At 61.1% G+C, this 133,936-nt stretch overlaps 10 protein-coding genes across 19 annotated transcripts in view; 3 read left to right on the top strand and 7 right to left on the bottom strand.

Annotated features, from left to right (window-relative positions):
- Positions 1-5,886, bottom strand: part of UTP14A (UTP14A small subunit processome component) — a 6,252-nt gene extending 366 nt beyond the window's left edge. Inside the window, exons 1-14 of one of the 2 annotated variants that reach the window (XM_056491035.1) lie at positions 5,781-5,886; positions 5,490-5,554; positions 5,284-5,348; positions 4,694-4,836; positions 4,436-4,591; positions 3,509-3,628; positions 2,988-3,082; positions 2,762-2,885; positions 2,601-2,678; positions 1,799-2,162; positions 1,154-1,650; positions 807-994; positions 641-740; positions 1-216 (exon numbers count right to left, since the gene is read on the bottom strand). The exon at positions 1-216 is cut by the window's left edge and continues 366 nt beyond it. In XM_056491035.1, coding sequence (XP_056347010.1) covers positions 1-216; positions 641-740; positions 807-994; positions 1,154-1,650; positions 1,799-2,162; positions 2,601-2,678; positions 2,762-2,885; positions 2,988-3,082; positions 3,509-3,628; positions 4,436-4,591; positions 4,694-4,836; positions 5,284-5,348; positions 5,490-5,554; positions 5,781-5,849 — 2,280 coding nt within the window. In that variant the 5' untranslated portion in view covers positions 5,850-5,886. The remainder of the gene's footprint in view (positions 217-640; positions 741-806; positions 995-1,153; positions 1,651-1,798; positions 2,163-2,600; positions 2,679-2,761; positions 2,886-2,987; positions 3,083-3,508; positions 3,629-4,435; positions 4,592-4,693; positions 4,837-5,283; positions 5,349-5,489; positions 5,555-5,780) is intronic. The other variant, XM_056491036.1, reaches the window with a different exon arrangement.
- A 1,358-nt stretch (positions 5,887-7,244) lies between these two features.
- Positions 7,245-18,980, top strand: ZDHHC9 (zinc finger DHHC-type palmitoyltransferase 9). 2 transcript variants are annotated; one of them, XM_056491055.1, is made up of 10 exons: positions 7,245-7,306; positions 7,640-7,948; positions 13,681-13,841; positions 14,512-14,670; positions 16,600-16,737; positions 16,872-16,920; positions 17,153-17,255; positions 17,389-17,492; positions 17,581-17,746; positions 18,482-18,980. In XM_056491055.1, exons 2-10 carry the CDS (start codon positions 7,782-7,784, stop codon positions 18,584-18,586), a joined length of 1,152 nt encoding a protein of 383 aa, XP_056347030.1. In that variant the 5' UTR covers positions 7,245-7,306; positions 7,640-7,781; the 3' UTR covers positions 18,587-18,980. The 2 variants fall into 2 exon arrangements, with proteins under 2 accessions (XP_056347030.1, XP_056347031.1); XM_056491056.1 differs by lacking the exon at positions 7,245-7,306 and having other exon boundaries at positions 7,329-7,948.
- A 1,115-nt stretch (positions 18,981-20,095) lies between these two features.
- On the bottom strand, positions 20,096-25,727 carry SASH3 (SAM and SH3 domain containing 3). Of its 4 annotated transcripts, none has more exons than XM_056491054.1 (8): positions 25,288-25,727; positions 23,194-23,286; positions 22,831-22,971; positions 22,275-22,422; positions 22,056-22,204; positions 21,738-21,944; positions 20,905-21,055; positions 20,096-20,830 (listed from the first exon to the last, which is right to left on the bottom strand). In XM_056491054.1, the coding sequence occupies exons 1-8, from the start codon at positions 25,339-25,341 to the stop codon at positions 20,625-20,627; spliced, it is 1,149 nt and encodes a 382-aa protein (XP_056347029.1). In that variant the 5' UTR covers positions 25,342-25,727; the 3' UTR covers positions 20,096-20,624. The 4 variants fall into 4 exon arrangements, with proteins under 4 accessions (XP_056347029.1, XP_056347025.1, XP_056347028.1 ...); XM_056491050.1 differs by having other exon boundaries at positions 20,096-20,833; positions 22,275-22,425; positions 25,288-25,725; XM_056491053.1 differs by having other exon boundaries at positions 22,275-22,425; positions 25,288-25,725.
- Positions 25,728-26,485: 758 nt separating this feature from the next.
- On the bottom strand, positions 26,486-32,891 carry XPNPEP2 (X-prolyl aminopeptidase 2). Its single transcript, XM_056491038.1, has 21 exons — positions 32,666-32,891; positions 31,941-32,005; positions 31,744-31,854; positions 31,603-31,666; positions 31,352-31,456; positions 31,142-31,228; positions 30,891-31,037; positions 29,908-30,009; positions 29,732-29,813; positions 29,351-29,546; positions 29,133-29,222; positions 28,950-29,059; positions 28,786-28,863; positions 28,443-28,514; positions 28,276-28,336; positions 27,988-28,057; positions 27,792-27,896; positions 27,480-27,539; positions 27,262-27,338; positions 27,052-27,147; positions 26,486-26,804 (listed from the first exon to the last, which is right to left on the bottom strand). Exons 1-21 carry the CDS (start codon positions 32,709-32,711, stop codon positions 26,604-26,606), a joined length of 2,025 nt encoding a protein of 674 aa, XP_056347013.1. The 5' UTR covers positions 32,712-32,891; the 3' UTR covers positions 26,486-26,603.
- A 3,220-nt stretch (positions 32,892-36,111) lies between these two features.
- APLN (apelin) lies at positions 36,112-37,140 on the top strand. The gene is made up of 3 exons (XM_056491062.1): positions 36,112-36,195; positions 36,803-36,965; positions 37,055-37,140. Exons 1-2 carry the CDS (start codon positions 36,120-36,122, stop codon positions 36,958-36,960), a joined length of 234 nt encoding a protein of 77 aa, XP_056347037.1. The 5' UTR covers positions 36,112-36,119; the 3' UTR covers positions 36,961-36,965; positions 37,055-37,140.
- Positions 37,141-41,391: 4,251 nt separating this feature from the next.
- On the bottom strand, positions 41,392-61,985 carry OCRL (OCRL inositol polyphosphate-5-phosphatase). 2 transcript variants are annotated; one of them, XM_056491033.1, is made up of 24 exons: positions 61,497-61,985; positions 61,323-61,402; positions 60,384-60,463; positions 59,525-59,563; positions 58,983-59,093; positions 58,828-58,911; positions 58,418-58,538; positions 58,168-58,329; positions 57,232-57,333; positions 56,819-56,933; positions 55,992-56,108; positions 55,678-55,868; positions 54,272-54,383; positions 53,092-53,201; positions 52,039-52,174; positions 51,240-51,350; positions 50,772-50,937; positions 50,366-50,601; positions 47,444-47,467; positions 45,000-45,119; positions 44,692-44,776; positions 44,156-44,283; positions 42,673-42,784; positions 41,392-42,596 (listed from the first exon to the last, which is right to left on the bottom strand). In XM_056491033.1, the coding sequence occupies exons 1-24, from the start codon at positions 61,968-61,970 to the stop codon at positions 42,472-42,474; spliced, it is 3,141 nt and encodes a 1,046-aa protein (XP_056347008.1). In that variant the 5' UTR covers positions 61,971-61,985; the 3' UTR covers positions 41,392-42,471. The 2 variants fall into 2 exon arrangements, with proteins under 2 accessions (XP_056347008.1, XP_056347009.1); XM_056491034.1 differs by lacking the exon at positions 47,444-47,467.
- On the top strand, positions 61,944-66,243 carry ERCC6L (ERCC excision repair 6 like, spindle assembly checkpoint helicase). The gene is made up of 2 exons (XM_056491024.1): positions 61,944-62,021; positions 62,190-66,243. The coding sequence occupies exons 1-2, from the start codon at positions 61,969-61,971 to the stop codon at positions 65,986-65,988; spliced, it is 3,852 nt and encodes a 1,283-aa protein (XP_056346999.1). The 5' UTR covers positions 61,944-61,968; the 3' UTR covers positions 65,989-66,243.
- A 1,083-nt stretch (positions 66,244-67,326) lies between these two features.
- Positions 67,327-68,195, bottom strand: PIN4 (peptidylprolyl cis/trans isomerase, NIMA-interacting 4). The gene is made up of 4 exons (XM_056491061.1): positions 68,112-68,195; positions 67,873-67,937; positions 67,644-67,763; positions 67,327-67,502 (listed from the first exon to the last, which is right to left on the bottom strand). Exons 1-4 carry the CDS (start codon positions 68,149-68,151, stop codon positions 67,344-67,346), a joined length of 384 nt encoding a protein of 127 aa, XP_056347036.1. The 5' UTR covers positions 68,152-68,195; the 3' UTR covers positions 67,327-67,343.
- A 995-nt stretch (positions 68,196-69,190) lies between these two features.
- On the bottom strand, positions 69,191-99,135 carry NHSL2 (NHS like 2). Of its 4 annotated transcripts, none has more exons than XM_056491028.1 (8): positions 98,854-99,135; positions 77,476-77,628; positions 76,553-76,689; positions 76,266-76,470; positions 75,366-75,497; positions 72,132-74,327; positions 71,908-72,040; positions 69,191-71,611 (listed from the first exon to the last, which is right to left on the bottom strand). In XM_056491028.1, exons 1-8 carry the CDS (start codon positions 99,104-99,106, stop codon positions 71,299-71,301), a joined length of 3,522 nt encoding a protein of 1,173 aa, XP_056347003.1. In that variant the 5' UTR covers positions 99,107-99,135; the 3' UTR covers positions 69,191-71,298. The 4 variants fall into 4 exon arrangements, with proteins under 4 accessions (XP_056347003.1, XP_056347005.1, XP_056347007.1 ...); XM_056491030.1 differs by lacking the exon at positions 98,854-99,135 and adding an exon at positions 87,876-87,955; XM_056491032.1 differs by lacking the exon at positions 98,854-99,135 and adding an exon at positions 85,160-85,285.
- Positions 99,136-120,346: 21,211 nt separating this feature from the next.
- Positions 120,347-133,936, bottom strand: part of MID2 (midline 2) — a 44,444-nt gene continuing 30,854 nt past the window's right edge. Inside the window, exons 4-10 of the mRNA XM_056491037.1 lie at positions 130,527-130,634; positions 129,874-130,022; positions 129,386-129,513; positions 127,659-127,802; positions 125,878-126,039; positions 121,562-121,769; positions 120,347-120,882 (exon numbers count right to left, since the gene is read on the bottom strand). Coding sequence (XP_056347012.1) covers positions 120,480-120,882; positions 121,562-121,769; positions 125,878-126,039; positions 127,659-127,802; positions 129,386-129,513; positions 129,874-130,022; positions 130,527-130,634 — 1,302 coding nt within the window. The 3' untranslated portion in view covers positions 120,347-120,479. The remainder of the gene's footprint in view (positions 120,883-121,561; positions 121,770-125,877; positions 126,040-127,658; positions 127,803-129,385; positions 129,514-129,873; positions 130,023-130,526; positions 130,635-133,936) is intronic.

Below are 133,936 nucleotides of genomic sequence, written 5' to 3'. Positions count from 1 at the left end.
CATGGCCTCTCCCCCGAGCCTGGCCCCGCCTCCAGGGGCTGTGTCGGGGACGTCCTCTGCCGAGATGGGCTGGATGATGTGGCCGCTGCGGGTGATGACCCGAGGGGCTGTGAGCTTCTGGAAGGCGCGCTGAGTGTTCCACGTGGGGCCCACGGGCGTCCGCATGCTCTGCTCGAACTGCTGGTGCCGCTCGAAGGGGAAGGGCAGCTCGCTGACCTGTGGGGACACCGCAGGGTAACGGCCCCAGCCACCCTGCCCAGCTTTTCCAGCCCCCAGGGCCCACTGCTGCCCACTTGTCCAGGACCCACTCACACTCTGCTTCCCTTTCTGCTGCCAGCAGAGCCCAAGAAGGCTGGACCAACCACCACCTCCAAGGAAGCAGCCCTGTCCATCCCCACCACCTTGAAGGGAGCAGCCCTATACATCCCCACCACCTCCAAGGGAGCAGCCCTGTCCATCCCCACCACCTCCAAGGGAGCGGCCCTGTACATCCCTCCCCATTCATTTCCGAGCTGTTTGAGCTGGAAGCCAAGCTCTGGGCAGGGATTGCAGGCAGGGATTGTGGATGTTCTGGGAAGGGATCACAGGACTGCCCCAGGCTTGCCCAGCTGCAGCTGCCACGGGCAGCAGGGTGCCCCACCTGATGTGCTGCCGCGTGGATGTTGCGCTCCTCGCTCAGGATGACGTGGGGCAGGTGCCGGTCCTTCCGCGGCGGCGCCGGCGGCGCCTTGATCAGGAACCTGTGGGCAGTGAGGGGTCAGGGCTGGCACGGGGCTGGGGACACCCCTGAGCTCTCCCCCACTCACCTCTTGACCTTCCTGGCGCTGGGTTTCAGCCCCGTGCCGCCCCACTCGCCCCAGCCCGGCAGCACCAGGTTCAGCGGCTGCGGCTTCGCCGCCTCCTCCGCCTTGCGCTTCTCCCGGCGGAAATCCGCCACCACGTCGTCCCCAGCAAAGGCCTCCGTGATCGCCCCTCGCTGCTCCACGCCGCCCTCCTGCACAGGGACCAGCCACGGGGGGCTAAGGGTTATTGGGAGGCACTGGGACAAACTGGGAGGCACTGGGAGAGGGTTTGTGGGTGCTGGGGAGAGTGGGAAGGGGGTGAAAGTTACTGGGCGTTACTGGATGGGTGTTTTGGGTACTGGGGAGCTCACCTCCTCCTCCAGGACCACAGGCAGGCTGGGGAAGTCCATCTGCTGGGGCTTGCCATCCAGCACAGCCTCCAGGCTGATCATCTTCCTCTTGGCTGCTGTTTTCTCGGTCTGTCTGTCCCCAGCTCTGCCTTCCTCCTGCTGCCGTGCTCTCTTCCCTGCCCTCGGGGCTACCAGCTTCTCCTGCTCTTCCACAGGCTCCTCCTTGGCCAGATTCTCCACATCCTCCATGGTCTGCACGCGGTGCAGCTGCTCTGAGAGCAGGAGCTGCTCCTGGGCCTGAGGGGGCGGCTCTGGCCCTGGGCTCACCAGCTCCTCAGCACAGGCTGGGGGGACTGGGCTGTCCCTGGGCTCCTCAGCACAGGCTGGGGACACTGGGCTGTCCCCCAGCTCCTCAGCACAGGCTGGGGACACTGGGCTGTCCTCCAGCTCCTTAGCACAGGCTGGGGGAACTGGGCTGTCCCTGGGCTCCTCAGCACTGGCCTCAGTCTCATCAGCACCTACATGTTGAGGGTAGAAATGGTCACTCCACATGGCAGAGTCAGGACAGCTGTGTGAAACCAGCCAAAAACTGTCCCCAGATCTCCCTTCCTTAGTCCAGCCCCCAGCACTGCCAGCCCACCCAGCTCAGGGCCTCGAGCTCCTCACCACGCTCCTCACCACGCTCCTCACTGTGCCCCTGCGGGTTCCGCTCCCGCCGCTTCTGCTCGAAGTCTTGCAGCAGAGCCTCTTCCTCCGACAGCTCCTCCTCCTCCTCCTCCTCCATCTCGTCCTTGCTCTCCACAGCACCAGGCACTGTGTCATCTCTTGGACCCTCCTGCGCCTCAGGCTCCGGGGCTGGGCCACTGGGCTTGCCCAGCATCCAGGGATTGGCCCCGGTGGGTGTGGGCAGGGCCGGGGTGTCCCCCTCGGGCACCTCACAGGGCTCCTCCTCCTCCTCGGGCGGCTCCACCCGCACCTTCTGCATCAGCTCCTTGTTCCTGGCCAGCTGCTCCTGCATGGCCTTGCGGGCCTGGGGGCACCGAGGGGCTCACACACAGGGCACAGACAACACTGCCAACCTTCCCTGCCCACCTCAGCCTCCCTCCCTTCCCCAAGCAGCGCTGAGAACCCTGTCATGGCATTCCAGGGGATAAACGGGTTATAAAATAGAGAGCCTTTATAGCATGGCTTGGAGGGACAAGACAAGGGAGAATAGCTGCACACTGACAGAAGGCAGGGATAGATGGGACATTGGGAAAAAATTCTTCCCTGGGAGGGTGGGGAGGCCCTGGCAGAGATTGCTCAGAGAAGTTGTGGCTGTCCCATCCCTGGAAATGTTCAAGGCCAGGTTGGCCGGGGCTAGGAGCAACTTGGTGTAGTGGAAGGTGTTCCTGCCCATGGCAGGGGGGTGGAACTGGATGAGCTTTAAGGCCCCTACCCACCAAACCCTTCTGGGGCTCCATCTCACCTCGAGGTCATACTTAGCCATAATGGCTCTGGATCGGGCCCATTTCCCCTTGTTCTGGTGCTTCAGGCTCATCCGCTCCTGGGGGAGGAGAAGCATCACACACAGAGCTCCCCAGGGAGCAGGGCCCTCCCGAGGGGTGGGCAGGGGTGCCCAGGCAGCACCTGCATCCTGAGCTGCTCCAGCTCCTCCAGCCGTGCCAGGGCGGCCGCAGGGTCCGATTTGTGCAGCTGCTCAAACTCCTTCAGGGCCTGGCGCCTCCGGCTCTTCTTGAGCACGCGGTGGTACCTGGGGCAGGGGTGGCTCAGGGGCTGGGCAGGGCCAGCCCTCCCAGCCCTCCCAGCCCTCCCAGCCCAGCAGGGGCACAGCCCAGCACAGCCTCAGCCTCACTTCTTGCTCTTGATCCGCTTTGCTCGCCGAGCCTTGGCCTCGTAGTAGGACTGAAGTGCCCGGGCCTTCTGCAGCTCTGCCCGCCGGCGCCGCGCCTGCCGGGCACCAGGGCAGGGTGAGGCATGGGGCAGGGGTGAGGCATGGGGGGCATGGGGTGAGGCATGGGGAGCATGGGGTGAGGCATGGGGGGCATGGGGTGAGCACCAGGGCAGGGTGAGGCATGGGGCAGGGCTGAGCACCAGGGCAGGGTGAGGCATGGGGCAGGGGTGAGGCATGGGGGGCATGGGGTGAGGCATGGGGGGCATGAGGTAACCACCAGGGCAGGGTGAGGCATGGGGCAGGGCTGAGCACCAGGGCAGGGTGAGGCATGGGGCAGGGGTGAGGCATGGGGGGCATGGGGTGAGGCATGGGGGGCATGGGATGAGCACCAGGAACACGGGGTGAGCACCAGGAGCACAGGGTGAGGAATGGGGCTAAGGAAGAGGCTCCCAGAGCCAGGGCCCAGCAGGCTGCAGCCTCACCTCCTCCAAGCTCATGGCCTGCACCGAGGCCACCTCCTCTGCTGTCAGCAGTGGGTCTGTGATGGGCTGCTGTGTCTTGTGGAGCAAGCCAAAGATCTCCTGCTCCAGTGGAGTTCGGGCCTGTTGGGACAGCAGACACAGCAAGAGAATGAGAACTGCAAGGGCCAGCACTCCCCTGGATGTCCCCATCCATTCCCACTGCCCCAGTAGCTCTGTGGAAAGCCCAGAGAAGTGACCCCCACTTGGGGGACCGGGTGGTCACAGCCCCACTCACAGGTGCCACATCACAGCCCCTGGCCAGATGAGGGCAGGCAGAATTCCCCCCACACTACAGAAATGTCTCCCAGCTGCCAGAAGTGCTGAACAGGTGACACTACACAAGGAGCATGGAGCAGAGTTCCAGGCCATGCAATGCCATGTCCCTCCAAAACAGAAAGGGAGCTTTGGGCAGGTCAGTGAGTGACAGATTTGGTGGGAGCTCAGCAAGGGCTGCCTCCCCTCCCCATCTCCCAGGGATGGCAGTGGCTTCCTCCAGCAGCACAACCCCACAGGAACTTGCATTCAAAACCAATCACATCCGTCTTTTGTAAGGACTGTTTCCAGGCATGCAGGATTTGGTGAACCAATCCCCTCTGTCTCAGCACTTGTGGGACACCAAGGGACACTCCCACGTGCCTGGCCCTGAGAGGCTACAAGGAGGAGAGGGGACAGAGCAGGCTCCAAACCCTCTGCTCACACCTCACCTGGCTTGTCCCAGATGGAATTTACCCCTGCTCTGTGTGAGGAGCACAGACTGCCCCTCTGACTTTCCCCAGCTCAGCAGGCACCTGCCCAGTGCCAGCCCCACCTCCAGCACTGCCCCAGCACAGCCAGGAGCCATCCACCTGCCCCAGTGACCCCCAGAGCCACCCCAGCCCCCGTGGGCACCTTCCAGGCCGAGGTGGCCCTCTCCAGGGGGGTGACAGTGGCGATGTCCTGCCGCAGGGGGAACACCAGCTGCTCTGCACGCCGGTTCTGCTGCACCACCTGCTGCCACTTGCCCACGTCCTTCGAGGTGGTGACGTAGGCAGCCTCCCTCACCACCTGCAGGGGAACAGGACGGGCAGAGAAGGGTGGTGCTGCCATCAGGGCGGGGCAGGAGGGCCCTGGGGCTCAGCTCAGCCCTCCCTGGCTCCCTGCACTCACCCTCTTGGCCTCCTCTTTGCTCAGTGGCAGCTCCACTGCCGCCCTCCGCTTCACTCTGGCCAGCTCCTTCCTCACGCTGCCCAGCGTGGATTTGGGATGGATGGGCTGCAGCAGCTCCGACAGCACCAGCTTCTCCCCAGCACCTGTGCACAGGTGTGGCGTGCCAGGTGAGGGAGCTATCCCTGCCCTCACAGGGGCTCTGGGTGGGCAGTGCTGCCCCAGACCCTCGAGCCCTGCCCGTGCCAGGTGAGGGAGCTGTCCCTGCCCCAGACCCCCGAGCCCAGCCCGTACCAGGTGAGGGAGCTGTCCCTGCCCCAGACCCCTGAGCCCAGCCCGTGCCAGGTGAGGGAGCTGTCCCTGCCCCAGACCCCCGAGCCCAGCCCGTACCAGGTGAGGGAGCTGTCCCTGCCCCAGACCCCCGAGCCCAGCCCGTACCAGGTGAGGGAGCTGTCCCTGCCCCAGACCCCCGAGCCCAGCCCGTGCCAGGTCAAGGAGCTGTCCCTGCCCCAGACCCCCGAGCCCAGCCCGTGCCAGGTGAGGGAGCTGTCCCTGCCCCAGACCCCTGAGCCCTGCCCGGCTCCCTGCCTCACCTTTGCAGGTGACATTGAACTCGGACACCTGCCCGCTGGCCTCCGAGCGCTCCGCCAGCTTCCGCCTGCGAGAGAGGGTCAGAAAACAACCCCAAAGGTCCCTCGTGTCCCCGGGTGCCCTGGAGGGTTTGGGGCCGAGGGCGCCCCCGTTCCTGTGCCGCAGGAGCCCCGGGGCCGCCCCGCGGGACCCCCGCATCCCCACTCACCGTTTCCGTCCGGACAGGGCGCTGATCGCCTCCAGGAGCTGCCGGTGCCGCCGCTCGCCATCCTCCTGCCACAGGGCACACGCGGTCACAGAGCCGGCCCGGCACAGCGGCGGTGACCGCAGTGCCCCGTGCGCCCGGTGTCCCCACAGCACCGCCCGGCCGGGCCCGGCACCCCGGCCAGGCCACGCCGCCCTCCGCTGCGCCCACCGCGGCCAGGAGAGCGCCCGAAGCCCCGAAACCAGAGGTGGAGGCCGCCCGTAGAGCCCGTCGCGCTCTCTCCTCCCCACTCACCCCCTCCTCGCTGTCGCTGCCGCTCCCGGCCGCCGCCGCCGCCGCTGCCGGATCCTCCTCCTCCGCCATGGCCCCGCACGCCGGTACTGCCGCAAGCGCCGCCGAGTGTCGCGCCCAGCCCGCGCGTCCTGCCGCAAAGCGCGCCCCGGTGACGTCCGGGTTGCCATGGCAGCGGGGCCGCGGGCGGGGCGGGAGAGGCGGTGGGGACCGAGGGGACCCGGGAGGGAGCGGGCACGGACCCGCCGTGCTGGCCACGGACGGGGGGACCCTGAGGCTCCGGGACAGCTCTGGGCCTGCCGGGGCGCCCCCGCTTCGCCGGGCAGCTCTGCGGGTCTGCGCTCCGCCCGTGACCCTCGCGGGTCGCCCTGCCCCGGGGATTCCGGGGCTCGCTGCTTCCCCCGAGACGCGCCAGTGCCGCGGGCGCGGGGCCAGACCCGGCTCCGGGGCGCATTTCTGGGGCTGATGGGGTTCAGATGGCCGTGTGGGCGAATACACGGAGCTCTCAGCTGCGAGGGGCAGCCGGTGTCTGTCACCGCAGCACCCGCGCTCGCCCTCTCTGTCGCTCTCCTCCGTGCCGGGCTGGGCGCACGGGGGCTCGGGCAGGGCCCTGCCGGTGCCGGGGGCACCACGAGCGGTTCCCCTTCTGCTCGCGTCTCCATGGCAACAACCGCGGGGAAATTCGGTGTTTTCCCTCGGGCTCGACGCTCCCGGCCCTGCCCGTGCTGGCGGCCACGTGCGCGGCGGGAGCGCGGTCCGTGGGACTGCCGGGGGCGGGATGCCCCGAGCCGGGGTGCCGGGGATGGATGGCGTTCCGGTGGCGGGATAACGGGGATGCCATCCTGGGGGGCTCTCCAGACCCAACCCACGCGTCTGGGTGTGCGAAACCGTGTGAAAACTACCGTGCCAAATGTGGCAATGTGCGGGAGGGGCGGGGGACGCACGACGGGAGCATCCCGCTCCCTCCACGCCGTCCTTGTGGGCAACCGATGGGAGAAAACGTAAAAGGAACGGGGAGGGGGCGCCGGTCGTGCCCCGCCGGGGGCTGCACCGGGAGATCTGGCGGGAGCCGCTGGGGTGGGGCGGGGCCGGCCCGAGCCAAATCGGGGCCGCCGCCCCCGCCGCACCGGAGCCCCCCCGGCCCCGCCGCACCGCGCCCGGCCCCGCCCCCGCCACGTGCCGGGCCCCGCCCCTGCCCCGCCCTCCCTTGTCCGCACCGGGGCGGGGCCGGCTCGCGGAGTGGCAGAGCGGACAGCCAATGGGCCGGCGAGAAGCAGCGGGGAGGGAGGAGTTGCCGCGGAGTGACAGCGCTGGTGGCCAATGGAGCGGCAAGAAGCGGCGGGGTGGGAGGAGCTTCCGCGGAGTGACAGGGCACGAGCCCAATGGGAAGGCGGGAAGCGGCGGGGCGGGGCGGAGGGCGCGGCGGGACCAATGGCAGCGGCGGCCCCGCCCCATTGGGGCGCGGGGCGTGGCGGCCCCGCCCGGCGCGGAGGGAGCGACCGGCGCGGCCCGTGCGGCACCGGCACCGGGTGAGCGGCGGCGCGGGGCCCCTCCCTCCCCGTCCTCTCCCGTCTCCTCTCTACCCCTTCCCTTCCGCTCTCTCCCCGCCTCATCCCGGCGCGCCCGCACAGCCGCGGCTGCCCTGCCCCGTGTGGCCCGGCCCTGCCGCGTCCCCTCCCGGTGGCGGAGCCGCCCCGCCGCCCCCTCCCGCCCAGCCCAGGGTCTCCCTTGGCCGCGCCCCGCGCCCCCTCCCCGGCGGATCCCCACGGCACCGCCCCTCCCGGGCGCGGGGTTTCCATGGCGACGGCCGGTGCCGCCGTCCCGGTGCTGACCGAGCGCTCTCCCCGTTGCCTCTCCCGCAGCCGCCGGCCCAGCCCAGCCCAGCGCGGCCCCGCGGGGCCCCGATGATGCCGGGCGCGCGGGCGGCGGAGCAGCAGCAGCAGCAGCAGCAGCAGCAGCGCCCGAGCGTGCGGCGGCCGCTGCCGCCCCAGTGACGGCCCCGCCATGTCGGTGATGGTGGCGAGGAAGAAGGTGGTTCGGAAATGGGAGAAGCTGCCGGGCAGGAACACCTTCTGCTGCGACGGCCGCATCATGATGGCCCGGCAGAAGGGCATCTTCTACCTGACGCTCTTCCTCATCCTCGGCACCTGCGCCCTCTTCTTCGCCTTCGAGTGAGTTCCCCGGGGGAACGGGGCCGGGGACGGGGATGGGCCGGTGTGCCCGGGGCCTCGGGAGGGCCTGGCACGGTGCAGCCTGGCTGAGCGCGGCTCTCCCTGTCCACATCTGCCTCCTCACCCTCAGCAGACCGAGCCTGGGTGTTTTGAGGTGAATGGTGACACCGGCCCTGTTCCCCGTGGGTCACCTTCTGTCTGGCACTTGGCAGTCGCTGGTCCCGGGCGTTCCTGGCTCCAGGACAAGCAGGGTGCAAGGGCACTGCCGCTGCAGCCTGGGGCCCAGCCTGTGTCCCTGCCCTGCCCAGGGGGGAAAAGCAGCCCCCACATCAGCCCCGCCGTGAGGGACCCCAGCAGGGCATTAATGAGCTTGGGGGTCCTGCCAGTCTGACCTACCCCGGCCTCTGCAGCCAGAGCCGTGCTGGTGTTTGGGAAGGATCCCACCACTCCTTTCATCACCTCGGCAGCCTAAAGACCTTCAGCCAAAACCTTTGATCCTGCTGTTAAAGAGGGACCTGCCCCCTTCCCTCCGCTCTCCTGGGGAGTTGGGCTGGCCTTAGACTAATCCTAAAATCGAAAAACAAGCAAAAAGGGAAAAGCCTGTGTTTGTGCAGGCTGGTGATGTGGGAGGGGGCAGGACACCTCTGTTGCCTGGCTTGGGTCAGCTAAACAACTGCAAAACTTCCCTTCCTCGGTCTCCATGGGCATGTTTGTGTTCTGGGGCAGCAGAAGGGCTGGAACAGGGTTGGGTAACACAAAAGCTCACAAAGCTAAGGAGAAGGAGTGGAAGGAGCTGGTCGCTGGCTAGGCCCTGGCTGTTCCTACAATTCCAAAAATCCCCTGGCCCAGATGCTGTCCTCCTCAGCATCCTTCCTAAGCCAGGGAACTCGTTTCCACATTCCCTGGTCCAGCGTGTCTCTCCTGGGTTCCCTGCCCAAATCATCCCTGGCTCAGTCTGAATTCCAGGGTACCAACTGATACCACTCTTGGTTTGATGTTTGGGATTTTTTCTGTCTGAATAATGGGGCTGAGCCTTCCTGCCTTACAGGGAGAACTAATAAGCATTGCTGCTCCAGAAACACTTATTGCTCCACCAGAAACACTGATTTGAGGGATAATTGCTCTGGCTCCCTGTGGATCCTGTCCGTAGCAGGAGAGTGAGCCAAGGCTGTTTTCCAGACCTAGGCTGTGGTTAGTGAGGAACGTGGCTGGAGATTCCTTGGGAAGCCCCTTTCCATGCTCTGGCAGGCAGAGGCCTCTGGAGGGGTGGCTTGCACCAAAACATCCAGGCTGTGCCTGGACCTGCAGGGTGGGCTCTGCAGGGGGAATGCTGCTGGGAACAGGATCACCTCTGAATTCTGCCTAAATCATCTGGGGGACATAGGGAAAAGTTTGGGAAAATCCAAATACCCATTTGATTCTTTCAGTGCTCACCTCAGTGTTTTTTTGTTTGAAAGAGAGGAGGTTGTTTTGAAGTTGTTTGGGGATTTTTGAATTTGGGATAGGAATTAAATTCTGCCTTCCCTGCTGGAAACAGTCCCCAAGGTTTCTGTTTCACTGATCAGGCTGAGATAAACAGCTTGGCTGCTCAGCAGCCCTGCGTGTGTAGGGAGCTTTGGGCGAGGATCTCAGCCTTGATCTTGCACTGTGTTTGTCTCGGTGCTGGGCCGATCCTTTAGCTGGCATGGAAATTCCCGGTTTCCCATTAAAGTCGGTGAGTGGGCTGGCAGCGGTGGGCGGAGGAGCCTGTCCCTCCCGCCGGTCACTGCGGGCTGTGCCGAGCTGGAGCCATTCAGCTGAATCACTTGCGCAGTCACACCTTGTGTGAGCCGGGCTGGGGGTGCCAGGAGCCGGCTCTGCCTGGCTGGGCTCCATCCCACGGCAGCCGGGGCTGGAGGGGCTGTCCCAGGGCGGGGGACACGGCACAGCCCCTTCCCAGCCCCACGGCAGCGCTGCTGCTGCTGCTGGCTCTTTGCTCTGGGTGCCTTCAGCGCTGCCAGCTGCTCCGTGGCCAGCTCAGCCCAGGGCTGGGAGGCTGTGTGTACTGAGCCCCCAGTCTGTGGGGAGATCTCCCCACCCAGCAGCAAACTGGAGCTGGCAGGAGTCAGGACTCGGAGCTGTACCTGAGAGCCGACTCCTCCCTGCTGGGAAGGCAGAGCACAGGGCTGGGCTGGCTCCAGGAAGGGCTCTGCAGGACCAGAGTCCTCTGCCCAAGGGCACCTCTCTCCCCTCTGCCTGGGGCTGCTGCCTGCACGGTCCCAGGCCTGGCTTTGCCTGGGGCTGCTCCCTAACACGTCCCATAAAATACAGGTTCACATCCTCTTGGTGTTATTTCAGACTCCTAATGGTATTTCAGGCCTGTGGTTGGGCACTTAGCTGCTGTCTGCTTGAGGTGTTCCAGCATGAGGAGAAGACCAGATAAAGCACTAGTAAAAACTCCCTCTAGGAGCTGGGATGATGGGATGATGGGATGCAGTGCCAGCTCTCGGGCTGGGAGTTCCCTTTGCAGTTCCTGGCTCTCCTGAAGTGAGTTCCACGCTCAGCTGGAGGGAATGGGGTTTCTTTTGTCTCTGCCTTTTCAGCACAAAACCTGACATCTGTAAATGTTAGGGGCAGGACAGCACCAGCAACACCAGCTCCTCACGGGAAGGGGCTGCTCTTGGATCTCCCAATGCCCAGGCATGTTTGTCACTTTGTTTTTCCTACTTTTTTTTTTTTTTTTTTTTTTAATGAGTTGAAAATACCTACACTGCCCCTTGTGTGACTTTATTTTTTAGTTTTGATTTCCAGAGTCCTAAGTGTCCCCAGACTCACAGAGGTCTCTGAGCTGGCATTACCTCTGCTTAGATCTGTGTCAAGCATGGTCAGAACTTACTGTGGGTTAATTGGTGCTTTTTAATCATTGTAATTTCTCTCAATAGAAGTGAAGTTTTTGGTGTCTGGGTTCAGCTTCTTTTCAGCAGTAGCTGAGGAAGGTTGAACAGGTGATTTGCAGGTGACACATGGGTGAGTGATACTGAGGAGCTCGTGCTGAGCCCTGCTGGGGCCTGCCTGGGAGATGTGGCTGCAGTCCCTGTCACCAGGGCTGGCATGGTGGCTTTCCCCTTCCTCCAGAGCTTTGCTCAATGTGCTGATTACAACAGACCTCCCCAACTGGTGCAGAATAACCAGCCAAGCACCCTAACTCATGGCACCTCCCAGCTGCTGCTCCCCCTGCTCCCCACTGCAATGGTCTCTTTGTTCAGCCTTCCTGCCCCAGCCCACCCTGCTGTGAGGATGAGTTGTGATAGTGCTGTTATTGTCTGCTTTTTGGTGACAAAATGCCCCAGAGCACAGATAGGGTGCTGGGAGTGGGGGAGCAGCATCCTCACATGCCAACAGAGCATCTCTGTTGGCTCTGAGCTCTCCCAGACAAAAGATCTTTAAATGTCTGTTCCTGAGCAGTGAGATTGTCTTAGGGACAAGGCACAGACTGAAGATTCCCAGGTGCTGGTGAGTGTCTGAGTGCCCAGCCAGGGCTGTGTGGCTGCTTTCCCTGCCATGGATGTGTTCCCTAAGTCTCCTGCAGAGTGAGGCCCCCTCAGCACTCAGAGGGTGGGAGGCACAGCCAGGAGCCGTGGTGGGCTCCTGTTTCACCTGGTTTCACCTGCTGGGAGCTCCTCTGGCTCTCACCTCTGCCCTCAGCTGCAAGAAGCCAGCCCAGCCAAGGGCAGCCAAGCCAAGCCTGTGTGGAAGCAGGAGGGGCTGGCTCAGCTTTACCACAGCTCATGGATCCATATTTAAACCCACAATATGTTCATGCTGTCACAGCAGCTCCAAAAGCTGTGCCATCAGCTGGACAAGGGTCAGGCTGAGCCCTTAGGGGCAGACAGTGTCCAGCTTTTCAAGGAATAATCACAGAATCATTTAGGGTGGAAAAGACCCCCAAGACTATCAAGTCAACATGTGACTGGTCACCACTGTGTCAACCAGCCCAGAGTGCCACATCCAGTTGTTCCTTGGGAACCTCCAGGGATGGGGACCCCAAACCTCCCTGAGCAGCCCCTTCCACTGCCTGACCACCCTTTCCATGGGGAAATTCCTGCTGCTGTCCAACCTGAACCTCCCCTGGCACAGCTTGAGCTGTATCCTCTTGTCCTGTCACTGATGGCCTGGGAGAAGAGGCTGACCTGCTCCTAAATCCATGTTCCATGTTCCTAACCCCATCTTTCTACCCCAAATGCACTCCAAGGTTTTTGTTTACTTGCTGCCTGACTCGCAGCTGTCCCTGGACTTTGCCCTTGCAAAGGGAATGCAGAGTTATCTTGGGCTGCCTGAAGATGATAAGCTCAGCCCTGCAGCTCTCCATCTGTGGGCAGGGCTGGGCACAGGGACGTTGTTTTGGGGAACAGCAGAGTGTGAAATGAAGGATGTTGGTGTGGGGGCCAGGCTGTGGCTGTGGGCTGCTGCTGTTGCAGCTGTGACTGAGGTGAGCTGTAGGTTCAGTGTGCAGCCCTTCTGTCCCTGTCACACGAGGGGGACAGCGCTGGAGCTGTCCCTGGCCCAGGAAATGTTCCTGCAGTGGGCCTGCAGAGCCCAGTGCTGCCAGCTGGAGCTGGAAACTGCACTGTGTTTGGGGAATCTGTGGTGGGAATGCCATCCAGAATTAAACAGTGCTGTGGAGGTCATGGCTATGGCCTTGCCTGGGATGGCAGCCCGCCCAGGGAGGATAATCCCTGGCCCCTCTCTGCAGCAGCCTGATGCTCCCATGGAAAGTGACTGGAACAGCAGGAGTCTGGGCTGGATAAAGGGTGCATGCTGGAAAGCCAGGTGCCTGAAAGCCTGGCTGCCCAGCCGCACCAGGGGCTGGGGAAGGGATCTGTGCAGGGAGACATGGCACAAGTGGTGGCATTTCGGTGGGGTTCCCCTCCATAGGGACTTCTCCCCAACATCATTTGGGTTTTCTGAAGGAATCAGGGTAACATATGGGTTTTTCCAGCCCAGTTTGTCTCTAAAACATGACTTCTGCCCCCATGGCTGGGGCTGCAGCACCTATGGGGACATGGCTGTGGGTGTCCAGGAGCAGCACAGCCATGGTGAGATGAGCCCCATGCTCCCTTTGCATCTCCTCCATCAGCAGATCAGCACCATAAACTCCTCGCTGGGCCTTGCTGCATTGGTAGAGCAAACAAACCTTGTTCCCTTTTAGCTGAGGAAGTCCTGAGGCAGGAGCCTTTCTGCTTTATTTGGAGCATTCTCATCCATTGCCTCAGGAAAGCCAGAGGAAGCCAGATGTCTTGTTGCATGGGAATGTTGCACTTGCACAGGAATCCATTCCTAAGAAGCACAGGATGCACTTAATCCCAACAATTTCTGTGGTGCTGGGAGCTCCTGCTCTTTAGGGGTTAGCCAGACATTCCCACAGGCTTCCCTGCCTTCCAGCATGGGGTCCCTGAGCAGGCTTTGGGTGCTTCTCCCAGTGGTCTGGCCCATCCTTTGGCAGCAGGAATGGTCTCTCCATTGGACAAGGACTCTGCAGCTGCCTTCTTGTGTTTCTGGCATTGAAAACAGAGCAAAGGCTGGGAAGTGTCCGTGCCTAGCTGGTGGAAAACAGAGATGCTGTGGTGGTGCCTGGTTGTTGGAGCTGCCCCAGGAGTGTTCCCCTGTGGTGGTGGGGTGGAGGGATGCACTGCAGAGCTCCTGTGCTGCAGTGTGAGCAGGGCTGGGCTCTGGCTCACGCCCTGTGCCCGCAGGTGCCGCTACCTGGCAGTGCAGCTGTCCCCGGCCATCCCCGTGTTCGCCGCCGTTCTCTTCCTGTTCGCCATGGCCACGCTGCTGAGGACCAGCTTCAGCGACCCCGGGGTCATCCCCAGGGCCCTGCCCGACGAGGCAGCCTTCATTGAGATGGAGATTGGTGAGTGGGGAGAGGCAGCCCTCATTGGGATGGAGATTGGTGAGTGGGGAGAGGCAGCCCTCATTGGGATGGAGATTGGTGAGTGGGGAGAGGCAGCCCTCATTGGGATGGAGATTGGTGAGTGGGGAGAGGCCCAGCTGCTGAGGGCTGGAAAAGCCTCTCTGTTAATGGCACATTTCTAGGTTACAGTCCCTGCAGAGCTTATCTTTGGAGGCTGCACCTCCAAAAGTGAGGGTTGCCCCAATCTGCTGGCTCACTGTACTTGGCCCAGTCTCAAGAAGGCAGCACGATGTACCTGCATCCCTCTCTGGGAGCCGTTTCACCTGCTGCTTTCTCTCCCATGGCCATGCACATACAAACTCAGTTTGCTTTTGAGAAGGGGTGCAGAAAGCTTGGAGGGGTCCCCTTTATCCTTCAGGGAGAGAGGGGGTTTGGTGGATGCAGGTGATAACACCCAGCCCACTCTCAACATGCCCATGGAAGCTCTGGCATCCCCTTTCCTGCCTGCAAGCTGCCAGGTTGGCTCTGGCCCCGTGAGCAGAGCTGCAGCCTCCAGCTCCGAGCCAGCGGGCTCCAGTCCCGCTGTAGGAAAGGCAGGGAAGCCAACTGTCCTTTGGGGCCTGTGGGGCTGGTGGCAGCAGCTCTGATCCGCGCCCGCTCCTCTCCGCAGAGGCCACCAACGGGACGGTGCCGCAGGGCCAGCGCCCGCCCCCGCGCATCAAGAACTTCCAGATCAACAACCAGATCGTGAAGCTCAAGTACTGCTACACCTGCAAGATCTTCCGGCCGCCCCGCGCCTCGCACTGCAGCATCTGCGACAACTGCGTGGGTGAGCGGGGCTGGGGACGGACAGGGGGACAGGGACACAGGGACAGGGACAGACCCGCGCCTCGCACTGCAGCATCTGCGACAACTGTGTGGGTGAGCGGGGCTGGGGACAGGGGAACAGGGACAGGGACAGGGACACAGGGACAGGGACACAGGGACAGACCCGCGCCTCGCACTGCAGCATCTGCGACAACTGCGTGGGTGAGCGGGGCTGGGGACGGACAGGGACACAGGGACAGGGGCGGGGACAGGGACACAGGGACACACAGGGACAGGGACAGGGACACAGGGACAGGGACAGACCTGCACCTCGCACTGCAGCATCTGCGACAACTGCGTGGGTGAGCGGGGCTGGGGACAGGGGGACAGGGACAGGGACAGGGGGACAGGGACACACAGACACAGAGACACTGGGACAGGGACACAGGGACAGGGACAGACCTGCGCCTCGCACTGCAGCATCTGCGACAACTGCGTGGGTGAGCGGGGCTGGGGACAGACAGGGGGACAGGGACAGGGGGACAGGGACACAGGGACACACAGACACAGGGACAGGGACACAGGGACACAGGAACACGGGGACAGGGACACAGGGACACAGCAGGGACATCGGGGACAGCAGGGACACAGGGACACACAGACACAGGGAAAGGGACACAGGGACAGGGACAGACCTGCACCTCGCACTGCAGCATCTGCGACAACTGCGTGGGTGAGCGGGGCTGGGGACAGACAGGGGGACAGGGACAGGGACACGGGGACAGACCTGCACCTCGCACTGCAGCATCTGCGACAACTGCGTGGGTGAGCGGGGCTGGGGACGGACAGAGGGACAGGGACACAGGGACAGGGACACAGGGACAGAGGGACAGGGACACAGGGACAGGGACACGGGAGACAGGGACACAGGGACACGGGGACACAGGGACACAGGGACAGGGACACAGGGACAGGGACACAGGGACAGACCCGCGCCTCGCACTGCAGCATCTGCGACAACTGCGTGGGTGAGCGGGGCTGGGGACAGGGGGACAGGGACAGGGACAGGGGGACAGGGACACACAGACACAGGGACAGGGACACAGGGGGACAGGGACACAGGGGGACAGGGACAAAGGGGGACAGGGACACAGGGACAGAGGGACAGGGACACAGGGACAGGGACACAGGGGGACAGGGACACAGGGACAGGGACAGACCCCACCAGCCTCACTCCAGGCAGCTCTGCACTGCTGGAGTGTCCAGGCTGCCTCGTCGTGCCCTGGAGGAGCTTGAGGTGTGCTCAGAACCTGGAGCCAGGTGGTTCCTCTCTGCCAGGACTTTGGCAATAACTCAGTCCAGCTGCTCTGTGCCCATTTTTGAGAGTGCCACTGGGCTCTGGCCTTGCAGGACTGGAGGGTTCCAGTGGAGAGTTGTGTCTCAGGTGACAGCAGCTCCTTCATCAGCACAGAGATTGTGCCATTCCCTGGGGGCCCTGGTTGTTGCCCTCCTCCTGTGTATGTAACTGGCTCATGGTCAGCATCACTGCTCCAGGCAGAAATCCCATCCTTTTGGACCCCTTTCCTCCTCTTCAGACCCCCAGCCTTTGTGTGTTTATGCAATTTTTTGAACCTTCTCCTCATTATTCCACGGTAAGAACTTGGGGATCCCCAGGCCTTCATCTAACTCATGTGCTGTGGCTGTTACACCCTAGGGAGAGAAAACACACAAGGGGTCAAGCTCTAATTCTCTGTTAATGTGCGAAATGACTCATTATAAAACATTTTTGACTTTGTGACCTCTTGAAAGGAGGCCAGGATCTGAGGTCCTGGCTGAGCAGAGGGTTGAACTTGTTTGTCAGCCTGGGGGATTTTTGAAGTTGGGAGCACAGGATGTAGAGGTGGGCAGGGCCATGCCAGGGCAGTGCTAATCTTCCTGGTGGCTTCCCCAGAGCGCTTCGACCATCACTGTCCCTGGGTGGGCAACTGCGTGGGGAAGAGGAACTACCGCTACTTCTACCTCTTCATCCTCTCGCTCTCCCTCCTCACCATCTACATCTTCACCTTCAACATCGTCTACGTAGCACTGAGTGAGTCTGCCTGGAGAGCTGGGAGGGAGGGAGGCTGCCCATGGTGGTGGGAAACCAGAGTGCTGGAGTGGGGAAGGGAGCTGGGCTCGCCGGGATGTTCCAGATGAACAAATCTCTCTCTTTTTGTATTGCAGAATCTCTGAAGATTGGGTTTCTGAACACGTTGAAGGAAACCCCAGGGACATATCCTTCCATGGTCCCAAGGGCTTGAATTCTCCAAAACTGGGGGTTAGTGGGAGCTGTTAGTGGAGGGGGTTAGTGGAGTGGCTGCCTAGGCCACTCTGTGCACTTCTGAGCATTTTCCCCTGGATGACAATGTGGGCAGCGGGAGAACAAAACAGAAAACAGAGGCCAGGAGATGAAGAGAAGTTGTTGTTTGTGGGGCTGCTCTCGGGTGTTCCTTAACTGTTCTCACTGTACTGGAGGTGCTGATCTGTTTCTTCACGCTGTGGTCGGTGGTGGGGCTGACGGGGTTCCACACCTTCCTGGTGGCACTGAATCAGACAACCAACGAGGACGTGAGTGGAGCCTTCCCCTTCCTCTGAGCTGCCACTGCTTCTCAGTGTGGCAGGGCTGTGCACAGCACGGGGGTCTGGGGGCTGGGGCAGGGTGTCCTTGCAGTAAACCTGAGCTTGTGCCCGACTATTTCAGATTAAGGGGTCCTGGACTGGGAAGAACCGCGTGCAGAACCCCTACAGCCATGGGAACATAGTGAAGAACTGCTGCGAGGTGCTCTGCGGGCCCCTGCCCCCCAGGTGAGCTCTGGGGGCAGCCTGGACCTTTGTCTGCTGCTGGGGTTTGGGGGGGACGTGGCTCTCTGATGGTGTGGCCGTGTCCTTGCAGTGTCCTGGACAGAAGGGGCATCCTGCAGCAGGAGGAGAGCACGGCTCAGGAGGGCTCGTGCCCGCGGGCGCCCGGCACGCAGGAGCCCCCGGCCCCGCAGGGCCCTGGGCAGCCCCAGGAGGGGGCCATGAAGCAGCAGGATGGCAGCATTCCTCCCCCCAGTGCCGTGAGTGATCCCCCTGGGAGCTGGGGGGTCTGGGACAGTGACAGAAAGCTGAGAGTGGGACTTAGGAAGGACAAAACAACATGGGGGGGCCATGTAGGAGGCTGCTGGAAAGCTCGTTTGCTCTGAGCCTGGAAAGCAGCATCTTGGTTTCCTTGGGTTTCCTCAGAGGAGATCACAGCTGGCTGTGGTTTTGGAGATCAGTGCTGCCATGGGAGCGCTCAGGAGCTGCTGCCTATAGAGTGTGGTGGGGCTGGGGAGGGCTGGGAGGTTGTTCCTGTTCTGGTGCTGTGTGTGAGCTGCAGGGCTGTCCCTGGGATCTCCATCCTTGAGAAAGTTGTTGTGGCAGCCTGCTCTGTGTTTGAAATTAGTCCTGCTTTAAGGACATAGTTTGACAGGAGACCTCCAGAGTGCCTTTCCCACCTAAATTATTCCACAGACTTGGTGGGAAATGGCTCTGCTTGCTCCTGCTTGGGCACGAGCTGCCCTTCTCTGGTGCACACAGTCCAGACACTTCTGCTGGAGCAGTCCAGTGCTCCAGCTCTTCCTGAAGCTGCTCTTCTGCCTGTTGGGTGGCCCCTGGTTTCGGTTTCTCCTTTTCCCAAGCCCAGCTGAGACCGCTGGAGGTGGAGCTGGAGGCAGTAGGGGAACCTGTGTGGGGATGTCAGGCTGTGCACTGGGGCTGTCCCTGCAGGTCACTGTGTCCTCTCTCCAGGTCACTGTGTCCTCTCTCCCCAGGTCCCTGTGCCATCTGTGAGTGACACCCAGCTGCCGGAGGAGAAGCAGCGAACGCCTGGGGAGTTCCCAGTGCCCCCCCTGGACGCTGGGCGAGCGGAGCACTAGCATCTGCTTGGAAGGGAGAACTTTGTTGTTTTGTCTAATCGAAGCTGGAAGTGGTGGAGGAGAGGAGAAGGGCTGGATGGCAGGCACCTGATTCCCCATGGCCCTTTTGCTTTAGTCATTCCTCACGGGACAGCGAGCGCGGGTGGCACGTCCTGGTCACCGTGGGGCACTGCCACCGCCCAGCTCTGCCTGGGGCTGTCCCTCTGGCAGGGCAGGGTCGGGTCTGCTCTCCCTCCTGCTGAGGAATCCCCAGGGAAGGGGAGAGCAGTGGTGGCAGCAGCGTCCTCTCTCCCCTCCTCCCTCCTTCCTCTCATCCGTTCGTTGTTTTGTGGTTGGCGTGGAGACGTTTTGGTGGCCCAAGGACCCAAACAAGAGGGGAGGAGTTCTGCTGGCAGCGGTTTTTTAAGTAGCTTTCTTCCCATGTTCCTTTCCATGTGATGTAACGAGGCAGCAGCTATGAGGGGACCCTCCTTCCCACCCTGGGAGGGATGGGGCAGCCAGGGTCTGCCTGTGCCACTGGCTCCTGGCTGCTGCTGGGGCTGTGTCTGCTGCTGGGTGTCCACACTGAGCCCTCCCCAGCTGTGGAACAGCAGCTGTGCAGAGCCTCAGCCTCATTCTGTGTTGTGTCATTGCACCCCCACATCCACCCCTGGCCTTGCTCTGCTGTTCTCAGCCGTCCTAGTCTGGCTTAGGGAGCCTTGGACCTTCCCAGGGTTGTGCCAGCTGCCCAGGGCTGTGTGGTGTCGGTCACTTGTGTGTCCTCAGCAGAGGGGGAGAGGCTGGGGGATGGTAGGAGAGCTCTGTGCCGTGGCAGGGCTCCCCCCACTCCACAGGACCCTCACAGAAGTCCCTGGAGGAGGAGAGGCCATTCTGTGTCCTGGCAGATCCCATCCCACAGTGCTGGGCACAGTGCTGGGCACAGTGCTGGGCACTCCTGCTCCTCCCTGCAGGGGTGTGCTGGCTGCTGGGGTGTCCTGCCTGCCCAGCCCCGTGTGTGCTCCTGCCTGGCACCGGGAAATGCCTGCTGCTCTGTCCCTGGCCTCTGGTGCCAGCCGGGCTCTCGGTGCTCTCAGCAGCCTCTGGAGCCTGGTGCCTCCACCCCGCTCCTTGCCCTGGGGCTGTGGCTGGCAGGAGGGGAGGGGAGGGGTGTGAACGGGCCACTGGCACTGCTCCTCTCCCGGCCGAGAGGGCAGAGCTGCCCCAGCTGCTCCCAGCTGGAATGAGGCAGGAAGGAGCCCGGGCCATGCCCTGCAGCCAGCCCAGCCCTGTCCTGTTCCATCCTCCCAGGACAGGCTCCTGTGCCCCGCCCCGTGGGACTCGCCCCAACCTGCTACTGACCAAATCTCCAATTGGGTGCAAAAATGTATCTTTTGGTTCTGCTGCTCCCTGTTCCACGAGCTGTTGTGGAGTGCTGCCTGCCGGGACCTGCCTGCACGGGTCAGGGTCAGAAGGAAGGGGTTGGGTGAGGATTGGGCGATTGGGTGTTCTTTATTTTTTTTTTTATTATTATTATTTTTTTTTTAATTTTAAAACAATGAAGGAAACTTAATTGGTTTGAAAATGGCTGAGCTGTAGCCCCTGCGTGTCTGTGCTGCCCCAAGCCAGCTGCCTCTTCCCCCTTCCCTGTGTTGTCCACCTCACACTTGCAGGGTGTCTGAGCTGTGTTATTTGCATCTTGCTGTCCCCCACGGCAGGTGATGTCCATGCTGAGAAGTGACAGTGTCCTGGGCAGGCTTCAGCTGCCTGCAGGCAGGGCTTCCATCCCGAGCTGCCCTCCTGAGCCTGCTGGCAAACCTGGGAGAAGCAGCCAGTGCCTGTGTGCCTTGGCAGGGAGCGCGGTGCCCCGGCGTGCCCAGAGTGCCAGCGGTGCCAGGCAGTGCCATGCAAAGTGTCCTGGGGCACCTGGTGCCCACCCAGCACCTGGCTGTGGTGCAGGAGCCGAGCTGGCCCCGAGGTGCCACCACTGGGGCTCCCCTGTCCCCTGCCAGCAGCCCAGCCCCGCTCAGGGCCAGAGCGGGGAGCGGCGCTGCCAGCGGGCTCAGGGGGATTCTGCCGTGGAGAGAGCCCCCAGCTGCTCCCTGGGACCCCCCAGCTGCTCCTCGGGACCCCCCAGCTCGGCCTCCTCCCGGCTGCCATCCAGGGCCTCGGGTCCCTCGAAGCAGCCCGAGTCCCGGGGAATGTCCCCTCTGGGCTCCGAGGGCGACGGCAGGGCCTCGGCGCTGTCCCCGTCCTCGGGCTCGCTGGCTGCTGCAGAGGGCCCTGCTGTTAGGGTGCTGTGGGGTGCGGTGAGGGTCCCCCACCCCTCCCCAGGCTCTTACTGTCGTAGTCCAGGAGGAGCTCGGCGGCCGTGAGCAGCTTGGCGCGGTGCTGGGGGTCCGTGATGTGCAGCTCGCTCAGGTGCGTCTCCCGCAGCTCCTTGAAGTCCTCCAGGGTCTGGTACCCGTTCAGCAGGAGGGTGGGGATGTGTTCCTGCGTGGGGGCGTGGGCAGGGGTGGATCCCCCTGTGGTCTGTGGCTCCCCCCTCAGTGGGTACCTGCCCCCAGGTTACCCAGAAATGCCCTCTGTGCCCCTGGGGTGCTTGGTGGAAGGTCCCATGCAGGTGGGGGATAGAGGGGAGGGGCTGGTCCCAGTGCCGGCACCCCAGTCCCATACTGGCACCCCAGTCCCAGTGCCGGCACCCCAGTCCCAGTGCCGGCACCCCAGTCCCATACTGGCACCCCAGTCCCAGTGCCAGCACTCCTGTCCCGTGCTGGCACCCCAGTCCCATACTGGCACTCAGTCCCAGTGCCGGCACCCCAGTCCCATACTGGCACTCAGTCCCAGTGCCGGCACCCCAGTCCCGTGCTGGCACCCCAGTCCCATACTGGCACTCAGTCCCAGTGCTGGCACCCCAGTCCCAGTGCTGGCACCCTGGTCCCAGTGCCGGCACCCCAGTCCCGTGCTGGCACCCCTGTCCCATACTGGCACCCCAGTCCCAGTGTTGGCACCCCAGTCCCAGTGCCGGCACCCCAGTCCCGTGCTGGCACCCCTGTCCCATACTGGCACCCCAGTCCCAGTGCTGGCACCCCAGTCCCAGTGCTGGCACCCCAGTCCCATACTGGCACCCCAGTCCCGTGCTGGGTGCTGCTGTTCCCCCAGCCCCACCCCTCACCTGCAGGTTGATGCGCTCCAGCAGCTCGTGGAGGGTCTTGGGCTTGAGGCGCTTGTTCCTGCTGGAGCCGCGGCTCCTGCGGGCAGGGACCGGCTCCTCGGGGATCACATCCACGTAGATGAACTTGAAGGAGCCCACCCTGTTGTTGAGCAGCCCGGTCCAGGTGCCCACAGGTGGCTTCTCGATGATGCCGATGATGTCCCCTTTCTAGGCAAGGGACAGGGGACGGTGGTGGGCACAGGCTTGGGGACAGCCAGGGAGCACCCCCAGCTCAGAGGGTCCCCTCCCTCCCTCCCTCCTCCCGGGGCCGTTGCTCACCCGCAGCTTCAGGGAGTCCTTGTCGTAGGGGCTGGGGGTGAAGTCGGTGTGGACGCGGGCGCGGCCGCAGAAGGGGCCGGTGTAGGCGGGGACAGCCTCGTCCAGCCGCTTGCTGTCCCCGGGGTCAGTGGGGCTGGGGATGTCGCTGCCTGCAGAGGGGACAGGGTCAGCACGTGCCGGGCTGGGGCCGGGGCAGGGTCCTGTCGGGGCTGGCCTCACCGCTGGACGTCTGGCGTGCGAGGGCCGGGCGCCCGTCCTCCTCCTCCTCCAGCTCCAGGTACGACAGGGGCACCTTGTCACGGCTCTGCTCCTCCACACTGCTGCCAGGGGACAGCGGGCACGGGGAGCCCTCCTCCTGCCCCTCTCCCTGCTGGGGGTGCCGGGGTCAGGCTAAGGCGGGGGGGGCTGTCCCTGCTCACCTGTGCCTGTCCCTGCTCACCCCGCCCACCTGTGGGTGTCCCTGCTCACCTGGGCGTGTGCCTGTCCCTGCTCACCCAGTTCACCTATGGGTGTCCCCTCTCACCTGTGCCTGTCCCCACTCACCCATGCCTGTCCCCTGTCCCCTCTCACCCGTGCCTGTCCCCTGTCCCCTCTCACCCGTGCCTGTCCCGCTCACCTATGGGCGTCCCCTCTCACCCGTGCCTGTCCCCTCTCACCTTGCCCAGTGGGTGTCCCCCTGTCCCACTCACCTGTGCCTGTCCCCTGTCCCTCTCACCTATGGGTGTCCCCGCTCACCCGTGCCTGTCCCCTGTCCCCTGCCCCCTGTCCCGCTCACCTTGCCCTCGGCCAGCGCTCTCACCGCCATCCTGCCCATCTTGCGGTTCATGGTACGCGAGATCACCGCCCGCCACTTCCTGCCCAGCTTGGTCCCGCTGCTGCGCACGCCCTCCTCGGGGCCGGGCTCATCCTCGGGGATCTGCCACAGGCAGGCACAGAGCAGGCTGAGCCCCCCACCCTGGCAAGCCTCAGCAGGGTCACACAGGGCTGGGAGAGCCCAAATCCCACCGGTGCTGGCTCCCTGGGGCTGCTCCGTGACACACCGGTGACAGCAGGAGTTTTGGGAAGCCAGCCCTGCAGGGGGCTGTACCCACAGGATGGGTCAGGGGGTGCTGCTGCCCCGGGGGGGCTGGGAACTCACATTCTCCTCCAGGTTGAATTCCTCATTTGACACGGGGGAGCTGACCTTGGATTTGTTGAAGTCCTTGAAGCTGCTGGAACGCTGTAGGGAAAGCTGGGAGCAGGGCAGAGGTGTGAGGGGGGCCATGGAAAGGTGGGAGATGGGCTTCTTCCTGCATCCCCTGCCCTTGGGGCTGCTCTGCCCATCCCACAGTGATGCCAGTGCTGGGAGGAGATTTTTTGCACTCTTCCAGGAGCATGCCATGAACTCCCAGAACTGGGGCATGCAGCTCTTGGTGCCTGTGCAGCTGCTTGGCACAGCATCCCCAGGGCAGGGATGCTCTGGTGTGGAGCCTGGCACTGCCATGCTGGGAGCAGCCCAGGGCTGTGCCATGATGCCACCCTGGCACATGGGCTCTGCAGCTCCTCTCAGCACAGGTGGGCAGGCAGGGAAGGGCAGGTGGCACCAGAGCAGCCATGTCCCTGCTGCTACCCACAGGGTCAGCTCCAGGACTGAAAGTTTTCCATGTTTTCCACCTGTGAGTGTCAATAGCCCAGAGAGCACACCCCCAGCTGGCTTGGTGCCACCGCCATGCCTGAGCCACCAAAGCAGTTTTTAGATCTCAGTCCTGGTGCAGCTGTCTGTCCCTGCCCCTCCCAGACTTTCCTGTGCCCCTGCCTTCCCTCCATGGCCTCAGGTGCCTGTCTCACAAGGAAGGGTTTCTCATGCCAGGAACGTCCTTGGTGCCAGCACAGCCACGTGGCCCCAGGTGTCCCTCACCCTGGATGCCAGCACCAGGGTGCTCACATTGGGGCACAGTGAGCTCAGCTGTCACCAGCAGCACCCCTGGGGCCCCCAGAGCACACGGCACAGCGCTCACTCTGCCACCACCACAACCAGGGGTTTCCGTTCTCACGCACTCCGACAGCTCCTGTGGGGGCTGAGGCCCTTCCCAGCCCTGCACAGCCTGGCCCTGTGCTGTCTCCTCTTTATTCTCCTCCTCATCAGCTCCACTGAGCATCCCTGAGCCCTTGGTTTTGTCATTCCTGCAGAGGGCTGGCTCACGGGGACACCCAGCCACACACCCACTGTGGCTTGGTGCCAGCTCCAGGTGCATCTGTGCACAGGGGATGCTGCCTTTTGCCTTTTGCCCTAAATCCACCAGATCCAGGCCCACTGAACCCCCCAGATAAAAGAGCTCTGAGGCAGAGCTGCCCTGGGGCTGGAGGAGCCAGGGAGAGCCTGGCAGTGGGACATGAGTCAGGGGGGCTGGGCTCACCCAGGGCAGGGCAGGAGGGGGAAGTGAGAGTGGCTGTGGCTGGGCAAGGGCAGGGGATGCCCGCTGGGACTGGCCAGGCTGGATGTGCCACCCCAGAGCAGGGAGGGGGACTTCACCAGATTTCCTGCGGGAGCTTGGCAGCACGGAGCTGCCACGGCAGGGTGTGTGCCTGTCACGACACCAGGCACTGCCCCTGCTCCCCGTGGGGACTCGCTGATGCTGATGCCAGCCCAGCAAAGCTTGGCAAGAGCTGACGTGCCAGCTGGTGCGGGCACGAGGAGCCGGTTTTGGTCCCCACCGGTGACTCCGGGCTGCAGCCTTCAGCCGCAGGGTGGCACATGGCCACGGCACGCAGGGGCTCCGGAGAGGCCGTGGCACGGTGGCGGTGGCAGCTGGTGCTCCTGCGGCTGCAGTCACAGCGGTGCTGCCGGAGGAAGCGGCTGACACACGTGATGGAGCTGCAGCCCCGACCGCAGCACCTTGCTGCGCAAGAGAGCAGCACCGCCGCCACCGCGGCCGTGGCCCCCAGGAAATGACGGGCGGCCGCCCACGCGTGGGGACAGGGGGGGACACAGCCACCCCCAGCAGTGTCCCACGGCTCCCAGCGCACTGGGCTGGCACGCACGGTGATGCTGTGCATCCCAGCCACGCACCCCAACAGCCTGGAAGGCACCGTGCGAGGCGGGCAAGGCCAGGACCACGCACTGGCGCGGCCACAGCGGCTGGTGGCCGCAGAGACGAGCTGATGGCAGGGCTGTGCCAGCCCCGCTCGGACAGCCCGGGACGTGCCGGGACACCTGCGGTGCGGAGGGAGCCCGGGTGCCGCCAGCACTCACCTTCCTGTGTCCCGGCTCCTTGTCCCCGGCGTTGGAAGGCTTGCGGCGCAGCATGGCGCTGGGGCCGGTGGCGAGCGCTCCGCGTCCGGTGGCGAGCACGGCCCGGCCCGTTCTGTCCCGTCCCGTCCCGTCCCGTCCCGTCCCGACCCGCGGCACCGGCACCGAGCCGGCAGCGCACAGGAAGCCGGCGGTCACATGAGAGGCTCTTGCAGCCGAGCTCGGGGTGGCTGGCGAGGCGCGGCTGGGGCAGGAGGAAGGAAACCCTCCAGCGAGCTGCTGCCCTGCCCGGGGCCCCTGGGTGGGGACGGTGTCTGCGCCCTGTCACCTCTGGGCCGCCCCTCGGTGATGATGCTCTGTGCCTGCCTCCCGTGCCAGCGCTGCCGCCCCTCGGTGGTGCTGCCCTTGGCCATCTGCGGATGGCATCGTGTGTCCCCCCATGCAGGAGGTGACAGTCCCCAGCCCCTGTGCGTGCCCAGCCCGGTGCCTGCTCATCCTGCTGGGACATGATCGCCAAGCGCTCTGCGTGACACTTGGTCTGGGATGTCCCCTGGATCCGCAGGTTCTCCCTGCCCGCATCACACCCAGGTGGGGAGAGATCACGGTCACCCCACTGCTGGCACCCGCGGGGACATCACCGCTGGCTGCCCTGCATCTTCTCACTCAGAATCCTCCATCTTTTGCCCCAGAATTGCAGTCTGCCCAAACCCATCCCCTCACTGCCGGCGTTGGTCGTCTCAGGGCTGGATAAGGTGGCACAGGCAGGGTGACAGGAGCGGGGCTGGGGGCTGGACAAGGTGGCACAGGCAGGGTGACAGGAGCGGGGCCGGACAAGGTGGCACAGGCAGGGTCGCAGGAGCGGGGCTGGACAAGGTGGCACAGGCAGGGTGACAGGAGCGGGGCCGGACAAGGTGGCACAGGCAGGGTCGCAGGAGCGGGGCTGGACAAGGTGGCACAGGCAGGGTGACAGGAGCGGGGCCGGACAAGGTGGCACAGGCAGGGTCGCAGGAGCGGGGCTGGGGCTGGATAAGGTGGCACAGGCAGGGTGACAGGAGCGGGGCTGGACAAGGTGGCACAGGCAGGATGACAGGAGCGGGGCCGGACAAGGTGGCACAGGCAGGGTCGCAGGAGCGGGGCTGGGGCCGGACTCCAACCCGAACTCGCCGGCGAGGCAGCGCGCAGCACATCGGGCACAGCAGGACCCGCCTCGCTCATGTTTAATCACAAACGAGCAAATCGAATGCACCAAAGGAAAGGAAGTGAGGGCGGGGGCAGACACGGCCGCGGAGGGCGGGGAAGGTGCGGCCGTGGCTGGGGGCTCAGGCTCCCAGCCCGCTGAGCAGCACCGAGAGCAGCGGGGCGAGCGCCAGCGCGCCCGGGGCCAGCGTGCGGGCGCTGCTCAGCGGGAAGGGCTCGGTGCTCGCCTGCAGCCACGCGTGCTCCTCCTCCAGCCGCTGCCGCCGCAGCTCCGGCCCCACGAGCGCCCGGATCCTCTCGTAGTACGAGTTCAGGTACCGGATCTGCGGCCAGGCACCGCGGAGATGCAGGGATGGCCTGGGTGCTGCCCCCAGCTTTGGCCATCCCTGTCCAGCTGCCCCACACCCCGACCACGGGCCCCACTGCACAGCTCATTGCCCTTCTTCATCCGTGCATCCATCCTTGCTCTGTCCTCATTTACCCACTCCAGCCTCCTGCCGTGGTTCTGGTTTTTTGCTGCATCCAAGCCCCTGTGCTGACCTTGCTCCCCAGCCCGAGCGCACCCCGTACCTGCTCTGGGGACAGCAGGCTGAGGTCGATGAGCTTGCGGTCGTAGGGCACCAGGGACACCACCTCGAAGGTCAGAAAGGTCTCCCCGCTCTCGTGCTGCCACAGAGAGGTGTCACTGAGTGTCCCCTAACCCCTCGGATTTGTCCCCACCCCCGACCCGATGCAGCCCCCCAGCTGTGCCACCCTGTCAGCCCATCCCCATCGCCCTACCTCAGTCTGTGCCTCCACCACGAGAGCCACGTCCTCAATGCGGATCCCGAACTCGCCATCCCGGTAATAGCCGGGCTCTGAGGGCCAGGAGCAGCCTGCTGAGCCCGCAGCCCCCCCAGCAGGGCTGGGTCCGGCCCCGGAGGGCGCTGAGAGCTGCACCCCGGCCCCGTCGGGCTCTGTCCCCGCAGGGCCGGGTGCCCCGGGGCGCTGGCACGTACCGATGGAGGTGAACATGCCAGCCTGCAGCGGCACGTTGTTGGACTGGAACCCCACGGGCCCTGCAGGGACATGGGGCGGGTTAGAGCTCTGGGGGGGCAGGTGCTGCAGGGACACCCCAGCAAGAGCCACAGAGCCACCAGGGCAAGGACTGTGGGGCCGCCACAGCAGGGACCAAAGGGTGCTGCAAGGAGGGATTCCCTGCCCCTTAGGGAGGCTCTGCTGGGTGACGAGAAGCCCCCAGCGAGCTCCTGTCTCAGTCCTGTCCCCAGAGCTCAGCCCACCCGCCCAGCAGCAGCGCCGGTGGCACCTACACTCGTGCACGGAGAGGAAGTTGCCGATGCCGTGGCCGGTGCCGTGGCCGTAGTTGAGTCCAACATCCCAGAGTGCCCGGCGGGCAAAGGACTCCACGGTTCTCCCTGGGGAATGAAGAGGTGGGATGGGGTCGTGGGGCCCCCCGTGCCCCCCTGCTCCCTGTGCCAGGGGCTCTGAGCAGGGTTTGGCACCCACCTGCTGTGTTGGATGGGAAGACGAGGCGGGAGAGGTCGATGTTGCCCATCAGCACACGGGTGTAGGATTCCTGTAGGGCACGGCAGGGTGAGTGTGGTGGCACCCAGACACCCAGCCCTGCACATCCAGCCCCGGCCAGGACACGGTGCTGAGTGCCGTGGGGTGTCCTGGGCATCTCAGGGGTGACCTGGGCAGGGCAGGGGGTGCTGGGCAGGGCAGGGGGTGCTGGGCAGGGCAGGGGGTGCTGGGCAGGGCAGGGGTGTTGGCTGGCACGGGAGGGGCCGGTACCTTCTGCAGCGGGGTGGGCTCGCTCCAGTGCACTGTGCGGGTGATGTCTGTCGTGCCGTCCCTGCAAAGGGGGGCCATGAACGGGGCTGGTGCAGCCCCAGCACTGGCTGTGGGGGTCTCTGGGTGTGGGGCTGTGGGGGTAGGGGTCTCTGCTCAACGCTACACACAGGTATTGCCCTCCGGTGTCAAACAGGTACATCTCTCCCACAGACAGCATCCGGCTGCTCCCGTTGGAGGGGCTGCGAGGGGAGGGGGGTCAGAGGCCTCTCTCAGCTGCCCACTGCCCATTGCCCATTGTCCACTGCCCCCTGCCCATTGCCCCCTGCCCATTACCAACTTCCCACTGCCCATTGCCCCCTGCCCCCTGCCCCCTGCCCGTTGCCCACTGCCCATTGCCCCCTGCCCATTGCCACTGCCCATTGCCCATTGCCCCCTGCCCATTGCCCACTGCCCATTGCCCACCACCCTCTGCCCACCACCCCCTGCCCACCACCCCCTGCCCAGCCGTACCTGTAGTGGGCCAGCGCTGCATTGAGCCCACTGGCCGAGATGGACTGGAAGCTGGGCCCACGGCTGTGCTCCTGGGCCCTGGAAGGCAGCAGGGAGGAGGGAGGTGCTGGGGGGGCCCGGCTGCCCCTCCCTGGGCAGGGCGGGACGGGGGGGGCAGCACTGACCAGCGAAGGGCATCGATGTGCTGAGCCCCCGAAAACTCGTCCACCTGCCCCTGCGGGACTGTCTTCTCCAGCCACAGCAGGTACTGGATGACGGCCACGGCGTCCCGCACCTGGGGACAGGGATCAGCACCCTGAACCCTCGGGCGTCCCCCGGGGGGGCTGTGGGGAGGGGACAGCCCTTACGTGGGCAGCTCGCAGCATCTCCTGCTCGTGGGCGTTTTTCACAGCCTTGGCCGTCATGACAGGCGAGTAATTCTCCTGCAGCAGCTTCTCCTGTGAGGGCAGCCGGAGGTGGCACAGCTGCCTGTCCCCTCAGGCCCCAGGGTGGCCGCAACGGGGTGACACGGGGCCGTCCCCAAGCCCGCAGGACCCACGAGCCCCGGGCCAGGCCCGGTGCCCACCTGGGGGATGATGCTGTAGAGGCCGTAGGTGGTGTACTCGGTGCCCAGCCACACGGTGACATTGTCCTGGGCGTAGCGGCGCAGGTGGGCGCTCACCTGCCCGTACTGCTGCAGCTGCACGCACAGCGGCCCCGGGCAGCCCGAGAGCAGCGAGCGCCGCGCCGCCGCCGAGAGCCGGGACTCGTCCAGGAACAGGCTGGGGGATAACGGGGTGTGGGATACAGCGATAATGGGGTGGGACAGTCAGTGGGGCTGGGCATGGCAGGATGCGGTGGTGCTGAGGGTAAGGGCTGAGAGGAGGGTCTGGCTCAGGGAAGGAAGGATGGGAGGCGGGTGGTGAGCCCCCTCCACACCCCGTGCCCGCAGGGAACTGCTGCCCACCTTATGGTGCTGTTGGTCAGGAGGGTGTAGGAGTAGAAGACGGGGTTGTAGGGGATGTCGTCTCCGCGGAGGTTGAAGAGCCCTGCCAGGATCGAGATCTCTGTGCCTGTGACTGCCACTGCCCTCCCCGCCAGGGCTGCAGCCCACGGCCCCACCGCGGCACGGTGCCTACTCACAGGCCGTCTCCTCCAGCCCCGAGAGCAGCACGGCCGTGGGGCGCCGCGAGTGCTGCTCCATCTGCTGCCGGACCCCGGCCACCTTCTCCTGCCAGCTGCTCCCTGCGAGTCGGGCAAGTGCGGGCTCAGTGCGGGCTCAGTGCGGGCTCAGTGCGGGCTCAGTGCGAGCTCAGTGCGGGCTCGGTGCGGGGCTCAGGGCAGGGACCAGCGCGGGGCTCAGGGCAGGGCTCAGGGCAGGGCTCAGGACAGGGCTCAGGGCAGGGCTCAGGGCAGGGCTCAGGGCAGGGACCAGCGCGGGGCTCAGGGCAGGGCTCAGGGCAGGGCTCAGGGCAGGGACCAGCGCGGGGCTCAGTGCGGGGCTCAGGGCAGGGCTCAGTGCGGGGCTCAGGGCAGGGCTCAGGGCGGGGCTCAGGGCAGGGACCAGCGCGGGGCTCAGGGCAGGGCTCAGTGCGGGGCTCAGTGCGGGGCTCAGGGCAGGGCTCAGCGCGGGGCTCAGGGCAGGGCTCAGGGCAGGGCTCAGTGCGGGGCTCAGGGCAGGGCTCAGGGCAGGGCTCAGTGCGGGGCTCAGGACAGGGCTCAGGACAGGGCTCAGGGCAGGGCTCAGGGCAGGGCTCAGTGCGGGGCTCAGGACAGGGCTCAGGACAGGGCTCAGGGCAGGGCTCAGTGCGGGGCTCAGTGCGGGGCTCAGGGCAGGGCTCAGCGCGGGGCTCAGGGCAGGGCTCAGGGCAGGGCTCAGTGCGGGGCTCAGGGCGGGGCTCAGGGCAGGGCTCAGTGCGGGGCTCAGGGCAGGGCTCAGTGCGGGGCTCAGGACAGGGCTCAGGACAGGGCTCAGGACAGGGCTCAGTGAAGGGCTCAGGGCAGGCTCAGTGCGGGGCTCAGGGCAGGGCTCAGCGCGGGGCTCAGGGCAGGGCTCAGGGCAGGGACCAGCGCGGCCCCGGGCTGGGGTGCTGTGCGTGAGCAGCTGCGGCAGGCTGGGCTCAGACCTGTGAACTCTGCCGGGAGGCTGTAGATCTCGCTGGAGGAGGGAGGGGGTCTCTGGTCGCCCCAGGCCTGATCCACAAGGTTGGTCTCGAGGGCGAGCAGGGTGCGGCCGGAGCCGTGCAGAGCCCTGCTGTAGCTGTTCCAGGTGTCTGGGGGGTGAGCAGCCCGCAGGTTTGGGCTCCTGGTAAACCCGCGCCAGGGGCTGCCCTCCCGTGGGCAGGCTGAGGTGACCCCCGGGGTCAGCCAGCCCTACCGATGGAGAAGAGGAAGGGGTCCAAAGTGACGTTCCCTCCCGCAGGAACCGCCTCCAGGATCCACATCCCGATGGACTCGATGGAGGCTGCAGGACAGAGCGGGGTGACACCGAGAGTTTGTACTGCTCCCAGCCCGGGGGAGGCTGTGCCAGGGCTGGGGGCTCCTGGGAGCGGGGAGACTCAGCAGCCCCCCATCCTGCCCCACTGACTTGTCCTCTGCAGCTCCCAGTTGCAGTCCAGCTCCCGCTCTGCCTGCGTCCAGTAGCGGCTGTCAGTCCACAGGGCAGCCTTGTCCTGCGTCACCACAGCGGTGCCTGGCACAGGGAGGGGCTCAGGGGTCGCCTCTTTGTCTCTCCCTGCAGCCCGCAGGGGCCCCCAGAGGCTCTCAGGGAGTGGGACCTGCCATGGGTCAGGGCCAAGCTCCCTAGGGCAGCGCCCCGAGGGCTGGGGCTGCTCTCACCTGCAGAGCCGGTGAAGCCGGTGAGCCAGCCCAGCCGGGCGTCCCGCGCCGAGATGTACTCGCTCTGGAACGGGATGGAGCCGTGAGGGGCGGCTGCGGGCGGGGAGCGGGTCCCGGGGCCGCGGGGCGCTGCCCCCTCACCATGTGCGCGTCCGTGGAGGGCACGATGTAGGCGTGGGCGCGCCGGGCCCGCAGGAGGCCCCGCAGCGCGGCCAGGCGCGCCGTGGTGTTGGTGGCCGTCGGCGGCAGGTACTGGTGGCACAGGGACACGAGCTGGCACCGGCGGGGACCCGGTGCGGGGGTGCAGGAGCGGGGAGGGGGAGCGGCGCGGGGCTCACCGGCGGGTCGGCGGAGCAGTCCCGGATGTCATCCCGGGGGGAAGGAGCGCGCCCGGCGGCACAGCCTGTGGGCACGGCGGCACCGGGAGCTCAGGGGCGGCCTGGGGGCTGCTGGCACCGTGCTCCAGCCCGGGACCCCACCGGGCAGCTGGGACCCCCACCCACAGCCCCAAACACCAGCCAGCCCAGCTCTGGGGCTTTTTGCAAAGCCCAGTGTTTTTAGCCTCAGGAAAAGTGGATGAGAACCAGCGTCAACACCTGGTGATAAATCTGCCGGTGACTGTGGCACAGTGGGGTCATCACGGAGAGCGGCTGGTGCCCAGCACGGAGCACAGAGGGGCTGGCAGGAGCACCCCAGCACTGGGGCAGCTCAAGGAACTGTTTGACAGTGGGGTCAGTCCAGCTGGACCTGATGTCCCCCAGGGCTGCTTGGCACGGGGTCCCACCGCCACTCCCTGGGCTCCTGGCTTCTCACTTTGGGCCAAAGGGTCCGCGGGACAGGGCGTGATGGGGTCACCCTCAGCATGAGGGGCCGTGGTACCCGATCTCTGCATCCTGGGTCTGCTCCTCACCTGTCACCTCCCCGGTGACACCGGCCGGCTCCCGCCCCGGGGGACCCACCCCCGCTTCACCCAGAGCTGCGGCGGGGACACCCCACGCTCTCCACATCTGGTTCCTGGGGGTCCCAGATGTGCCGCCCCCCCCCCCCCCACCTCCCACCGTACCGTGGAGCAGGAGCGCCCAGGCTGCGATCCAGAGCAGGGGACGCATGGCTGCGCACCGAGGGGACGCTGCCGTGACAGGTCCCTCCTCCTGTGCCTTTGCCCCAGGGGCAGAGGGATGCGGAATGGGAGGGACGAGGCCCCAGCAGATACAGGGCGTGGGGAGCAGGGTTTGCTGTCCCTGTGAAAAGTGAATTCTGCTGCTAAATAAAAGCAAACAGAAGAATCAGCACAAAGTCCAAAGATCCTCCAGGAGCAGAAGTGGGAGCGTGCCAGCTGAGCCCGGCACCACCTGATGGCCAGGGAGAGTCTGGGAAAGGCTTTGCTCCCTGGGGAGCCCCTGTGTTTTGGATCCACAGAGAGCAGTGTGGGATCTCTGGGGGGAGGGCCAGATGCCCCCCAAGCCAATCAGCCCCCCAAAACCTCCACGGAGCCATGCAGGTGGACACCAGCCCCTGTCCAGTGCCCAGGACCAGGGAGCTGTGTTCCATGGCAGGATCCTGCTGGGATGTGCCCTTTGTCCCACCAGGGCCTGCCCATCCTCATAGGGAAGAATTTCCTCCCTCTATCTATTCCACACCAACCCTCTTCAGTTTCAAACCACCCCACCTTGATCTGCTGCAATGGGCTCTGCCAAAAGATTTGTCCCCACAGACCCACATCCCCACAGACCCACATCTCCTCATCTGTGTCACCACACTGACTGTCGGGCTGTGTCCCCGCACTGCCCGGTGTGTCCCTGCCTGTCCCGCAGTGTCACCGTTCCGCGCGCTGTGACACCGCTCTGACTGTCCAGCTGTGGCACCGGGACCCTGCTCACCACGAGGTGGCACCAGGACTGCGCCCTGGAGCCGCACAGCCCCGTGTCCCCTGTCCTGTCCGTGTCCCCTGTCCCGTGTCCTGTCCGTGTCCCCTGTCCCGTGTCCCCTGTCCTGTCCGTGTCCCGTGTCCCCTGTCTCGTGTCCCCTGTCCTGTCCCGTGTCCGCTGTCCTGTCCGTGTCTCCTGTCCCATGTCCTGTCCGTGTCTCCTGTCCCGTGTCCTGTCCGTGTCCCCTGTCCCGTGTCCCGTGTCCTGTCCGTGTCCCGTGTCCCGTGTCCTGTCCGTGTCCCCTGTCCCGTGTCCTGTCCGTGTCCCGTGTCCTATCCCGTGTCCCCTGTCCTGTCCCGTGTCCCCTGTCCTGTCCGTGTCTCCTGTCCCGTGTCCTGTCCGTGTCCCCTGTCCCCTGTCCCGTCCGTGTCCCGTGTCCCGTCCCAGAGAGCAGCAGAGCTCCCCCGCCATCCCCGCCCTCCGGCTGAGCCCTGCAGAGCTCCTGGCGCTGTGCTTGAACCCCCCCTGTGAGAGGAGCCCAGGGAGGGGCCGGGGGTCCCCATCAGGGACAGGCGGGAGAGGGACACCGAGGCTCTGTGATTGTCGCGGCAGGTTCCCAAGGATGCCATGCGGCTCCGCGGGGTCGGGCAGCTCTTTGCTGCCATCCTGCTCATTAGTGACACTCATTAATGGTGCGTGGCCCTCCCTGCCTGCCTGCACCCCTCGCCCCACGGCTCACCCCACTCCCGGGGGTCCCCACCCGCGTCATTCCTGCCCTTTGAGCTCCACCCTGCAGTGCCACCCGCGGTGCCACCACCCTCAGCGGCAGCCCCCTGCCCGCCCCGCTCGGGGGTCCCCGGGGTCCCCAGGGCCGCGTGTCGCTCGTGTCGCTCCGAGCCAGCGTCAACAGGACGAAGCTCCTCGGCCACCGCGCGTCCGGTGGGGCCCGTCCCTCCCGCGGGAGGTTTCCTCGAAGACGAGCCGGAGGAAGGCTTTGGGGGGACATCCTCCCTTTGTGGGCTATTGTTGGCCTTCCGTCACCTGCAGGGGCCGCGGGGTGACTCAGGCCGGGGTGACGCGCCCGGCAAACAGGACGCGGGGAGGGCGCAGGAATGCGGAAGGCGGCGGTGGCCCCGGGATGCTGCAGGATCCCTGGGGTGCCCTGGCACGCGGGGTGTGCCCAGGGACGGGCTGGGGCATCCTCCCCGCACCACAGAGCTCGGCAGCCGGGCTGGGGGAGGAGGCTGCAGCTCCTGGACCCCCGAAGAAGCACCCCCATTTTGGGGTGCACAGCACTGGCGGGGAGTGCTGACCCCACACTGTGCCAGAAACGGTGGCTGCAGGGTTAGGGGTTAGGGTTAGGGGTTGGTATTGGGTTTTGGGTTGGTGTCAGGGTTAGGTTTTAGGGTTAGGGGTTATATATAAATATATATATACACCTGCACCCCATACAACTCCTCCTGCAGCCCCCCACGTGCCCTTCTTTGCCCCCACACCTTTTTGGTGCCCCTCCTCACCCCGCTGGCAGGGGCTCTCTCAGGGTGCAGTTGTATTTATCATCCATCTTTGTGGGGGCTCCCCCTGGCCAGGTGCCCCCGGAGCTGTTGCATCACACTGAGCAGGGAGGGAAAATACAACAAAAATATCGAGATAAGGACCAGGCTGCCACCAGGTGCAGGCATAGGTAAAACAGACTCAGTTTGCGGAAATTAATTGCATTTCATAAAATCATGAAATAATGGAATGGTTTGGGTTGGAAGGGACCTTAAAGCCCATCTTGTTCCAAGATCCTGCCATGGGCAGGGACACCTTCCACTGTCTCAGGATGCTCCAAGCCCCAATGTCCAGCCTGGCCTTGGGCACTGCCAGGGATCCAGGGGCAGCCAGAGCTGCTCTGGGCACCTGTGCCAGGGCCTCACTCCCTCACAGCCAAGAATTTCTTCCTAATATGTGATCTAAATCTCTTTTATATATTTATCACCAATCAAATCAGAGCAGGATAATGAGAAAAGCCCCCAAACCTTAACCCCTTTACCACCTCTCCCTTCCTCCTGGGCCCCCAGTCATTCCCGATTTCTCTCCCTCCTCCTGTCTGGAATGGGGGCTGTGGGCAGTTCAGCACACACTGACACTGCCTGGCTGGGGGCTGCAGGGAGCAGGACAGCCCCTGCCCCCGCGGTGCCAGGGGAAGGGGGCACTGGGAGGGGCTGCGTGAGCCAGGTGAAGTGGAGGGTGCCAGAATCGGAGGATCAGCCTGGGAGGGGGGTCCCGGACCGGGGTGGATCCAGGCTGTGCGGGGTCCCTGGACCTGGCTGGGCACAGAGGACGGGGCTTGGCTGGGAGCGGGTCCCAGATTCGGGCTGGATGGGGGTCCCCAGACAAGCTGGGGTGGTCTCAGAGCACCGGGGACGCGATGAGGGGGCTGTGGGCAGGGAATCCCCCGGAGGATGCGCTGGAGAGGATCAGGCAGCGAACCCGGAGCGGGGAAACCCGCGGAGGTGTCGGTGCGGCGGGGCGGGGCAGGGCAGGGCGGGGGCGGACGCGTTCCCCCCATCCCGGGGGCCAGATGACGGGAGCGGCGGGGCCGGGCCGGGCTCTCACCGCCTACAAATGCGGCTCCCCCGGCGGCCGCCCCCGCCGCCCCCCGCCATGGCCGCGCCGCGCCGGCTCCTGGCCCCGCTGCTGCTGCTGCTGCTGCTGCTCGGGCTCGTCCTGGCCGCCCCCGGTGAGAGCGGGACCCGCGGGGGTTCCCGGCTCGGGGGATGGAGGGAGGGAGCGACAAAGAGGGGAGCGCGGGGGGAACCGCTGGATCAGCTGCCGCCGGGCTGGGGAAACACAAAGCGCTTTCTTTGGAGCCAAAATTCCCCCGGTCCCGTGCAGAGCGGGAGCGGCGGTGACAGCCCCGGGCATCCCGGAACCGGAGCTGGGAGCAAACAGCATCCCTGAGAGCACCCAGGGGAGAAGGACCAGTGCTCGGGGACCAGAGCATCCCACCGGGGGCTCCAGGGCCCCGGGGACGGCACCGCTGCTGCGAGCAGCAGCGCAGGGATGGGGCCCGGCTCAGGGTGACGCTGAGGGTCTCGGTGGCACAGGGAGGGGGTGGGCGGCTGTGGGCAGCGCTGGGTCCCGGTGAGGTTGGTGGCCGCGGCCGCACGAGGTGGCCACGCTCGGCAGAGGTGGAAGGGAAGCACAGGAAGCGCTCGGCAGCGGTGGCTCTCGTTGGGGACAATCCAGGAAAACGGCCGGCCCGGGGCCAGGCGGCTCCACGGCACTGCTGTCGCTGTCCCGCGTGGGGGACACGTGGCTAACGCTGTTCTTTCTGCTCTCCTCAGGGCCACTGGCGGACGGCAAGGGTGGCCAGGCTGGCCTCGCCCGGAGGCTGCTGCGGCCGCGGGGAGCCCGGCGTGGGGCCGGCCCCAGACCCGGGGGCTGGCGGAGATCGCGGCGGCCGCGGCCGCGGCTGTCCCACAAGGGCCCCATGCCCTTCTGAGCCAGGTGAGATCCGCGGGGCTCGGGGGGTGCCGGGACACGCGTGACGGTGCCGTGGGGGAGCTCACACGTGCTTGGGCTTGCTCTCGTTGCAGGGCTGCCACCGGCCTTCCACGGACCCGGCTTCCACCGCCCGCGCCGCTCGTCCCGCGGCCCCGAGCCTGGGCTGCCCGCTCTGAGCCCTCGCTCCTGTCCCGCTGCCGGCCCCGGTGCCCGCTGGCACTGCGGGTGCGCTCTGCCCCGGCCTGGGGCAGCAGGGCCGGCTGGGCGGGGGTTGCCCGCAGCGGGGCCGGGGTTGCCGCCCGTGGTTGCCCGGTGGGCTCGGGCACTGGCCCGCGGGACCGCGGGCTTTGCGCAAAGCACTTTGTCAGGCAGAGCAGCTTCTCCTCGGGGCTCTGTGAGCTCCCTGCCCCAGCCCTGCCTGTCACCCCCACGCCAGGGGGAACACGCAGCTTGTCCTGGCTCTATTTATTCCGTGGTGCTCATCCCGCACCCTGGGTGAGCTGCCCTCCCTTTCCCGCTGGCAGACCCACCCGTGGAGGAGTGGGGAGCCCACCCAGGACACGCTGGGGGGCCCTGGACCCCTCTGCTTCAGGCCATGGGACAGCAGGAGTGGGGGGCGCTGGGGCCTCTGTCAAGCTCTGCCATACACCAAAGGAGGGGCCCTGGCTCTGAGCTGGGCCCTGCTGATTGTCTCCTGTGTCTGTAAAGATTTATTCCGTGTAAATACATCTTTATAATAAAGAGTTATGATTGTTAACTCAGTAAATGCTGATTTCTGCAAGGGCAGGTAGGGGATGCTCTGCTGCTGGTGGGGAGGGATCTCAGGTCCCTCTGCTCCCTCCTGGGGCTGTCTGTAGGCACTGGGGGTCACGGCTGGGGCCATGGCAGCCCCTTCCCCAGCCCATTGCTGGCAGAGAAGGTGCTCAGCAAGGAGTGAAGCCGTGTGCTGAGCCTGTGGAATCGGCAAGGAGGGTGGGAAAACACGTCAGAGAGGCTGGGAGATGGAGGAGGGGATGCTGGTCCTCCTGGGCACCCCTGCCCCTTGTGCTCAGTCTCTGCTGTCCCTGGCATCCCTGTTCCTGGTGTCCCTGTCCCTGGTACCCCTAGCACTCCTCCCCGTGTGTCCCCATCCTTGCATTCCCCATCTCGGTGTCCCCACCCCATAAGGCTGGGTGTGAGCAAGGCCCATGGAGGGCAGGGGACAAGGCTCAGGGGGCTGAGGGTCCCTGTAGGACCCTGCAGAGGGGCTGAGCCCTGCAGAGGGGCAGGACACCCCCAGCCGTGGCCATGCGGGACCCCCAAACTCCTCGCTGCTTGCAGGGGCTGCCCACGAGGGAGGTGCCGGCGGGGAGGGGGTTAAGGGGCCGTGCAGGAGAGGAAGGGCTGCAGCTGCGGGCTGGGGAAGCGCCGGGACCAGCTGGCCTCCATTAGCTCATCCGCCGGGACCGGGAGGGATGCGCTCGCTGCCCGGCCCCGCGCCAGCGCTGCGGCCACCGCCCGGAGCGGCCCGGGGACACCGGCGGGACACGGAGAGCCCCGGGGACACCGAGGGACACTGAGAGCCATGGACACTGGGGGACACTAAGAGCTATAGCCACCCCAGGGACACCGAGAGCCATGGCCAGTGAGGTGTACTGACCACTGAGGGACACCGAGAGCCATGGCCAGTGAGGTGTACTGACCACTGAGGGACACTGAGAGCCATGGCCAGTGAGGTGTACTGACCACTGAGGGACACCGAGAGCCATGGCCAGTGAGGTGTACTGACCACTGAGGGACACTGAGAGCCATGGCCAGTGAGGTGTACTGACCACTGAGGGACACCGAGAGCCATGGCCAGTGAGGAACACTGGGAGCCATGGACACTGAGGGACACTGAGAACCATGGCCACTGGGAGACACTGAAAGCCGTGGACACTGAGGGACACTGGGAGCCATGGCCACAAAGTGACACTGGGAGCCATGGCCACCCTCGACGCCCTGCCATTGCCACCAGGGGATCCTGCGAGCCACGGCCACTGAGGGACAGTGCGAGCCCCGGGGACACCGGTGGCACTCTGTGAGCCTCTGCTGCCCCATGTCCCCGCTGCCAGCTGCCCTGAGACCCTGCCACCCCCACTGGCTTCACGGCCACCCCAGGGGCCACTGCCGGTGCCCCCGTGACGGTCTGGGTGGGTGGGCAAGGGCTGCCCGCTCCCTGCCCACTGTCCTGGCCCTCGTGCCCGGTTTTCCAGTCCCAGCAGCCTGGAGTGGGGCAGGACACGGTGCCACGGCCCCCTCCAGCTCCAGCTCTGGGATGTTGGGGGTTATTGTTCCTCCACTGCCAGCCTGCAGTGCTGTGGCTACTGGTCTGAACTGGGAGGGCTCTGCCCCTGCACTGCACCCCTCAGTGCCCTGCTCTGCCTCCCCAGCAGCAGCAGCAGGCACCTTCGGTGAGGTCAGTGCCTGGGCACGGGCAGGGCTGGCACTGGGGGCCCAGCAGACCCTGGAGTGATCGCCACGGCCGTGCCAGCACGGCAGCGATGCCCCACAGCCCCAGGCATGGCCCAGCCCCGAGCGCTTGGGCTGCAGCCAGGGGCTGCACAGCTGAGCCCTGACCCCAGCCCTCCTGCACCAGCCTGCAAGGAGGAGGCCAGGGAGGATCTCCTGCTTGGGCTGTGGCCAGCCTGCAAGGAGGAAAAGGCTTCTGGGCCGGGAGACCTAAGGAATCTCTGGCTCTTCCTGGCCTGGCCAGCTGCCCGCGGGCAGGTGGGAGCTGCTGAGCTCGGCTGTGCTCCTGTGCCTGGAGTGCCAGGGCAGTGCCAGGGCTCCTGCAGGGCACAGGAGTGGGGCAGAGCACAGGGCAGGGCTGGGGACACGGGCAGAGCATGAGGCAGGGCTGGGGACACGGGTAGGGGGGCACAGAGCAGGGCTGGGGACATGGGCAGGGGGACAGGGCAGGGCTGGGGACACGGGCAGGGGGCACGGGGCAGGGCAGGGCTGGGGACACGGGCAGAGGGCACAGGGCAGGGCAGGGCAGGGCTGGGGACACGGGCAGGGGGCACAGGGCAGGGCAGGGCTGGGGACATGGGCAGGGGGCACAGGCCAGGGCAGGGCTGGGGACATGGTCAGGGGGCACAGGGCACTCCTGTCCCTGGCTGTGCAAGCAGGGTGTCTCCTGGCAGGGCAAGCACGGGCTCTGCCAGGTGCCAGCTCACGGAGCAGGCAGAGGGATCTGGGGCACTGGGAGAGGGCTGGGCAGTCACAGGAGCCCTGCGCTCCTTGGGGACCTCTGGCTGTCCCCAGGGGAGCAGGGAGAGCTCCCTGCCCTCCCCAGGGCTGGCAAAGGGACGCTCAGAGTGGCTGTGGGACACTGCCAGCTCCTCCAGCCCCACCCCTGGGCACCCCCAGCACCCCTCCGTGCCCGTGTCCACGGTGGGCTGATGCACGAGCGAGACCCCACCGGCCTCAGGGTCCCCCACAAGGGTCCCCGTGCCCTCTCCAGGAGGAGGACAGGCCCAGGCTGTGTCCCGTCCCCAGGGAGCATCAGCCCTTGGCTCTGGCTCGGCATTTCCGCCGGCAGCGGCAGGAATGCGCTGCTGCACAACACAGCCGGCACCTTGCGCGGGCTCCGTGACGGGCGGAGCAGCTGCCCAGGCACAGCCCTGCCCCCGAGGAGCCGCCAGGAAGCAGGTGGAGGTGACAGGGCCGCGTTTCCTGCGGCAGGACGCTGGGCTTTCTCCAGCAGCGCTCCCCTCGCCGGCCCAGGGCTGCCAGAGCCGTGTGCCACACACGGGCACCCGTGCCCTCTGCACCTGGCTGGACTTGGTTCAATCTCCATCGTGATGTGCCACCCAGTGCCATCCCCATCCTGCTGTGGCATCCCAGTGCCATCTCCATCCCGGTGTGGCACCCAGTGCCATCTCCATCCTCATGTGGTACCCCAGTGCCATCTCCATCCCGGTGTGACACCCCAGTGCCACCTCCATCCTCATGTGGTACCCCAGTGCCATCTCCATCCCGGTATGGCACCCAGTGCCATCTCCATCCCGGTGTGACACCCCAGTCCCATCCCCATCCCAGTGTGGCACCCCAGTCCCATCCCCATCCCAGTGTGGCACCCCAGTGCCATCTCCATCCCGGTGTGACACCCCAGTGCCATCCCCATCCCAGTGTGGCACCCAGTGCCATCTCCACCCTGCTGTGGCACGTGCCACCACCACGGCAGGACGGGCACATCCCAGGATCACAACCAGCAGGAAGCAGTGGCACAGGACCCTCTGCCCGTCCCCAGCTGTGCCCAGCAGGCTGCAGGAGGGGCTGGGGGAGAGCCCAGCCCTGGCTGCCCCTGGAGCTGCAGGCAGGGCTCTGTGACCTGCAGAGCAGCTGAGGGAGGGCAGGTGTGCCCTGCACAGCCCCCAGGCCTGCACCACGCGGTTTATTTGGAACGGACGGTTTCCCAATAAATTATGTAATTTAAAAATTTTAAGGAAAAGAAAAAGGCAGAAGGGAGGGGAGCCTGCAGCAGCTCAGCAGGGCCACAACACCCTGGGCTGAGCCCAGGCACCAGCAGGGGCTCTGACCACAACCCCTCCCCTTGGCTTTGGCCTCCCTCACCTGAGGCCACGTGGCCCCACAGGCCTCTTAGTGTTTCAGTGGCACAGGCCACTCTTGTACCCTCAGTCACCAGCCCAGGGCTGTCCCCTCAGCCAGCTGTGTGTGACTCTTGCACTGCAGCCCCTCAGGAGCATTTCTGGCTCCTGTCACTCTCCCAAAGCTGCAGCCTCTGCTAGCACTCCAGGAAGGAGAATGGACTCCATCTAGTGGCACCTGGTGACCCAGCCTGTCCCACCCCACACTGCAGGCTGGGGTGGAGGGACAAGGGTCCCATCCTGCTCAGGACAGCCCAGCAGGAGCAGAGAGCAGCTCGTGGCTCTGCCTGACCCTGGTCACTGTGAGCCACCCTCCTGTGTCCTCAGGGAAACCTGGGGCAGGGAAAGGAAAGTGGGGGCAGAGTGGGGGCTGCAGAGACAGGGGGTGCCTGTGTGCCAAGGCCCTGTGTCCTGGGAGGGAGGGGACAGGGGACAGGCCCTGCCGAAGGGGAGAGGCCGAATGTCCGAACACCCTCCTGGGTCAGCACGTCCGTAGCACAGTGATGGCATCAGGGCTGTGTGGCACAGGGTGGCACACGTCCCACTGCAGTCTGGGGTGACCAGCACACGCACCTGGCACCGAGAGCACCAGCCACCCCCACCCCTGCCCACAGCAGCTCTCGGGAGATGGGGGTGACACAGAGAAGCGTGACCTGGGAACTGGTGATGGTGCTGGCACAGTGCTCGGGCACTGACAGATGCCCTGGCCCGTGGGGAGGCTCACAGGTGGATGGCAGTGCAATGCAAGGTCCTCTGCAGCGCGGGGTGCGGCGTGGCAAGGAGAGGGAACGTCCCTTGCAGCTGTAAACATGGCACTTGGGGAGTCGGGGAGCCTCTCCCCCGGGGCTGAGAGCCCGGCTCTGGCACGGCTGGCACGGTCACTCCTCGTCCCCGGTGAGCAGGAAGCTGTGCAGGAAGCTGATGGCGCGCTGGCGCTCCTGCGGGCTCTGCCGCGCCGCCAGGTTGGGCGGGGGGCGCAGCAGGAGGCTGGAGAACAGGGCGGCTGTGGGGGCAGGCACAGGCAGTCAGGGCTGGCACAGGGCAGGAGGGGCGGGGAGGGGCAGGGGAGCCACACTCACCGATCATGGTGGCACTGACGTTGTTGTCCTCAGAGTACCTGAGCAGCTCCCGCAGGAAGGACATCAGGTACCGGAACACGTTGCGGTGGCAGCTGGGCAGCTGCAGGATCACCTGCAGGGACACGGTGTCAGGAGCTCTGCCAGCCCCACAGCTGCAGCCTGGCACGTGGGGCACCCTGGGCTCCACAGTGAGTTACCCACAGCTGCAGCCTGGCACGTGGGGCACCCTGGGCTCCACAGTGACCCACCCACAGCTGCAGCCTGGCACGTGGGGCACCCTGGGCTCCACAGTGAGTTACCCACAGCTGCAGCCTGGCACGTGGGGCACTCCTGGCTCCACAGTGAGTTACCCACAGCTGCAGCCTGGCACGTGGGGCACTCCTGGCTCCACAGTGAGTTACCCACAGCTGCAGCCTGGCACGTGGGGCACCCTGGGCTTCACAGTGAGTTACCCACAGCTGCAGCCTGGCACGTGGGGCACTCCTGGCTCCACAGTGAGTTACCCACAGCTGCAGCCTGGCACGTGGGGCACCCTGGGCTTCATAGCCACCTACCCAAGTGCTGAGAGCACTTGTGGCTCCAGGTGACACTGCTGTGTCACCAGGAAAAGCTCCCACTGCCCTGGGGCTGCTTCCTGCTTGTTTCCAGTTGGATCCTAGCTGTCACTGCCCCACTGTCCCCCTCTGCTCAGGGACATGCTTGGCGTGGCCTGCTGCCCCACCAGCTGTTGAGAGCCAGGCACAGCCCTCCATGGAATTGTGGCAGGAGCTCAAGAACTCAGGACCAGGGGCAGCTCAGCCCCTCCCTGTTCCCCAGGGCTCACTTGGGGTCTCTCTGGAAGAGCTGCCCACTCTCCCAGAGCCACTGGCAGTCCCCAGGCAGGCCCAGGGCCACGGCACAGACACAGCCCATGGCAGCAGGAGCTGCCCTGAGCCGGCAGCAGCCCCAGAGGTGAGCACAGCCCCAGAGGTGAGCACAGCCCCCCAGGTGAGCACAGCCCCCCCAGGTGAGCACAGCCCCCCAGGTGAGCACAGCCCCCCAGGTGAGCACAGCCCCCCAGGTGAGCACAGCCCCACAGTAAGCACAGCCCCCAGGTGAGCACAGCCTCCAGGTGAGCACAGCCCCACAGTAAGCACAGCCCCCCAGGTGAGCACAGCCTCCAGGTGAGCACAGCCCCACAGTAAGCACAGCCCCACAGTAAGCACAGCCCCCCCAGGTGAGCACAACCCCCAGGTGAGCACAGCCCCACAGGTGAGCACAGCCCCCAGGTGAGCACAGCCCCCCCAGGTGAGCACAGCCCCCCAGGTGAGCACAGCCCCCCAGGTGAGCACAGCCTCCAGGTGAGCACAGCCCCACAGTAAGCACAGCCCCCCCAGGTGAGCACAACCCCCAGGTGAGCACAGCCCCACAGTAAGCACAGCCCCCCCAGGTGAGCACTGCCCCCCAGGTGAGCACAGCCCCCCAGGTGAGCACAGCCCCGCACCTGTCGGCACAGCCGGCTGCTGTGGGAGCTCTCCAGGCAGCGCTGGTACAGCTCATAGCAGATCACAGGCTCTGGCAGAGCCTCCAGGAAGATGAGGAGAGCCTCAGCCACAGAGTGGTTGCTGCCCGCTGGACAGGGGGGAATCAAGGGCCATGCTGAGCAGAGATCCCCTCCCTCCCCAGACACCCGTCTCGCTGGAGGTCACACAGGTTCCCTGCCTGTCTAACCTCTCTTCCTCCTCCTCCACTGTCCCACATCCATGAACATCCCTGCTCCATCTCCCCTGCACTGCATTTCCCACCCTCTGGCTCACAGGAGCTCCCTGCTCCATCATCCTCCTCTCCAGACCCTCCTCAGCATCCCAGCTCTGCTGCTTGGCACAGCCCTGCAGAAGCTTCCAGAGCCCCCCCTGCTTTGGCCAGCACAGATTCAACTTCAGAGGTTGTGGGGGGACCAAGGGGAGCCCAATCCTGCCAGGAACCCTGCCAGGTAGAGGTGACAGCTCTCCCAGAGCTGAGATCCATCACAAAGGATACGGATTGTCTCAGGAATGCTGGTGTCCAGGCAGTCAATGATCTGCTCCAGCTCCTCCTGCATGCCTGGAGTCTGGAACAGGTCCTCCTGCCAGAAACAGCACAGGGATGGAGCAAGTCACCTTCCCCACGAAGGCTGAGGCACATGGTGACTCACAGTGAATGGTGAACACCCAGCCAGTGCCTCAGCACAGGGAAAAGCCCTGCCCTGTACACACCAAACTGGAGCTGATCTCCAGGTGCTTGTGAGGAATCAGGTCACCAGGAGAGCTCCAGCGTGGCAGAGGCCCCTCCCTCAGCCTGCCTCTCACCTGGTGCAGGGCATGCTTGAATAGGTGATCCACCAAGAGCCAGATCTCCTTTGGCACCTGCAGTGGCACCTCAGTTGTCTCCTCGCTGTCCAGGGAGCCCATCTGCAGGATGGATTTCTCCTGGGGAGAAAGCACACGAGGGCTCAGGGAAAGCTCAGTCCCTTCTGCCTCAGGCCCTTAATCCCTGGAAGGGGAAGCAGCAGGACCTGGGGTGCTCCAGCCCCAACTCCCTTTCACAGCACCAGCCATTGCTCCACAGCTCCTGTCCCTCCTGCTGCCCCATGAACAACCTGCAGCAGCCCCAGCACCCCCAGCCCCCCAGGAGGGGCTCTGGCTGCCCCCTCAGCCCCCCAGGAAGGGCTCTGACTGATCCTCCTGGCTCCACTGATCCCCCTGGCCCCACTGATCCCCCTGGCCCCACTGATCCCCCAGCCCCACGGATCCCTGGAGCCCTCCCTGGCTCCAGGCTGCTCCAGCCGTGCTCCATGCTCTCAGGGCTCTGGAGCTGTGCTGGCTCCTGAAGTTTCTCCCCTGATTTTCCCAAGCAGAGCTCTCACTGAGCACAGGCACCACTGTCACAGTTCCTCCTTCTCCTGTGGAGCAGCTGAGGAGCTCCACGGCTCAGATGTCCATCACACCAAGCTTCAACCAGATCCACGTTCTGGGCTTGATTCTACTCTCACTTCATGGTCACTGCCATTCCTGTGGCCTCCAAGGAAGAAGCCATGCCCAGCACTCCCAAAGCAGCCAGGAACCAGCACAAGCAGGAACACAACCCCGCCACCAGCAGAGCAGTCCACGAGCCACACAGGCAGCACCCACTGCAGCTGTCCCTCAGCACACACAGCCACTGCCAGCAGCCAGGGCAGCTTCCCTGCTATGCCCAGGGCCAGCCTGGCTGACACAAGCCTGCTGGCACGGGCACTAGCCCCACTTGCCAAGCACAGCACCAGGCCTGACCCTGCCAGCTGATGGAGCCTTGCTCAGCAGGCACTGGGAAGGTCGGGGAGCAGCATGTCAGGGCAAGAGCATTACAGAATTCCTCTAGGAGGGAAAGGGGAGAGCTGCAGAGCCTCTCCCAGGGCTGTGGACACCCTTCCTGGGCTGAGGCTTTTCTACAGAAACCCCGTGCCAGAGCATCACCTGGAGCAGCCCTTGGCACGACTGGGAGAGCTGGGGAGACCCCCATGGGGGAGATCCAGGCAGGCAGGGCAGAGAAGGGAGGCAAGGAGGGGAAGGAAGAAGGGAAGGAAAGGAGGTGCAGGAGGAAGAGAAGGGAAGGAGGAGAAGAAGAAGGGAAGAATGAGTGGAAGGAAGGGAAGGAGGAGCAGAAGAAGGGAAGGAAGAGCAGGAGGAAAGGAAGGAAGAACAGGAGGAAGGGAAGGAGGAGGAGGAGAAAGGGAAGAAGCAGGAGGAAGGGAAGGGAAGGGAAGCAGGAGCAGAAGGGGAGGAGCAGGGGGGAATGAGGGCAGAAGAAGGGAAGGATGAGCTGTAGGAAGGGAAGGAGGAGCAGAAGGGGAGGAGCAGGGCGGAAGGAGAAGCAGAAGAAGGGAAGGAGGAGCAGCAGGAAGGGAAGGGAAGGCGGAGCGGGCGGTGCCTTGCCCGGGCTCCGAGCGCCCTCTCCTGCCGCCTGCCAGGAGCGGAGGCACGGCCGCGGGAGATGCTCCCAGAAGGAGGCATGGAAATCCCTCCCTGCCCCTCTGCCAGGAGCGAGTCTGTCAGTGAGCTTCAGTGGTTCAACAGCTCGATGGAACATTCCTTCCCTCTCCTGTTCTCCCTCTGCCATGCTGACAGCCCGGAGAGGAACAGCTCCTCAGACTGGGCAGCCAGTGCAGCAGCAGCTCAGAGCAGTTCCCAGTGCCAGCCCCAGAGCAGGGACAGCTGAACACCCCAGCAGCCCCCACCTGCTCTGCCAAGGACCTCTCCTTGCCTGGCTGCAGCACTGAGCTGCCAAGGGGAGCAGTGATCCCTCTGCAGGTGTCAGAGGCCCAGCCCCACTGCCTGAGGAGGCACAGGGACATCCTCCCCTGCACAAGGCCCCCACAGGGACACAACAGATGGCAGGAACAAAACACCTGAGTTTCCTACTCCAGCCCTCTTCCCACAGGTCTGGGCGAACCCTCCTTATGGTCAGAGGGATGGCAAAGGCTGCCAATCTTTTTTGGGAATATCCAGCACTGCTGTCAGCATCAGGAGAGTAATCTTTTTCCCCCCAAAGCAAATTTGGTGAGCTTTAACATCTCAGTTGGGCTTGGCCCCGGGGTCACTGTGTGCTTCTCCATGCTCTCATCCAGCCCACAGCTGTGCTAAGCAGCTTTGCTGGCAGCAGTGACCCCTCTGTGCTCCCCTCCCCTTCCCTCTGCCACAGAAAACAAGGGAGAAGCTCTCATTCTTTACAAACACACCACTGAGAAGCAGACTGCCACAGCAATTGCTTGTGTTACCTTTTCTAAGAAGCTGTCTTCTTCCTGAGAGCCACAGGAAAGAGAGGAGAGGAAAAAGTGTGGTTAAGAGGGAGAAAGCACTCTTGGATTATCTCTTGTGATTAGGCAGAAGCCTAATTTGCATTACAAGAACCCACTGAACACCAGGTCCTTCACACATTTTGCTGACGTGGCCAAAGTTAAACCTGTGGGAGAGATTTGCCCACCAATTAGCAACAATCCTGCTCACATGATGCACAGCCTGGTCAGGATTTCTGCAAACCCCTCCTAGAGGGGTAGACAGCACTGCTCCCAGGCCAGCAGCCTGGCCCTGGGCAGGTGAGATGTGCCTGCCAGGAATGAGCTCCCTGGTCAGAATCACTGTCCCTTTGTCATTTCAGCCACCTTCCCTTGTGACCAGGCAGAGATAAAACATTCCCTGGGCTAAATCTGTGTTTGAGTGTGTGGCAGCTGTGGAGCTCACAGGGCCCCTAAGCAGCTTTGGTACAGTCAGGGAAATGAGGGTTTGTGCTCAAACCTGCTGCTGCTGCAGCCTAAGAGCATTAGCACAGCACAGAGTGTGCCAAGCCCTCAGGCAGCACAGCCAAGGCCCAGCATCCCCAAAGGGCCATCCCTGTGCAGGCAGGACACTGCTCAGGGGTCTGCAGGGGAAGGGAAGCAGGCTGTGCCTGCTGAGTGCTGGCAGATCAGCTTTTCAGGGGGAACAGCCCCAGGGCCCTGCCAGGCTGAGCTGGCAGCTCCCATGCACAGGGACAGCAGGAGGGAGCAGCACCTCGAGGTCCCTGTGGCCCCTGCAGGGTCTGCTTCCCCTGGAGGCTCCCTGAGCTCTGACAGAGCCACAACAGACTGGCCTTTTTCTGGGAACAGCTTCTCTGAGCATGGGCTGGCACAGCCTCCTCTCCTGAGCACAGGGGAGGGACAGGGACACAGGTCTGGGAGGGCACAGAGCCACCTGCACAGGTCTGGGAGGGCACAGAGCCACCTGCACAGGGGAGGGACACAGGGACAGTCTGGGAGGGCACAGAGCCACCTGCACAGGGGAAGGGACACAAACACAGCTTTGCAAGGGACACAGACACAGGTCTGGGAAGGCACAGAGCCACCTGCACAGGAGGAAGGACATGGACACAGCTCTGGGAGGGCACAGAGCCACCTGCACAGGAGGAAGGACACAGGCACAGCTCTGGGAGGGCACAGAGCCACCTGCACAGGAGGAAGGACATAGACACAGGTCTGGGAGGGCACAGAGCCACCTGCACAGGAGGAAGGACATGGACACAGCTCTGGGAAGGCACAGAGCCACCTGCACAGGAGGAAGGACATGGACACAGCTCTGGGAAGGCACAGAGCCACCTGCACAGGAGGAAGGACATGGACACAGGTCTGGGAAGGCACAGAGCCACCTGCACAGGAGGAAGGACATGGACACAGGTCTGGGAGGGCACAGAGCCACCTGCACATTGTGTAATGGGTGAGTCATCTCCACCTCACCCCAAGCTGAGCCTGGCTGCTCACCTCTCCCCAGAATCACCAGAGTGGTTTGGGATGGGAGGGACCTTAAAGCTCATCCTCATTCCAACCCTTGTCACAGGCAAGGACATCTTTCACTATCCCAGGTTGTTCCAAGCCCCTTCCAACCTGGCCTTGGACATTTCCAGAGATGGGGCTGCTCTGAGCCAACTGTGCCAGGGCCTCCCTACCCTCACAGGGAAAAAATTCTCCCTAATGTAGGTTGAGCCTTCAGCACAATTTGCTCCTCAAGAGTCACCTGTTCCTGACAGGGGTTTTTCAAGAGCTTTTTAAAACTCAAAGCAGGATCCCAAGAAAAAACAGGATGAGACACTAATCCTGAAATCCCAAAGGAGAGGTGCTCAAGGGATAAGAAAATGTGGAAGCAATGGGAGTGGAAGCTGGTAAATGTACAGAGGTGGAAAAGCAGCATCTCACTGGACAAAAACCCTTCACGTAAGGGTGAGAGTGTGAGACAGGAGAGGAGAGGAAAGGTATTACATGGCAGACAGACACAAACAATGGGGCTGAGCCTTCAGGTGGACAGAAAGGAAGGACTCTCCTGGCTGAACAAGAATGGGGACATGAACTGGCACTCAGGAGCTGCTGCACCCCACTGGAACATGGCCAGTTAGGCAGTAAGGAGAGGAATGAAATCAGAATTACAGCCCCAAAATGGGACAAGCCCAGAAACAGCTGAGAGAAGCCAAAGGACAAGAGGTGCCTGGGGCACCACTGTCCCCTCTGCCACACACACAACGAGCTGTGGGAGGAGGAATATCCATGCTGGGGGCTGCCAGAGGCTGGGGGGAGAACAGTTCCCTGCACCACACAGATCTCTCCCTGATGAGCTCTCTCTCACCCCAGGCATTATCTCTCCCTGTGGTTGGTGTGGGAGGAAATGGCCAGACAGGCTGACATTGCTCATGTGCTGAGCTGTGTCCTTCAGCACCCCACACCCACACCACAGGCTTTCCTTCAGCCCTCCTGCTCCTGCCTGCTCCTTCCCCTGAGCACTGGGAATGCAGCCAGAAAGAAAAGGTCCCCAGGGCACTCATCATGGCAGAAGAAGCCCAAATACCTTGAGGACCCCAATCACTTATCACAATCTCTTATGACACCACAGTGCCACCCAGCTGAGCTGCCAGCACCAGGAACCTCAACAGGAGGTGCTGGGATTGCTTTTGCATCCCAAACAATATTTAGAGCCTACAGAAAAAAGGGATAAAGTCCAGGCTGTCAAAAGCCATCAGCTGTGGTGGATGGAAGAATAAAAGAGAACCTGGAGCTCTGTGAAGTCACTGAGCTCAGAGCCAGCACAGAGAAGCTGAGCTGCAGCACTGCTCCTGCTCTTGGCAGCAATCAGAATTGGGGATCAGCCCCCCTGGGTGAGCAGAGCTGCCCAGAACTCACCAGGTCTATGAGCTTGGTGACTGGAACCTCCCGGATGGGTCTCTTCATCCGGCACAGGGCCTCCAGCGAGGTGCCAAAGCAGCTGGGCAGGTAGGAGCCACTGATGGTCAGGAAATAGTCCTTGCCCCGGTGCAGGTGCAGCACAAGGATGTCCTCAATCTTATCCTCGCCAGAGTTGAGCAGGGTGACCGAGTCCTTGCTGACATACACGTCCAGGGAGATCTCTGTGCTCTCATCTGCAACACAGCCCAGCTCTCAAGGACACAGACACTCTCCAAAAGGGAGACAAGGACAAACACACAAAGGCCACAACAGAAAAGACAACACTGATGGCAAGGAAGGTGGGACACAGGAAGGATGGGAAGGGCTGAATGGGGATGGGCTGGGGCTACAGCAGCACCCTCACCTGGCTCCAGGTAACCCTCACAAGGCTCAGCCCGAAGCCATGGCTTGCAGTAGTGGGTGTCATTGAGCTTTGGGATGAAGGAGAAGTGGCAGGTGACCTGCCCATTATTGGTAATCTGAAACTTCTGTTTCTGCAGCTGACGGAACTTCACGTTCTCAAACTCGAACTGCAGAGCAAAGAGAAATCCAGTGATATTAGTGGCCAGGATATGGCCTGTGGCCAGCCCCCCCCAGACTCTGCAGTGATCACCATGGTTGAGAGGAGCCACCCAGTGCATAATTCCTCACAGAAACCCTGCCATGGAGCCAATACAACACATCCTTGCTAACCCAATTCCAGATCATAAGATACAGGCTAAAGCTCAATTTCCTATAATCCAGTTTATTGAAACAAAGTCTTGGAAAGAAGTTGTGGCACTCTGAAGGCTGCTGTGTTTGGGCAGTGACAGGGATCCCAGTTTCATCTCACCTCTCTCCTGCTCAGCTCCAGGGAGGGAAGAAAGTCATTCTCCATCCTGTCCATTATACGGACAATGTCCTCAAACAGCTTCCGATACTTCTGCTCATCCACAACCTTCACCTGTGGGAGGCAACACTCAGCAAAGCTGAGACAGTACACACATGTGCATTGCCAAGCTGTGTCTGGCACTTTACACAGATTTCACCCCTGCAGATGTTATCAGGGTCTGCCTGGCCACTGGTCACACAGCTGGGAGATCACTGCAGGCAACCTCTGTGAGACAGCATTGGCATTCCTCATGACTCTCCAGAGGGAAAAGAGAAAGGCTTTTCTTTAAACAGACTCAGCCTATTCTACTCAGCCCAGGTGAGGCACACATGCAGTGCTGTGTCTGGTTCTGGGCTCCCAGTACAGCAGAGACAGGGAGCTCTCATGTAGACGGGACCAAACTAACCCAAGGTCCTTTCCAACCTGACCCATTCTGTGAACCTGAGCCCCCAGGGAACAGGAGGTAGCAAAAATGGACGTGGAGCGTCCCCATGTGCTGCACCAGAACACCCGAATTTGCTGCCACTCCCCACTGAAGACACTCAGGTGTGGCCCAGATGACACAGCACAGGTACAGCCAGGTCCAGGCTGCTGCTGCCTCCATGGGGAGGAGGGAACAGCAGCACTGCCCCAGCCCAGTGCTGCCAGAGGAGCACCCCCACAGCAGGCTGGGTTCATCTGCGCTCCAGCAAAGCCTCAGCAGTGTGCTGGCTCCAGCAAGCACTGCCTGCAGAGCTGGGATGTGCCCACACAGACCTACCCCGATGCGGAACAGGGCACTGACAGGTTTGTGGTCGCTGGTCTTGAGCTCCATGTGGCTGCAGTAGCGCAGCTGGCTGACGTCCCCTCCCCGCCACAGGATCCGGTCACACCAGGCTGGCACACGGCACTTCCCACTGCAAGGAAGGGCAGGTCACCAGGGAACCAGCAGCCCCAGCAGCCCTCAGACTGTTCCTCCTCCCAACAGGGCAGCTCCCTCCACCCACATCATCACAGCACTGATGGGGTCAACTCCTGTCACTTACCCCAATCTGAATTCTGTTATTTCTTCTGCTCTATCCCCCTCCCACAATACAGCAGATAGAATTCCCATCCTTTCCAGCATCAGGAAGCAAAATAATCCTCAGTCAAGCCCATTCCCACAGCCTGAACCCATGTGTGCTGTGACCCAAGCTGCATGGCTTTCCTGTGCTGCCAGGCCTTTCTGCCCATAACCCAACCATCATTTATTGTTTCCACTACAGAAAGTCCACTCAGAGATTTCTATTATGCTGTGAAACCTGCATCCTGGGTTATCCTTCTTCAGATTAACTACTGTGCTGATTCATAAACATGGCAAGTCAAACTCCAGCACTAGATGGTTTGAAAGTCCTTCTTGGGAGTTTCTCCCTCTGGAGCAGCCCCTGCAGCAGATGCAGCCATGTCTGTGGGAAGCATCAAGCTGCTATCACAGTGCAGCCACCCTGTGGGTGTGCAAGTCAGGGCACAGGGTGACTCAGAGAACCTTTTTCCTTAGCTCTTCAATTCCTTTTTTATCCTGCTTGCCTGTCCCTGGGAATAGAAAAAGCCCCAGTGCACTTCACCTGAGCTCACACTTCCCCTGAGCTCACCCAGTGGGATCAGCAGCAAGAGAGGTTTAAGGGATGTGCCTGGTCAATGCATACAGGGGCTGCTTATTGCAGAAAAAGGGAAAGAACAGAAGGCCAGACATAACACTGACAGGTATTCACAGCTCTAGGAAGCAGGAAATCAAGTTTTGTGGGAAAAGGAATTTTATGTCATAGGTGAATATGCCCAGTGGCAGCCAGTGTACCTGGAGTCCCAGCGATCTGTTTTAGAGTCATATTTATATGTGGGGATGAATTTAATATCTCCCTCCATGAAATCAGCAAATGCCTTCTTCTGAGTGCGCTGAATATTCAGCTAAAGCAGAAAAAGAAAGCTTTAAAAAGAAAAAAAACAAACCAAACCAAGCCCAAGAAACCCTCCCCTGCCACAGCAGTGTCAGAGAGCAGCCTGAGGCCATTCTGTGGGATTCACAGACACCCCCAGAGCCCTCACACCTTTAACACAAGAGGAATGTTTTCCAAACAGACAATACAAATGGTGGTACTGCTCACTAGGGCATGCAGGCACCACTGAGCAGGAGTTAAGGGAAATATTAATTACTAAATGCTTTCATCAGCTTTCAGGTTTAAGATTGCCACCACTAATCCTTCCCCACCAATCATTTTAGCAAGAGCCTCCAGAACTGCACCTGCCTGACAACCTGACACCACCTCCTTTGCCCCTTTCCTCTTCTGAAAAATCTCCTGGATGTTTTCCTCACTAAGACCTAAGCTACAGCTCTTTCCTGCACGAAGCTCTGCAGCACAGCAAAAGGAGCTACAGAGGACAATCAGCCAAATCTTCTGCTAACTGTGTCAGAGGTGATATTGCACCACTGCTGTTTATGTTTCCTGGGTGCAACCCTTCACCTGAAAGGCACATGGCACCACCATGTGCTGCAGAGAAGGTGACAGCACACAATTCACATCAAACTGCATGAGCAGATTTGGGCTCCAAATCAATACCCCTTCCACAACACTGAGCACAGCAGCTTCTGTTGCAGTTACAAATGCCTGTGTTCAGCCTGGAGTTTTTATTTAAGGGAGAGCTCCTGCACTGAGACACAGACACACTTACAGAGTGACTGCCTGAGTCACCCAGTTACCCCAGTATGGACAATCTGGTTTTGTTCAGGGGGATGTGCAAGCAGCACACCCAGAGCTCTGCCAGGGCCCAGTGTCTATTCTGTGTCCAGACCCTTTTGCAGTGTGCCATGGAATTTTGTAGGTTGGACAAGCCCTCCAAAACCACTGAGTCCAGCTGTGCTCAGATCTGTGCTCCAGCTCCTTCCCCAGCTCCATGTCTGCCTGCTCCTCCCCTCAGAGGCACATCCTAAACCAAGGTGACCTCACAGGGATGGGGTGAATGTGGGTGAGCTCACTGACCTGGTCATATGTCAGCAGCTTCTGAAGCTCATTTTTACTGATGAGATTCTTCACTTCACCAGCATCCAGCAGACACAGCCTGTAGTTCAGGTCTCCCAGCCAGATAACAACACTGCAAACAAAGATACACATGGAATCATGGAGTGGTCTGGTTTGGAAATGAGCTTAAAGCTCATCTTGTTCCACCCCCTGCTATGGGCAGGAACATCTTCCACTATCCCAAGCTGCTCCAAGCCCTGTCCAGCCTGGCCTTGAACAATTTCAGGGATGGGGCAGCCACAGCTCCTTTGGGCAGCCTGTGCCAGGGCCTCACCACCCCCACAGGGAAGAATTTTGGGAGCAGATCAGCAGTTAACAGCTTCCCCTTTTAAACCACATTCAAGCTGAGACAAAAAGGAGACATTAAAGATGGAGTTCCACAGCAGGAATTTCTAGTGACAGCAGATCCTACAGGACTAAGTCCATCTCCTTTGGAATTCCCCAAAGACTGAAGACTTGGATTGTAGGAGATAATATGTTTGTCTCTGACTGAATAAATCCAGAGAACAGCAGTGACTCTCAAATGAAGCAAAACCAGTGTTCACACAAAATCCAGCTGGTATTGAGGCTCCTCTCAGGTAAGAGGGCAGCTCATCAAGCAGAGGCAGCCTGTCAGCCAGCAGGACAGGTGAGGTACCTGGATCTGCAGGGTTATCCCCCACTGACACCCTTTGGCTTTTACCTTTGGTTTTTCCTTCAACCAGAGCAGGCCACTGCTGCATCATCACCGAGCCTGACACAGAATTAGCAGCAGCAGAATTTTGTTCCTGGAGTTTACAACCTCCTGGACATTGTTTCCCATCCCAGCCATCAGCCACAACTCAGCAGCACCCACTCTCACCCTGCTCCTCTCCAGGCCCACAGCCTTCTTGCTATCAGCAACTAAAGAAACACTCATGGGACTCACTCTTTACTCCATAAAGGTTTCATTTAAAGATTAAAATTTAAACCCCTTGCTAGCACCAAAGCTCTTCCTGTTTATAGTCAAACCTCAAGATTTCCATTAGTGGATTATCAAGGATAATCTAATATTTGAAGATTTTTTTCTGTACTAATCCACTCTACATTTTTGGTTCTTAAATGGTTTAAGTATTAATTACAGAAGTACCAACCATTTGTACTCTGTTTAGGCCTGCTGAAAAGGAGGTTATACACAAGTGCAAGGAGAGGGACACTGGGGACAGGCTGCACAAGGCACTGCAGCAAGGAGGTGACCAGTTTGTCTGCAAGAACTGCAGCACACCACAGCCCTTGGGATTTCCAAGTATTTCATCAAGCCAGAAAACTTATCTGCATGAAACCTCCTGCTGCTGCAGCTCTGCCTTGACTTGGGTTACTCAGCACCACTTCCAAATGGTGCAACTCACTCGTGTTTCATGATGTTGAGCTCAGCCAGGCTCTCAGATCTGGGGATCAGGAAGCTCATCCTGGCACAGATGTCCTTGTAGTCCTGGTTGCGGCGCTCGAAGTCCTCCACGTGGGCAGCCAGGTGGGAGTTGACCACACAGAAGGTGGTGTTGTAGAACATGAACCTGATGGCCACACCACCCTTGTTGCCCTGGGGACAGGAGGGACCAGTGGGGTTGGAGCAGGGGGCAGGGATGGCACAGGTGAAGCAAACCAGCCTGTGCCACTTTCTGCATGGGCACAGGGAAGCACCAAGCTGGCCTGGGTGACTCACCATCTTTCCCATGACTCCTGTGCCCACAGACTCTGTCACAACCTCTCTGATATTGCTCAGATGCTCCTTCTTAGCAAATATGAGCAACATCATCCCGACCAGGCGGATCATTTGCACCTGCAAAAACAAACAGGACCCTGAATTCCCAGAGAGGCAGTGGCACTGCAGGTCTGATCTGCTCTGCCTGATGCTCTAATCTCCCTGCTCCTCGTGTTCTCTGCTCAATCCTTAATTGCAACAACAGATCCCAAAGGGTCTCCTGTCCACAGCAAGGTTCTTGGGGTCCCTCTGCACCCCCCAGGAGCTGTCAGTGATGCTGAGCTCACTGCATTCCCTACTCTGGTCACTTCCTACAGCAGGGTGGGCACAGAGGAACTCAGTAAATGCCCAGCAGGTTGTGACTCAGCCCTTGCTGTGCTCTAAGCAGCACCAGCAGAGAAGCCCCTGAGTGCTCCAGCATTCACATGTGTTGGGATTAAGGAGTGGAGTGAGGAAAGCTGAGAGCAGAGAATTTGGCTGCAAGGGCCCAGCACCCAGCCTGCTCTGCAGGAGCTGAATTTGCAAGTGACCACAAGCCTTATCTACAGCTTGGGCCACTTCCCCCTTCTGCAGCCATATCCTGTGCTCTCCCTTTCACTGAACTGGGAGAAACTCACCCAAAACTCAAGTGAAGCAGAGGGAGGGGAGGGAGCAAGAGCCTCTCTGCAGCTCGGGCCAGGACTCCTGGCCTTGCTCCTTGCACAGGGAGGAAAGAGAGAACCCTTTTCCTTTTTCCTTCCCATGATGCCAGCTCCATGCCAAGCCCCATGCCACTGAGCAGAACTCACTTTCTTGTATTTGGCCTTAGGGTGCAGGGATCTCTCCACAGCAGACAGCCACTCCTGCTCCTTCGTAGAGTCCAAGTAGAAAAAAGCCTCCGTGCTGAGGTCCAGCTCCTGGAACCTGGAAAGCCAAGAGCTCAGCACCTCCAGCCCTCCTGACATCCCCCTCTTCCTCCAGCAACAGCCCTTGGGGGAACAGCTGCTTATGGCCACTGAGAAACCACTGCAGGCAGAGGACAAGGAGCCAGCTCTGCAGATGCCTCCAGGAAAATCTATGATGTCATGCTAGCTTTGTTCACCCTGATCTGCTGCCTCATCCCATGGCTTTTTGCCCTCAGAAGGCCCCTGTGTGACACAGCTCAGCTCTGTGCAGCCTCTGAGAGCCAAACCCAGCCTAAAGCCAGCCCCCAGCTGCTCACCCAATGCAGTAGAAGTCTGGAGGCTCCGTGTCATACACCAGCCATGGACTCAAGAAGCTGTCAGGAGACTGCCCGTTCACATTCCACGTCCCCACAAAGAACCTGCAACACAGGAGCAGCTGAGCTGTTAGAAACACAATGCAAACCACAGCAGCACAGCACTGCTCCAGCTGGAAGCAGGCACTGGGAGCTGCTCCCTGCATTGGGCAATGACAGCCATGGGGGAAGTGAAACTCACAGAATCACTGAGGCTGGAAAAGCCCTCCAGGGTCATGGAGTCCAGTCCCCACCCTGTCCCCAGACCAGAGCTCTGAGTGACACATCCAGGCATTCCAGAGATGGGGACTCCAAACCCCCCTGGGCAGCCCTGACCACCCTTTCCATGGGGAAATTCCTCCTGGTGTCCAACTTGAACCTTTCCTGGTGCAGTTTGAGGCTGTTTCCTTTTGTACTGTCCCTTGCTCCCTGGAAGCAGAGCCCAAGCCCCCCAAGCTGCCCCTCCTGTCAGGGAGTTGTGCAGAGCCAGAAGTTCCCCCCTGAGCCTCCTTTTCTCCAGGCTGAGGCTCCCCTGCTCCCTCAGCTGCTCCTGGAAAATTCTTGGCTCTTTCCCAGTGACACTCCCCTTGCAGTAAGACATTCCACCAGCAAACACCTGGCTCTTAACACCACGTCACAAGGGCCAACACCATGACACTATGGTGGGACATCTTTCTGCCCACCTGCTCCAGCCTTACCAAGGCTCAGCAGATCTGACACACACACACAGGAAGACAAAAGGAGTAGCTGCCCCATGGGCACTTGGTGACTTTTGGTCTGTACCATCCTCACTGGCCCCCTGAGCTGCAATCCATCAGCAGCTGCCAGGGTCCAACCCTGGGGGAGATCCAAGCTCACAGGAGAGATCCTGCAGCTCTGTCCTTCCCTCCCAGGTGTCACCTGAAGTTGTGCAGGTTGATGTAGGCCTTCTCCCTCTTGGCCAGCACGTGTTTGATGAGCCCCTCTCTCTGCCCCGACTGCGTGCTGGGCAGGAACATCCTGCGCATGGTGTTGGTGACCTTGGGCTGCTCCCTGGATGTGCCTTCCCTGTCTCGGTGAAATCTAGGAAGGAGGCAAGAGCAGCACTAGAAACAGTTCTGCTGTCTAGGAAGAAAAGTAAAAAAGGGAACAGATCTTCTGCTTTACTCACTGCTTATTCTGAGGGATGGGAGGAGGCGGGGGCTCCCGCCGAGATCCCGTTTGGTGGTTTTGCATGTTTCTTTTCTCTTCTAGGCTCAGAGTGTTGAAGTCATCCTCAAACCCCAGAGCTCCTGCAATGAAAAATCCAGGAAAAACAGCCTGAGAAACAACCTGAAACAGCTCAGATCAAGAAGGAAAAAATGTAATTCCACAGAAATGGTAGTAGGAATACATCAACTGTGTGACCCCGGTAGAAAGGGACACTAACCACAAGTCAAGGCAGGAAGGAGCTTCACATGCACAAACCAAGGGTGAAAATAGCACTCAGGAAGGAATGATGAGACAAGGAAGCAGGGCCATGCCCAGCTCCTACCCTGGGCACCCCAGCACTGCACAAGCCTGGAGCAAAGCCACCTGTACCTGGAGACAGACCTGGGAGGCTCCTCTCCACCTGATGCCAGACAGCTGAGTCCTTAGCTTCAGGAAGAGACGCTTTCAGGTGGGCTGGGAAAAAACCCATCCCGGTCAGAAAGAGCTGGCAGAGGGTTTCCCAGGCTCAGGGCAGCTGTGCTCACCTTCCTGGATGCTCTGCACCTCTGACAGGAAGCCCAGGCAGCGCTCCTCGTCGGGGATCTCGAAGAGGCGCTCGGGCGCGGCGTCGCCCTGGATCCGCACCTTGCAGCCTGCTGCAAACACTCCCTGAGTCAGCCCAGGCTGCTCAGGGCCCCAGGGCTCCCAGCCAGCCTCAGCTGCTGCTGCTGATGGAAACCTGCACCTAGGTTACTCTCCCTGCGCTTCTGAGCTCCCCCTGCCCTGCTGGGGGTAACCCCAGCACATTCTCCTGGCTTTAGGAATCCTCCCTACTGCAATCTCACACAGAAGAGCTCTATAAGCAGAAAGAAAAATTGCAAACATTTCAGTCATTTGTATTTCAAACCTTGTGTGTCATGACAACTTAGTGTCTGACAGAGCCAGATGACAATATCAGAGGGAAAACAATCCTTGTTTGAGCAGGAGACAAACACAGAGCCTGGGGGAAGACTGGAAAGCAAAACAAGCACCACTGCCTGTCCCCTGACAGGACCTTCAGCAATACCAGTGCCCTTATAAAACTTACTGTTTGTAGCTATATCAATCAGCAGGGTTTCTTCTGCCTCTAGAAAAGAGAAAAACAGCATCAGTAGAGCTGCAGTAATTGAGGACTCATAATGACACAGCCTGCTGCCAGCCATGAGAGTCCTGACAGGAACAAAGAGCTCTAATTTACATCTGTACATTCCTAACGGCTCTGGCAGACACAACCTGCACAGACACCTCCCAACAAGTGTCCCAGGGAGATTCCCAGCAGCTCTCAGACACCTGGATGGTTTTTTCCCCATCAGCACAGCTACTTTGACAAGGAACTTCAGAGCTTCTCTACAGAGCAAGACCAGGGGCAGAACATCACTGGACTGCACACAGAGGAATGAGCAAATTCAGGAAAAAGGATTTTTACTCCTTACATGGATTCACCCCAAGGTCACTTGTTGCTATTTAAGTTCTTCTAAGACAAGGCCTAAAGCCCTTCCTCATCCAACAGGTGGGATGCTGAGAGCTTGTAGACCTTATGGAAATTTAGACATAAACATGCAGGAAAAGGCAACAGCTCCCAACTCTTGGCACAGCAGAGAAGCCTGGGAGACAGACACCAGCTGACACCAAATTCCAGACCCTGAAACCAGGCTCTGCATGGGCTGGCCCTGTGTGATGCCAAGCCCACCACGCTCTGGAGCCAGCCCAGCTCCTCACAACTGCATGCTGACATGGAATGACAACCTGCTTGGACCAGGAACAAGGGGATTCCATAAAATGTGAGTTGCTGTTTCACAGGGAAAGGATTCAGCCCACTGTGGCTGAGGAGGCAGGTCAGGAAACACCACTCAGTTTGGGGTTTGTGGATGAACAGCAGGGATGCTGAACCTTCCCCCCAGCAGTACCTTGCACACATTTAAAGCGGCTGTTGATGGGAATGTAATCCGGATCGGCGTTCTCCTTCTCCTGGGAGCGAATAACGACCCTGCGGACAGAAGGAGGGTTTGCAAAGACCCGGCAGCAACGCCCAGCTCAAGCACACACAAACGAGCTGTGTACAGAGCCACAATGTTTGATTCTTATCGCTGAGCTCCTGGGGCAGGAGGAAGAAAAAGGCAGCGAAGGTGGGACCGTGCGGGATGGGATAACTGATAAAAGATTCGTGTTAATCATAAAAGTAATGGGGTTTGTATAAACCAGAATGCTTAAGTCTGAAATTAAGCATACACTAAAGAAAGGAAAATATAAGATTAAATAATTCTGTTTTAAATCCCCCTGTCACAAATATTATGTTTTCTAAATAAGTTGTATATGCTGACAGCTTGCAAAACAAGGCTTTCACACAGCCCAACAGATTCTGAAAAATCAGATTTCCTGCCTTTCTCTACCAAGACCAGTGGTTATCCATGGGACTTGATAAATTGTCTAGAGACTTCACATGTCCAGCGATCCCACTGACCACCACTGCTTACCTGGCAGAATTATGACAGCAAAAAAATAACAGTTATTGATGACTTCAGGGAAACTATGCTATAAAGGGAGCTGCAAACCAAGTTTGGTGGAGCATGGAGTGGGCAGTGGCCCCCATGTATCCCCATTGCTGCTTTGCTCTGTCTATATAAAATAAAGCAATCTAAATTTTGCTAATATTTTTCGCTATTTTGATAACATCGAGACTTTTGTTTCTCAGTTATAACAAGGACGCGGAGAGCCCGGGGGAGAAGAGCGAGCTGCTGAACTCTCCCTGCCCTGAGGCGGGTCCAGCTCCGGCTGCCGCGGGAGCACCGGGTCAGGCTGAGGGAGCACGGAGGGATCCGGGAGAGCCGGGCCGGGCTCGCACTCACCCGTAGCGGCCGGCGCGCCGCTCCAGGCCGAGCACGCAGGGCTCCCGCCGCCCGGGCCGCAGCTCCGCGCCGGCCACGCTCTGCGCCGCGGTTAAGGAACGCTCGGCTCGCTCAGCGGCCTGCCCGCCCCGCCGCTGCCCCCCGCCCGCCCGGCCCCCCGCGCCCGGCGGATACGAGCAGGCCGCGCGCCTCCATGGCAGCGCTCGGTCTCCCGGCGACTCCGCGCGGGGCTGGAGCGCGGAGAGGAGCGGGGCGGGGCGGAGCGGCGCCCGCCGCCGCCGCCGCGCCCCCTGCTGGCGGGAGGCCGCCACCGCCCGTGCAGCCCACAGCGATGTGCAGCCCACAGCGATGTGCAGCCCACAGTGACCTGCAGAGCTGGCGCGGCGGCAACGGGAGAGCACCGGGGGACTTGTGGGTCTGCCGGGGTCTCCCGGGTGTCCCGCACCTCGCGGCGGGAAAGGGACCGGGCGGGACCGGGGCGGGTCCCGGTGTCCCCACAGCCCGGGAGGCGGCGCGGGCAGCGCTCGGCCCCGCCCCTTTGTCCCGCCCCTGGCGCTGATTGGCTGCGAGCGCTGCTGATTTGCATGTGGCGCGGTGCAGGACGGGAAGGGCCGGGTTCGAAGCGGGAGGCGGCAGCGCTGGCGCCATGGCCGCGCCTGGGCCCGAAGAGGCGGCGGCGGACGAGGAGCGGTACCGGGGGTGAGCGGGGACGGGGCTGGGGCTGAGCGGTACTGGGGTGAGCGGGGACGGGGCTGAGCGGTACCGGGGAGCTGCGGGGGGGCTGGGGCTGGGGCTGAGGCCGGGCCGGGCCGGCCTTGCGGAGTGAGCCCAGGCCCGGCCGCACGGTGCTCACAGTGACTCCCTCAGGCTCGTGACCGGCGCGAAGGCGGCGGCGGCCGACGGGGATCTGGAGGAGGCGCTGCGGCTGTTCCGGCTGGCGGCCGCCATCCGCCCCAGCGAGAAGCTGCAGAGCCGCATGCAGCGGGTGCAGGAGGCGCTGGCGGCGGCCGAGCAGCAGCAGCAGGACGAAGAGGAGGAGGAGGATGAAGGCTTCGTGGACGTGTGCGGCAGCGGCCTGCTGATCTACGGCGAGATGCACGGCAAGCTGTTCCAGCACCAGCGGGAAGGTGTCGCGTTCCTGTACCGCCTGCACCGGGACGGCAAGCCTGGTGGCATCCTGGCAGATGACATGGGCCTGGGCAAGACCATCCAGGTGATCGCCTTCCTGTCGGGCATGTTCGACGCCGAGCTGGTGCAGCACGTGCTGCTCATAATGCCCACCACCCTGGTCAGCAGCTGGCTGGCTGAGTTCGCCCGCTGGACGCCCGGCCTGCGCGTCAAGGAGTTCCACGGCACCAGCAAGACCGAGCGCACCAGGAACCTGGAGAGGGTGCAGAGGAAGAACGGCATCATCATCACCAGCTACCAGATGCTCATTAACAACTGGAAGCAGCTGGCCAGCCGCCACGAGCAGGAGTTTGTCTGGGACTATGTCATTCTCGACGAAGCGCACAAGATCAAGTGCCCGTCAAACAAGACGACCAAGTGTGTGTACGCAATCCCGGCCCGGCACCGCGTCCTGCTCACGGGCACCCCCGTGCAGAACAACCTGCGCGAACTGTGGTCCTTGTTTGACTTCGCCTGCCAAGGCTCCCTCCTGGGAACTGCCAAAACTTTTAAAATGGAATACGAGAATCCCATTACCAGGGCGAGGGAGAAGGATGCGACTCCAGGTGAGAAAGCGCTGGGGCTAAAGATATCAGAGAATCTCATGGCGATTATAAAGCCCTATTTCCTCAGAAGGACCAAGGAAGACATCAAAAGCAGTCATGCTGATAAAGTGGATACTCCTCTTCCTGAGGATCCAAGTGAGAACAAGGCTCCTGTCATGCCATCTCTCACTAGGAAAAATGACTTTGTTGTGTGGGTGTACCTGGCACCGGTGCAGGAAGAAATCTATAGGAACTTTCTCTGCCTGGATCATGTGAAGGAAGTGCTGACGACGACCCGATCGCCTTTGGCCGAGCTGACGGTCCTGAAGAAACTCTGTGACCACCCCAGGCTTCTGTCTGCGAGAGCCTGTATCCAGCTGGGCTTGGAAGAGCAGGAGGGCTCCGAGCAGGATGACAGGACAGAAGCAGGTCTGTTTTCAGGCATGAGCAAAATAGATCATCTCTCTGACGAGACTGTGATCCAGGAGTCTGGGAAGATGCAGTTCCTAGTGGGGCTGCTGGAACGGCTGCGAGAGGAGGGGCACCGAACGCTGGTGTTCTCGCAGTCGAGGAAGATGCTGGACATCATCGAGCTCGTGCTGTCCCGCCGGCAGTTCCGGGTGCTGCGCATCGACGGCACGGTGACGCACCTGACGGAGCGCGAGAGGCGCATCAACGCCTTCCAGAGCAGCCCCGACTGCTCGGTGTTCCTGCTCACCACGCAGGTCGGGGGCGTCGGGATCACCCTGACGGCCGCCAGCCGAGTGGTGATCTTTGATCCCAGCTGGAACCCAGCAACCGATGCTCAGGCTGTGGACAGAGCTTACAGAATCGGGCAGAAGGAGAACGTGGTGATTTACAGGCTGATCACCTGCGGCACTGTGGAAGAGAAGATCTACAGGCGGCAGGTGTTCAAGGACTCGCTCATCAGGCAGACCACCGGGGACAAAAAGAACCCGTTCCGTTACTTCTCCAAACAGGAGCTGAGGGAGCTCTTCACGCTGGAAGACACTCGGACCTCTGCGACTCAGATCCAGCTGCAGTCCCTGCATGCCATGCAAAGGAAGTCTGACCTGCAGCTGGATGAGCACCTGGCTTACCTGCACTCCCTGGCAATGTTCGGCATTTCTGACCACGACCTGATCTACACGAGGGAGACGGCTCACGAGGAGCAGGTGGAGAGCGAGGAAGCCCATCAGTACATCCAGAGGAGGGTACAGAAAGCCCACGAGCTGGTCCAGCTGGAGTCCCAGCTCAGAGACCAGAGGATGGAGGGGATCAGAAATGCTTGTGAAGAGAACTGGCAAAGACCACCGGGATCAGTTTCTGGGCCAAAGAAGTTGTCTCCAGGGTTGAATGACAAAAATAATTTTGTTTCACCACCAGTAGCTGATGCACATAAAAAGGACCATGTTATTGATCTTACAGAGGATGAGGCCCAGGTGCTTGATGTCAGCTCCAAAATGACAACTCTGACTATTGATGGCTTGGATGAAGAGGAACTGGCACAGGATGTGTCTGGTATGGAGACAGAAGTGCTCAATACTAGCAAGACAGCAGAACAATCTGATATACAAGAGTCTGAGCAAAATCCTGAATCTAGCATTACACCATCCTCCCCTGCACTCGAGACAGAGAGTCAGAGCCTCCAAGAGAAACAGCATTTGCACATACATTCAGACAGCTCGGCCAAGGCAAGGAATGACCTGTCTGGGCATTGTCACAATTCCTCAGAGGCAGGCATGACTATACTAGAAGATCCTGGAAGTGATGCAGAATTGTCAGTTCAGGTACTTGACCCACACACTGCCCTGGGAACAGAGCAGAACAATGTTCCTGAGCTGGCTTCTGCTTCTGCAGTGCTGAGTTTATCAAATGTTACAACAGAGATCAATGCTGAGCTCCACAAGTCTCATGTGTTGGAAGACAGCTTGGAAGGTACATCTGCTCCTTCTTTCCAGGATCAAGTTGACTTCAATCTGGTTTTGGAAGAGTCTGATGAGGGATGGCAGGATGCCTCAAATAGAGAAGAATCAGTGGAACACCCTGAGAAGGAGAGCTTACAACTGCAGGCAGAAAGCTTGTGTAAATCTCCAGATAAAGAATCTCCAAACAAAGCTTTGCCAAGTGAGCCCAGTAGCCCTGGCACAGCTGAGGAAGAGCCAAATGCCTGCCTACAAGGGAGTGAATCGTTGGATGAAAGCAGTTGTCTCTTTACTTTCACGAGGAAGAAACGCTTGAACAGAATTGCTTCACCCAGTGACAGTGAAGGGCAGCCTGAGCAAGTGCCCTCCTCTCCCTTGGACAGCACTCAGCATGGACTTCCAGAAGGAATTAGTGCTTCCACCCCTAAACATGACACCAGAAGAGCTAAAGCCATCTTTTCTCCCCAGCTGAATAACAGTGCAAACAGGTCTAATGCTTCCAGGCGCTCGTTCATCAACAGGCTGGTAGATGAGGTGGAGGATATTGGGGAAATCATGGGGACCACTGATGAAGAAGACAGTGATGATGGTGATGAGGAGCAAGATGGGCTTGTGGAAGACGAAGCTGAGGAGTGCACGGGTGAATCTGCTGAGCCTGAAGAAGAACCTACAGGAGAAACACTTGATACAAGTGAGGAGTCCTCCCCCACAGACAGCGTGGAGTCTGAGCAGTCCGAGGCAGAGGAGACTGAGTCATCTCAGGAGGAATCCACAGGTGATGCTGAGCTCCAGTCAGGCGAGCAGATTGACTGCTTCACCCAGGAAAGCAGCTCTGCAAAGGGCACTGGGCAGAGCTCCTCTCCTGCTGCAGATTATGACACCTTGGTACACAGTGGGAAGAAACTTCAGAATGATGGAAAACTCCAGGAGGCCTTGGACTGCTTCCTGCAAGCTCTCGACATCAAAAGTGGAGATCCTGAAGTTATGCTTCTGACTCTGAACTTGTACAGACAGCTGGCCCAGAAGTGACAGGGATGTGGTTCTGTGTATCTGCACCATGTGTCTGCACCATGGCCCTGGGTCCCTGAGCCAGCTCCAGGCTGTGCCTGCCATGTGCTCGTGGGACTGAGAAAAGTCAGCACCTCCTGCTTGAGGGAACAGTCCAAACATCCAGGTGTTGGATGCTGGGGAGGGAACTTCACTGTGGAGTTGGGTTCACAAAGGTGAAAATAGTTCATGTTCCTGTCTGATTATTCAATTAAAAAAATGGTGTTGTTGATGTATAAACTCCTCTCCATGCTGGCAGCCCTGGCTTCACACTTCTACCCTCCAGGTTCTGTCATTCCTCTCCCCTGAGAAGATGGGGACAGTGCAGTCCTATGACCCTGTACAGCCCAGCCCTGGGGTGCTGTGGTTCCTCCCTCCTTCTGAGTTTTAGATAAACCAATTTGGGTGCCTGAAGGTCACCCACCATTTATTGGTGGACATGGGGGGATGTTTCTGGGCTGGGATTGTTCACTACTGGCTCATGGTGAGTTTTTCCTTACCCATCACCTCCAAGCCCTTTTCCCAGGGCTGCTCTCAATCCCTTCTCTGCCCAATCTGCAGCTGTGCCTGGGAATGCCCTGACCCAGATGTGGAACCTTGTACTTTCCATGTGGTCCCACCTCCTGTCCCTCTGGATCCATCCTTCCCTTCCAGTGTGTGACCACACACACCACACAGCTCAGTGTTGTCAGCAAACTGGCTGAGAGAGCCTCAATCCCACAAACCAGCAGCTCAAAAGCTTTGAGTGACTGCCCCTCACCAACACAGCCTCAGTGTGGTGTGCTCCTCCCTGGCACTGACTCCTGCCAGTCTCACCTGGTGACAGCACAGCAGCAGGCAGGGATGTTCCCCTGTGCCACGTGCCTTCTGCAATAGCACACTGTAGCACAGGACAGCACAGCTGGCTGAGCTGTGCAGTTTGGGAGAGGAGCTCCTTGTGCTCAGAACCACAGCAAACACAGATCTAATTGTGCTGCTGCAGTTGTGTCAATGTGCTTTTGCCAAGATAGAGAACAGAGCTCTGGTAGCCTGGAAACAAGAGGTTTATTAACAGAGCACCATTACATGGGGCAGAACCTCATTCTGCTGACAGACCATTATCTCCACAGCAGGAGAAACAAGAGGCTGGCCTGCCAGGAAACAGAGACTTCAACATCTGTAAAAGGCTCTTGTTTCACCCTTCCCAAGGACACTTTACCTCTCTGGGCAGGGCCCTGCTCTGCCAGCACAGTGGCAGGGACAGCCAGCCAGCTGCCTCCAGGCATGCTGCTCCAAGGCCAAGGTGTCTGGGACCTGGGATTCAAGCAGTCAACAAGGTCACCATGGTCATTCCCATTTTATTTTCTGCCTTCCACCATGATAATGTGGTATCCAAACTTGGTCTTGACGGGAGGGTCAGTGTACACGGGCTTGTCCATGCTGCTCACGGGCAGGGCAAACGCTGCCTCCTGGAACGGTCCCACCATGGAGCCTCTGCTCATCCAGCCCAGGTCTCCCTGCAGGGAGGCACCGCGGGGTTCAGCTTTGAGACTCAGCCGGGAGGGAGGGGATGTGGCTGTGGGACAGGTCCTGCTGCTGAGAGCAGTCACTCACTCACTCACTCACTCACTCACTCACTCACTCACTCACTCACTCACCCCTTGCCTGGCCTTGTCCTCGCTGTACTGCGCCGCCACCTCGCTAAAGCGCTGCCCGGCCTTCAGCTTCTCCATGGCCTCCATGGCCCGGCCGTGCTTCTCGCACAGGATGTGCCGAACCTGCAGGGAGAGCAGCGGGGCTGTGCCGAGCGGGGCGGGCGGGACGGGCCTGCGGGTGCTGGGGGAGAGATCCCGCACCCCGCCGGGCCCCGCAGCCCCCCGAGCTCACCTTGACGGCGTTGCCGCCTCCCTTCGGGCCCTGCGCTTTGCCCTCGCTGCTGCCGCTGTCGCCGCCTGTGAACAGAGAACCATGACACCGGCCCGGTCCCTGCCGGGCTCTGACACCGACTCGGCCCCCACTGCCCCCGAGCCCCCGCCCAGGCGGTCCCTGTGCCGTCCCGAGCCCCCGCCCGGCCGGTCCCAGTGCCCGTCCCGGTGCCGCTCCCGGTGCCGTCCAGCCCCGCTCACCCTTCCCGGCTTTGCCGCCGCCTTTCCCTTTAGGCGCCATCTTGGCGCCGACAGGCCCCGCCCTCGCTCCGCCCACGAGGCCCCGCCCGCCCTGAGGCCCCCGGCTGCCCGCCCCGTGCCGGTTTGGAGCGGCCGGCGGGATCGAGAGCGGCGGGGCTGCGCTACACGGGCCTGTGGGACGTGGGGCTGTGTGTGCCTAGAGGGGCTGGATTCACCCGTCACACACGGCTGCGCTCGGCATGCACGACCGTACCCAGCGCCCGCCCAGCCCTCAGGGCTGTCGCCCTCCTCCATCCCACCTGACCCAAGATGACAGGTTCAGTCCCAGTACACACACCCCTCTCCACTTCCAGTCCTCCGCCTGGCCCGTACCCCGGTGCCCAGCGCTGCCCCCCAGCTCCCCTCCAGCATGAGGGCTGAGCCCAGCTGGCCCCTGTCCCTCACACCATCCCCGGCCTCACACCATCCCCTCACACCATCCCCACACACCATCCCCAGCCCCACACACCATCCCCAGCCCTCACACCATCCCCACACACCATCCCCACACACCATCCCGGCCCCACACACCATCCCCACACACCATCCCCAGCCCCACACCCCATCCCCGGCCCCACACACCATCCCCACACCCCATCCCCGGCCCCACACACCATCCCCAGCCCCACACACCATCCCCACACACCATCCCGGCCCCACACACTATCCGCAGCCCCTCACACCATCCCCTACACCATCCCCACACAACATCCCCAGCCCTCACATCATCCCCAACACCATCCCCGGCCCCACACACCATCCCCACACACCATCCCCAGCCCCACACCCCATCCCCGGACACCATCCCCACACACCATCCCCAGCCCTCACACCATCCCCACACACCATCCCCAGCCCCACACCCCATCCCCGGCCCCACACACCATCCCCAGCCCCACACACCATCCCCTCACACCATCCCCGTGCACGAATGTGTCTGAGGTGTCTGAGTGTGCACGAGTGTTGCCTCAGTCTGTGTGAGTGTGAGTGTTTGTGAGTGTCCCTCGGCAGCCCAAAGAACACAGGCACAGGCACAGGCGTGTAGCAGGGAGCACTTTACCAAGCTGGCGAGATAAAAAGTACAACATTCCGTAGTTGGCACCTTGGCGGCCGCAGCCCGGGGCAGGGCTCTCCCGGCGGAGCAGCCGCAGCCAGGGGGAGCCCCGCGGGAGCGAGCGGCCGGGGGCGGGCACCCAGCCAGGAAGAGCCTCAGGAAGAGCCCCAGCAAGAGCACGTTCCTCCGGCCAGGGAAATTAGGATCTCCATCCCCTGGCCGATCTCCATCGCACAGCCGATCTCCGTTCCGTGGCCAATCTCTGTCCCTCACCTGGCCTCTGGCCCACTTGGCCATTCCCCCGGCAGCATTGGCCACTCCAGCTGCCAGCGGTGCTGGGGGTGTCGCAGGGGGGTCCCTGCCCCGTGCTTGCCCCCAGCCCCCTTTGCCGGCTCCGTCCCTGGTTTCCTGAGCAGTCATGTGCAAAATGTACCCGTCCCCAGAGCTTCCCGAGCTGTGCCCTGGCCCCATCCTGCACCAGCACCCTGCCACTGGCTGGGGCCAGGGGATGGGGGTGAAATGTGGACATTCGTTAGAGCTTTTTTTTGTGTGTTTGTTTTTTTTTTCCTGAGTTTCGCAGCCTGGCTCTTAATTACAGGCTTAAATCTGCAGCCCTAGGAGAGGAAAGGGAGAGATGGGTGAGTACCAGGAGGGAGGAGAGGGGAACCAACTGGAGCCTCAGTGGGATCAGACGCAGGGTGGGGGCAAGGATGGGGAAGTGTTTGCCCGGGCTGTGCTCCCCAGGGATGCAGAGCTCCTGGTGGGGCAGAGACCCCAGAGCAGCCTGGAGGAGCAGCTGAAGCGCTGCTGTGGTGCTGTGCTGCTGCCTGGACCCACTGCCCCACTACCCCTGGCACAGGAGGGCTGGAGTGTGTGCAAACACACCAAGAAATCCAGCAGAAATTTCCCTAAACACCCTGTTTCCTTGTCAGCCGCAGCTGGCCCTTCCTGTTTCTCTGGGCTTGTGTTCCCTCTCCAGAGCACAGCCTCTCTCCCTGGGCCCCCAGGCTTGAGCCAGGCCAGGAGGAGGCAGCTGGGGCTGAGGGGGACAAATCCCACTGGAATGAGCAAACCCTCCTCCATGGCCCCGTGCACGTGCCCTGATGGCACTGCTGGCACGGGTGAGTGGTGGGCAGCCCTGGGGGGACCCAGGAGTCAGCAGGGAGGTGGCTCAGGTGATGTCCATCTGGATTCCAGCCGCCATCTCGGGCACATCCCAGGATCTCTGGGGCAGCAGAAGTTGTCACAGAGTGTTGGGGAGATGCAGGAGGCAGAGCTGGGGACGAGCTTCCTTCCCATGGCACCGCACCCCATGGCCCCAGTTGGCAGCTGGGTGCAGGACCCCTGGCACGGGGGCTGGAGGGGAGTGGGGTGGCTGCCAGACCCCTGTGCAGTGAGGCCAGGGCGCTGGCAGTGGAGAAGACCCCGGGGTTTGTTTTTGGACTGAGAGCTGAGGAGCTCCAAAATGCAGCATTTTGGGGGCTTTCAAGGGGTGGGGGTTTGGCTTGAGGTGGTGGCGCTGGCTGCGGACGCCGGGTGCCAGTTCCCTGTGTGACAGGGAGGGTGCTCAGGGCAATGACAGGGAACCTCCTGCGACTCTTCGAAAGCAGCCGCAGATCCAGCCGAACCCCCGGCGTCTTCCCAAAGTGCATCTGTGTGTCCAGCCGAATTCAACCAGGGGCCCTCTGCATGGGAAACTCAAGGTACAGCGTCAAAGGGAAGAGAATCAAACATCACCACCACTGTGCATTAGAAAAGCTGTTTAAAGTACCACATGCCAAAGGGACCAAAGAGTCTGAAGCTGCTTCGCTGCAGGCATGGGGCGACACCGGGGCTCTGATCCTGTTCTGCTTCCTGGGCAGGCGCCTTCAATCAGGGCCAGTTCCAGCTGCTTCCCTCGTGGGAAGGGCCCAGAGTCATGAGGGCTTGGGCTCCAGCCGTTGCCTCTCTGCCAGCAGCTCTCCAAGTAAGGAACAAAAGCAGAAGAAGCCCCCAGCAGGACACAGGGGCTCCCCAGCAGCCAGGACAGCCCTTTGCAGCAGCGCTCCCTCTGCAGCCATCGCCACCCCTCCCGCTGGAGGGGCCCCTGTGTTGTCAGGGCTGGCTTTTGGGGCTGTTTGCACCGTCCAGCTCAGGGGCAAACTCTGTGATGACCCTCCGGGCCAGCGGGTTCGTGGTCTTGAGCAGTTCAGCAGCAGATGGCCGAGTACCGGGGCTGGTTTTGCTGCTCTTCTTCTGCAGCAGGGCTTTAAAATCCTCATTCCTGCTGGAAGACTTCCCACTGCTGCCCGCTGCTGCCAGGGACTCGCCAGCTGGGGAGCCTGAAGTCTTTACAGGTGAGTGGGAGGTGGGTCGGCTGCTGAAGGTGTCACCAGGCTCTTTCCGCCCCAGGACCTTCCTCTTCGACCTAGGCACCAAAGGGAAACAGGTCTGGGGCTGCAGTGAGGTCCCAGAGTGAGGGGCATGGCAGTGCCCAGCCTGCTCTGCTGGGTAGGGTGACAACATGAGCATGGCAGGTGGTGCTCCTGGCAGGCAGGACTAATCCAAACCCTCCCTGCTGCTCTACTCAAGGCAGCAGCAACCAGGCTGTGCCCAAGGACAAACACTGGCCCCAGTATGGACAATGGAAATGTTGTGGTGGGGGAACACTACACCCAGAGTGGGCACAGGGGCTGTCCCCTCCAGTGCATGCCCCAGCCTTACCTGTGGATCACTGTGAAGAGATCCTCCGTGGTGCGGGACGTTGTGAACACCTCATCGTCCTCCTCCACGATGGACTCGGCCGTCTTGTCACTGGCAAAGCTCTTCTCCTCCGTGCCGGCTTCTGCTGAGCTGCCTGTGGGCAGGGAGAAGAGAGCAGTGAATCCCTGGATTCACTGGGAGTGCAGCCTGGGGAGCCCCTACCCCTGGGGTGAGGAGACCCTCACCTTGCTCTGGGGCAGGCTCGCTGGCGGGCTCACTGGCGGGCTCGCTGGCAGGCGTGGTGCCCACAGCCTCGGGGGATGGCAGATCCTCAGCGTCGGGGTCGCAGCAGGTGGGCTCAGTGTCCAGCGTGATGATGGGGCTGGGGGTGGGGGGCAGGTCCCCCACAGCGGCTCCCAGCTGTGCCGGGGCTGGGATGAGCGGCAGGTACAGCACGCTGGGTTTTTTGGGCACTGGCGGTGGCACCTTGGCCTTCCTGCGCTCCCCCTCTGGCCGCAGCTCGTCCAGGCTGCCCTGCGAGAGCCGCCGGGGCCCCGCCGGGGCCAGGGACAAGTGGGGCTCCCCCAGGCCCCTCCGGAACTCCCCTCTCCGCAGCACCACGACGGCATCCTGCGCCTGCCCCTTCTCCTTGGTGGCAGTGCCTGGCGGGGATTTGGGGGACAGGGGACCCTCCTCCCGCAGAACCGGGGGCTTGGGCAGGATGCACGGGGGGCGCCTGGCCAGCGGCGGCTTCTCTGCCACGGGTGGCTTCACTTTCCTCTCCGGGCCTGGGCAGGGGACACGTGCTGGCTCCTCCGCGTGCTCCGGGCCGTCGGCGCTGTCCTCGGGCTCCGAGCGGCTGATGGAGCGCAGGCGCACGGAGCGCAGGTCGGACTGTGTCACCACGGGCATGATGGGTGCGATGGGACTGCTCTTCTGCGCCAGCTTGGTGCCAAAGGTGGAGTCAGAGTGGTGCCGGCTGACCTTCGTCTTCCCCTTCAGGGAGATCTTCAGCCCGGAGAGGTCGAGGTGGGCAGGTGGGGTCAGCGGGAGGTCGAAGGACAGCCTGCCCTTGGGGCTCCTCTCCATGGGGGACGTGGGGGGCAGAGAGGATTTCCTCTCGGGGACCAGCGGCCTCACCCGCACCTGGTGCGGGGAGTGCCCGAGGATGCTGGAGGTGGGCACGGTGGGGGTTGGAGTCTCCGACTGACTGGAGTAGCCGCTGGATGGGGACATCAGCCCTGTGGGCCTGCTTGGCGACGAGGTCTTGAGGTCTGCCTCGGCAGAGAGCTGGGAGGGCGTCGTGGCCCTGGAGACCGAAGGGGACACGAGGGACTCGGAGCTGCCCCGTGTCTTGGCACACTCGATGGCCGTGGTGCCTGTGGTGGTGCTGGAGCCAGAGAGGGACTGGTAGGGATCCCCGCCAGCCCTCCAGTCCGTGAGCTGCCACTGGTGGGGGGCAGCTGTGCTGCTGGGCTCCCTGCTCACGCTCCCCTGCGGGTCCGCGTGCACCAGCCGGTGACCCTGCAGCTCCGGGGGGATGCACAGGCTCTTGGGCCGCTGCTCCTTGGGCAGCGCCGCGCTGAGCCCCGCGTCCCCGTCCTGCCCCTCTTTGATCAGCGAGACGCTGCGCGTGGGGGGCGAGGGCTTCTTCTTGGCCTTCTTCAGGGAGATGCTCTTGGAGCGCCGCCGCCGCTGCCCCTCGGGCTCCAGCCCCAGCGAGATGTTGTCGGTGCTGGTGCTGCCCTCGGAGCTGGCGCTGGGGTAGCCCAGGGCGTAGTTGGCGCTGCCCCGCCGGGTCTCGGCGTAGGCGATGTCCACGGAGCACAGGGACCCCGAGTCGGTGGGCACCGACAGCGAGCGCTCCCGGAACCGGCACCCTGCCCGCTCCACCTCCAGCTGCGCCCGCCCCGCCGCCTCCGGCTCCTCTCGGCTTCCCGGCAGGAAACTGCCCTTGGCTCCCTGGGGGCACCCGGAGCTGGGGGGGGACGCAGGCACTGGGCTGGAGAAGAAGCTGGGCCCGTTGCTGCCCGTGCGCTCCTCTGCGGCGATGAAGAAGGAGGTGGAGGCGGCAGGTGAGCCTGGGCCAGGTGATGGGATGGAGCCACCTGGGGAGGTGCAGGTGGGCCCCTTGCCCGGGCCAGTGCTGAGGCTGGGGGGGCTCCCATAGCCCAGGGGGCTCCAGGGTGGGGAGAAAGGGGCGCCCTGTGTCCCATTGCAGGCACTGGCACAGGGGGTGGCTGCCCCATCCATGGCAGCAGCTGGCTGGCAGCAGCGGGCCCCGAGGTCGCTGAAGGTCTTCCTCAGTGGGGCCGAGAGGGGTGGACGAGGGCTGATCTCCTGGGGCGCCGTCCCCCCGCTGGTGGTCTCAGGCACGAAGCTGCAGGACAGGGACTCGGCGATGGGCGCGTGTGTGCTGGGCGTGGGGCCGTTGGCACTGCCTGTGGGGACAGACACAGCCTGGTGAGCACCACCTGCCCCACCCGCAGGGACACGGCCCTGCCCTCACACTGTCCCAGTCCTGAGGCTGCACCTCTGCCCAGCTGTGCATCTGTTGGCTGGAATGGGCCGTGGACAAACCAGCAGCCATGGCAGGAGGCTCTTCCCACAGGGAAATGAGTCCCGTGGCAACCAAAGTGTTGCCCCGGTGCTGCTCCATGGTGGGGACACAGATGGGGTTTAGGAGGAGCCAGGTGAGGCACTGCCAGCTGAGACAGGGAGGGACGTGGTGGCTCACAGGGCCACCCATCACAGCACAGCCAGGATGGGGAAGGAGCCAGCAGCCCTGCTCTGAACACCCCCAGCAGGCAGGGATGCTCAAGGCTGTGATGGGCTGAGGTCTGACTGACTCCAACGGAGGAGCTGTGACAACCAGTTGATAGTCTGACCACTGTCATGGGAAGAAACCTCTCTCCTACCCCTTTGAAGCTGCCTTGAAGCAGCTGGTGCCATGGTGCCATGACTTCTCCCCCTGCCCCTACCTGCCCCCACAGAGGGGCTGGCTCTGATTTTTCTGCACCTTCCAGAGGGGACAGCAGGACAGAGCCCCTGAGCCACAGTGGCTGCTGTTCCCAAGGGTCCAATGCCAGCCTGGAAGCGCTCCAGGCACTCTCACATGCACACCCTTGGCACTGGTGTGGCCAGCTTGCCAGCCCAGCAAAGGTGTGTGCCCCACAGCCACGGCACCCTGCCACAGGGGCTGCCCACGGGGAAGGTGGGCACAGGGAGCTGTTGGAGCCGGGGCTGGGCGACTCCTGCCTCAGAACCCTGACTCAGGACAAAGGGAGTGTCCCTGATGCCATGCCAGCCCCAGGCCAGCCCAGTGTCACCCGTGTGCCCAGCACCTTGGAGGGCACAGAGTCAGTGTGGTGCCTGACCCGTGGTCAGGGTGTCCCCGGGAGCCCGGCTGTGCCTGGGCTGGCTGCCAGCCTGGGATGGCTGTGCCACCACCCGGGCGCTGCCTGCGCGCTCTTTGTCACCTTGGTCTCGCAGGGACAGGTTAGGGAATCCAATAATGGTCCGTCTGCGCCGCAGGGTGGACTTGGGGTTCATCGCGGTCTCTGTGTTAAACAGGGAGTGACGAGCACTCGCGTGCCTAGCAAAGTGCTGCCCTGTACCAAAACAAACAGCAGCTGCCAGCTCGGCCCCTCCGTCACCCTGTGCTCTGCGTGTCCCCAGCCTGGGATGGTGGCACAGGTGCGACTGTGGGATGCAGGAGGATGGGGCGAGTACGGGGGAGATGGAGGCACGGTGGGGACACTGCAGATGGAGGTGGTTTGGATGGGCAGCTCCAGAGACCAGCCCTGCTCTGTGTGACAGGCACTGGTCTGTGCTGGTGAGGCCAGCACTGTTCTGAGCCAGACTGGGTATGGGTACATGAGGCAGTGTGGCCCTGGCACAGCTCTCCCTGATGGAGGGAAAGGACAGACAGACACCTCTGCCCTCAGAAGGGGCACCTCAGCCAGCCACCAGCCCCAGACTCTGACCTGGGCCATAACCTGTGTCTGCAGGGACACGCTGCTGGGAGATGCGGCCAGGATGAGCAGAAGGACAGACAAGGGACACAGGTGAGACAGACCAGGTGCACAGTGTGGTGAGAGCCCAGGTGACAACAGAGCTGGCTGCCTGGGCATCACATCAGGGATGTGAGAGCTGCCACAGCATGGGCAGCGGAGCAGACGCACGGAGCTGCAGATGGCACGAGATGGGCTGGGAGAGATGGACACCAGCATGGCCCTGCTGTCCCCAGTGCCCAGCTAACCCACAGGAACACAGCTCGCAGCCACAGCCCCCTCCCATGCCCCCCTGTCCAGATGGCTGCTGGGACAGTCTCTGCCCACACCCCTGTGCCCCCGCTGCGCCGTGGGGTGCTGCCCTACCCGAGACATTGATGGGGACAATGTTGGTCTGGATGGAGCCGGGCTGGTGCCACTGCTTCTCCTCCACGGGGGGCAGGGGGAAGGCCCTGGGCCAGGGGGGCTGCTTGTCCGGGCTGGTGGGGAGGCTCAGGGAGGTGTCAGGAGGCCGAGCACCGAGCGCGGTGCTGCTGGTGCTCTCCTCTTCGGCCGCTCGCTGGCTGGGGGGCTGCGGGGAGAGAGGCACGTCAGCCACCGAAGGGACGAGGGGGGAGCACAAACAGGGACTTGCTGCCCGCCCCAGAACTCACCATAAGCACGAACTCAAGGCGCTTGGCAGGCGGGGGTCGAGGTGATGGTTCAGGGGAGCTGTCGGGGGGCAGGTGCCCTGCAGCACGGAAGGTCTGCCCGGTGACCCTGCTCTCGCTGTACTGCTCCTCATACTCCTCTGCAAGGAAAACGGCACCTGAGACCCTGCTCCTGCTGCCAGGTCCTGGAGCAGGGGCACCTGAAGGGATGGTGACTGTCCCCTCTGGCTAGCTGGCCATCCCTGCTCAGGACAGGCAGCTCAGAAGGGGAGGAAAGGAGACCCCAAGGAGGGTCTGGGGGAACTGGAGAAGTGCAAAGATCCCAGCAGCCGCCCCACTGCTCCTGGGGTGCAGTCAGGGCATGCAGTGGGTCTCGCTGGGAAACAGCCCCACCGGGGAGAGCCAGGAACTCAGTGTGTCCCCATCCTGTAATTGTTGAGCTAATTAATGCTGGTGGCTGTGGACTGGCGGAAAGCAGGGCTGCTCAGGCTGACTTAATGAGATTACAAGCTGGGGGATGGCTGGGCTGCTGATCTCATCTGATGCCTGAGGAGCATCCGAGCCGGGGCCGCGTGACAGCCCAGGCCAGAGATTGGACAGAAACAAAACCACTGGCCACGCTGATCCAGTTAGGCAGATCAGTGTAGCTCCCTGGGGCCCTGGTGAGGTCTGTGCTGTGGTGGGGCTCGTGGGTGCCCTGGTGACCCCAGTGTCCTCAGCAGGCAATCCTGGTCCCGGTTGCTTTGGCACCTGCAGCAGTGACTTGGGAGCAGAGATCAGTGAGAGGCTGCTCAGGGAGCCCCAGGACCCAACTCCTGCAGCCTGGTGAGGTCCGAGGAGCGGCTCAGACGTGTGGGGGAGATGAGCTCACAGTCTCACGGTGGTCACCTAGCCCGGGCAGCACCCCCCAGCCCCTGTGCTTGTACCTTGCAGCAAGCTCTGCAGGTTGAGCTGGGCCTCCTGGTGCAGCTGCTCCATGCCCGGCGGGCGCCCAGCGGCCAGGAAGACGTTCACGGGCTGCTGCCATGGCAGCTTGGCAGGGGCGGCTTTCTTGCTCTCGAGGTCCAGGTTAGAGGTGGCTGCAGAGGGGAGAGAGGGGGCTCAGAGGAGGTGGGGGTGGATTCCCTGCAGGTGCTGCTGTGGGATAACACGGTGCCAGCACAGTGCCCATCCCACCCCAGCTCTCTGCAATGCCAGGACGTGGCTGTGCCCCACCCTGGCAGGCTGCTGCCCTCTGTGCCCCACCCTGGCAGGCTGCTGCCCGCTGGGACCAGCCCTCATCTCCACCACCACTTTTGGGGGCTGGACACTGTCCCTGGGGGCTGCCAAGCAGGGAGCTGGCTGAAATTGGGGAAGGAAGCCAGCCCTGCCACGGTGCCTAACCGCGCCCGGGCGCAGGAAACGCTGCAGGCGCTGCTGGAGCAACATCCTGGCTGCGGAGGAGCAGAAGTTGCAGCTGAAAGGCAGGAGCCAGGGACCTGTCACTTCCACTGCACTGCAGCTCGAGGCTCACAGCCCTGCCATGGAACCCCCGAGGCTCTCCAGGGAAGGAAGCCTCTGTGAGGGCTGCTCAGAGCCTCTGAAACAGCCCAGCGGGGGGAGCAGTCCCCGGGAGCAGGATGTGGGCTCAGTAGTGAACCAGCCTGTGGGGAGCTGAGCGCTGCTCCCACCAGCAGGCTTTGCCATGGGAACCTGCACTGCTCTGGGTGGATGTGGGATGGTTCCCAGCACGGATTCCAGGCAGTGCCACCGCTGGCACGCTGCCTCCAAGGGCACCATCCACCCCTGGCAGGCACAGAGCGGGTCTGTGTGAGCTTCACACAGGGGTGTGGATGGCCAGGCTCTCATCCCTGGGCATTCAGGGCTCATCCTCCCTGTCCCCATCCCCACCAGCTGAGACCTCTCGATTACCAGAGTGTGACAAACACTTCCCCTCTGCCACACCACTGCCCTGCTGCCAAATCCTGCTCCATGCCAGGCCCCAGCTGAGGCAGCAGAAACAATCCCATGTCCTGGGAAGGGGAATGGCCCCAAAACAGATGTGGCACCCCCAGCACAAGCCACATTCCCCTCTGCAGCCAGTGGCCAGGCAGCTGTGGCCCAGCTCATCTGCTCTGCACCACGAGCATCCCCCTGCTGCCCCCAGGTGCCCTCCTGCCCCCAGGTGCCCTCCTGCCCACAGCACTCCCGTGCCCCTGGGTGCCCTCATGCCCACCCTTCCCCCAGCTGATGGAGCCTGCACAACGCCCAGCACCCCAAAGCAAGGTGCCATGTCCCCAGCCTAGTTACTTTTATAATTTGTTTCCATAACGACGGGCCTTAACACCGGGTTTTTTCCGTTTTTTTTTTCCTCCCTTCTTCCTCCTCTAAATAATTTGACTTGTTTCCATACCAACCAAGTGGTGTTGGGGCGCATGTGTGCATGTGTGTGCCACGCAGAGGGCAAGGCTGGGCATCTCCCCAAAACCCCACCTTCACCTCTGCAGACCCCAGAACCTGCTGGTTTTTGGTGAGGTGGGGGATCCAGTGCTGCCCTGTCATTTCTGACAACACCCCAGGGTGCACCCCTAATCCTGGCTTGCTGCACCCCCTGCCTGGCCCGCACAGCCCCAGCCTTGGCCCTCAGCACAGCTGATGCTCCTCACCTCCTGCCCACACATCCCCCCGCAGCCACCCCAGCAGGGGCTCAGCCCTCCTGAGCAGCCCCTGCCGCGCTCCCAGAGCAGGGGACTCACCTCTGCAGCTCGGCCCCGCTGCCGAGTCACCCCAGCACCCACCGTGGGCCGAGCACGCGGGCAAACCGCAGCGTGGGCGCGGCGGAAGCGTGGCAGCGCCCACGCCCAGCGCCCTGCCCGGGGGAGCGGGACACGCCGTGCCGGGCTCGCCCCGGAGCTCCCCCTGCGCTGCTTGTGCTGCTCGGGGCTGAGCGACACAGTCCGGAGCCGCTCCGGGCTGCGGGCAGTGCCAAGGCGCTGGCAGCACCGTGGGCATCGTGGGTTCCACCTCCCCAGCTGGGGACACGAGAACAGATGAACCGAGCACTCTCCTGGCACCCAGACGCCCCAAACTTGCACTGCAGGGGCAGCACTGCGCAGAGTGAGCAGCACCCTGAGGCTTTGTGTCCCCACTCCGAGGCTGTTTGGGGAGCAGCGGCTCTGAGGGTGTTTTGGGGGCAGCACTCCCAGCCCAGCACGGCACACAGCTCAGCGATGGGGTGTGAGGAGCCAGCAGCCCTGCCTCAGTGCCATTGCCTCAGTGCTACTGCCACAGTGCCACTGCCACAGTGCCATTGCCACAGTGCCATTGTCTCAGTGCCATTGCCACAGTGCCATTGCCTCAGTGCCACTGCCACAGTGCCATTGCCACAGTGACATTGCCACAGTGCCATTGCCTCAGTGCCACTGCCACAGTGCCATTGCCTCAGTGCCATTGCCACAGTGCCATTGCCTCAGTGCCATTGTCTCAGTGCCACTGCCTCAGTGCCATTGCCACAGTGCCATTGCCACAGTGACATTGTCTCAGTGCCACTGCCGCAGTGCCATTGCCACAGTGCCATTGCCTCAGTGACATTGCCACAGTGACATTGTCTCAATGCCACTGCCACAGTGCCATTGCCTCAGTGACATTGTCTCAGTGCCATTGCCTCAGTGCCATTGTCTCAGTGCCACTGCCACAGTGCCATTGCCACAGTGCCATTGTCTCAGTGCCATTGCCTCAGTGCCATTGCCTCAGTGCCACTGCCACAGTGCCATTGCCACAGTGCCATTGCCACAGTGACATTGTCTCAGTGCCATTGCCTCAGTGCCACTGCCACAGTGCCATTGCCACAGTGACATTGTCTCAGTGCCACTGCCACAGTGCCATTGCCACAGTGCCATTGCCACAGTGCCATTGTCTCAGTGCCACTGCCACAGTGCCATTGCCACAGTGCCATTGCCACAGTGCCATTGCCTCAGTGCCATTGTCTCAGTGCCACTGCCACAGTGCCATTGCCACAGTGCCATTGCCACAGTGACATTGTCTCAGTGCCATTGCCTCAGTGCCATTGCCTCAGTGCCATTGCCACAGTGCCATTGTCTCAGTGCCATTGTCTCAGTGCCACTGCCACAGTGCCACTGCCACAGTGCCATTGTCTCAGTGCCATTGTCTCAGTGCCATTGCCACAGTGACATTGTCTCAGTGCCACTGCCTCAGTGCCACTGCTACAGTGACATTGTCTCAGTGCCATTGCCACAGTGCCATTGTCTCAGTGCCATTGCCACAGTGCCATTGCCTCAGTGCCATTGCCTCAGTGCCACTGCTACAGTGACATTGTCTCAGTGCCATTGCCACAGTGCCATTGCCACAGTGCCATTGTCTCAGTGCCATTGCCACAGTGCCATTGCCTCAGTGCCACTGCCACAGTGCCATTGCCACAGTGCCATTGCCACAGTGCCACTGCCACAGTGCCATTGCCTCAGTGCCATTGTCACAGTGACATTGTCTCAGTGCCATTGCCACAGTGCCATTGCCTCAGTGCCATTGCCTCAGTGCCACTGCTACAGTGACATTGTCTCAGTGCCATTGCCACAGTGCCATTGCCACAGTGCCATTGTCTCAGTGCCATTGCCACAGTGACATTGCCTCAGTGCTCCCCGGGAGCTGCAGGCTCCGCGTGAGGGCAGCTGTGAGTGCCCAGGCAAGCCCGGTGCCACCCCATCTGCGGGCAGGGGGTGCCCCAGGCACGCGGGAGTGTCGGCAGGAGAGCAGGGCGGCTGGCTGGATAGCTGAGCTGAGCAGTGCCCTTGGCAGCGACCTCCTGCCACGCTTATCAGAGCCAGGCTGCGAGCACAAAATACCTCTGAGGGGCTCCCAGTAAGTGTCTGTGGGAGGTGAAGGGCAGCCTGGGCCAGCAGAGCCTGAGGCAGCTCCGTGCCACCAACCCCAGCGGTCCCGACCTGAGCCTGGCCAGCCCTGCTGCTGAGGGAAACTGAGGCACGGCTGCTGAGGGGTTCACCATGCTCCCTGCTGGCCCCAGGGCGTGCAGGGAGGAGCAGGCAGCATCCCCTACTCTGCCTGCCGATGGACATCTGCCATCTGGGATGTTCCCAGAGCCAGCAGCAGCAGCTGGATGCAGCAGATGCTGCAGCCCCGGAGTCCTGCTGAGCGTCAGCCGTGCCCAGGCTCGGGGTGTTGTGGCCATGGTACACAAGGGCTGAGGCTGAATCCCAGGGAAGTTGGCTCGAAGGGGAGCTGAGCTCCTGTCTCTCCTGCAGGAACAGCATCCCTGCGGGACCCGCAGCCCCTCGGTATCTCCTGAGCCACCCCTGCTCCGTGCCAGCGTCCCGACTCACCCACAGCCCAGGCACCCCGAATCCACAGCGAGACACTTGACAGAGCCATCGGAGCTCTCTCCATCCCGGCCGAAGCTCCTGTGAGACGATGCCTCTCGCTTGAATTCACCGCCAAACTTTCCCCTCTCGGGCTCGCTCCCCGCGCGCAGCAGACGCCGCTCGGACCCTCGGTGCCAGCGCGGAGCGGCGGCAGCAGCGATGCAGCGGCAGCGGCAGGCGATGCGCCACCAGCACAGCAGCCATGGCAACGGGTCCGGGCACGGCGGCCGCCGGAGCCCCGGGCACGCCGGAGGGCGAGGGCAGAGAACCGGCACCGATCCCGAGTGCCGCAGAGCCCGGACCGGGAGCCGCCCGGGCTGCGCTGCTCGCCGCCGGCCTGCGGGCATTGCCGTGCGCCGAGCCAGGCGCAGGCTGCTCCACGGCGAGCGGGGAGGAAGCGGGAAGGGCGCACACAGGGAGTTGGCAGCGGCCGCAGAAACACCGCCTGGCCCAGGCTCACCCCCCGCCGAACCGGAGCTGCCGGAGCAGCCGGAGCAGCTCCCTGCGGGCACGGCAGCCCGGGCCAGGTCTGGATGGAATCCTGGAGGGACAGACACTGCCAGGTCTGAGCGCCATCCTGGAGGGACACCCTGCTGACACTGCCAGGTCTGGGTGCCATCCTGGAGGGACACCCTGCTGACACTGCCAGGTCTGAGTGCCATCCTGGAGGGACACCCTGCTGACACTGCCAGGTCTGGATGGAATCCTGGAGGGACACCCTGCTGACACTGCCAGGTCTGGGTGCCATCCTGGAGGGACAGACACTGCCAGGTCTGAGTGCCATCCTGGAGGGACAGACACTGCCAGGTCTGAGTGCCATCCTGGAGGGACAGACACTGCCAGGTCTGAGCGCCATCCTGGAGGGACACCCTGCTGACACTGCCAGGTCTGGGTGCCATCCTGGAGGGACAGACACTGCCAGGTCTGAGTGCCATCCTGGAGGGACACCCTGCTGACACTGCCAGGTCTGGGTGCCATCCTGGAGGGACAGACACTGCCAGGTCTGAGTGCCATCCTGGAGGGACACCCTGCTGACACTGCCAGGTCTGAGTGCCATCCTGGAGGGACACCCTGCTGACACCACCAGGTCTGAGTGCCATCCTGGAGGGACACCCTGCTGACACTGCCAGGTCTGAGTGCCATCCTGGAGGGACACCCTGTTGTCACTGCCAGGTCTGGATGGAATCCTGGAGGGACAGACACTGCCAGGTCTGAGTGCCATCCTGGAGGGACACCCTGCTGACACTGCCAGGTCTGAGTGCCATCCTGGAGGGACACCCTGCTGACACTGCCAGGTCTGGGTGCCATCCTGGAGGGACACCCTGCTGACACTGCCAGGTCTGAGTGCCATCCTGGAGGGACACCCTGCTGACACCGCCAGGTCTGAGTGCCATCCTGGAGGGACACCCTGTTGTCACTGCCAGGTCTGGATGGAATCCTGGAGGGACACCCTGCTGACACTGCCAGGCCTGGCGCTCACTGAGCATCCCTGTGCCTGGCATGAGCCAACAGACTGTGCCCTGTCCAAATGTGACCCCGTCCAGGACACCTCCCACTGCCACATGTCTGGGGGCACAGCTCCATCCCCACCTGCACAGGTGTCTGACCTGCTGGTGCTTGAGGCCAGAGGGGCTGGAAGCCTTTCAGGGTGCCATGCCCAGGCCCCAGGGGTGCCATGCCAGGACCCTGGCACAGGCCCTCCCCAAGCCCACAGGGGCCCAAGCAGGACCACAGGCACTGAGGAACAACAGTCTGAACACACCAGACCTGCCTGGGGTTTCCAGCTCTTCCAAGCTCCCTGTTTAACAGGGAATCAGCTGATTTTTGTGCTGATGGGAGATAAGGGCACTGCAGAAGTTGCTGGCAGCAGGGTGGATTTGGCAGCTCTGGGGGTCCCTCAGCTCATGGGGAAGGCTGGATTATGTGAGGTTTCTAGGAAAACCACGAGCTGCAAACCAGTCAGTGAGGTCCCTGTCCATGGGCAGGACTCAGAGCTGCAGTGTGCGAGGACATTCGGCCCCAGCAGTGCCATGGGCCCTGGTCAGGGGGTTTTGGCAGCAGGGGAGGTGTGTGCTGCAGGATTTGGCAGGTGAGGCTGGCCCAGGGGGAGCCCAGTGTGCCATTCACCCGTGCTGTGGGGATGGGAAGTGCCCACGGCCATGCTGGCACCAGGGACTGTGCCAGCCAAGGTGGGCTCAGGCTGCTCCCTGACAAGGGGCTGAGATCCACTGCTCCTGGGGCCAGAGCAGCAGCACTGGGGCAGGCACTGGAGCCTGGAGTCCAGCTGGACCCAGATTCCTGCACCAAACCCTCCACCACGGGCAGCAGGACCCACAGAGCCCTCTCCCAGCCCTGCCGTGGCTCCCTGGCAGCCTCCTCGTTCTGCAGTCCTCATTCTCCCAGTTCCCAGCAAAACTCCAGCCACAAACCCTTCCTGAGAGCCTCAGCAAGCCTGGCATGGCAACCTGTCAGACCCAGCTGGTCCTGGCAGCCCAGCATCGCCGTGCCATGGCCAAAGGAGCCACTGGGCACGGGGTGGCTGCTGTGACATCCCCAGCCTGGCTGGGTGGCACATGGGAGCCCAGGCAGTGCTCAGCACTCTGCCCAGCACAGGCTCCTGTGCCAGAGGGTCCTTCCAGGAAAGCACAGCTTCCCCTGTGCCCGGCTGCTTTTACACTCCGGGGCCGGGACAATGCGAGGAAGTCGCCTGAGAGGGGAATGCGGCCAGAGGCCCTGGGACAAAGGGGCCTGAGACCTGAAATCAGCCACAGCAGGAGAGAGCAGTGACAGCAGCCAGGGCCCTGGGTGTCTGGGATGGCTGTGCCCACCCACGGTGCCACGTTCCTCCCTCCTGCTGCCAGCAGCACGTGGAAGCTGCCGGGAGGGCACAGCACCACCGGGACGGGCAGGATCTGTCCCTGCAGGACTGATGAGTGGCCAGTGGCACACGAGGGCTGGGAGCCTCTGTCTTTCTCTTGCTTTGTCAGAGCAAGGACACCCCGCTAGGCTGCAGAATGGCAGAAGGATTTCAAAGGGACAGGGACACTCCACAGCTCAGGTGGGTCCGGGAAAGGTGGCACAAGGCTGGGCAGCCCTGACCCCAGGGACTGCTGCACGGCCTGCAGAGGCTCTGTGCCCAGGAGCTGCCCCCAGCCCGGGTCCTGGCCTGCAGTGAGCAGTGCCTGCAGACCCCACCGCCCCAGGGCCCGCCTCGGCCCTGCCCTGCTGCCCGCCTTACCTGCCCGCTGCCAGGGTGCCAGCAGCCACTCCACCTTGGCCATGGCTGAGTGCAGGGGGCGGCTGCTCCTGCCCCGAACCGGGCCGAGAGCACCGAGCTTCCCCCGTCCCCGCTGCCTGCAGCTCCGGCGCGGAGAGGAAGCGACCAGGAACTGAGTGTTTGAGTCAGCGGCACAGCCCATTGTCCTGCCCCGGCCCCTCTTCCTTCCCCGGGGAAGGACGGTGCGGGGACCGCGGCTCGGCACAGCCCAGCCCACACCCAGCCGCCCTCAGGATCACCAGGAATGCTCATCCCTCTGCGGGCATCCTGCTGGAGAGGGATGCTACAGCCGGGACAGGCTGGGCAAGGTCACGGAACCAAAATATCCCCCAGCTGTGGCTGGAGCACATCTGAGAGTGAGAAACAGCAGGTGGGGGCTCGTCCTCCCAGCAGAGCACGGCTGTTCCGACATGAGCAGCCACAGGACTCCTCGTGGGGAAGGCAGCGCCCGGAGCCTGTGGCTGCCCACCAGCTCCCCCAGTCCCTACAGCTGACAAACCCAGAGCCCTTCTGAGCCCCCTGGCTCCGACCGGGAGCTGCCAGAGCTTCCTCTCACTCCAGCTCCTTCCAAAGCCTGAAGCAAGGGCTCCTCCGGGACCACTTTCCCAGCGCCCCAGGGCTTTGTAAAGCTGAGCTGGCTTCTCCCAGAGGAGGGAGGCTCCTGGGAGCCAGGGCTGCAGAAGAGCCAGGAATGCTGCCCCAAGCGCAGGCTTCATTCAGGAACATCCCACACCCACCACAGGGCTGCTCCTCGGGGAGCCTCAGCTCCCTCCCCTCGGCAGATAAGCTCCAGCCGGGACCTGCTGCCACCTCTCTGCCTGGAAGCCTGTGTGCAATGCTCAGGAATGCCCCAGGCGCCGAGTCCCGGCAGCCCTGGGAGTGTCCAGGCATTTACACCCCAGACGGGTTTTGAGCCGTGCAGTGCCAAATCCCACCCCTGCCTGCCCCCGGCAGCCAGGCGCAGGGAGACCAGGACCTGCGGAGATCTGCTGGAGGTCTCCAGGCCGGCAGGGAACCGTGACCTGAGGACAGAGAGGAACCAGCTCTGGCCAGGGACTGGCCCCACACCCCCCTTGGGCCCTTCCCAAGCTCCAAGAGTTCCTTTGACAAGCCAGAAGTGGGATCAGTTCTCCCAGACCAGGTGGGACAGGCAGGGAGCAGAGCAGCATCCCATGGTCTGGGCACTGCCCATCTTCCCTGCCTGCAAAGGGAGCCCAGGGCTCTGTGCTGGGTCGCTGCTGGCACAGCTTCCCTCATCCCCCATGACCTGCAGGCAGCACCCCCTGGTCCCTGTGAGCCCCACAGCCCCATCACTGCCCACCTCCCATGCCCCAGGAGGGGAGCCAAGGGAGATGTGATGGACACTGAGCATCTCTCACCCCTCTGACCACAGCTGAGCCTCTCTCATGGCCCCTCCTGCACAACCCCAAGTTCTTGTGCCCCATTTCAGTGCTTTGCACCCACTGCTACAACAGCACTTGCAAAATTAGGCAGCGGCAGGCTGTGCTGCCACCCTCTCTGCCCACTGATTATTAAGCTGTGACAGTCATTTGGGCTGTGACAAGCAGTCCCCATTCTCCTGCAGTTTCCAAGCAATATTCCCGGGGTCTCTCCCAGGGCTGGCTGCTCCCTGCTGCTGTGTCCCGCTCCCCAGCCAGCAGGCAGGGAAAGGCAGCAGGAGCTGGGGCCAGCAGAGCCCAGCACGCTGCACTCCAGCACTCCAGGGCTCTGATGGGCCTGGTGCCAGGACTGTGGCAGCCCCCAGCCCCCAGCTCCTCTGGCATTCCCAGGAGCAGGGCTGGGAGAAGAGCTGGAGCGCTGGGGAGGGTGGCTGAACTGCCTGGACCAGCTACATGGGGACAAAGGAGTGACCAGACAGGTCCTGCTTGTCTGACCCGGCTTCCTCAGAGGGCACCTGCCCTCAGTGCCCGCTCCCAGCTCCAGTGAGCCCCCTGCTCCCTGTGCTCCCCCTCCAGGAGCTGCCTGCAGAGCTGTCCGCCCCCCGAGATGGTTTGTGGTGCAGGAGCCCCCAGACACCCACCTGCCTGCGCTGTGTGGGAGCAGGAGGAGCTGGGGCGCGGGGGCTGCGCAGCGCTGGGCTCCTGCCTGGGGGGCAGCTCTGGGGACAGCAGCTCCAGGGCTCCCCACTGCTGGGAGGGCTCCCCACCGCACCTTGGGGTGCATCCCTGTCCCAGGCTGGCTCCCACACCTTGGGGTGCATCCCTGTCCCCAGGCTGGCTCCCCACTGCACCTTGGGGTGCATCCCCACTGCCCAGGCTGGCTCCCCACTGCACCTTGGGGCTGGATTCTCATGCCCAGGACTGGATTCCCGTTCCCAGGCTGGATCCCCACTGCATGGGGCTGGCTCCCCGTAACCCGGGGCTGGCTCCCCGTAACCCGGGGCTGGCTCCCCGCAGCTCGGACAGCCAGCACCTGTCCCACACGCTGCGGGCCCGCGGTGGCCGCACGGCCAGCCCCATCCCGCGCCGTCCCCATCAGGAGGCCGAGCCTCGGCCGGGGTGACCTCTGCCCGTGTCCTCCAAGCGCCCCACCGGGCCGGGGGGAGCGGGGAGAGCGGAGCCGCAGCCCCAGCCCGCCCGAGCCGCCGCAACGGGGGTCGCGGGGGTCGCGGCGCTGCGGGGCCGCGGGTCCGGTGCCGCCCCGCCCTGGCCGGTACCTGTTGCCGAGCGCATCCTGCCCCGCCGCTGGCTGCGCGGCCCCTTCCGCTGCGCGTTGCCCATCCTCCGCCGCCGGCCGGCCCGGGCTCCGCGCGCCGCCGCCCCCGGGCCGCCCCCCGGCCGCCCCCCGCCGGGCCCGCCGCGCCGCGCGGGGAGGAGCCGCGGGGCCGGGCCGGGCCGGGCCGCATCGCTCCGCTCCGTGCGAGCCGCCCGAGCCGCGCCGAGCCCAGCCCAGCCCAGCCCAGCCCAGCCCAGCCGGGCGGCACCGGCACCGGCCCCCGCCCCGCCGCCCCCTCGGAACCCAACGGGCGCCCAATGGCGGCGGCTGCGGGGGCCGGGCGGGGGCGGCGCGGGGCTCGGGAGTACCGGGGTGATGGGGAGGGACTGCGGGGTTTGGGGCTCGGGAATACCGGGGTGAAGGGGAGGGACTGCGGGGTTTGGGGCTGGGGTGATGGGGATGGCGATGCCGGGGCCGGGCACCCCCGAGGAGATGGGAATATGGGGTATCAGGGTGATCGGGGGGCGGTGCCGGGGCCAGGCACCCTCACACCGCTGGTGTGGGGATCCCAGGGCTGCACAGCCCTCAGGGCGGTGGGATGATGGAATTGGGTTGGGGGCCCTCGGGCCAGCAGCCCCTGGGGAGTTGTTTGGTTGAGTGGAGGGGGCTGGACCTGGGGAGTGAGGTGGTGCCAGGGCTGGGCACCCCTGAGGTCCTGGGGCTGGGCACACTCACGGCCAGGAACCGTGTGAGAGCTGCAGGACATTGCAAGAGCCAGGCCTGGGGGTGATGTCATCTCAGGTAGGAGAAACAGGGTCGTCTCTGTCTGCCGAGGTCCCCATTTCTGTCACTGAGTGTCCCGGGCAGAGCCACGACTGCACAAAGCTCAGCTGCGTGCAGGGACCCCCAGGAGTCTTGGATCAGCTACTGCCCTTGGGTTCCTTCCCCTCTGAGGCCCAAACCTCACCATATCCCTCTCACGGGAAAAAAACACTTCCCAGAGAGGAGAAACCTGTCCAGCACGCCAAGAGCTCCCACGTGCGCGGCCCTTCAGCCCTGGGAGCCGAGAGGGATCGGGGCGGCTCGGCCCGGCCGCTGCGTCCCAGGACGGAGCAATCCGACAACCGGATCTCGGCATCCATGTAGCAACAGAAAGGACCAGAAAGCGCTGGGAGGTTGTTATGGAAACAGCCACAAATTGGATCAGTACTTGGTGCAGGGAGCAGTTTGTGTGAGTGATGTGGGAGCAGGTGGGTGTGACAGGCGCAGCCGTGCGGGGCCCCGCGCTGGCGCCCCGCTGCCCGGGCTGTGCCCCGGTTCTGTGCCCCAGGGACCCGGGCGGGGGGCTGTGGGCTGGCTCCCACCCGCCTCACCCAGCCCCTGCACTCCCCAGGGAGGTGGAGGGCTGGGGAGAGTTGGGGGTGGTCTGCAGAAATTCCAGCAAGAAAATACATCCTGCCGCTTCCCCAAAGCCCGGCCGAGCCCAGTCAGGCAGGGGGGCAGCGGCCCCTGCTCGAACTGCCCCACTGAGGGTCGTGGGGCTCAGATCCTACAGCGGGCACTGCCCCAGAGCCCCGCAAGGTGCCCGTGACCGCGAGCCACTCGTGCGGGGCAGCCCCGGACCCGCATCCCCCTCCAGCCCCGGGGGCACCGGCGGCTGCCGGCGCTGTCCTGGGCACGCGGCTCCCGGGAGCGCGGACAGAGCCAGGTCTGGAGCAGGACACCGGGCACACCGGGCTCACCGGGCACACCGGGAACACCGGGCACACCGGGCACATCGGGAACACCGAGCACAGCGGGCACACCGGGCACGCCGGTCACATCGGGCACACCGGGCACACCGGGCTCACCGGGCACACCGGGCACACCGGGCACACCGAGCACACCGGGCACGCCGGGCACACCGGGCTCACCGGGCTCACCGGACACACCGGGCACACCGAGCACACCGGACACACCGGGCTCACCGGACACACCGAGCACACCGGGCACACCGAGCACATCGAGCACACCGGGACACCGGGCACACCGGGCACACCGAGCACACCGGACACACCGGGCACACCGAGCACACCGGGAACACCGGGCACACCGGGCACACCGAGCACACCGGGCACACCGGGCACGCCGGTCACATCGGGCACACCGGGCTCACCGGGCACATCGGGAACACCGGGCACACCGAGCACACCGGGCACACCGGGCACATCGGGAACACCGGACACACCGGGCACACTGAGCTCACTGGGCAAGCCGGGAACGCCGGTCACATCGGGCACACCGTGCTCACCGGGCACACTGGGCACACCGAGCTCACCGAGCACACCGGGCACACCGGGCACACCGAGCACACCGGGCACACCGTGCCGGGCGGGACGGAGCGGGTTAGCGCCGGTGCCACGGCCCCGTGCGGCCCGAGCGCGGGAGCGGCTCCGCTCCTGGCACGGAACCCAGCTATGGAGAAGACATAAACATTCGCTAAGTGGCCGAGCTGGTTCTTTTCGGGCCAAGAGGCCATATTAGAGCTCAGCATCAGCGAGGCAGATGAGCTCATTGGAGAACAACGGCTTGGGGCCGGGCCAGGGCCGGGGAGCGGGGCTGGGGCTCCCGGCAGCACGGCGAGTCGCTCCCGGGGTGTCCCGGACCCCGAGAGGCGCCAGGTCCCGGCAGAGCCACCGGCAGGGTCCTGGAGGGCACAGCTGCCACACCGAGCCCCCAGCAGCTCGTGGTGACCCGCTGAAGGTGCCCCCCGAGCCGCCCCCGAGGCTGGCAGGGGAGCTGCGTGCCGGGCTGCAGCTGCCGTGACACCTTCGTGCCACCTCCATCCCCCCCAGGCTCCGCATTCCTGGGATTCCTCCCGTGCACCGAACATCTCTCCTCGCTCCGGGCGCCGGTGACTGCGCCGGGGCCGGACCGTCCTGCCCAGGGCACCCAGGGGTGCCCTCCCCGCTCCTGGGGTGCCAGGGCTGCAGGATGCGGCCACCCGCAGTGTGAGAGCTCTCACAGAATGTGTGTGGGGCCAGGCAGAGGGCACAGGGGTGCCCCGGCTCTGGTCACCCCACAGCCTGCGCCCACACCCCCAGAGCTTCCTCGGAATGCCCCCAAACCAGCAGTGCCAGAGAGCGGCGCGGGGCCAGGCTGCCACCACGTGCCGTGCCACCACCTCCTGTCACTCACAGCCTCTTACGGGACACGCGGGGGGCGAGGGGTGGCACTGGCACCTCCCCCGGGTGACACCGGCTCCCCCAGCCCCTCTCAGGGCCCCTTCCTCCCGCTGGGGTCTCTGGGGAGGGTCCCTGTCCCAGCCCGAGCGGGTGAGGAGGAAGAGGAGGGACACATCCAGTCCCTGCCTGGGCACGGGCACTGTCGGGGAGCAGAGGGCACCGCGCCCCTGCCGTGCCCTGTGTCCCCATCCCACCATGCCCGTCGGACAGGAGCCGAGCCGAGCCGAGCCGTGCCAACCCCGGGGCTGCTGCTGCCCGCACCCAGCTGCGGTGACAGCCACATGTCGCGCACCCACCGCCCCCTGCCCGTGTCCTGCCAGGCCCTCCCGGGGCGGGGCGGGGCAGGGAGTCCCACCGGCAGAAAGGACAAAACTCCCACTCACCCAGCTCTGCCTCCTCCTCCTCCTCCTCCTCTGCCCGCGGCCCCAGGGCCAGGGGCAGCTGCCCCGCAGCTCGGTGGATGCCCCGAGCCCCCGCGGCCAGCAGGGACCGGCCGGGAGCGGGAGCGGGAGCGGCCGCAGCGCCAGCTCTGGCAGCCGCTGGCTCGCACTAACTCGAACCAGGTTTCTGGAGAAAGGCTGGATGGAAACGCTTCTCCCACCCCAGCCCAGGCCCTTCTTAAAGACATAGCTACACGTCGCTGCTGCGGGTGCTGAGCCGTGCTGGGAGGGAGCATCCTGCCGGCTGGCGACTTCCCGGCGGGTCTGCGAGCCGCAGCAAGGACGCGATGGGTGCTCCCCCCGAGAGGAGACGGCACCCAGCCCCTCTGCCCGGCTGTGCCAGCCTGCCTGAGTGCTGTGGGCAGTGCCGGCTGCCCCTCCTGCAGTTCGCAGCCTCAGGCAGCCGGGTGAAGGTTTCCTGGGGCTGGCAGGGGGCGGCTGTCCCCACCCCCTGCCCCTGGCTGGGGTCCCAGCGCGGCAGGAAGGAGCTGGTCCCACGCAGGCAGCCCCTTGCAGGTGGCCTCGGCAGCCCACGCTCAGCCAGGACCACCCGGGAGGCGCAGCTGTGGGGAGGGGAGCGCCCCGGGGACCGCAGAACCTTCTCCTGTTGGGACCAGGGGGCACCCAGCGGGTGCCGGGTGTGCGGTGGGGGATCTGCTCTCCCTGCTCACGGGACGCAGCCTGACAGGCCCTGGGGACGGCGGTGACTGGGCGATGGAGCAGCCCTGTCCCGCGGGGAGGTGCCGGCACTGGGCACAGCAGCAGCTGGAGGGATGGGAAAGCGCTGGAGCGAAATCCCGGCACAGGGGGAGCTGATCTCGGGGCTGACCCCGCGGTAACGGAGACTCCTCCCATTTCCACAGAGCGCAGACCGAGCACAGGGAGCACGGACAGCTCAGAGCTGCACCCTCGGCAAGGCAGGAGAGCCGTGTCTGCACCAGACACACGTGTGTGCACTCAGACATGTACAGAACCACATGTGTGCACAGCCAGACATGGACAGAATCACATGTGTGCACAGCCAGACATGTACAGAATCACAGACACATGTGTGTGCACACTCACATGTACAGAATCACATGTGTGCACAGCCAGACATGGACAGAATCACAGACACACGTGTGTGCCCTCAGACATGTACAGAATCACATGTGTGCACAGCCAGACATGGACAGAATCACAGACACACGTGTGTGCACTCACATGTACAGAATCACAGACACACGTGTGTGCACACACACATGTACAGAACCACTTGTGTGCACAGCCAGACATGTACAGAATCACAGACACACGTGTGCACACTCACATGTACAGAATCACAGACACACGTGTGTGCACGCACAATGTACAGAATTACAGCCAGACATGTACAGGATCACATACGTGTGCACATTCACACATGTACAGAATCACACATGTGTGCACACACACATGTACAGAATCACACATGTGCACTCACACATGTACAGAATCACATGCACACGTGTGCACACTCACACACGTACAGAATCACACATGTGTGCATACCCAGACATGTACAGGATCACATACGTGTGCACATTCACACATGTACAGAATCACACATGTGCACTCACACATGTACAGAATCACACATGTGTGTACACTCACACGTACAGAATCACGTGTGCACTCACACATGTACAGAATCACACATATGTGCACTCACACATGTACAGAATCACATGTGTGCACTCACACATGTACAGAATCACACAGGTGTGCACATTCACACGTACAGAATCACATGTGTGCACTCACACATGTACAGAATCACACAGGTGTGCACATTCACACATGTACAGAATTACAGACACACATGAACACACTCACACATGTCCAGACTCACATGCACACGTGTGCCAGGGCAGTTTGCCCTGCTGTCCCGTGCTCCTGCCTGGCTCTGGGGACCCTGAGTCAGGATCCCAGCTCTCTCTGGGGCCGTGCCGCTCCACGGGGACGCGTTTGCCCCTCAGGAAGGGAGGAAACGCCGCTCGCAGCCACTGTCTGGGAATTCCCTCGCTCCCTTGCCTGCTCCGATCTGCTGCATGAATTACCTCCAGCAGTAATGATCCCCCCCTGCTCCCCGCCCTGCCCACCACGCTCAGTCTCTCCGTGCCACGCAGCTCCACGGGGCTGTGCCCAGCTGCCAGGCCGGTGCTGTGCCAGCCTGTCAGACACACAGGGGACAGGGCACGGCCACCCCGTGCCGGTGGGTGCTCCCCCAGAGCCACACGGCCCCGAGGTGCCAGCCTGGTTCCCTGCCAGTGCCCAGTGCCACGGTGGGCGGGCAGGGGACAGCAGGAGGAGGGGGCAGAGCTGGCAGGGCGAAGGAGCGGACTCCCCTTGCCAGCATCCTCGGTGTGCTGGGCGCTGTGCCAGCCCGGGATCAATGCAGGCTCTGTGCTGGCAGCCGGTGCCTCCCGTGCACACACAGGGACCGGCGTGTGGCTGGGCCGGTGCCAGCGCCTGCCGGGCAATGGGCACGGCCAGCGGGCACGGCGCTGAGAGCTGGACACGTCCTCAAGGACTGCTGGCTTCCAAAGCAGCCAGGTGGGCTCCTGGGGGTCCCTGTGTCCCTGCCCGGGGGTTCCTGCGCTCCCCAGAGCACAGCCCCAGAGCCACGGGGGCCACACTGCAGGGACAACCTGTATGGATACCTGTATGGATACCTGTATGGATACCTGTATGGATACCTGTATGGATACCTGCATGGATACCTGTATGGATACATGCATGGATACCTGCATGGATACCTGCATGGATACATGTATGGATACCTGCATGGATACCTGTATGGATACATGTATGGATACCTGTATGGATACATGTACGGATACATGTATGGATACCTGCATGGATACCTGTATGGATACCTCTATGGATACCTGCATGGATACCTGTATGGATACATGTATGGATACCTGTATGGATACATGTATGGATACCTGCATGGATACCTGTATGGATACCTGCATGGATACCTGCATGGATACCTGTATGGATACCTGCATGGATACCTGTATGGATACCCTGCATGGATACATGTATGGATACCTGTATGGATACCCTACATGGATACCTGCATGGATACATGTATGGATACATGTATGGATACCTGCATGGATACATGTATGGATACCTGTATGGATACCTGTATGGATACCCTGCATGGATACATGTATGGATACCTGCATGGATACCCTACATGGATACCTGTATGGATACCTGTATGGATACCTGCATGGATACCTGCATGGATACATGTACGGATACCTGTATGGATACCTGTATGGATACCTGTATGGATACCTGCATGGATACATGTACGGATACCTGTATGGATACCTGCATGGATACCCTACATGGATACCTGCATGGATACCTGCATGGATACCTGTATGGATACCTGTATGGATACCTGCATGGATACCTGTATGGATACCTGTATGGATACCTGTATGGATACCTGCATGGATACATGTATGGATACCTGTATGGATACATGTATGGATACCTGTATGGATACCTGCATGGATACCTGTATGGATACATGTATGGATACCTGCATGGATACCTGCATGGATACCTGCATGGATACCTGTATGGATACCTGTATGGATACCTGCATGGATACCTGCATGGATACCTGCATGGATACCTGTATGGATACCTGTATGGATACCTGCATGGATACCTGTATGGATACCTGTATGGATACCTGCATGGATACCTGCATGGATACCTGCATGGATACCTGTATGGATACCTGTATGGATACCTGCATGGATAACCTCCAGGACACGGCTGTGCCCAGTTCCCAGTTCCCAGCTCCTCATTTCCAGCTGGTCATTCCCAGTTCCCAGTTCCCATCTCTCAGCTCCCAGTTCCCAGCTCCTCATTCCCCGTTCCCTGTTCCCAGCTCCCAGTTCCCGTTCCCAGCCCCAGTGACAGCCGTGCCCCCTCCCTGCTCCCACTGCTGCTGTGAATAAGAGCAGAGGAATCCAGCAGCCCTTGGCTGCCGTCCCCTGCTGGAAACAGCCACAGACAAGTGTTTCCTCAGCCCTTTGCTGTGGGATTTCTTCATCTGGAGGCAGCCCTGCTCCCCTGGCAGCTCCTCTTGCAGCTCCCTCAGCTCCCAGCCCGTGCTGCTGCCCTGAGCTCCCCAGCCACAGGGGGACGAGAGCCATGGCTGTGAAATCTTTCTAAACCCGTCTGGTGGGAAGCAGAACCAGGCAATGGCTTGTGACCCAGCTGGGGGAGCCCAAATCTGGGAGCTGGCACAAGGACCGTGCTGGGGAAGGAGTCGGGTCACCTGTGAGGCTGGACAGACACTCCCAGGCCCTGCCCGCACTGCAGCTGGGCTTTGGTCACACCTGGAGCATTTCTGCCTCCTGGGAACTGTCTGGTCCCCGTCTTGTGGCCTCAGAGGAGCTGGAGAGTGGAACCAATCCAGCCCGGGGTGGTGCTGGTGTCCAGCAAGGATGTGCTGTGGCTGCTGCTGGGCAGGTGTCTCCAGCCCTGGATCTCCAGCCTGACCCACCCCTGTCCTCACAAGCTGGCCTGACAGTTGTGACATGTCACCTGGACCCACGCTGGCTGAGCAGAGCCTGTGCCAGGGCACGGCTGGTGAGCTCCCCCTGGCGCATCTCCCATGGGCTTCCGTTCAATTTTAACGGGGGAAATGTGATTTTTGCCACTGGAGCCTCTTCAAGAAACGAAAACGAGGAAAAAACAAACCTCAAACCCAGGGTGGGACATTGTTTAGTGCTTGCTCCTCACTCCCGGGTCCCTGCTGTGCTGCAGCTCAGTGTGTCCTCTCCACCTCTCCATGGTGAGCGGGCTGTGCCCCCTTAGGATGGAGGGAGAAATAAACCTCGGCAGCCTCTGTGCCACTGAGCAGCAGTGAAGCTGAACTCGGCTCTGTTCACACTGCCCCAGCCCTTCCCGCGAGATAAATCGCTGCATTTTTATCACCACACACCTCTGACCCAGCTCCGAGCCCGCCCAGCACATCTTCACCATCCATATTCACGGCTCTAATGAGGAACTGTGCACAGGAGGACAATTTGCTGCTGCCTCACACACGCACCTGCAGCTCCCTGTGCTGCTGCCCACCGGGTGCATGGAATCAGCTGAGCACACGGTGGGGCTGCACGGGGGCTGCACGGGAGCTGCACACTCCACCCGCCCACAGCAGCTGCAGGCGTCCCCTGAAAATCCCACAAAAATCCCCCCAGAGCATCACTCTGCGGCTCTCTGTCCCTAAACCCCCTCACAGCATCACTCTGCCGGTCTCTGTCCCCTAAATCCCCCCACAGCATCACTCTGCCGGTCTCTGTCCCCTAAATCACCCCAGAGCATCACTCTGCGGCTCTCTGTCCCTAAACCCCCTCACAGCATCACTCTGCCGGTTTCTGTCCATAAATCCCCTCACAGCATCACTCTGCCGGTCTCTGTCCCCTAAATCACCCCACAGCATCACTCGGCCGATCTCTGTCCCTACACCATCCTCTCCATGGTGTCCTGCACTGTTCCCGCCACCAGCCCCCCGTCCCCTCGGTGTCACACACACAGCCCCCTGTCCCCTCGGTGGCACACACAGCCCCTGTCCCCTCGGTGGCACACACACAGTGCCCCTGTCCCCTCGGTGGCACACACAGTGCCCCTGTCCCCTCGGTGGCACACACACACAGCCCCTGTCCCCTCGGTGGCACACACACAGCCCCTGTGGCCACCTGGAGCAGCCCCAGGTTCTGGCCAGACCCAGGCAGTGACTCCATCTGGTCCCGGCACGGGCAGCTCCTCCTCCAGCAGACCCCGCTCCAGCACGTTCAGCGCTGCTGCTGCCAGCTCTGGCACCCTGCGGCCGTGCCCGGGTCACTCCGGGTGACGGTGGCACCTCGCTGTCCCCGCACTGTCCCTGCTCCGTGCCCAGGAGGAGCGCGGTGCCGGGTCCCGGTCCGGTGCCGGGTCCGCAGCGCAGGTCCCGGGCTCGGGCTGGGACATCCAGGACGCTGCTGGGAGGATCCGGCGGTCATTTCCCATGGCTCCGGGCAGCTGGAGCAGCCGGGAGCTCCTGCGGGGGGATTCGCCGGGAGCAGAGGGACGCGCTCTGCCGAGGGCCTGGGAAACGCGCGATGCTGGCGGGGAACGCGCTGCTCGCCCTGCCCTCCCCGCCCCGCAGAGCCTCTAAAATAAACTTCCATAAACAACTCCAAAATGAGCTCATTTTAAGATCCTCCGAAACGGCGCTGCCTGTTCCTGACCCAGCGCAGCACAGCGCCAGACCGAAATGTTTGGAATGGGAAGTGGAAGCAGTCCAAGGGAACCCAAACCCCGCTGGCTGCCAGGACGGGGACGAGCTGGATGCCAACCCAACATCCTCCCCAGACACAGAACACCCCGAGTGAAAACTGCCCCACCGGACAGGACAGTCCCCTCGGTCCCTGCCCCAGAGCGGGAAAGCACCTCAGACAGAGCGGGGGTGGCCAGGAGCAGCCCCGACAGCCCGGTGTCCCCACACCCCCGACAGATCAATGTCCCCACACCCCCGGCAGCCCGGTGTCCCCACAGCCCCGACAGCCCGGTGTCCCCACACCCCCGACAGATCAATGTCCCCACACCCCCGGCAGCCCGGTGTCCCCACAGCCCCGATAGATCAATGTCCCCACACCCCCGACAGATCGGTGTCCCCACAGCCCCGACAGCCCGGTGTCCCCACAGCCGCAGCAATCACAGACACAGCGTGAGGTGCGCTTGGCTGGCAGCCTGGAAAATGCCAACTGTGAGCAGGGAAAGAGAGTCTGGGCAGAGGGAGAGGATGCAGGGCTGTCCTGGCCTCACCCCGGCGCCCTGGGCACAGCATCACCTCACCCTGTGCCCGGCCACCAGCATCACCTCCCCCGGCGCCCAGCGCGGCTCCCTGGCCGCTGGCACCACGGGCCTTGGCGAGGCATTGCCACCCGTGCCCCGCTCAGCCCTCGCTGCTGGCGGGGCGGGGATGATGAGCCCGGAAAATCGGAGCCGGCGCGGGTCCCCGCCCGGGGAGGGCACACGGGGTGACAAGGCCGGAGGAGCAGCAGCGCAGGAGCCCTTGGCAGCGGGAGGCGGCCCCGGCAGCGGCTCTGGGCCCGCAGGTGTCCCGCTCCCCCCGTGGCTGTCTGTCCCCCATGGCTGGCTGGCTGTCTGTCCCCCGTGGCTGTCTGTCTGTCCCCCCGTGGCTGTCTGTCTGTCCCCCCGTGGCTGTCTGTTCCCCGCGCCTGTCTGTCTGTCTGTCTGTCTGTCCCCTTACCTGCGGCGGCGCGGAGCGGGCGGCCCCGCAGCAGTGACTGCAGGCGGGCGGCGCGGCGGTGCAGGCGGGCGGCGCGACGGGCCAGAGCCCGCAGGTGTCCCTCGATGTCCCCCAGGAGAGCCACCGAGTGGCCGCAGAGCTCGGCCAGCTGCCGCAGCAGGGCCAGGGCCGCCAGGCTGCAGGTGTCCCGCAGGTCGGTCAGCGGCCCCGCCGGCCGGACCCGCACGGCCACGCTGCGCCGGTAGAACGGCATGGGGCGGCTCGGCTGGGCTCGGCTCGGCTCGGCTCGGCTCGGCTCGGCTCGGCTCGGCTCGGCTCGGCTCGGCTCGGCCCGGCCCTGGTTGCCCCGCTCCGGTTGCCCCCCGGCCCGGTTCGGTTCAGCCCAGGCAGGCGCTGCTCCCCCCGTCGAGCCCCGCGGCTGCGAGGGCTGTGGTCCGGCCGCAGCGCCGGGCTCGGAGCCGGGTGTGGGAGGGGGAGGAGGAGGAGGAGGAAGGGGAGGGAGGGGCGGCCCCGCTCGGGGATGCTCGGGCCGGCGGCGGGGCACGGGGGCAGGAGCTGCGGGGGTGGTCGGGCTGGGACACGGGCACCGCTGCCAGTGCCGGCTGTCCCCTCCCGGTGCCACGGGGACACGGGCACCGCTGCCAGTGCCGGCTGTCCCCTCCCGGTGCTGTCCCCGCCGGTACCGGGAATTCCCCGCTGCTCGCCCATTCCCGGGGGCGCGGCCCTTCCAGCGCCGTCTCCAGCTGCAGCCCTGTCCCTGTCCCTGCTCTGCTGGCACCGGGGGATGTCCTGGCTGCCCAACCCCTGGAGATCCAGGATGCTGGCAGCAGCAAAAGCTGAGAGAAGAGTGGGAAGAGAATTCCTAGAATTCCCACTGGGAATTTCCTATGATACCGCTTCTCCCTGCATGGCAAGCCTCGCTGGACTCCTGAACTATTCCCGCTCTGCTTGGGTTTGTGTAAATGTTTGTGCATCCAAACCCAGCTCCGTGGGGCTGCTACCGCTGAGAACCACTCTTTCCCTTTCCCCTTTCCCTTTCTCCTTTCCCTTTCCCTTTCCCTTTCCCTTTCCCTTTCCCTTTCCCTTTCTCCTTTCCCTTTCCCTTTCTCCTTTCCCCTTTCTCCTTTCTCCTTTCTCCTTTCCCTTTCCCTTTCTCCTTTCCCTTTCCCTTTCCCTTTCCCTTTCCCTTTCCCTTTCCCTTTCCCTTTCCCTTTCCCGTCTTTTCTCCTTTCCCCTTCCAGCTCTGTGCGGTGCCCTGAGCCCCTCTCTGTTCGGAGAGCTGAACCACATCTCCCGCAGGATTTTTGGAGCTCTCGGGTGCTGTCGCTGCCGGGACTGCCGCGGTCGCCGCCTGCCCGGGAGCACCGAGGCAGAGGGAGCAGGGGAGCGCTGTTCCCTTGGCTCTGTGCCCGGCACAGAGGGGGAAACTGAGGCACGGTGTCACACCCCGCTAGGACGTGGGGAGGGTGAAGTCAGCCCGGATCTCTTGGCTCGGGCAGCCTCAGCCGTGAATCATGGCCCGGGTGAGGAGAGAGCATCTGGAGCCCATCAGGGCTCTGCTCACGGCCCGTTCCCAGCGCGCCCGTCCCAGCCCTGGCCTCTCCTCCAGCCCAGCAGGAGCACACGCACTGTTTCTGTGCTCCTGTTTCTAACCTGCCCTCCCAGCAGCCGCAGCACCCACCTGGGCACTGTCCTGCTGCTCAGGGAAAGGACAAGCAGCCCTGCTGCAGTGGGAACTTGTTCATTTTTTGGTCCCGTTTTCAGGTGGCTTCCTCTTGTTCTGCCTCATGATGCAGGTTTATTGTGGCAGCAGTGCCCAGGCCTCGAGGCTGGGCTTAACGAGGAGGATTTTAAGCCAGGTAAGAGCCGAGGGCTTTTCCTTTCGCTTTCTGTGTGCCTTTGCCTGGTTTCCAAACCTTTTTCTGCAGCTGGAGAGGTGTGAACACCTCGCCATTGAGTGTGAGCCGAGATCCGGACTCCAGGAGCCAAGGGATTCATAAAACCATCACGTAGTGCCACAACCTCAATAAATGACAAAAATCTGGTCGCTTAGCAACTTAAACTGGCTTTTTTTTTTTTTTTTTTTTTTTTTTTTTCCTAAATTGATCGTGTTTTCTCGAAGTCTTCTGTCAAATATTTAGCGCGAGAAAATGACAAGGGCCCTTTCCATGAGGAGTAAACTGCACCGTGAAGTCAGCGCGTCGTTCAGGGGATCAGCAGTGGGGCTGGCCGGGCTGGGAGGGCTGGGCAGGAGAGCGGGGTTGGAATGGCCCCGGGGAGAGAGGAGCAGTGCCGGAGCATTGCAGGGGGGCCGGACCCCCGGGATGGGCAGGGCTGGACCCCGGGATGGGCAGGGCCGGACCCCCGGGATGGATAGGGCAGGACCCCCGGGATGGGCCGGGCCGGACCCCCGGGATGGATAGGGCAGGACCCCCGAGATGGGCAGGGCCGGACCCCCGGGATGGGCAGAGCCGGACCCCCGGGATGGGCAGGGACGGACCCCCGGGATGGATAGGGCAGTACCCCCGGGATGGATAAGGAAGGACCCCCGGGATGGGCAGGGCCGGACCCCCGGAATGGGCAGGGCGGGTCTGGGGGCGCTCGGGGTGCGGAGCCCCGCGGGGAGCGGCGGGCTGGATCCCGTGGGAAGCAGGAGCGGGGCCAGCTCTGCACACACTGATGACAGTCGCATGTCCCAGCGCTGCCGGCCCTGCTCCGGCTCCTCCCCGAGCCGGGGGGACCCCTCGGGGGCTCCGTGGGGCTCTGGCTGAGTCAGGGGCTCAGGGGAGACCCTGGAGCAGGTCCCGACCTCTCCCCAGTTTGTCCTGCGGACTCCCCCTGCCTCCGCCTCGTGTTTTCTCTCCGAACATCTGGTTTGGAACGCGAATCATCCGCTCTCCAGCAACTCCCGCCCCGTGCTGCATCCCTGGATTTAGCTCCGGAGCAGCGTCACTGGCTGGACCAGCCCCAAGGGCTTCAGTGTCCAACAGCCAAATAAACTCTCTGCCTTTGCAGAGCTGCTTCTCGCTGCTGCGGAGCTCCGGGGCAGGGCAGCGCTCAGCCCGGAGCCGCGCTGGTGGCCACGCGTGGCTCCCCGTGGCCAGCTGCGGCTGGGGGCCGCTCCTGCTGCTCTGCCCGTCCTCGGCAGCTGCAGGGATGCTGGAGCCGCCCGTGCCCAGCGCGGCCCCATCCAGCTCCCGGAGCCCGCTGGAGGGTGCTCTCTGCCAAGCTTTGCACCGCGGGCGCTTCCAAAAAACGAGGGAGCGGCTGGAGCGGCGCTGTGGGAGCTGCGAGAGGCAGCACGGCCCCTCCTGGGCACCAGGCAGCCTCTCCACATACCCAGGACCAGCTCCTGACCCCGTTTTTTCCCCCCCCAGATGTTGGTTTTCCCTGCCAGGCTCTGCTGTGGGGCTGAGGCTGCTCCTGTGCTTTTTGGGACTTCATCAGAGGAGTGTGAAATCCACCTGGTGGATCCAGCCCCCACCACCTCCCAGTCCCTGTGCTGTTAAAGCTGGATTGGCAGAGCCACCAGGGCTGGTCACCGGTGCCATTTGCTACCCGAGCCTGCTGCAGCAGCCCCGGTTCTCGGCTCACACAGGGCGCTCCCCATCACAGCAGCTCCTCTCCCCTCGCGGGTCACTCCCTCCCGCCCTGGCAGTGCAGGGGCTGAACAACTGCTCCATTGGAGAGAAAGTTCAGCCACAATCTCGTGCTCCTCCTCCCTTGGCTGTCTGGAGGTGCAATGGGAATTCTGGGCTCAATTAACTCCCCTCTGTGTCATCTGTGGGCTGGGCTGCACTGTCCAGCCCTTTGTGCTTTCCAGATTGCTGTGGAAAATATTAGTGAGCACGGTGCTGGAAGTGTCCATGAAAAATTGAATATCAAGTCCCTCAGTTTTCTGTTTGAGTCGTTTTTTCCACACAGACACCGTTCCCTGGCTCTTACCTGTCTGCAGCCCTGCAGCCCTGGCCACCCCAGCCAGCAGCAGGAGCTGGGGTGTTTTGGAGACACTGACACATTTTCCATCACAGGATCCATGTCATCCCATCTGTGCTCCATTAGCCTATTTTTAATCACGATTTAAAGGCATTTTCCAGGAACAAACACGGACTCTCTGGCCTGTAACTCTTTCAAGCCCTGGTGGAGTTTTGGCTCCAGGTGTGTGGGTTGCTGCCAGGTGGAGCAGCAGGGTGAATGTCCGTGGAACCTTTGGGGTGGAAGGAGCACTAAAGGCCACCTCAAAGGCACACTGCATCACCAAATTATTCCTCCCTGGCTTCATGTAATTATTTATAGGCCCCGGGGTGGGGGTGGTCAGCACATGAAAATAATTAGTGTCACTTTTTGGTGTCACAGCCCTTATTTCTAGAGCAGAAATTGGTTATTTCACATGCACGTATCCAGCACCAAGACAGAGCTCGGGAGGGAGGGTTTGAGTCTGTGCTCAGCCCCGAGGAGCTCCTGCGTGAGGATGTCACTGTCACCCCCCCCAAGGTGTCCCTGTCACCTCCCGGGGTGTTCCTGTCACCTCCTGGGGTGGTCCCTGTCACTCCCGGGTGTCACTGTCACCCCCCCCAAGGTGTCCCTGTCACCTCCCGGGGTGTCCCTGTCACCTCCTGGGGTGTCCCTGTCACTCCGGGGTGTTCCTGTCACTCCGGGGTGTCCCTGTCACCCTCCAGAGTGTCCCTGTCACTCCCGGGGTGTCCCTGTCACCCCTCCAGGGTGTCCCTGTCACTCCCCGGGTATCCCTGTCACCTCCCGGGTGTCCCTGTCACTCCGGGGTGTCCCTGTGGCCCGGGCACGGTGCCGGGGTGGGCACAGCTGTGTCCCTGTCACCTCTGGGTGTCACTGTGCCACCGCTCCCGAGCTGCCTGCCCGGGGCTGGGCCCAGCAGAGGGAAGGAGAATGTTCCTCAGGGGGTGCCGGGCAGCAGCTGTCCTCCCCCCCTGCTGCAATCGGGGATCTCTCTCTGCTTCTCTCCTCCTGTCCCAGCTCTGCTTCTCTCCCGTCCCTGCTCTGGTTCTCTCCTCCTGTCCCTGCTCTGGTCATGGGAAATCCTGGAAGGTCATGGAAAATAATGGAAAATCATGGAAAATCATGGAAGGTCATGGAAAATAATGGAAAATCATGGAAAATCATGGAAAGTAATGGAAAATCCTGGAAAATCCTGGAAAATCCTGGAAAGTCATGGAAAATCATGGAAAATCATGGAAAATCATGGAAAGTAATGGAAAATCCTGGAAAATCCTGGAAAGTTATGGAAAGTCATGGAAAGTCATGGAAAATAATGGAAAGTCATGGAAAATAATGGAAAATCATGGGAAATCCTGGAAAGTCATGGAAAATAATGGAAAGTCATGGAAAATCCTGGAAGGTCATGGAAAATAATGGAAAATCATGGAAAATCATGGAAAATCATGGAAAGTCATGGAAAATCCTGGAAAGTCATGGAAAATAATGGAAAATCATGGAAAATCATGGAAAATCATGGAAAATTATGGAAAATCATGGAAAGTAATGGAAAATCCTGGAAAGTTATGGAAAGTCACGGAAAATCATGGAAAATCCTGGAAAATCATGGAAAGTCATGGAAAATAATGGAAGGTCATGGAAAATAATGGAAAATCATGGAAAGTCATGGAAAAACCTGGAAAGTCATGGAAAAACCTGGAAAGTCATGGAAAGCCATGGAAAATAATGGAAAATCATGGAAAATAATGGAAAATCATGGAAAGTAATGGAAAATCCTGGAAAGTTATGGAAAGTCACGGAAAATCCTGGAAAATCCTGGAAAATCCTGGAAAGTCATGGAAAATAATGGAAGGTCATGGAAAATAATGGAAAATCATGGAAAGTCATGGAAAAACCTGGAAAGTCATGGAAAATAATGGAAATCATGGGAAATCCTGGAAAGTCATGGAAAATAATGGAAAATCATGGAAAGTAATGGAATATCATGGAAAATCCTGGAAAGTCATGGAAAGTCATGGAAAATAATGGAAAATCATGGAAAATCCTGGAAAGTCATGGAAAGTCCCTCCTCCCTCTGAGCCCATCGGGTGCAGCTGTTCCCCCAGGCCACCACAAGCCGTGTCCCCAAGTGCCACACCCTAAAAATATTTTAAGGCGTTTTCTGGGCTCTCACTGGGGAGTTTGGGAGGGGCTCTGCCATTGGGACCTGCAGAGATCTGTGACTTCTGCTGGGGCCAAGCTTGTGCTGGCGAGCTGGGAAGTGTCACCTGTCCCTAGTGCCAGCAGAAGATGAAACCCTTTCCCTGTGAGCAGTAAAAGCAGGAGGCACCAGCAGCTGTCACACGGGGCAGGATTGTCACTCCTGCCACCTCACCTGCCTTGCTGCCACTGTCCCTGATTCACAGCCAGGAGGGAGCTGCAGCCCCTCACCCTGCAGGGCTGGAATGCTCCCTGCACTTCCAGCCAGCACTTACCCTGTGTCTGATGGGTGTAAAATATCCCCCAGTCCCGGGGCAGAGCTGCCCCAGCCCTGCCACCCAGAGGGGATGCATCAATGAGACATTTTGTGCATGGAAACACAAACACTGCCGTCCCTGGGCTGGCAGCAGGCTGGAGCTCTGCAGGAATAGAAGGATCTGCTCGTTGGCACGCTGCCCTGAAATGTTTATCAGCAAACATTTGTCCTTGTTTTCTTAAATAAAGAAATTGCATATTGCCTGCTGGAGTAACAGACTGCTGGAAACCAGCCCTTGGGAGGGAATGGGCAGCAGAGATGATTCTCCACCTCTGATCAGAAATATGCACCTGCTCTGGGGAGAGCTGGGCTGGGAGGAGAGAGGGGATGGAGGAGGTTGGTACAGGAGCACTGGGAAGCAGAAATGGGGATGCAGGGCTGTGGAGCACCAGGAGCAGCTGGGGATGGGAATTCAGGGTGTTCCACCTGAAGTCAGGCTTGGGCTGGAGCCAGAGGCAAACCCAGAGCACCTCACAGGGATCAGGAGCCTTTGCTGCAGCGATGGCACCCAGGGGCAGCATCACAGAGATCTCTCTTCCAGAGGGGGAGTGGTGGAGGAGCAGCCCTGGAGCCCAGCTTTGGAGGAATCCTGGGGGCAGCAGCAGCTCTGGCAGCACCAGTGTCCCCGCAGCCACCCCCCTGTCCCCGCAGCCACTTCCCTGTCCCTGTCCCTGCAGCCACCCCCCTGTCCCCGCAGCCACCCCCCTGTCCCCGCAGCCACCCCCCTGTCCCCGCAGCCACTTCCCTGTCCCTGTCCCTGCAGCCACCCCCCTGTCCCCGCAGCCACCCCCGTGTCCCTGCAGCCACCTCCCTGTCCCCGCAGCCCCCTCCCTGTCCCTGCAGCCCCCTCCCTGTCCCCGCAGCCACCCCCCTGTCCCCGCAGCCACCTCCCTGTCCCTGCAGCCACCCCCCTGTCCCTGTCCCCGCAGCCACCTCCCTGTCCCTGTCCCCGCAGCCACCCCCCTGTCCCCGCAGCCACCTCCCTGTCCCTGTCCCTGCAGCCACCTCCCTGTCCCTGCAGCCACCCCCGTGTCCCTGCAGCCACCTCCCTGGGATGTGCTCCCCGGGCCCACGTGCAGGGATTGCTCTGCCCTTGCTCCCCCTCGTTGAGTCAGAGGAGGCAAATTAGGTCATGCGGAGCTAAATCGAGCATTAACTGCTCTCCCTTCGAACCGCGGCTGCAGCCTCGCCTGGGAAATCCAACCCATCCCAAAATGGGGCAGGGATCACACCCCTCCCTCCCAGTGCTGGAGAGATCTGGGATTTCTGAGGGGCTCTGAGAGAGAGCTGGGGGTGAGAAACAGGGACTGGGGAGGGTGAGAAACAGGGATTGGGGAGGGTGAGGATGCAGGATTTGGGAGGGGTGAGGATCAGGGATTTGGGGAGGATGAGGATGCAGGGATTGGGGAGGGGTGAGCAGCAGGGATTTGGGAAGGGGCAGGGGTGTCCCTGCAGCTGCCCCTGCTCAGCTCTGCCCCTCATCTCCCGGTGCTGCTGTGCCTTTCTGCAGGGATCAGCCCCTGCAGAGCCCCTCACAACTCTCCCACTGCTGCTGCAGGGCTGGGAAAGCTGCTCAGAGTCTGGGCTGAGAGCTGCAGAGACTCCCCAGCCCTTTGCGTGGATTTTGTGTGGATTTTGTGTGGATTCTGCGTGCCGGGCCCCTCCCTGCCCTGCAGGAATCCCTGGCAGCAGCAGCAGCAGCAGCAGCAGCAGCAGCAGCAGCAGCAGCAGCAGCAGCAGCACGGAGCTGCCCCAGTCCCGGGGAGCCCGGCACGAGGAGAGAGGCTCTGTGTGCAGGGAATGGTGCCTGCAGGAATGCTGGGGAAAGCTGGGAAAAGCAGAGAGCAGGGCAGGGCTCCAGGGTGAGGCTGGGCTGGGCAGGAGGCTGCACACACCTGAGGCACTCCCTGGGCTCTCTGCTCCTGCCCACTCCTTTCCCAAGCTGCCCTTTCCAAAAGGCTTGTCCTCACAGGCTGGCTCTGTGCTGTGGATGGGCTCCAGGTGAGCTGGTGAGACTGAGAGGTGCTGGTGGCTGCCCCACACCTGTGAAATGGTGCTCCCAGTGAGAGAGCTGGGAAACCCGGCAGGGCTGGGCTGGGCTGGGCTGTGCATCCATCCTGCTCCCAGTGAGAGTGCTGGAAAACCCAGCAGGGCTGTGCATCCATCCTGCTCCCAGTGTGAGTGCTGGAAAACCCAGCAGGAGCAGCCTGGGCTGGGATGAGCTGTGCATCCATCCTGCTCCCAGTGTGAGTGCTGGAAAACCCAGCAGGAGCAGCCTGGGCTGGGATGAGCTGTGCATCCATCCTGCTCCCAGTGAGAGTGCTGGAAAACCCAGCAGGAGCAGCACAGGCTGGCCTAGGCTGGGCTGGGCTGGGCTGTGCTGTGCATCCATCCTGCTCCCAGTGTGAGTGCTGGAAAACCCAATAGGAGAACCCAGCAGGGCTGGGCTGTGCATCCATCCTGCTCCCAGTGAGAGTGCTGGAAAACCCAGCAGGAGCAGCCTGGGCTGGGATGAGCTGTGCATCCATCCTGCTCCCAGTGTGTGAGTGCTGTGGAGGCTTTGCTTGTGCCTGAGGTGGGGAGCTGAGCCAGGCTCAGGAAAGCCTCAGGGAAAGTGCTCAGGGCCTGGCCAGCCCCTTGGGAACTCTGAGTGACCCCTGGAAAATCCTGATATAGATATATATAGAATATAGATATATAGATATAGATATAGATATAGATATAGATATAGATGATATAGATATAGATAGATATAGATATAGATATAGATGGAAAACCCTCCTGCACTCACCAGCTCTTCACCAGAGAAGCTGGGTGCTGCACAGAGGAGGAGAAAACGCTGAGACACTGCTCTGGGCCCAGGAGCAGCTGGTACCTCTGCAATCAGAGCAAGTCTCTTCCTCCCCACCCTCCTCTCCCTCCTCCCTGCGGCTGCTGGTCCCGGGCATTGCCAGCAGCAGCTCCCAGAGCTCCTCCTGCTCGTTTGAGGAGTTCAAGCGGCCTGAAAAGGTTTGGAAGGGACCTTAAGGAGCACCCAGTTCCCCTCCCTGCCCTGGGTGGGGGTGCTGGGGTGCCTGGGGGGTTTTCCTGCTGTAAACAGCAGGAAATATTGGAGATATTGGAGATATTGCAGATACTGCAGATATTGGAGATATTGCAGATACTGCAGATATTGGAGATATTGTAGATACTGCAGATAATGCAGATATTGCAGATATTGGAGATATTGGAGATATTGCAGATACTGCAGATACTGCAGATATTGCACACATGGCCTTTGCAAAAACAACATTCCCGAAAATAGTGTGCCAGGCAAAGCTGAGATGATGTTTACTGAGCCCCGAGTTCGGGCAGGGCTGGTTTCGGCAGGTCCTGGCGCTCTCTGAGCTGCACGGGGCTCAGGAGGAGCAGTTCCCATTCCTGCAGGAGATCCAGAGGTGGGAGGGGTACCTGGCTGCCCCTGCCATGGGGTATTTACCGCAGACCCGTCGCTCTGGAGCTGTGAGTGAGGATTGCTCAGTGCCGGGAGCTGCTGCTGCCTCGGCAGCCCCAGGGAATGTCGCTGCCACTTTCCCTCCCGGGGTGACACAGGTGGGGCTGTGCCGAGAGGGAGCAGCACGGGAACGGGAATTCCTGTCCTGCTGCCGGGGGATGGCACATTCCCGATTGATGCACTGAGCAGCACGTGAAAATTTCATCAGAACTACATTTATTATACATGATAGTGGGGAAAAACTGGTAAGGGCTTCTGCTCATCATTAACTGCCTTGAAATTCCTCAAGGGGAGAGGGAAAGCGTGGGAATGAGAAATAGGAGTGTTGAGTTATTATTGATGAGGTGACCCAAAAAGTGCTGGGAGAAAATAAATTCCCTGGATCAATAAAGTGCAGGGCCTGAGGCAGCACCAGAGTGATCTCAGGTGATCTCAGAGTGATCTCAGGTGATCTCAGAGTGATCTCAGAGTGATTTCAGCTGATCTCAGTGTGATCTCAGTCTCATCTCAGGTGATCTCAGAGTGATCTCAGAGTGATCTCAGTGTGATCTCAGTGTGATCTCAGTCTCATCTCAGGTGATCTCAGAGTGATCTCAGGTGATCTCAGTGTGATCTCAGGTGATTTCAGCTGATCTCAGTGTGATCTCAGTCTCATCTCAGGTGATCTCAGAGTGATCTCAGAGTGATCTCAGTGTGATCTCAGAGTGATCCCAGGTGATCTCAGAGTGATCTCAGTGTGATCTCAGGTGATCTCAGTGTGATCTCAGGTGATCCCAGGTGATCTCAGGTGATCTCAGTGTGATCTCAGTGTGATCTCAGTGTGATCTCAGAGTGATCTCAGAGTGATCTCAGTCTCATCTCAGAGTGATCTCAGTGTGATCTCAGGTGATCTCAGGTGATCTCAGTGTGATCTCAGGTGATCTCAGGGTGATCTCAGTGTGATCTCAGGTGATCTCAGGTGATCTCAGTGTGATCTCAAGTGATCTCAGTGTGATCTCAGGTGATCTCAGGTGATCCCAGGTGATCCCAGGTGATCTCAGGTGATCTCAGTGTGATGTCAGTGTGATCTCAGTCCCATCTCAGGTGATCTCAGAGTGATCTCAGTGTGATCTCAGAGTGATCTCAGGTGATCTCAGAGTGATCTCAGTGTGATCTCAGGTGATGTCAGTGTGATGTCAGTGTGATGTCAGTGTGATGTCAGTGTGATCTCAGGTGATCTCAGTGTGATCTCAGAGTGATCTCAGGTGATCTCAGAGTGATCTCAGTGTGATCTCAGGTGATCTCAGTGTGATCTCAGGTGATCTCAGCTGATCTCAGTGTGATCTCAGGTGATCTCAGCTGATCTCAGTGTGATCTCAGTGTGATCCCAGGTGATCCCAGGTGATCTCAGGTGATCCCAGGCTCCTGCCCAGCCCATCCAGCCCCTGCCTGGCTGGGGGTGGGAAATGGGAAATCCCTTCATGGGATGGGGAAATGTCCCCTCCCCTTAAATGACCCCTCTGAGCCCCCTCTGCCTCCCCTGCTCTGCCAGGGCCTGGCAGGGCTGAGACACCACATAAAGCAAGAAAAGAAAACTTTGGGGTTTTATCTCCCAGCAGTTAAAGAAAAGGAGGAAAAAAAAAAAAAAGATGAAAGAAATGAAAGGAGAAAAGCTGGTGAGAGGAAAATGAATCTGGAAATCAGGTTCTCTAGGAGTCAGAGGGAAATTGTTTTGAGATAGAAAATTATTGCAAAACTGCATGAGCAGGGACTGAGCCTGTCAGACAGAAAGAGCAGCTGAGGGAAGGCTGGGCTGGGGCAGTGCAAATTGGTTCTCACTGCAATTTAAAGAAGGAGCTGCTGGAGCAGGGCCTGGCAAAGCCAGAACCCTCCTGCCTGTCACAGGAGCTGGGGGGAAACAGCTCTGCTGAAATCATTCATCCTGAGATTTTGTTAAAAAGGAAAACAAGCCTGTTTCTCTTTCCAAACTGATGTTCCCAAATGCAGTGTGGGGGTTTTTGGTTTTTTTCAGAATAAAATGAAACCACCCCATCCCAATGAAGTAGTTCAATAAGAAAATGGTAATACTTTAATTTTTGAGAAATCAAAAGTTAAAGAGTGGTTTTATTTATTTTCTTGGTTTAATACTGGTCTGAAAAAAACCCAACTTTGCCCTGATCTGGTGTGTGTGGGGGTGGAGGGGCTGGCTGTGTCTGCTGCAGAGTCTGGGAACCCTTTTAGAGAAAATGTTGAAATGTAGAAAACACGTGCCAAGAGCAGGATGAGGGGTTAGGAGGTTGTTTGGCTCTGGCTGTTTGTTGGGCTTTCACTGGAAAATCAATAATAATCTCGTCCCCACGTGCCAGCAGCAGCCAGCCAGGTCACTCAGCTCACCCAGCTCTAAACCCTGGGAACGTCTGGGAAAAAGGCAAAACTCATTTAAGGCCAACCCGAGGTTCAAATGTGTTTTAAATGTGTTAAAATTTAAATAAATGGGGTTTTTTTCTGCCCTGCCAAGGGATGCCTGTCCCCAGCACATCCCTGGAGCTGGGGACACCCTGAGCACCCCCAAACCTCTGCTCCAGCCCAGAGCTCCCATTCCTGTCCCTCGGGGATCCCATGTGCCCATGGCCTGGTGGCAGCCCCAGGCTGGGAATACCTGAGACAAAATGATCATTTAACAGCAGCCATTGCCACAAAAGATGGAAACTCTGAGTGCACTCCCAGAACTCCATCACTGTGGGTTTTTCTGGGGGAAATTCCAACCATGGCTCACCTGCAGGAGCTGTGCCTGGTGATCCTGGGCAGGAGCAGCTGCCTTGGGGCTGTTCTGGGTTAACCTGGTGTCCCAAAGCCATCAGGAGGAGCCAGAGCTGTAAAACCCATCCAAGCCATCCCAGAACAGCTCCTGGATTTCCTTTCTCTCCCTGTGCTATTTATATTCCTTGTGCTGACAGAGGGGGCTCAGCTCCAGCTCTGCCTTTTCTGCAAGTAAATAAACCCTCAGTTCCACATTTTATTCCATTTTTTTTTCTTTTTCAGTGAAATGAGCACTCAGGCAGGAGCAGCAGGTGCAGGGTGTGAGCTGGGGCTGAAGGGGTGAATTCCCCCTCTGCACAAAGGGATGAAGGAGAATTTTGTCACAGCCAGGTGTGCTGGAGGGAATTGTCACCCACTGGAGCTCATCTCCCCACCCCACAGCCCCATCCTGTCCTGGGCAGGGCCCTGCATTCAGCTCCCTCCCTTTGAATTGAAATCCAGCTGCCTGCAGCCTCAGCGGTGCAGAAACTGCTGAGTGGGTAAAGCTGGAAATGGTTGGTGCAGAAACTGGGTCTTGGCATCTCCAGGAGGAGGAGGAGTTCCCACGTCTTTTCATTTTACAAAGTGCTTGGAAATGAGTTAAAAGATCAGCTGGAATGGAATGGAAATTGTTTGAAGTTCTCTAAGTGTGTGTGTATGGATGCACCCACAGGGGAAAAGGGGGAAAGGGGGAATTCTGCTCTCAGCTGTTTTCTGTTTGCCTTAGGTGCATTAATTTTATTTCAGCTTTTCATCAGGGTTTGTAAAAAGACTCTTACTTGTTATTTTTAATTTTCTTGAAGATGTTTCTAGGATTGGGATCCGGCAGCCTGGGGATAGGGCAGGAGACCAGCACAAAACCTCGTTGTGTCCTGGCAGGGAAGGCAGGCTCCTGTGCTAGGAAACATTTCCCGGCTCCTCCATTTGTGTTTTCCTGCTCCATTTCCCAGCCCAGTGCTGTGCTAGATTATTTTACCATCATTCTTTTCCCCACAGAGCTCCGCTGGCGCTCCCAGCCCGGCGCACGGGGCACCCCCGGCTCTCAGCCCGAGCTCATCCTGGGCTGTCCGAGCTCATCCTGGGCTGCCCCAGCTCATCCTGGGCTCTCCCAGCTCATCCTGGGCTGTCCGAGCTCATCCTGGGCTGCCCCAGCTCATCCTGGGCTGCCCCAGCTCATCCTGGGCTCTCCCAGCTCATCCTGGGCTCTCCCAGCTCATCCTGGGCTGCCCCAGCTCATCCTGGGCTGTCCCAGCTCATCCTGGGCTCTCCCAGCTCATCCTGGGCTCTCCCAGCTCATCCTGGGCTGCCCCAGCTCATCCTGGGCTGCCCCAGCTCATCCTGGGCTCTCCCAGCTCATCCTGGGCTCTCCCAGCTCATCCTGGGCTGCCCCAGCTCATCCTGGGCTGCCCGAGCTCATCCTGGGCTGCCCCAGCTCATCCTGGGCTGCCCCAGCTCATCCTGGGCTCTCCCAGCTCATCCTGGGCTGTCCCAGTTCATCCTGGGCTGTCCGAGCTCATCCTGGGCTGTCCGAGCTCATCCTGGGCTGTCCCAGCTCATCCTGGGCTGTCCCAGCTCATCCTGGGCTGCCCCAGCTCATCCTCGGCTGTCCGAGCTCATCCTGGGCTCTCCCAGCTCATCCTGGGCTCTCCCAGCTCATCCTGGGCTGTCCCAGCTCATCCTGGGCTGTCCCAGTTCATCCTGGGCTGTCCGAGCTCATCCTGGGCTGTCCGAGCTCATCCTGGGCTGCCCCAGCTCATCCTGGGCTCTCCCAGCTCATCCTGGGCTGCCCCAGCTCATCCTGGGCTGCCCCAGCTCATCCTGGGCTGCCCCAGCTCATCCTGGGCTCTCCCAGCTCATCCTCGGCTGTCCCAGCTCATCCTGGGCTGCCCCAGCTCATCCTGGGCTGCCCCAGCTCATCCTGGGCTGCCCCAGCTCATCCTGGGCTGCCCCAGCTCATCCTGGGCTCTCCCAGCTCATCCTGGGCTGCCCCAGCTCATCCTGGGCTGTCCGAGCTCATCCTGGGCTCTCCCAGCTCATCCTCGGCTGCCCCAGCTCCTCCTCGGCCCGGGGGCACGGTCGGGGCCGATCTCTCATTCCAGGTGCCTCCTCGCTCCCTCCTGGGCTCCTCTGCCTCTCCTCCCTGGGTGTGCGCACCAAACACGCTCTGAGCGCTCAGCTCAAGGTGTTTCCTGCACCAGCCTCGGGTTTGTCTCCCCAAAACCTCCCCAAAGGTGTCGCGGGTGGCTCGGGGGGGACTCGGAGCTGCCGCTGCGGGTGCGGATCGGGGATGAGAGGGTGACACCCCTCGGTGCCACCAGCGCTGCGTGCCCGGGGATTAATTTAATTAACGCAATTTAAACCCGGATTTCCGTGGCGTGTCACAGCCCGGAGCTGTGAATCTCATCCGCTCGAGGTCTGCGGCAGACTGGGCAGGCTCAATTCCCCGGCTTCAATAAATAATGTGTCTGCTTTAAACACAGACACTGATTCACGGCCTCTGCCCAGCAGCAGCTCAAAGATCTTAATTTAAAGGTCTTTATGAGGATGATGCTCTCGTGTGCTGGGGATGGTTATGGAGTCTCTCATTTTCAAATTACTGGCTAGAATGAGCCCTGTTTCAATCCGGCCATTAATTAGAGGCAGTAATTGCTGCCCAGTGTCTCTCTGGGCGCTCTGATGGGAACAGGAGCAGTCGTTGTGTGCTGTGGGTGGAGGGGAGCCCGAGGCACTCGGCTCTGATTGAGGCCCAGCCCTGGAGAGGATGGGGCTGAGCAGAGCCCGAGGCTCCAGCCTGCCTGGTCCATCCCTGTGCAGTGAGAATTCACACCTGAACCCTCCCTGTGCTCAGTGAATTCACACCTGAACCCTCCCTGTGCTCAGTGAATCCACACCTGAACCATCCCTGTGCTCAGTGAATCCACACCTGAACCATCCCTGTACTCTGTGAATTCACACCTGAACCATCCCTGTGCAGTGAGAATTCACACCTGAACCCTCCCTGTGCTCAGTGAATTCACACCTGAACCATCCCTGTGCTCAGTGAATCCACACCTGAACCATCCCTGTACTCTGTGAATTCACACCTGAACCATTCCTGTGCTCAGTGAATTCACACCTGAACCATCCCTGTGCTCAGTGAATCCACACCTGAACCCTCCCTGTGCAGTGAGAATTCACACCTGAACCCTCCCTGTGCTCAGTGAATTCACACCTGAACCCTCCCTGTGCTCAGTGAATTCACACCTGAACCATCCCTGTGCTCAGTGAATTCACACCTGAACCATCCCTGTGCTCAGTGAATCCACACCTGAACCCTCCCTGTGCTCAGTGAATTCACACCTGAACCATCCCTGTGCTCAGTGAATTCACACCTGAACCATCCCTGTGCTCAGTGAATTCACACCTGAACCATCCCTGTGCTCAGTGAATCCACACCTGAACCATCCCTGTGCTCAGTGAATCCACACCTGCACCATCCCTGTGCTCAGTGAATTCACACCTGAACCCTCCCTGTGCTCTGTGAATTCATGTTCCTGTGTGCTGCAGCCTTGCAGGGGAAGCAGGCTTGGTGTTCAGGATAATCTCCACATGCTGAAAAAACAGCCCAAAATCAATGGGACAAAATCCAATAATAACAAGTGCAAAGCACTGCACTTGGGCAGGAGAAAAAAAACCAAAAACCAAAAAACAAAAACCACCATGCAAGAAGATGAAAGGAAGAATAATTTGCTCTACAGTGGATTCTCTAGTTTTTAATTTATTTATTTACTGCCCATTTTTTATAAAGGAACTTCCCAGGGCTGGGGCAGCCCCACCCTTTGGAGAAAGCTGGAATATTTGGGATGAAATGATCCCCAGAGGGACCCTGGCATGGCCCCAGGTGGATCCCTGCAGGACAGAGTCCCACATCTCCCCTGGGCAGGAGGGATGCAGGCAGCAGTGCAGGGACACCAACTGCAGTCAGAGCTTGGGCAGCAGCTTTCCCTGTGCCCAGGGGCTGTTTGAGCAGCCATGGAACACCTGGGGCTATTTAATTGGAAGTAACTGTGCAAAACCCAGAATTAATTCTTATTAAATATCCACAGTGACATTTTCTTAAGTGGAAATTAAACAGGGATTGAGGTGAAGCCTCCTAAGACTCTCCCTGTTGTGACCAGGAATATTTTAAGGCACTGGAGTCTGTTAAATTTGAAGAAATGAGCTGATCTGGATGCACTCGTGTTTTTCACTCTCTGTGCCTCTCTCAGGTTCTGGAAGTTGAACCAGAGCAAATGGAATCATGGAATGGTTTGAGTTGTTAAAAAACATCCAGTTCCCACCAGGGACAGGGGCAGGGACAACTTCCAGTGTCCCAGGGTGCTCCACCTGGCCCTGGGCAGTTCCAGGATCCAGGAGTGCCCAGCAGGGATGGAGTGCCAGGAAAAAGGTAAAACTTTGGCTGGACACGGGGGCAGGAGAGTCGTGTGGGATACAGAAAGTGAGTTTGTGTGAGGTTGGGTTCCCCAGCCCAGCTCCCAGCTCTGGCCATCCCCTCACCCAATGTTATTCAATTAATTAAATATTCTCTCTTCCAGATTGCTGGCTGAGGGTGACACACGCCTAATGAGCAGCTGCAGGTCCCTAATCACACTGGCAATTAGGAATGTAATTAGAGCACTTGCAAATGGCTTTCGTGCTGATAAAACATGACAGAATGGAGCGTTCTCACTCACTGTCAGCTGCCAGACAATCTGTTACCCATCGAATGGCAATTTAATTACAAATTCCTCCGCTCCCCTCGTTTCCCCGCGGATAATTGGGCAGCCAGCAGCACTGGCCTGGGCTGGGATGGAGCAGAGCATTCCTGCACAGGGGCTGGGAAATGGGTCCCACCTGGGGAAGAGCTGGTCAGGAGGGCTGGGATGACACCTGGGAAAGGCCCTTCTCTCCCCAGGTGCTGCCCAACCCTCCATGGCCAGACTGAGAATGCCACATGATGCTCAAGAACGCTCAGCTTTAGGGGCTGATTGTCCAGATGAGGGTGTAAAATCCCAAATTCCATGAAGGATTAATTCAGGCCAGCTCAGACTCCAGCTCGTGTGCCCTGCACAGTCCATGAGCAGCTCAGGGTGTCATTTTATTTTCTGCCCATTTATTTAACTGTTGGGGCTCTTTTTCCATCCTGGAGTGAAATCATGAGTTAGAGGGATTTCCTTTTCTGGATGGGAGAGCTGTAGTGAGGATTATCCCACCCCAGAGCAAGGATTGCTGCTGCAGATGCTGTTCCCTGGAAACCTGGGGCTGAGAGGGAAAGGCACCAGATAGAACAGCAAGGGAAAGGGAAAGGGAAAGGGAAAGGGAAAGGGAAAGGGAAAGGGAAAGGGAAAGGGGAAAGGGAAAGGGGAAAAGGGAAAGGGGCTGAGACACTTTCCCAGCTCTGGCCAGGATTTTCCCAGGGTGATAACTTTCTTGCAAATAGAAAGTAATTAATAAACAGATTAGCACCTGGTGTTGACTGTGGGACAGTGCATGATGCATGTGACATGGTATGTTTTCTCCTGCTGTCCTGTTTGAGATTCACAAACAGTTCTATAAATGCAGGTGAGGTTTTAATAAAGTGCTTTTCTCCTTCCACCCAAAAAGTGTGTTGCCATTATTTGCCTCTCAGTAAACAGCAACAGGCAGAGCTCTGGCCAGTGCAAACACCACAGGCTGTTCCTGGTGGAACTCAGCTCATCCTGCAGGCAGGCTCCACGTGCTGCTGGTTAATCCTGAACAGGAAACAGCCTGGAGCAAAGCACAGAGCAAGAAATATTTAATTCCACACCAGGTACATCCCACTTAATGAGTATTTCATTCTTGTGCTGCAGGAATGGGCTGGGCTGGGCAGGTTTCTGTGCCTGGGCTGCCCCTGGTCCAGCAGATTCCCCAGGGGCATCCCCTGCCCCAGGGACCCCCCTGCAGCATCCCAGGGCTGTCCTCCCCACGGCCTCCCCCACACACACACACACTCAGTAACGTATATATATTATATTATATTTTTTATATATATATATATTTATATATATATACACATTAACAAAAAAGTTGCAAAAAAAACCAACAAAAGAGGGAAAAACCCAAGAGAAGAGCCCTCCCCCCAGAGGAAAGGGAAGCAGGAATGTTCCAGTGGAGGGGGAGGCTGAGGGGAGCCAGGAGCCCCCACAGCCCAAAGCTGTTCTGGGTCAGCAGGGGCAGGGCAGTGCCCTGAGCCCTGTCCAGGAGGGGCTGCTGCCCCAAAGCACAGTGACAGTGACAGTGACAGTGACAGTGCCAGTGCCAGGGCCAGGGCTGGGCTCTGCTCTCAGTACCACAGGGGGCAGTGGGGACAGACACACCTGGGGGCCACAATTAGTGCAATTCATCAGGTGCCAGGGGCACCTTAAGGGCTCCTGGGCTGGGAGCTGGGGGTGCCAGGGCCAGCACCCACCTGCAGGGCCTGGCATCACTCCTGGTACCATCCTGGGGGGCACAGCACCCACCTGCAGGGCCTGTCACCATCCTGGCACCTGCAGGGTGGCACACAGAGCAGCCCCGTGGCACTGGCACAGGTGGAAGGGATGCCACGAGACCCTCCCAGCTGCAGGGTGATGGAGCCCCAGAGCTGTGTGCCAGGCTGGGGGTGCTGAGGGCCCTGCTGCCCTCCCTGGGCTCCTGCACCCCAGCTCTGTGCCCAGGGGGGGTGCAGCCACTCCTGGCTCCCAGGAGCCCCTCTCAGCCCCCCCAGGTGCTGCCCCCTCCCTCTCCCCACACCCACAGCTGGCACTGGGCTCTTGTGTGCCCTCTGTGCCACCACTGGGGTCCCCAGGTGAGCTCTGGCTGGCTCCAGGTGAGTTTATGGACCCCAAGAGCCCAGCCCAAGGCACAGGACATGTCCTGCCACTCCCAGAGCTGCAGAGCCACACAACAGGCTCAGCTGGAAGGGCCCCTCAGAGCAGCCAGCCCAGCCCCTGGCCCTGCACAGACCCCAAACCCCTCCCTGTTGGCAGCACTGCTCAAAGCCCCTGGGCTCTGGGAAGGGCCATGGCCATTCCCTGGGAAATCCTTCTCCTGGCCCTGCCTGGCTCAGCTCCTGCTCAGTCCTTCCCTGGTCCCAGGGATGGGAGCTGGTGCTGCCCCTCCACCCCTGCAGGAGCTGGAGGTGCCAAAGGGGCCTCCCCTCCCTTCTCCTGCAGCTGAACAAACCAAGAGGGCTCAGCCCCTCCCCAGAGACCCCTCCAGACCCTGCCCCATCCCACAGCCCTTCTGCTCACTGCTCCCTGCCTGTTGTACACCATGTGCAGAGCTGCCCCAGGGCCCCAGGACAGGCTGCCTGCCCCAGAGCAGGGCAGGGCAGGGCAGTTCCCCTGCTGCCCCAGAGCAGGGCAGGGCAGTTCCCCTGCTGCCCCAGGGCAGGGCAGGGCAGGGCAGGGCAGGGCAGTTCCCCTGCTGCCCCTAGCAGGGGTTTCCCTGCTGGCTGACAGACCCAGCTGCATCCTGGATGCTCCCACAGCTGCTCTGGCTGCCCAGGCCATGCCCACCCCAGGCAGAACCAGCTCCTTCCCTGGTTTAACTCTTCATGGCTGCTCTGGGTCACCCCTCTGCCCCTGAGCAGCTGCTCCCAGCCCAGAGCAGAGACTCAGAACTCCCCCCAGCCATCACCAGCCCAGGCTGTCCATGGAGAGCACAGGCTGGGGCTGGAGCCTGCAGAGCCCCACAGTGACCTGTCACCCTCTGTGCCACTCTCACCCACCCCAGGACGTGTTTGTGTCCAGAGGGACCCTGCAGAGACATCATCAAGAGCCAGCTGAAGTGCAGGAATGTTCCATCTCCTGGCAGCAAGCAGCAGCTGCCCTGGGCCCCACACTGTCCCCAGACTGTGCCACAGACCCCCACGGTGACAAGGGACTGTGCCAGCCCAGCTCCTCCTGGCTTTAAACAAACCTGCAGGCTGGAGCTTGGCCAGGGCACCCTGCTTGTGCTTACTGGGAATACTGGTGACAGCCCAGAGCTCCCAGTGACAGCTCTGGGACAGGGTGGCTCCCCACTCACAGCCCCCAGAGCACAGAGCAGCCTGGGCTGGAAGGGATCTTTGAACTGAACTGCCCCCAGTCCATCCCCTGGCACGGTGGAGAACAAGGCAGAAGCCAAGATTTGGGGTCACAAGTGGAGGTTGTGGGTCACAGAGCAGAGAGGTGATCTTTGAGCAGGACTCTGCTGGGGCTCAGAGCAGGAAAATGAGATTTTGCTGCTGGGACACCAGACAGGACTAATGCAGGCCAAGGCTCTGTGCCAGGCTCAGGGATGCAGCCCTGCCTGGGCTGGGGCCTGTGGCTGCCACTGCAGGACCCTGAGGATGTGCCAGGAGCGTGGAGGGGCACTGGGGACAGCCTCAGTGCCACCCCCACTGCCACAGACCCCACACAGCCACCACCACACAGCCACTGCCCCCAGGCCCAGGCTGCCACCCCATGCCCCAGTGCCAGCTGTCACCCCATGCCCTAGAGGCAAGCCTTGCCCCCTAGTGACAGGTGTCACCCCAGAGCCAGGTGTCACCCCGTGCCCTAGTGGCAGGCTGTCACCCACAGGTGCCCCAGTGCCAGGTGTCACCCAGAGGTGCCCTAGTGGCAGGCTGTCACCCCGTGCCCTAGTGGCAGGCCTTGCCCCCCGGTGCCAGGCTGTCACCCAGTGCCAGGTGCCACCCAGAGGTGCCCTAGTGGCAGGCTGTCACCCCGAGCCCTAGTGGCAGGCCTTGCCCCCCGGTGCCAGGCTGTCACCCAGTGCCAGGTGCCACCCAGAGGTGCCCTAGTGGCAGGCCTTGCCCCCCGGTGCCAGGCTGTCACCCAGTGCCAGGTGCCACCCAGAGGTGCCCTAGTGGCAGGCCTTGCCCCCCGACACGTAGGGCGACTCGTGGGGCCGGCAGTTGCACTCCTGCTGCTCGGGGCACTCGATGAAGTCGGGCGCGGGCAGCCCCGACAGGATGACCAGGGACTTGTTGCCCAGGGTGAAGGTGGGGCAGACGGGCAGCAGGAAGGACACCTGGAAGGTGTGCAGGTGCAGGCCGCCGGCGGGGTCGTAGAAGGAGAGCGCGTTGTTGTCGTAGTCCAGCAGCACGCCCAGGCGCTTCAGCTGCGCCGGCGCCTCCACCGGCTGCTCCTTGCAGTTGTGCCGCGCCACCAGGCTGCCGCTGCAGCGGCACAGCACCCACGACGACGAGTTCCTGCCCACCCACTCGTTCCGCGGCGCCGACTTGTAGGCCACGCCGATGGCGTACCTGGGACAGGGCAGGGCGGGGTGGGAGAGAGAGGGCAGGGGGTCAGGGCGGGTGGGAGAGCTACGGGATCATCAATCCAACCCAGCCCTAACACCTCAACTACAGCAGTGCCACACCCAGTCTTTTAAAACACTATGATATGATATGATATGATGTGACATGATATGATATGATATGATATTTCCTTGTAGTTATATTGATAATATAATATATTATATATATTGATATTATATATATTGATTATTGATTATAAATATAATATAATATAATATAATATAATATAATATAATATAATATAATATAATATAATATAATATAATATAATATAATATAATATCATATCATATCATATCATATCATATCATATCATATCATATCTTTATGTATTTTTATATTATATTACATTATAGTTAGAGATATATCCTTGTCGCTATATTGCTAATGCAGATCTGTGCTTTGCCACAATGCCCATGTGTCCCATGTCCCCATTTGTCCCCTGTCCCTGCTCTCACCACGTGGAGGAGCCCAGCACCACCTCCCAGTAGCGGCAGCCGCTGTCGATGCATTAGTATGATATAATATAAATACACTGCAGTTATTGCTAATGCAGATCTGTGTGTTCTGTGCCACGGTGCCCATGTGTCCCATGTCCCCATGTGTCCCCTGTCCCTGCTCTCACCACGTGGAGGAGCCCAGCACCACCTCCCAGTAGTGGCAGCCGCTGTCGATGCAGACGTTGCCGGCCGCGCCGTAGCAGCCGGTGCCGCTGAAGCGCTCGGGCGTGTGGCTCTTCTTCAGGGAGCTCTCGTCCTTCTCCATCTGCAGCCCGTCGTTGGAGATCTTCAGCTTCTTGTGGGCCAGCTTGGGGTCCAGCTTGAAGGGCTGGCCTGTGGAGGAGACACTGTGGGAGCCTTGGGCAAACTCAGGCGCTCTCTGTGTTCTGGTCTGGAGTTTGCAGTTTATTGTAAAGGGCCTGGGTGGAAAGGGCTCTGCTGGGAGCTGCCAGCCACAGCTCTGGGCAGGGCAGAGAGGGGGGGGAGTTCTAAGAGGTAAGAGAGAAGTAAGGGAGAGAAGTAAGGGAGAGAAGTAAGGGAGAGAAGTAAGGGAGAGAAGTAAGGGAGAGAAGTAAGGGAGAGAAGTAAGGGAGAGAATAAGGGAGAGAATAAGGGAGAGAATAAGGGAGAGAACAAGGGAGAGAATAAGGGACAGGATAAAGGACAGAATAAAGGACAGAGTAAGGGACAGAGTAAGGGACAAAAGTAAGGGAGATTTCCCATTTACAACACAATAAATCTTCTTCTCTGTTGAATTTTCTAATTTCCACTAACCAATCTAATACAAGATACAAATTCTCTAATGTTTGCATACAACCTATAGGAATCAGTACATTACCATGTTTTACTGCTTTCTTATCTCTAAACCTTATCTCAGACCCTTCCTGCCATGCCTGGAGAGGGTTTCTGCTGCTCTTTGGTATTTGCAGCATTTGGCATTATCTAAACAAAGGAAAAGGCCATCAAACATCCACATTGCTCCTCTCAGTCACTCAGTCAAAAACTGCTTTCATTTCCATCTCACTTATGGTTTCCATATTCTCAAAATCTCTGCTAGGCACTCATTTATAAGGTTTTCCTGATTCCTCCTTCCCAACAGACACAGCATTAGGATTTGGGTTGTCAGGGGGCAGGGAAGGGAGTTCTGCACATCCCCTGTCCCAGCCCTGCAGGTTTAATGCTGGTTTGCTTGGTGTTCTCCCCAAAACCAGACCAGACCTGGGTGACATCCCAGAGCTCCAAACAACTCCTTGTCTGTCAGTGACCTCCCTCTGCAAGTCCTCAGACTGTCCCTGGATTTCACACAAAACCCCAGAGAAGCAAACTGAGGCCCGTGGGTTCTGCTGCTGTGCCTTCACACGAGGTGCAGCCAAGGGCACACAGGCACTGGAGAGCATTTCCCCAGGGACCCACCTGCCTCAGAACAAAGCAAATGGCAAAGCAAAGCTGCAGAGAGCACCCAGTGCTGCCAGCACCCTCACCCTCACTGCCTGGCACCCAGCTCGGGGCTGTGTCCTCCTGCACGCTCCCACTGTGGCTACAGACACAGAACCCCAGCAAGGAGAAGCTCTGACAGCAGCACAGCAATGGGGCTGTGGGCAGCCCAGACCAGGCAGGAAACCCCACACAGACACACAGGGAGAAGGCAGCACAGTGGGAACCTCTGCAAAGAGCAGAGCATCAGTGACAGTGGCAGAGCTCCTCTCTGCTGTCACCTGCCAGCTCGTGCTGGTTTTCCTCAGAGCCCAATCTGCTGAATAATTGAGTTGAGAAGCCTGAAAGAAAAGCTGCAAACTGGGAGTGACCTGCCCCCTCCCTCTTCTGGCTGCTCTGATCTCTCTCTGGATCTTTTCCTGGCAGTAATGCAAGGAGACAAGCTCTGAGGAAGTGAGGTATGGAAACACTTGGCTCCATCAGGAGAGAGACACTCACAGCTCTGTCTGTGAAGGCAGCCCCTTGCCAAGGTCAGTGTGAAGAACTGGAGCCCAGCCTTGTCCCTGGCTTGGGCTGGCATGTCCTGGAGCTGCCTGAGGCAGTGTGTGCCCCTGAGGGAATTCCAGAGAACACAGCCATGCACCTCCTACCATCACCCCCCTGCCCAAAATATCACCCTGGACTGGGAAGAACACAGACTTCACAGAGGGCATGGTCAAAGGGAGCTCCAGAGGAAGGGGGGCTCTGCCTGCAGCCCTCCCTCCTGCCTCTGTGCCTCCCAGGCACTGCTGCCCAGCCCAGCCCTGCAGAGGGTTCTCACCATGAACATGAACATTTCCTCTCATCACTCAGGTGTATCTCCAGGGCTGGTCTCTCACATTCCCTTTATCCCACAAATTCAGCTTGCTGGGATGTTGCTGACAGCCTTTAGCTGCTCCTCCCTGCAGGAGGCTCAGGGGCTGTGGGGAAGCAGCCCCAGATGCACCAGCCCAGGCCCAGCACAGTGCCAGGGGCTCAGCAGCACCATCACATCATAGGAGAGCCACAGATCACCCAAATCTATGGATCTCTTCACTCATGGAAGCTTCTGCAGGGCTCATCCTGCTCCTGAAAAACACCTCCATGGTCCAGTCAGCAACAGTGACCCTGCAGCTCAGGCACCAAACTCACCCCTGGCATCTCAGTGGGATGTGATGGAGCCAAACTGCAGCACACTGAGAGGCAGGAACCAGGAAAAGCCAGAACTGGGAGGGAAAATAGGGCCAGGCTGCAGTGGCCAAGGGAAGGGCTGTAAAATCCATTTCCCTGCATTTAATTTTTGGCCAGAGCTGGGCCTGTCCCTGCATTCCAGCACTTCCAGCAACTTTTGGACTCTTGCTCCTGACTAAGTGGTGCTCAGGCCCAGCCTCAGCAGAGGATGTGCCTCTGTCACTGAACCAAACCTGCCCAGGAATGCAGATTCAGGGCCAGCACTGAGCAGTGATTTCCTGTGCTGTGGAAATCACTGAGCTGACCTGGAGATGCAGAGATCTCTCCAGACATCCCCCCAGGAACAGAACAAGCTGTGAAATGTGCTGATGGCCCTTTCTGTGCTGAGCTGCTACACCCCAGCAGGGTTACACAAAGTGTGGGTGTGACATCCTCTGGACATTGTCCACTGCAAAAGGAGAAACCCTGGGCCCAAACAGCAGCAGGAGGAACGGCCAGAGCTGGGGCTGCAGCACCACTGGACACCCAAAGGAGCCCTGCCCCTGAGGCTGGCCACAGGAGGAAATAAATAAATCCATTATATCCATACACATGGCTAAATGCACCTTTGAGGAATTCAGGAGTTCCCACAAACACAGGAACACCCAAGTGGGGGCAGACAGGGATGTCCCTCAGTGCCACACTCCTCTCCTGCACAACACCTGCAGGGAGGGAGGGGCAGGTGCCTGTGGAAGGGGCTCAGCACACACAGACCCACAGGCAGCCTGTGCAGGGGCTCAGCTGGGGCTGCTCCAGGTGTCACACCCAGGAGCTGCTGCAGACACATCCCCTTATGGCCCATGATGGCCCCAGGGATGTCAAGTGTGCTGGGTGGATGTGACAGAAATGTGGATTCTGTGGGTGGGGCAGTGACCCTGATCTCCTGCACACATTATCTGCTCATGGGCCATCTTTAAACCAGCTGGGCAATCATCTTTATCTTCCCACAGCCCATCCTCCCTCCAGGAGATATCTCCTGTTCATGGCCAGTGAGTCCCAGGGCATGACTGATAAAATTCCATCATCCCACTGGGAGATGCTCCAGCCAGGGGAGGAGCCAAGCCTTTCCTACCCAGATAAAAACTGACATTTTGGACACCAAGGCACCTTCTTTCCACTGGATTCCAGAGGAAAACCAGACCTTTCCACATCATTCCTGCACCTTCAGAGGAAACTGCACCTTCTCCAGGAGCACTGCTCCAGCTGAACCACATCTGCCACTGCAGGAGGATGCAGCCACCATTGAATGGGACTGTGCCAACACCCTGACTGACTGACGGGTGTCAGCTTGGATTCTGACTCTGGCAGGGTTTGGGATTGTTCTGTGTAATACTGCATTTCTATTTGAATTTTCCTAGCAAAGAACTGTTATTCCTAATTCCCATATCTTTGCCTGAGAGCTCCTTAATTTCAAAATTATAGTAATTTGGAAGGAGGGGGTTTACATTCTCCATTTCAAAGAGAAACTTCTGCCTTTATTGGCAGACACCTGACCTTCAAACTAGGATATAAAGGCACAGAGGAAAGGACTCTGTGACCCCAGGGATGTGAAGGCACAGCAGAAAGGACTCTGTGACCCCAGGGCTGGGGGCTGACAGGAGCAGCAGCCCTGGCAGCACAGGGGGAATCAGAGCCCATCCCTGCAGGCACGGGGCAGACAGCACTGCAGGGATTTAACCACAGCGTGCTCCCAGCCCTCCCCAGAGCCCAGCACACTCTGCCCCCCAGCCTGGCCCAGCCTGGCCCTCCTGGCACCTACTGTTGGTCCTGAGGCGGGCGGGCTCGCTGCTCCTGCTGCCAGCCTGGTTGATGGCTTTCACCAGGAAGATGTAGCGGGTGCCGCTCTGCAGCCCGTGCACCGTGTAGTGGTTCTGCTTGATGTTGGGCACGATCATCCAGCTGTCCATGGAGTTGTACAGGCCTGCAGAGCAGCACAGGGGCTCAGCTTTATGCCCAGGGAAGGGCAGAGCACAAAGCCCCTGGGCAGAGCTCCCAGAGGGATTTGCTGCCCTCCCTGCAGAGTGGCTGCAGGGAAACGTCCAGAGGTGACAAATCCCAGCAACACAGAATCCTTCCCACTGTCACACAAAGGCAATGCTGGCAAGGCAGGGCCAGGCCTGCAGTGCTGCCACCTTGGGATGCTGCCATGGCCAGTGATGGGAAAAGGGAGCAGAGAAACGAAATTCAGCCCAGGCAGATGGCAGAGCGAGGTCTTGGTGCCTGGGAGGGGGTGATGGCCAGCATCACCCCACCATCATCACCCCACCATCATCCCATCATCATCATCCTCCCATCATCATCACCCCACCATCCTCCCATCATCATCACCCCACCATCATCCCACCATCACCCTCCCACCACCATCATCCCACCACCACCACCCCACAGCCTCCCTCCTGCTCCAGGGCCCCAGTTTGCAATTCCAGCAGCACAAAGGGATTATTTCCACCCAAACTGATGTGCTTGCAAGTGAATCTTGCTCCTGCTCAGTCCTCAGTGCTTCAGGGTGGGAAATAATAACCCAAGCCAATTCTGCACACCTTGGAAAGGTATTTCCTCTCCTGGTCAGCTCCCAGCTCCTGTGTCTCCTCACACAGTTCTGTCAGTCCCATCACCCACACTGTGCCATTCCAAGGGACAATAAGTTATTCATTTTCCTCTCAGGGATTTAATTGATGTTTTCTTCACTCCTCCTTGTGAAGGAAATGCATCAGCTCGTTTTCCAAAGCAGGGTCAAAGGCTGGGCTGGGGAGGTGAGACCCAGCTTGGAAAGTCACAGGGAGCTTTCTCTGGCAGCTTCCTGCACATTTCAGAGTGCACTGAGCAGCTTTCCGGAGCTGTGACAACACCAGGGTCCTGCCAGCAGGACAGACTGACAGTGCAGAGACTGACAGGGCTGAGACAGACTGACAGGGCTGAGACAGACTGATAGGGCTCCAGTCTGCACACAGCATCAAGTGCTGCTAGGAAAACCAGCAGTAAAACTTCCTCCCAAGCCACAGACCACCAGGAGTTCTGTCCTCAGCCCTCAGACCAAATCCTGTCCCTGTGAGACAGATCTGGGGCAGTGTGGGGAAACAAGCAGGTGTGGCAGCAGTTTTTGTGACAAATCACCTGGAAATGTGGCTCAGAGCTGCTCCAGAGGGTTCATAAAGAGGGTTCATGTGAGCTATCAGTGAGTTATCAGCCAGTGCTGCCCAGGTGTGATCCCAGGTACAGGAGCTGGACAGAGCCTGCAGTGCTCCCAGTGCCTCCCCAGGTTGGGGCTGCTGACACCAAGTGCAGACCAGAGCAGCCCAGGGGTGGCCCCAGCACGGGGAGGGCTCCTTGGCTCTGATCCACCAGCCCTTGGCAGAGCCTTTGCTGCTGCTTCCTGCACAAAAGCCTGATGAACCTGAGACCCTTCTCTTTACAGAGCCCCAGGAGGGTTCGGGTTGGAAGGTCCGTACAGCTGCTGCAGTGCCAGGGGCAGGGACACCCTGACACCTCCAGGGATGGAGCAGCCCCAGGGAGGGATGCCCTGCTGCAGGGGAGACTTACTGATGAAGTTGGCCTGGCCAGTGAAGATGGTGTACTGGAGCTCGTAGGAGCTGACGCTGAACTCGTCCTCGGAGATCCAGTGCACGGTGATGGTGTCGTGGGAGGCCGTGCACAGCTCCTCGCGCACCGAGGGCGCGTTGGGCGCTGCGGGCAGAGCACACAGGGGTCAGGCTGGGCTCCCCTCCTCTAAATCACACTGCTAATCAGTGATGGGGTAAGTGCTCTGTCCCATAACTGAGCTGGGGGCAGAGCACACAGGGGTCAGCCTGGGCTCCACCTGAATCACACTGCTAATCAGTTATAGGTGCTTTATCCATAACTGAGCTGGGCACAGAGCACAGGTCAGCCTGGGCTCCCCTCCTCTAAATCACACTGCTAATCAGTGATGGGTAAGTGCTCTATCCCATAACTGAGCTGGGCACAGAGCACAGGTCAGGCTGGGCTCCACCTGAATCACACTGCTAATCAGTGATGGATAAGTGCTTTATCCATAACTGAGCTGGGCACAGAGCACAGGTCAGCCTGGGCTCCACCTGAATCACACTGCTAATCACTTATAGGTGCTTTATCCATAACTGACCTGGGGGACAGAGCACAGGTCAGGCTGGTCCTCCTGAATCACACTGCTAATCACTTATAGGTGCTTTATCCCATAACTGAGCTGGGGACAGAGCGAGGGGCAGAGCACACGGGTCAGGCTGGGCTCCACCTGAATCACACTGCTAATCAGTGATGGGTAAGTGCTTTATCCATAACTGAGCTGGGCACAGAGCACACAGGGGTCAGCCTGGGCTCCACCTGAATCACACTGCTAATCAGTTATAGGTGCTTTATCCATAACTGAGCTGGGCACAGAGCGAGGGGCAGAGCACATGGGTCAGGCTGGGCTCCACCTGAATCACACTGCTAATCAGTGATGGGTAAGTGCTTTATCCATAACTGAGCTGGGGACAGAGCACACAGGGGTCAGGCTGGGCTCCCCTCCTCAGAAACACACTGCTCTCTGCTCACATGGGCTTGTGGCAGGAGCAGAGCCAGCACCAAACATCCCTCATTTCACCTGTCATTGTTTCCCACATGTCAGAGCACAGGGTTCTCACTGCTGCTCCATCAGTGGCACCCCCACCCTCAAACAGGCTGAGAGCCTCTTTCCAAATCCAGCCATTTCCCTGCCCTGCTGTGGGGTAAGTGCTTTATCCCATAACTGATCTGGACACGTTAGCCTGTGCTGATCTCTCACTGGAGCTGATGTGCTGCACCATATCAAATGGGATTTGGGTGAGTGAGGATGTCCTGGCCTCCCTGCAGCTCCCAGCCCCCAGCACAGCACCCAGGGCCCAATGAGTCCTGCCCACTCAGCACCAAGTGACCCAAAAAAAGGGCAGGGAAAGGGAAATGTTACAGCACAGAGTGCCTCAGGAGTACAATAATTGGTTAATTCATCATTGCTTCTCTGTAATCCTCATGGATCCTTACATAATCCTTATCCCTCCTGCATCCTCATAGGCATCAGCCTCCCCCACCAGGTCATGTTTAAGCTTTCTAGACTTTTCCATGGGTCCTCCAGGAACAGCGAGGTAGAACAGGATGAGGACATGTCACTGTCCTGGGGACAGCTGCTCTGCACAGCTGCCTGGTGCCTGTCACTGGTTTAGTCCTGAATTAAATCTGCCAGCCCTTGGTGGAGCACAGGGCAGGGGGCTGGGGCAGCACACCTGGGCACTCACCTGTCAGATAATCCAGCCCCTCCAGCAGCTTCTTCTCTCTGGAAAAATCCAGAGCAAAGTTTTCAAAGGCATCATTAAAATTGATATCTGGTATCAGGACTTGAGAGGATGCAGTTGCCATGGCGACCCTGGAAGGAAAAGGAGGGAGATCAGAACACATCAGGGTGCAGGAGGGAGGCGCAGGGATGGGGGCAGCTGTCAGGAAAGCAGCTGCACCCACAGACCCTGCCCCACAAAACCTGCCCCACCTGCACCCACAGACCCTGCCCCACAGACCCTGTCCCACAAAACCTGCCCCACCTGCACTCACAGACCCTGCCCCACAGACCCTGCCCCACACAGCCCTGCCCAGCCCAGCCCAGCCCAGCCCAGCCCAGCCCAGCAGCAGAGTCCCAGCCCGGCCCAGCCCAGCCCAGCCCAGTGTCCCAGCCCATCCCAGCCCAGCAGCAGAGTTCCAATGCAGCCCAGCCCATCCCAGCCCTTCCCACCTCTCAGCCACGTTCCGGGCCGTCTGCAGGAAGCGAGCGTGGTCGCTCTCCTTGAGGATGTGCTCGGCCTGGTTGATGAGCACGGTGGAGCGCTCCAGGCACTGCCGGCAGTTGGCGACCTGCTGGGCCAGCTTGCGCAGCTTCATCACCTGGGGCGGGGACAGGGTCAGGGGGCACGGGGGATATAGGGGACACGGGGAATATAGGGGGATATACGGGGACACAGGGGTCGGGGGGAACACGGGGACATGGGGGGACACGGGGGTCAGGGGGGACACAGGGGCACATGGACACGGGGGGCTTAGAGGGGACACGGGGCACAGCAGGGACACACACACACAGCTGGCACAGCAGGGACACACACACGAGTGGCACAGCAGCAGGGACACACAGGTTGGCACAGCAGGGACACACAGGCTGGCACAGCAGGGAATACACACACACAGCTGGCACAGCAGGGACACACACACACAGCTGGCACAGCAGGGACACACAGGCTGGCAGAGGAGGGACACAGGGGCTGGCACAGCAGGGACACACACACACAGCTGGCACAGCAGGGACACCCAGCTGGCACAGCAGGGACACACACACACAGCTGGCACAGCAGGGACACCCAGCTGGCACAGCAGGGACACCCAGCTGGCTCTGACCTTGGTCTCCTTGATCTTGACAGCGATGACCTGCTTGCGCTGGCGGATGATCTCCATCAGCTCGTCACACTCCTCCATCAGCTTGGCCTCGTGCATGGCTGTGTTCACCTGGCAGGAGCAGCACAGGGGTGGGAGGGATGAACTGACAGGGCTTAGGGAGGACACACAGCTCACAGGTGTCAGGAAGGACACACAGCTCACAGGTTTAGGAAGGACACCCAGCTCACAGGTTTAGGAAGGACACAGAACTCACAGGTGTTAGGAAGGACACACAGCTCACAGGTTTAGGAAGGACACCCAGCTCACAGGTTTAGGAAGGACACAGAACTCACAGGTTTAGGAAGGACACCCAGCTCACAGGTGTCAGGAAGGACACACAGCTCACAGGTGTCAGGAAGGACACACAGCTCACAGGTTTAGGAAGCTCACTCTACACACAGTTTTAGGAAGCTCACTCTCATGGCTGTGCTCACAGTGGTGCACACACAGAGCCACAGGCAGAGGTCCCAGTCCTCTGCCTCCAGTGATCTCAGTGATCCCAGTATCCCTGGGAGGATGGACAGGACAGGGGAATGCACTCCATGGAAGGGGAATCGAGCCCTAGCACTTCATTTAGCACACCACAGGACAGAAATCAGTTTTCCTCATTTTATACTCCCAAACCCCTCTGCAACAAGGCAGCCTCGAGTGAACCACATTTTTGCTCCAGGATCTTTTTTTAAACCTGGCCAGCAGATTATGCAACGCTGGAGTGGGAGACAGCTGATGGTCTGCAAAGAGAGCTCCAGTGAGGAAAAGCAGCAGAAAATCTTCCCAATCTGCTGCATGTGGTGAGGGAACAGCCACGGGGCTTGGAGCCTGCAGAGAGCAGCTGTGGCAGGGATGCAGTGACAAGAGATGCAGGGATGCAGTGGCAGGGATGCTGTGACAGGGATGCAGTGACAGGGATGCTGTGACAGGGATACAGGGATGCAGGAATGCTGTGACAGGGATGCAGGGATGCTGTGATGCAGTGACAGGGATACAGGGATGCAGTGATGCAGTGGCAGGGATGCAGGGATGCAGTGGCAGGGATGCTGTGACAGGGATGCTGTGACAGGGATACAGGGATGCTGTGACAGGGATGCTGTGGTAGGGATACAGGGATACAGGGATGCTGTGACAGGGATGCAGGGATGCTGTGATACTGTGACAGGGATCCTGTGCACAGCAAGGAGCAGGAAGGAAATTCGGGGCCAGGGGACAGGAGGGGAGGCTGGGGCACCCCAGCTTGGCCCCTCCAACCCCAAGGGTCCAGCTCAGGCCTGGAGCATTCCCTCTCCAGGATGGCTACAGGACAATGTAAACCTGTAAATGTAAATCAGCCTAAATGTGAAAACCTGCCCAGGGCAGGAAATCTGCCCTCACCCCTGTTCATGTTTGGGGGGCTGAAGGCAGGTGAAGCTGCAGGGGACACCACAGTCCCTTTCCTTCTGCAAAAAAGGGGCATTTTCGATTTCCCAGCAGAGCATGGAGGGGGCACTGCAGACCAGCACTGGTAAATCCCTGGCCCAAGAACACTGGCTACTGGCCAAACCCTCCAGGGAGGAGCCAGCTCTGGGAAATGCTGCTTTGGGACTGAAGACTCAGCAGGTGCTGCAGCTGCAGGAGAGCTGGCAGCTTCTAGCTGTCACAAGGGAGAGAGAAAAATCTTTCACCCACCTAAGTGCTGGGGGAGAATGTGCTAGGGACAACAGTCCTGGAATAAACCCTGGGAAAAGCCAGTCCTGCACCTCGTGGGGAGGAGAAGCAGCACTCAGCCCCCAGGCTGAGTCACACACACACAAACCTCCTCTGGATGTGTCTGGGGCAGAGCACAGGGGCTGCACGTGCCTGCCTGTGTGCATGGCCACAGGCAGCTCCAAGCAGAATGCCCTGGATCAGATCCTTGTGCTCCCCATGGTTTTCTGCTTCCCATTTACTGTGCTCTCTGCAGAGGTGCCTCCAAGGGCTGGCTGTGCATCCAGCAGAGCTGAGAAATGGCACTGGAGCTGTTATTTTGAGTGTCTGACAAGGCTGAAAACTCACAAACTGTCAAAAATGACAGCTTAGAGGTCTCAGACTCCCAGGATTAGACAGAAATACCAAATATTTTCCAGTTTATCCTAGGCCAGGTCATTGGACATGGGAGCTGCACTCAAAGGAAGGGGTTTGGAAGGACATCCAGCCACATCCCTGGTGGGCTCTCAGAGCCAAGGCAGGGCCCAGCAGAGCAGCAAGGGCTGGGGACTGTCACCAGAGCTGTGCAAGGGCAGCCTGGCTCCTCCTCTGCCTGCCAAGCCTCCTCTGCTGCCTGTGCTCCCAGCCTGAGCCCAACCCAGAGCCCTGGGGAGGAGGAATCCCAGCAGAGCCAGCTCCAGCAGAGCCCAGATCCCACTGCAGAGGGCTGCAGGGCAGGAAAACAGCTCCAGCCAGCACAGGAGCATCCCCTGTCCTGCTGCAGCATCCCTGCATCCCCTGCAGCACCTCTGCATCCACTGCAGCCCCCCTGCATCCACTGCAGCACCTCTACACCACTGCAGCAGCTCTGCACCCACTGCAGCACCTCTGTACCCTGCTGCAGCACCTCTGCATCCACTGCAGCACCTCTGCACCCACTGCAGCCCCCCTGCATGCACTGCAGCACCTCTGCATGCACTGCAGCCCCCCTGCATCCACTGCAGCACCTCTACACCACTGCAGCAGCTCTGCACCCACTGCAGCACCTCTGCATCCCCTGCAGCCCCCCTGCACCCACTGCAGCCCCCCTGCACCCACTGCAGCACCTCTGCACCCACTGCAGCACCTCTGTACCCTGCTGCAGCACCTCTGCACCCACTGCAGCATCCCTGCATCCCCTGCAGCACCTCAGTACCCTGCTGCAGCACCTCTGCATCCGCTGCAGCACCTCTGCATCCACTGCAGCCTCCCTGCACCCACTGCAGCCTCCCTGCACCCACTGCAGCACCTCTGCACCCACTGCAGCACTCCTGCATCCACTGCAGCACCTCTGCACCCACTGCAGCACCTCTGCATCCACTGCAGCACCTCTGTACCCACTGCAGCACCCCTGCCTGTGACCACCCACCCCACCATGCCCTCTCCCCAGCCAGATCCTCTGGCTGATGTGTGCATTCACTGCCCCCTGCCCTCACCCCCCTCCACCTGCTGGCACATCTGGATCAGCCTGGCCTCTGGCTGATGTGTGCATTCACTGCCCCCTGCCCTCACCCACCTCCACCTGCTGGCACATCTGGATCAGCCTGGCCTCTGGCTGATCTGTGCATTCACTGCCCCCAGCCCTCACCCACCTCCACCTGCTGGCACATCTGGATCAGCCTGGCCTCTGGCTGATCTGTGCATTCACTGCCCCCAGCCCTCACCCCCCTCCA

Source organism: Oenanthe melanoleuca, chromosome 4A (genome assembly GCF_029582105.1).
Source record: "Oenanthe melanoleuca isolate GR-GAL-2019-014 chromosome 4A, OMel1.0, whole genome shotgun sequence".
Taxonomy (NCBI): Eukaryota; Metazoa; Chordata; class Aves; order Passeriformes; family Muscicapidae; genus Oenanthe; species Oenanthe melanoleuca.
This window is presented reverse-complemented; position numbering and strand designations above follow the sequence as displayed.

What these genes read in the sequence shown, in the direction of transcription:
- ZDHHC9 (XM_056491055.1), top strand. Translation starts at nt 7,782, where the DNA reads ATGTCGGTGATGGTGGCGAGGAAGAAGGTGGTTCGGAAATGGGAGAAG. An exon ending in CATCGTCTACGTAGCACTGA is followed by an intron (nt 16,738 to 16,871) that starts GTGAGTCTGCCT and finishes TTTGTATTGCAG; the next exon opens with AATCTCTGAAGATTGGGTTT. An exon ending in TGCGGGCCCCTGCCCCCCAG is followed by an intron (nt 17,493 to 17,580) that starts GTGAGCTCTGGG and finishes GTGTCCTTGCAG; the next exon opens with TGTCCTGGACAGAAGGGGCA.
- SASH3 (XM_056491050.1), bottom strand. Translation starts at nt 25,341, where the DNA reads ATGCTGCGCCGCAAGCCTTCCAACGCCGGGGACAAGGAGCCGGGACAC. An exon ending in AATTCAACCTGGAGGAGAAT is followed by an intron (nt 22,972 to 23,193) that starts GTGAGTTCCCAG and finishes TGCCTGTGGCAG; the next exon opens with ATCCCCGAGGATGAGCCCGG. An exon ending in AGGACTCCCTGAAGCTGCGG is followed by an intron (nt 21,945 to 22,055) that starts GTGAGCAACGGC and finishes TCCCTTGCCTAG; the next exon opens with AAAGGGGACATCATCGGCAT.
- XPNPEP2 (XM_056491038.1), bottom strand. Translation starts at nt 32,711, where the DNA reads ATGCGTCCCCTGCTCTGGATCGCAGCCTGGGCGCTCCTGCTCCACG. An exon ending in CTGGGCGCTCCTGCTCCACG is followed by an intron (nt 32,006 to 32,665) that starts GTACGGTGGGAG and finishes CCGTGCCCACAG; the next exon opens with GCTGTGCCGCCGGGCGCGCT. An exon ending in TCTACAGCATCATCCCCCAG is followed by an intron (nt 29,223 to 29,350) that starts GTGGGCACCGGG and finishes CTGCCCTCACAG; the next exon opens with GAGAAGCTGCTGCAGGAGAA.
- APLN (XM_056491062.1), top strand. Translation starts at nt 36,120, where the DNA reads ATGGCCGCGCCGCGCCGGCTCCTGGCCCCGCTGCTGCTGCTGCTGCTG. An exon ending in GCTCGTCCTGGCCGCCCCCG is followed by an intron (nt 36,196 to 36,802) that starts GTGAGAGCGGGA and finishes TGCTCTCCTCAG; the next exon opens with GGCCACTGGCGGACGGCAAG.
- ERCC6L (XM_056491024.1), top strand. Translation starts at nt 61,969, where the DNA reads ATGGCCGCGCCTGGGCCCGAAGAGGCGGCGGCGGACGAGGAGCGGTAC. An exon ending in GACGAGGAGCGGTACCGGGG is followed by an intron (nt 62,022 to 62,189) that starts GTGAGCGGGGAC and finishes TGACTCCCTCAG; the next exon opens with GCTCGTGACCGGCGCGAAGG.
- OCRL (XM_056491033.1), bottom strand. Translation starts at nt 61,970, where the DNA reads ATGGCGCCAGCGCTGCCGCCTCCCGCTTCGAACCCGGCCCTTCCCGTC. An exon ending in ATCAACCTGCACAACTTCAG is followed by an intron (nt 57,334 to 58,167) that starts GTGACACCTGGG and finishes CCTGTGTTGCAG; the next exon opens with GTTCTTTGTGGGGACGTGGA. An exon ending in CTAAGGCCAAATACAAGAAA is followed by an intron (nt 56,109 to 56,818) that starts GTGAGTTCTGCT and finishes TTGTTTTTGCAG; the next exon opens with GTGCAAATGATCCGCCTGGT.
- PIN4 (XM_056491061.1), bottom strand. Translation starts at nt 68,151, where the DNA reads ATGGCGCCTAAAGGGAAAGGCGGCGGCAAAGCCGGGAAGG. An exon ending in GAGGCGGCAACGCCGTCAAG is followed by an intron (nt 67,764 to 67,872) that starts GTGAGCTCGGGG and finishes CTCTCCCTGCAG; the next exon opens with GTTCGGCACATCCTGTGCGA. An exon ending in AGGACAAGGCCAGGCAAGGG is followed by an intron (nt 67,503 to 67,643) that starts GTGAGTGAGTGA and finishes GCCTCCCTGCAG; the next exon opens with GGAGACCTGGGCTGGATGAG.
- NHSL2 (XM_056491028.1), bottom strand. Translation starts at nt 99,106, where the DNA reads ATGCCGTTCTACCGGCGCAGCGTGGCCGTGCGGGTCCGGCCGGCGGGG. An exon ending in TGTCCCCATCAATGTCTCGG is followed by an intron (nt 75,498 to 76,265) that starts GTAGGGCAGCAC and finishes GTTTTGGTACAG; the next exon opens with GGCAGCACTTTGCTAGGCAC. An exon ending in CCTGTCCCTGCGAGACCAAG is followed by an intron (nt 74,328 to 75,365) that starts GTGACAAAGAGC and finishes CTGTCCCCACAG; the next exon opens with GCAGTGCCAACGGCCCCACG.